At 36.1% G+C, this 144,179-nt stretch overlaps 7 protein-coding genes across 11 annotated transcripts in view; 2 read left to right on the plus strand and 5 right to left on the minus strand.

The window, feature by feature from the left end:
• Window positions 1-2,299, minus strand: part of LOC106131973 (meiosis-specific coiled-coil domain-containing protein MEIOC) — a 14,737-nt gene extending 12,438 nt beyond the window's left edge. For 2 of the 5 annotated variants that reach the window (XM_060951843.1, XM_060951842.1), the window contains exons 1-2: window positions 2,146-2,299; window positions 490-575 (exon numbers count right to left, since the gene is read on the minus strand). In XM_060951843.1, the coding sequence (XP_060807826.1) occupies window positions 490-575; window positions 2,146-2,211 (152 nt within the window). In that variant the 5' untranslated portion in view covers window positions 2,212-2,299. The other 3 variants (XM_060951846.1, XM_060951844.1, XM_060951845.1) reach the window with 3 other exon arrangements.
• A 9,339-nt stretch (window positions 2,300-11,638) lies between these two features.
• LOC106131938 (photoreceptor-specific nuclear receptor) lies at window positions 11,639-45,471 on the plus strand. The gene is made up of 11 exons (XM_060951839.1): window positions 11,639-11,769; window positions 19,489-19,614; window positions 20,193-20,307; window positions 27,278-27,381; window positions 36,569-36,683; window positions 40,173-40,321; window positions 40,782-40,872; window positions 42,341-42,449; window positions 43,786-43,900; window positions 44,615-44,734; window positions 45,233-45,471. The coding sequence occupies exons 1-11, from the start codon at window positions 11,709-11,711 to the stop codon at window positions 45,469-45,471; spliced, it is 1,344 nt and encodes a 447-aa protein (XP_060807822.1). The 5' UTR covers window positions 11,639-11,708.
• A 4,242-nt stretch (window positions 45,472-49,713) lies between these two features.
• Window positions 49,714-54,155, minus strand: LOC106132008 (serine protease inhibitor 77Ba). The gene has a single exon (XM_013331306.2). The coding sequence runs from the start codon at window positions 53,846-53,848 to the stop codon at window positions 52,595-52,597; it is 1,254 nt and encodes a 417-aa protein (XP_013186760.2). The 5' UTR covers window positions 53,849-54,155; the 3' UTR covers window positions 49,714-52,594.
• Window positions 54,156-54,645: 490 nt separating this feature from the next.
• On the minus strand, window positions 54,646-77,449 carry LOC106131937 (uncharacterized). The gene is made up of 21 exons (XM_060951847.1): window positions 77,137-77,449; window positions 76,630-76,788; window positions 75,952-76,153; window positions 75,071-75,291; window positions 74,578-74,667; window positions 73,783-73,836; window positions 72,664-72,808; window positions 67,324-67,519; window positions 65,616-65,733; window positions 64,630-64,786; window positions 63,545-63,704; window positions 63,011-63,165; window positions 62,679-62,842; window positions 60,979-61,059; window positions 60,211-60,420; window positions 59,041-59,229; window positions 58,016-58,180; window positions 57,390-57,591; window positions 56,191-56,386; window positions 55,087-55,157; window positions 54,646-54,862 (listed from the first exon to the last, which is right to left on the minus strand). The coding sequence occupies exons 1-21, from the start codon at window positions 77,240-77,242 to the stop codon at window positions 54,646-54,648; spliced, it is 3,258 nt and encodes a 1,085-aa protein (XP_060807830.1). The 5' UTR covers window positions 77,243-77,449.
• Window positions 77,450-80,225: 2,776 nt separating this feature from the next.
• On the minus strand, window positions 80,226-81,625 carry LOC106131955 (serine protease inhibitor 77Ba). The gene has a single exon (XM_013331236.2). It carries the CDS (start codon window positions 81,581-81,583, stop codon window positions 80,399-80,401), a length of 1,185 nt encoding a protein of 394 aa, XP_013186690.2. The 5' UTR covers window positions 81,584-81,625; the 3' UTR covers window positions 80,226-80,398.
• Window positions 81,626-92,161: 10,536 nt separating this feature from the next.
• Window positions 92,162-93,355, minus strand: LOC106131971 (serine protease inhibitor 77Ba-like). The gene has a single exon (XM_013331252.2). It carries the CDS (start codon window positions 93,353-93,355, stop codon window positions 92,162-92,164), a length of 1,194 nt encoding a protein of 397 aa, XP_013186706.2.
• Window positions 93,356-122,351: 28,996 nt separating this feature from the next.
• LOC106132024 (juvenile hormone epoxide hydrolase) lies at window positions 122,352-131,422 on the plus strand. The gene is made up of 7 exons (XM_013331326.2): window positions 122,352-122,503; window positions 123,255-123,440; window positions 127,130-127,384; window positions 127,967-128,113; window positions 128,704-129,049; window positions 129,892-130,126; window positions 131,184-131,422. The coding sequence occupies exons 1-7, from the start codon at window positions 122,426-122,428 to the stop codon at window positions 131,404-131,406; spliced, it is 1,470 nt and encodes a 489-aa protein (XP_013186780.1). The 5' UTR covers window positions 122,352-122,425; the 3' UTR covers window positions 131,407-131,422.
• The last annotated feature ends 12,757 nt before the right edge of the window (window positions 131,423-144,179 follow it).

The raw sequence follows: 144,179 nt of genomic DNA on the forward strand, positions 1-144,179 counted from the left end.
TTACTTAAGCACAGAGCACTTAAAATCTTATTTTACTCTCTTATTTTGCTCTGTGGATAAGCTCCCTAATCTAACCAGATCTGAAGTTGTGACGTATTGTTTACTAAGACTTATTTATTAAAATCTACATAATATGTAAAGCATTCCTTACTACAGAGTTAAAATATTGTCATCTTAATATATTTTTAGCTATGCATATTGTACAGTACATTTTTAGGTAATTTTATCTTTTTCATCCCGGTAAAACTAGTTCCGAAGGGATTTGCAGAAAACCTGTGTTTTTTTGTAAGTGACGCTAAATATGTCACATTTTGTAAGTGGAGCTTAATTTGTTGCATTTTATAGATGATTTATATTTCCGTTTCTTTCTTGTAAATGGCGCTATATTCAGGCGGACGGAACTGCAGGTAAAAGCTGCTTCAAACTAATGTGGATTGTTTTAAATTAATTATACATACATATGATTCATTTAAATGTAATTCAACTCACCTGCACCCTTCAGCTGGTCCAGTTTCATCCAGGATTTTTGTGATGAGGTCACGGACCATCGAGTTTTCTTCCATAATGCGTTCCGACTGTTAATAACATAAAGAATTGAGTCAAATATTATTGAAACTTGAATAGGCTTTCATATCTACAAAAAAAAAACTAACAAAGTCTATAAAGTAAACATATTTTTTGAGACATAATTTCCTAAATATTTGGTCATTCTTATTCTCATTGCAAGGAGGCTATTTTTAAAGGCATCAGATGGATATAATCATGTCTATACACCCTTCACCGTCACCCTTGCGGGGTAGACAGAGCCAACAGCCTTAAAAAGACTGATAGGCCACCATCAGCTGTTTGGCTTAATGATAGAATTGACATTCAAATAGTAACAGATTGCTAGCCTGACGCCTAAAAGAAGAATCCCAAGTTTATAAGCCTTAATCGCCTTTTACGACTTCCATGGGAAAGAGATGGAGTGGTGCTATTCTTTCTTCTAATTATGCTGGGAACCACACGGCACGGTTATAACAACAATTAATATAAGATTCCAATTGGAATAAGCCTAAAATAATATAAATATAACAGCGGCTCAAAACGGGGATTGTATGCTACTTCCTTTTTTAATTTTTTTTTTTTTTTTTTTTATACCGGACAAATTACACTGATTGAGTTAGCCTCGAAGTAAGTTCGAGACTTGTGTTACGAGATTCTAACTCAACGATACTATATTTTATAATAAATACTTATATACTTATATAGATAAACATCCAAGACCCAGGCCAATCAGAAAAAGTTCTTTTCTCATCATGCCCTGGCTGGGATTCGAACCCGGGACCTCCGATGACACAGACAAGCGTACTACCGCTGCGCCACAGAGGCCAATTATAATCACATTTATTATTATTCAATGAATTCATTTTGTAAACAACATGGAAGTGATAATGTTTGAATAAAAGAAGAATTGTATGCTGAATGTCTCAAGAGAATTGGATATTGTTACATTAGTTATTTGTATTATAACAAAAATATAAATGTTTTGTTAGAGACCAGTTAAATATATTACAAAATCTTAATGTTTATTTCTACTCAATGCATAAATATATACAATTTGTGATTTTGCTAAATTAAGGGTAAGTATTATTGTATTCAAATGTTAAAAGTAACAGGACATAGTGCAGTGCTAGTGAAGGACATTCAAATAAACAAATAACTAGAGAAAGTAGGAAAAATACCAAGCATATTGTATGTATCACTCAATAGTTATTACCTAATAAGAAAAAGTCACAAATACAATCACATCATTCGTTCTAATATTGAGTAATAAAGGAATGATATGTGTGTTACCTTGTTATTTTGGCCTCTAACTTACAAACTACATAATTCTAAAAATATTGTGTGCATTCTTCAGATGTCATCGTTCACCTCAATGTAAAAACTTGGCGATTGAAATCATAACGTAGTCACTTCACACTATCATAAAAACACGATTTTCACAATAAATACCATCATTGAACTTCGTACACGACAAAAACAAGCACTTTTTGTGATTATTTATGAAGATTTTTCCCGGATTTTGGGTCAGATTGACAGTTCAAGACATTTACAACACCCACTGTAAAATGGCAAAAGTTTTCACAACACTACACTACTTACCTGATCCGATTCATTTTCGACGGTTTTATACGCATTACCTATGTGACATAAATCACTGAAGGCCATTTAAATTAAAAATTATTCCTTGCCACGATACATACGAGCTTTTGGTGCTAAGCCATTTTTTTCATTGACCTACATGTGTATAAAATTATACGTGCTACTCGCAACGGTGTTGCTGCTTTGCGCCTGCTAGAATATCTGTTCAAAAAATAGGAATAACATACTCTAAACATATAATCGTTTATTATACTCACTTTGAAACTTACAAGAGTTCAATAAAAAATTTAAGCATTTATTTTATAATACAGGATAGGTTCTTACTTTTCCAAAATGACTAATTGTGAATTTCCCGCGCACGAGTTTTATTTTTAAAAAGATTGTTTTTTTTTTATTCAGCCGTTCTCATTTTGCGAAAGCATTATTATTTTCTTTTAATATAGATTATTACAAGAATTATAATTGATACTAATAATTGACAAAGTAGTTGTGTATCTATTTCTTTTCATAAATTTTATGGAATTTATTACTAAACATTTCATTATTGTTATCAACGATCACGGAATATTGCTTTACTACATACGCAGTAGAAATATTTAATAAACTGGCAATTTTACCAATTTTCAAAAGCAAGTCTGCAAAAGCGAGGGCTTCGAGAGTGAAAAGAAATGAAAAAAAGCCTGAAAAAATAATTTTATCATTACATATTATAAAGAAAAGTCTTAAAAATAAAATAAATATATAATAAAATATAAACTGCACCGAGTAAAATTCCAAGAAAAACCCGTGCATACGCCATCTGTGTATAAATGTTAAAACTATCGATAAGTTATGAAGCACTACAACCGCATGCGCTGGACGCGGTAGGCCTGGGCTGAGCAGTTCACATATATAATTTCATAGATGGCGCGCATGCACACAAAATGACAAATCGCTAAGTTTACTTTTTTAATCTACATAGGTATTACTAAAATCAAATAATAAAGCTCGAGTACATAAAGCACATACCATTTAAGTATTTTGTGTCGAACGAGAATCGACACTAAGGGAAACATTCGATTACCTACGTAATAGGCAATCGCATAAAGTGTATCTCGACTTTAAAAGTCATAGATAACCGACGTAGGTACCCATATTAGGTACCTATTATATAAGTATGGCTAAACCAATACCTTGAGTTTTGCAGGAACCTTGCAAGGAAACCTAATCCATATTGGATTATGGTTACATCAGGCTCCTTGTATGTTCAGGTTTTCTCATTATGTTTTCCCTCACTGTAAAAGTATCACACTTCAAAGATAAACTGAAAAGTCACTTACTACAATCTCAATCCAATACATAACAGCAAACCTTTACATACCCTTTGCATTTTTCTGTAGTTTCCTTCTGCCTACCTTTTGTCTACTTTGCTTCAACAATAAGAACATAGTTACACTCACGCTCATACTCAAAATATATTAACTCCCTAGCACTGCTGTCTTCTTGTTATTTTGTATTGATATTTTTAATATGTATCCTTCATATTGAATGGCAAAGCCTCCGTACTAGGTTCCACTGAAAATCAGCGCATTGTGTAACCTCATCATACACATGCATATGCTGAGTGGAAACCCTTTTGGTCGCATCATGTATTTTTTTATTTTTTTATTTCTATGTTTATGAATGAAAATGTTATGCTACATCTTGCGCCAAATAAAGATTTTTCTTTCTTTCTAAAAGTTACTAATCACACAAATGTAAGTACGTAATTATTACGTAACTCAAAAATGTACCATATTTTGGTTTCGTTACTATGATTAGTGCGATAGGTAGGTTACTAAACAAAGCAACAGCATTACCTACCTATTCATAGTTCCTTTTAGGTAATTATACTTATATGTAGGCCTAAACCAATGCTACAGAGTAAACTCGAATGCAATTGCACCTCAAACAATCGTTGCAAAGGGAAACTGTTTGGTTGGACGCTCCTGGTTCGTCCTACTCTATACCAACGCCAACCAAAGTAAGTAGGTACGAGCATATTATACTACCACAAAGTGATTATACTACTAGCTACTCCATACGATTGGGTTGTCAGGCCACCATACTAAAATTAGAGTAAGTTTATAATCTGACTTTAAAATGGCGGGAAAGATGTTGGAGTTTGGCCTTAGATACATTTGGACTAAAATGGCCGGATACCTTGCACTACTGAGAATTTCATGACATTCAAGACGTCCGTGGGTCCGTCCGCGTAATATTTAACTTGTGTTGACCATGGGAATCTTCTCTTAGTGCACCCCTAGAAATCTGCAAGCTTCAAGTTTCTAGAACCAGTGTTTTGGGCTTTTCTCTGTCAGTCAGTCAAGTCACACTGTAACGGAAGAGTTTTTATTATAAGTAGATAGTGTAAACCTTCTTTTAGGCAATAGGCTAAAAAAATCGGTACAAATTAAAAACAAAGTTACCAGAACTGCAAAGTGCATCATGCAGTTCAGTTACATCGCACTGGCTAGAGCAAATGCAATTGCGTCCGAAATAATCGAGGCATAAAATGTCTATAGAACAGAAACACTTCTATTACATACATAATAATAATATTTTTCACTGTAAACTTCGTGTCTAAGTGTGTACAATACCCGGGATATAATTTTACACTTCTGGGTACTATAATTACTTTCCTTGATGTATACCTACAGTGCACGGCACGTAAGTTGAACCAAAATTCTGTTATAAGGACGCAGCGCAGGTTTTTTAAAATTGCTATTAAATTACGCTTTTAGAAACTGTCAAATGATATGCCAGTTGCTATAAGTATTACGACCTATACCTTCCTTCATCCTGAATTCAATTTTATTATGTTACTAGATTTAAACCGCCGCCGCAGGATTAGAATATCTTAAAATTAGATATTCCTGGTAAGTCAATAGATCTCAGGGTTGTTTCTAGGTGAGGTAATTTTCTGTTTTTCTATAATTTGTGCTCAAAGGGATTGTTCACAGTTCGCTTCAAATTCAGAGTAGGTAGGTACCTATATACTCGTAGTTGAATATTTATCAGCATGTAAGTAGTTCTTTGATGATCAACTCAATGTTCCGTGTGGTTCTTGGCGCTTCAAGACAATAGACAGATTAATTAAATATGAGTGCCGTATGGTTCACGGCACCAATAAAAAAGAAAATAGGACCACTCCTTCTCTTTCCCATGGATGTCGTAAAAGGCGACTAAGGGATAGGCTTATTAACTTGGAATTCTTCTTATAGGCGATAGGCTAGCAACCTGTCACTATTTGAATCTCAATTCTATCATCAAGCCATAAAGCTGAACGTGACCAACAGTATTTCGAGGCTGTTGGCCTGTCTACCCCGCATGGGATATGGACGTGACCATATGTATGTATGTATGTCATATTAAGTAAATATAAACAGGCACGTGTAAGGTATACCAAACATATTAGTTACATAGGTACCTACTTACTACTTACTTATTGATTGTGCCTATCAAGTACCAACATAGCATGAAAAGGCACCATTAATTAACAGGTCTTATCATCAACAGAATGCCTCAACCCGTCCTTATAATAATCAAATCAAGAGCCGTCATCAACAGTGATTTATTTTAGCCCTCCATGGACCATAGACAAATTGGATAATGTACGCCGCAGGTGGCGCCGCCGCGGGTGGCGGCCGGTGTCAGAAACACGTGACGTTTGGGCTGTCATGGTGGATTGCCGGGAAAGACTGATATTTTACGCGAATATTGAAACGGATGTTTTGGCTTGTTTGTTTGTGTTTTAGATAAGTAATTAGGTAAGGAAAAATCGTATGAACTTGATATCCACATTAATAATAAAGATAAAATATTTGTATTTTTGTAACGAATAAACTCAAAAACAAATGATCCAATTTTGATGAAATTTGGAACGCAAATCTTATTTTCTAGAAATTGCCATTTGAGCAAAGCCCCGCACAAATGCTAGTTATTCATAAAGAGGATGGGCTAGCAATCTGTCACTATTTGAATCTCAGTGGGCTTTCGGTCTCTGCGAGACTGTTGACTATGTCTGCCCCGTAAGGGAGAAAGACGATGGTTTGGTTCGTATTTTTTATACTGGAAGGCCTTTTGAACTTGATAAGATGATGAGATTGAAACCCATCACTTTTTTAATCTTAATTCTATCACTAAGGCATACTATACCTGAACGTGGCCTTTAAGTTTTTTTTATGACAGTCGGCTCTGTCTACCCCGTTAGGAATAGAGGCATGATGTTTTTATGTTTTTTTTTAACGTTTTGTCTTTCCATAACAGTATACACCCTCTGTTAGTACTTACTCAGTTAAAATACTTAGTTTGTTTGTAAACTCTTTATTGCACTTAAAAAGAAATACTTATAACAAATTAAAAAGCAGTCACTGGATTAAAAAGAATATGTACAATGGCGGTATACTGACTCACCCAATCCAAGATCCATGGTCAAAGGCATTATCTACCTGGGCTTCTCTCCAGAGAAGTGAAGATGCAACCGGGACTAAAGCCAGGAGGAAGGAGTACAATGGCTGTACAACGAGTAATAGTAATAAGTACTTAGTACGTGCTAAGTACATGCTTAGTACCAAATCATTAAGATCGATTCAGAGACTAACCCATAAAAATCTATCTAGGTTAGGTTAACGAAACGCTAAAGTAAGAAATCTTAACTTTGCCAGCACTGACACCGAGGATCAGGTACCTATAATTCTACTTAATAGGACCTACCGATCTCTTGCCCGTGAGTATCGTCGTAGGCGACTAAGGGCATATTCACCTAGGCAATCACCATGATTTGAGTTGGGTTAAGTTCCTCTTATGAGTTAGGTCCCATGGGTAAGTTAAGAGTAATCTTATAAATTTACAGGGCTGTAGTGTAGAGTTTTATTAGATTAGGTATTTGTGTTATCACTTATTCAGAAAAAAACTTAAAAACTCAATCATAAAATACCTTCTCTTAAGTATATCACCAAGGTATCGTTTTATCAAATTTTATAAAAGCCAATCAAAGGATTAGAATGATTGATTTTTCCCTTACCGTCTCCTTGTGAATATAACACCGGTTAAATTGAGATTACTTTTTATGCGATGGGTTAACAACCTGTCACTATCTGAATTGATTATTCATCCTTTTCCATCATTATGCCATCTAATAAGTTAAAATTAGGCTTCCAGTCTTGTTATTATAGGTTCTTTCTACCTCGTAAGGAACTAAGACGTACCTAATAGATACATACTTACTCACTCTCTTAAAATAAAAATGAGAATTTCCTCAAATCTTTCTCTTTCAATCGTAACAAAACCGTGGAATCGAAAAAAACCAGACATTTACTTTATGTTACAATCATCCTTATGCCAGTTCAGCGAATTGAAAAACAAAAGGAAAATTCAAATAAAGAATTCAATCGAATCAAGAGTCCGTCGGCCGTGAGTGGGAGTGAGACGCGCTTACACGATTATTGCGAGGGAAGAAAGAGACGTGTACAGCGTTAATCCTATTGGCTTATACCGGGCGACGTTTGCCACGATTGGTCGCCGTGCTTTATTGAACTGTCACTGAAGACCGTGGTTAGGGGGTGAAGCGGTAATTCGGGGGCAAATAGGGGGGTAAAAAGGTCGGGTTGGAGGAGGGGGTGGGTGGAAAGCCGTTTCGCAGAGTGGAGTTTGGCAATTGACTTGTGGGTAGTGTTTAGGGTTCCTTAGGGATATAAATAAGTAGTTTTCAAAAGATTTTTTAGTAATTCTTTACACAAATAATTAGTAAAACCTGTACTGACCTATAATCATTTTATTTCCTTATAAACGGAAGACCAAATGAGAGAGAAAGAAAAAGATGTATCAAAAGGAGAAAATAAAATAATTTCTACTAGGTCATACTAAAATTCCTTCACACTTTTTACGTTAGTAGCTACCTTCTTACTAACAAAATTCATTGAACTGCTAAAGTAAGTATATAGCAAAATTCCCAGCATTAAATTAAAATACCTCTCAACTATAACCACTTTCAGAATCTAAATTTCTTCTTTACATGCTTAAGTATCTACCTAAGTATCTACTATTTCTTGAGGCAAAGTTTGGCGAAGGTATTGTTATGCAAAAGTCTCCTCACCTTTGACCATTCGGCCAAACCAGGTAATTTCTGGAAATTTCCACGGATGCAAAGCGTGGGCAACAACTATACAAAAATAAAGAAAAAATCTCATTTTAAAAATTGAGACATGATAAATTGAAAAATAAAATAGAAACCTAGAGATACTTATTCACAGTAGGTATCTATTTTTTTACTAATTAAAGTGTCTCACTACCTAAAGACGTTTAGGTACCTACATAGGTACTTACTAACCTACGTCACAGCCTACCGAATGAATGAAAACTCGAATATCACTTTGATTCTGGATCCTGATTGGCTGTTGTGTGCGCGGGAAAACGTGACTTTTCCTCTCTGACGGTTGGCACCGCGGAATTTCGTGTCTCTGCCCCGCCCTTCGCGGCCGCGAATTCTTATTGGATGAGATATCAAATATCAAGTCTTTATAATTTTTCGTCGCTTTATCTTTGACAGGGGAAAATAAAAAATTAATACTTACATCATTTGTTATTTTCCCTTGTCAAAGAACTATTTTTATTAGTTTATTTTATTTTATGTTGAGGCGTTTAGCTACCCACAGACATTGTCTATTCAAAATTCCATACCGGCCCTTCACTTACGGTTTTAAATTTTGAAATGACAATCTTTTACCTCTTACTATACGTAGGTATATGTAAGCCACTTTCCTATTATGTTAAAGATAAACTTCTGATTAAAACCGCTTGATCCTATAATATTTATTTACCTAAGTAAGTAAAAATAGATAATTTTTAAGAGAAAATAAATGTTATATAGAGGCGCATCACATATATTGAGTTCAGAGTTGACGTAGGTATTATTGGTTGGATTAGTTAGTAGGTATGTAAGTATACCAACATACTCAACAATAAAATAGGTAATTACTGCTCACTGTTTACTAAAATTGTCCTGAAAAATTAATTCGCTTACCTACCCTGTAAGGACCTATGCATACCTATTTTTTATTAATATAATTAAATTGGTACATTAAAAAAAAAGTATCTTAAAAATAAAAGAAACCAATATTCCCGCGATGTAAAACCGCAGACAACTTAACGGCTTGTAAAATATCCAGAGCTGTAATTGAAATCCGAATCCAATTTGAAAATCTACGTCATTATTCTAAATGGCGACTGGATGCCACAAATTAAAGCTTAAAACGACCGTTTAACAGCTGACCCAAAATCGAACCCCCTTCGGGCCCGCGTCATACCAACAGACCTAAGTTAAAAAGTAGAGACGGAGTGCGACGAAATTTATTGTTAGAAATTTTTAGAGGTCACAGCAGGTTACGTCAAGTACAAAGGTATTATGGATAACTGTAAAAAAGCTAAACCAGCTCTTTTAGCGAAATATTAAAAAATATCGGCGCAAAAAAAAATATAGAAAGTATTTATGTGGTTAGATAAATGAAGAACATTAGTGTGTCTATGCTCATCTGCACCTCTGTTGGCTTCAAATGATTAAAAAGACAGCCACTTACACTTTCTGACGTTATTTATATGGTTGGCCAAATCTTAAATTTAATAAATGCAATCATTCACAACTGAACAGTTTTGAATGATTGTACTTATAAACTCTACTTTTTTTAACATATGGAAAAATATAACATATATAAAAAAATGTGACGACGTATTCAGTATTCGAAACATTATTTGACAAAAAATTATTCACTACACAGCTTCGTGGATTAAGTATACCTCAACATCTAAAACTTGTGAGAAGGGACAAATACAGGGGTGTATTATTTATTTGACATTATCGTACATTTCATAACCACGACTCTATTTTAGAATAGAATATACGAGATCTTTAAGTATATTACCTGTTATTGTAATTCTTAGTATCTAGTGTGGCGTCTTTATTTTTTTTGCCTCGACATGAGGGCATCAGACGCGAAAAGCAACGGGGCGGGGTTTGCCACGCCTCCGCCTCCACGCGGGACAGGCAGCGTCAAAAGTGCTCGATCCGCCGCGCCAGACGCGCGCGCCGCGTTCTATCAAACGTTACGGCGGTTTTGAAAAAAGAACGCGTCGGGTTAGATTGAAAATATTTTTTTTCGATTGTGCCTGTACTGTGAATAAAAAATTCGAATGCGTACGTGTTCGAAATTGGAAAATCAAATAAATTCTTTGTAGGTAATCGGTGGTTTGGAAGAATTTGTATTTATATTTTAAGAAAAAAACTGTAAATAATACCTATATAATATAATGTTTTTTTATGGGATTGTATCATAATAAGTACAATACAATATAGGATCACCGGTAGGTAAATTAGGTGCCTAAATTACTTAATTTTAATTTTTTTGAGTTAGTTTTAAGGAAAATTTTATTCATTTTTATTGAAAAGTGCCTACGTTTTTCTATGAAAAACCTTAAAAAGTTACAGTAAAAGTACTTCTTTTAAAAATAATTAAAAGTGATGTTAATAAATTGAAATACTGCTTACAAAATACTTATGCAATATTTCTTTTAGGCCACGTTACAAATTATACATTTTTCATCAAATATGAGTAATGAAAAGTCATTCAATGACAAAAAGGACATTTTATTCAAACATATAATATTTGTTTAACAAATGATTTATACTGAAAATTAAACAATGTTAACAATTACAAAATATCACTTGATTAAATATCAAAGAGTAGGGATTTACAAAAGGCATTTATTTATAGTATTTTTATTCATTTTTATTGAAAATGTTACCGACTTACTTACGTCTGTTCTATGGCTTATCACTGAAACTATTTATTTTAGAATTATTCGTATTTAACAGTAAAATTAAGAATTTAAAACTATGATAGAAAAGATAAAAAAAATTCAAGCGGGGGACGCTCCGAGTGAAGTCAATGTCTGCTTGCTACGGGCTACGTGAATGTCTCGGCGTAGCAAACCGCTACGCACCGTCGTAGCGGGTTCGTAGCATTCGTAGCAAGAGTTCGTAGGCGCTAGAAATACATGAAAATATTCTCTTTCTGTGTACATTATGCATGCCTTACATAATTTTTTTTTAGAAGCAAAATCTACAATGTTATTTTTTTAACCGATAATTTTATGAAAAAAGAAACAGGTAGACATTTGAAATAACTTTTTTTTAAAATTATTTATTTATTGTTTATTCACATGCCTATATTGTGCACAATTTTAAGATAATAATGTGCAAAAGGAGTTGTTTTTTTGTAAACCTGATAGGTATATTTGTTGATTTACTACAAAAAACTATTGAACTTATAACAATTTTCCTAATACTGAATTGATATTTACAATACAATTTCCAAACAATGCTTAACACCTTTTTCATTCAGGCGAATTAATGTGCACCAAGCTTAAACAGAGTTTAACATAACGAACACTATATTGTTGCAAATTACAGTGATGGACATTTAAATTTTATTATAATTCATTCAATTATAAACTAAAAGTGAATCAGTGATATACCAAAGACAATAAACATGGAAGTAGCACAAAATCCGCTTCAACTAACGCAGGATCACCAAGACGCAAGAATTAGAGGTAAGAATATGATAAAAAATGACATACATATTTTATACATACATACATATAGTCACGTCTATATTCCTTACGGGGTAGACAGAGCCAATAGTCCCGAAAAGACTGAATGGCCACGTTCAGCTGCTCGACTTAATGATGGAATTGAGATTCAAATAGTGACAGGTTGCTAGCCCATCGCCTAAAAAAAGGATCGCAATTTTATAAGCCTATCCCTTAGTCGCCTTTTACGACATCCATGGGAAAGAGATGGAGTGGTGGTGGGTGGAAAAAAAGAATACTTTTTTGTATTGGTGCCGGGAATCACACGGCACCTATTTTATATTTTACATTTATACATATAATCACGTCTGTATCGCTTGCGGGACGTTACGTTTACACAGAATAACTAGTTAGCAAACTGCCATTATTAATTTATATAAACATAATAAAAAAGAAAAGGGTATGTTAAGATGGTTCGGTCATGTGGAGAGGATGAATGAAAGCAGGTTGACTAAGCAGATATACAAGGAGAGTGTGGCGGAAAGGTCGGAGTGGGAATGCCTAGACGAACGTATCTTGATCAAATTAAGGACGTCCTGGTAAAGGGTCAGGTCAAAAGTACCCGAAACCGCCGAGCTTGTATGAAAAGAGTTATGAATGTGGATGAAGCGAAGGAAGTATGCAGAGATCGTGGCAAGTGGAAAGAGGTAGTCTCTGCCTATCCCTCCGGGAAAGAGGCGTGATTTTATGTATGTATGTATAATAAAATATAATATGCCGTTTGTTTACCGGCACCAATAAAAAAAGGAATAGAACCACTTCATATCTTTCACAAGGATATCGTAAAAGGCCACTAAGGGATAGGCTTATAAATTAGGTATTCCTCATTGAGGCGTTGTGCTAGCAACCTGTCATACCTTATTGCCATCATTAAGCCGTACAGCTGAATGTGGCCTGCCAGTCTTTCAAGACTGTTTGCTCTGTCTACTCTGTAAGAGATGAAGAAGTGATAAAAGGCATGTATGATAAGAAAAATTTCACTTGAATGTTATTAAAATTTGAACTACAAGAATAAACCCCTTATACGAGTAAATATGTGTTTGATTATTATTATACAGATCTGAACATTCAGCTGTATGACTTCATGACGGAATTGAGATTCAAATAGTGACAGATTGCTAACTCTTCGCTCACAATAGAAATTCCAACTTTATAAGTCTATCCCTTAGTCGCCTTTTAAAACATCCACAGGAAAGATACGTAGTGGTTCTATTCTAAAGTGCGGAAACCATACGACAATTTTTTTAATTATATTTTTGTTCTTATTAACGTTGTTTTTTGCTTAAAGCATTGAGAGACCGGTAAAATTGAAAATATATTGAAACCAAATGAAATATTCCTTTGGGTAAAAATGATTTAAATTCATGGTACAACTTTAAAAAAATATAAACCATATCAGTCGTGGTCGTGGGCCTAAATACATTTGTCAAAAATAGAATTGGAATTGAGAACGCAAAGCAAATATTGTCAACATAACAAAATCAATTTTCGCCTTTCGCGCCGTCCGCCATACTTCATTCACTTTTTTTAACGTCACTGGCACATTGGTATTCAGCCAACGCCAGCCAGTCTATTTGACTGATTTTCAGCCTCTCCATGATTTGCCACTTTACCCGGTCAGAGCGTGCATAGAATATAAAGCAGCCAATGGTAGGCAGGGATTTGAAATTTCATTTTCGTTCTAGAATAATGGGCTCGCACTTTGAATATTGGGGTTTTATTGGATGTAGCAATTTTTCAGGGAAATATTGAGTGGTTTGATAAGATGTACTTTTCCCGCTACTTATATCTTTAGGTGCGGTACTTATATCTTTAGGTATCTATGGTTGCAAATCCATTTCTCCTGTCTGACCTCTGCAACCTTTGCAAGGAACCTAATCCATATTGGATAATGGTTTCACATCCTTATTGTGCAGGTTTCATCGAGACATTTTATATCAAAAATTTGTTATTGAGACATACATGACCGAAGTAGAATTTGAAACTGAGCCGCCATTAGTACGCATTCTAATCGGGTACCAACATATGTTAATTAAAAACCGTTATTACATCAATGAAAATAATCTATTTATAAAGGTGCTCTTTATTTATTACATCATCAAAACAAAACCGACCACACTCGAAAGAATCGGAAATAAAAATTCCGCGGAGACAGTGGCAGAAATAAAATAGGGGGACATAAAGGTTTTATAAGGCACATAAAAAGTTCCGCTCCAGGAAATTGGAAGTCAGGAGAGAGGCGCTACAGCAAAGCCTGGTATCAAGATAAATCAATGTTTGTTTTGGAGCGCGCACACAAAATCTGTGGAGAGGAATGTTCGACTATTTTTGTTTTGTCAGATTTTTTGCATACTTCGAAATGTAATGTTCTCATGAATAGGTTATTTATTTGGGAATTAGCTTTTTTCTGCAAACTTTATAACCCTGACTTGTTGATTTCTATGTGAATATTTTAAGAACATAACCGAATATCCAAATGACATGTTCTGTGATGATATAGAGGGAGTGAGATATGACTGGTTTACAAATAGGAAAAATAATTTCTGTCTACGGCGGCATCATCTTTTAATATACACAAACATGTGTAATAATAAAGTAGTTATACTTATTTCACAAATCATGCCGAAAAACAACTGCTTTTGTTTTTATTTGACATATCTACAGTTGCATGACATTAGGAATGTATACTGTAACTTTTACTACATACATACATACATACATACATACATATGGTCACGTCTATATCCCTTGCGGGGTAGACAGAGCCAACAGTCTTAAAAAGGCTGAATGGCCACGTTCAGCTATTTGGCTTAATGATAGAATTGAGATTCAAATAGTGACAGGTTGCTAACCCAACGCCTAAAAAAGAATCCCAAGTTTGTAAGCCTATCCCTTAGTCGCCTTTTACGACATCCATGGAAAAGAGCTGGGGTGGTCCTATTCTTTTTTGTGTTGGTGCCGGGAACCACACGGCACAACTTAACTAACAACAACTTAACAACAACAACAACTTAACTTTTACTGTATTTTTAAAATGTAACTTTCGGCGTTACCTTATTTCTGGTCATCACCGAACGAATTCTATTATCTATACTAATATTATAAAGTTTGTTTGTTCGTTTGAACGCACTTATCTCAGGAACTACTGGTTCGATTTGAAACTCTTTTTGTGTTGAATAGACCAATTATCGAGGATGGCTTTTTATATAACATCACGCTGCAACTATAAGAAGCGAAGAAATAATGGAAAATGTGAAAAAAACGGGGGGGGATTTATTCATCCTTGATGGCTTCAATGATGTCCAAAATAACTATTCCACGCGGGCAAAGTCGCGGGCACAGCTAGTATATATATATATAAAAACAACGAACACCGCTCCACCCCACCTCGAGTTGCGACTGGAAACTTTGTCGCTTGCCGTTTTATTTGGTTTTCTTTTGACGCGGCGAGCCCTTGAGCCGGCCTGATTAATTTCTCCCTCCGCCCCGTCCTCCCAAATCCGCGCTTAAACGTCTGCACTTGGGTTCTTGGCTTGGGTTCTTATATACCTTAGAGGTTGAACAGTCCATTTTAAACATGTGGTAGAATAATATAGCGATAGTCTCTTCTATTGACTTTGAAGATTTATGCAAACATACTAATCTATACTAATATTATAAATGTTATTGTGTTTGTCACGTTAAAACCACTAGAACGATGCAATGCAAACAGATAGTGTGGAGTACGGAGAAGGAGTTATGGCACTTTTTACACTAATGGATCTGCGGGCGAAAGCTAGTATGTAGGTATACTTATAAATGCGCCTACGCACTCGGAAATCTGTAAGTACCGATTAAGCTTAACTTCAGGAACGTGGCCACAAAATGTAAAAAATTTCTTAAAAAAAAAAGAGATTATTTTTAAAGAGAGCGAAGATCGTGACCGTGGAAGAATCACGGGATCCTCTCGTAAAGACGCAATGTTTATATCTTTTGTTTCAAACTTATTTTTTTTATTGTATTGTTTTAGTAAGGTATTGTTTTAGTCTAACTTCTAACTTTTCTTGTTTATTTTTATTTAATCGTACACACACTGTGGATTGCAACCTGGATCACTTATACCTATTTGTATTTTTAATATTTATAATCTGTTCTTGTGTGTTTATACTAAATAATAATAAATCACTGTAACACCAGGACCTCGGGACGTCTTCGTTTTAATCTAGCAACGTTTGTAGGTCTTCTTGGAAGGAGAAAATCTTCCCCTTCCAATCTTCTCATTCAATATTTTATTTTTGTACAATCTTTAAATATCTAAAATTAACCTAATTTAGTCTTGACCTTCCTCACTTTGTTCAGTTTTACGCAACCTTTGACATTTTTCTGAGTATAATTATGTAAGGCAACCAAAAATATCTAAATTTAGACTTGAAAAACATGAGAATATAATAAAAATCTTTATATAGAATATAATAAACGTCTTTTTTAACAGTCTCAAAAACAATGTAATGCCACGTTCAGGTGTATGTCACAATGGTGGAATTGATATTCAAATAGTGACAGGTTGAGCAAGCCCCAAACTAAATACTTAGTTAGAAATTTTACGACATAGGTGGTAACAGATTCAAATATCATTTTTAATTTGTTCCTATCGTCAAACCGCATCAGTGCCGTTTAATCCCGGTCATAACACAGGAACATGTGCCCGGTGGACCCTCGGGGCAATCCATATTGATTTTACATTGGGCACTGACTCTGTTAGTCCACGGCCGTAATTTCGTTATGATTTTGAGGGTATATTACTAGGTATTATTGCAGAATTCTTTCTTTAAACTAAATGTTTTTTTGGATGTGTTGTTCTTTGATCTTTTACGCAACGCTAGCTCATCTTTCTTGTACACACGGCTTAGAAGAAATCTGGGTCATCTCTCATCCACTAATCAAAGCCAGGGGGCACAGCTATCTCGTGAGCCCATCGTACTGTCGCCTGTAAGGAAACATGACTCCCTGTTCATACAAACTATAAGGACGTCAAGTTTATTTGAGTCTTTTCTATATAATTAGGTGAAAGAAAACAGCTGAACGTTAGACTGCTGACTCTATCTACCCCGCAAGGGATGTAGACATGACTATAAGCATGTACGTAAGAATCTACAAAATTCACTTAAAATGAGAACTTACTAACATTCGGCGGACGCGTACCTACCTACATACATTTATTTTAAGACAACAAATCATTGTCTTAAAAAAATATACTAATAATTTTTGAAATAGTTAAATATTTTGACATCACCAATTCAGAATCCAGACAAAAGGGAGCCAGTGAGCGTGGTAACGAGACAAAATACACAATTTAATTTGCGCTGAATGGATTGGCTCGCGAATGTAGTTACAGCAACGCAATGCCCTCATTGAATTATATTGTACAGATATCGTGATTGTATAGAGCGGACGCACGGGTAAATTAATTTTTTTTAAATCATTAAAATTAATGACAAATACGAGACAGGATTGAAATTTTTGTTTGTATTTTGTAACGAAAAGAATAGGGCACGTCCTCTATCCTAGAATATCATAAACCGATCAGCTTGTAAGAAAAGATTACTGATTGTTGATGAAGCGAAAGAAATATGCAAGAGTCCAGGTAAGTGAAAAGATGTAGTCTCTGCATTACTCTCCGGCAAAGAGGCATCATTTTATGTACTACACGTACATACATGTACCAAAAAGCAGTCTAAAAAAATACTCTTTCTAAGTAAAAAGACTAAACTAAAAGTCTAAAAGGAATTATTTTCTGTAAGGTAGCCTTTTCTATCGGTTGTCCTTTTTTCGCAATGGAGTTAAAGGCAAATTGAACTAGAAAACAAATCAATCAACATTAAATAGATAATCCTCTCCACAGGAATCAACCCTTATATTTTTAATTGCAACAAAAAGTATATCAACGAAACTAAAAAAAAAACATACCCCATCACGTCACGTCTTTAACGCTTACGGGGCATACAGAGCTAACAGTCTCGTAAACACTGAAACGCCACGTTCAACTGGATGGCATAAAGATGGAAAAAAAAATCAATTAAAAAAAAATCCTCTCTATGAGAATCCTAACTCTACACGGTACGTGCACAGACTGCGTCTGACACTTAATATAGGTAAATAAGTACAATAGCATCCATTGTGATTCACATCGACAATTATTGCTAACTAGAAGGGCTGCTGTTGATGGAAGTGCCCTTTTTGGGAATCTGATTGTACTTAATGATACTGTTAGACAAGTCCAAAGGTAATTCAATTTGTTCGAAGCTGAGTTAGATCTGGACAAGTATTTGAAATCAGAGTTGATGAAATAATTATATACGGGTAACTTGTAGAACTTAGATTCATTATTTTCAATTAAGAGGTTGACTAGCTCACATAAAAATAACTTTTGTAAAAAGAGTACCGCCTCCGATCAATACTTCCTGTTTTGAAATCAGTTAAATTTATAAAATCTTCACCTAAATGTAACAAATACTCTCCTGAAAACCACATCAAATCGATTTAGTGAAACGAGATATAATCGCGGACAAACATACATACATATTAGATACAGGTGAAAAGTGAGAACCACTTTTATTTTGAAGGCGATTAAAAATATAATTAACATTTCTGTGTGAGTGATAAAAATATTATAGTATAAAGAAAGAAAGAAAGAAAGTAAGAAAAATCTTAATTAGTATGAGTATGAAATTTAACTAAATGTAAAATATCTTAATATATTTTTTAAATAAAACTTGAAACTTATTAAAATAGTTAAAACTCAAATTATTTTATACATAAAATAAATAATATCTATTCATAGTATGTTACATATTATGTAGTAGCGATATGATACAAAAGTTATCAAATTAAGCTGCAAAGGTTTTTTAATAATTCGAAAATTAATAACAATAATATCAACCAGAAATAACATAACATTCCTATAATAAAGCTTGACATAATAAATATCAAAGGCATTCGATACTGTGAAACCACACCAATTTGCCCTGACTGTGCCCTCCCAATCTCTCCATACCAATCACTTAATTGATTTGACACATTAGTATCAAACAAATTTTATTTCTATAACATTAAACCTTATATAAACAGCGGAAGGTACAATTTAACTTGCACTGCAATTTAGGTACCCCTCAAGGGTCGATATTCGGCCCCTCGCTTGTTGTAAAATAGAAATGCTATTAAAATGAAAGGGTGTGATTTGCAATGGTTATTTTATTAGCTTTATTGAGATTAAATGTTTATGGGTTTAATATCTTAATTCACTCTTAGCTCAGTTCGATTTGATTATGTAAGTCATAACATTATAATTTCATTAGATACTAAAAAAATATTAACAATCTCTATTCTTACTTATCATATTCGGTTATATAATGAAACAAAATTATCTTACCTTTTTATCCCAAAACAATAAATATTTAGTTTAGTCTCCAAATATAAAAAAGAACATACAACATACATATAGTCACGTTTATATCCCTTGTGGAGTAGACAGAGCTAACAGTCTTGAAAAAAAACATAGGCCACATTCAGCTTCATGTTATTTTTCAAATAAACATAGAAATATTTGTATAATATTTTACCTACCATATGAAATGTAGTGTAACTAGAGTAGGGTACACGACTAATCTGTATTTTTTTTAATATATTTTGTTTTATCGACAGACGATAACACATCACCTCTGCGGTGGTCACCACCATCATCAGCGGCACTAGTAGCAGCCGCGTTGGCACCACCGGCGTTGAGACCCTGGTTGCCTGATCCGCCCACCAAGAAGACCAACCATTTGGGTAAGACAGGTTGGCATGGACCTTCTTCTTTAACGTCATCATTATCCGTTCTTCATTTATCACTTGATGCTACTACAAATGATATCGCAGGCAACAATTATGTAGGTAAAACAGGCATAGACCTTCATTCATGTACATACATACATATAGTCACGTCTATATCCCTTGCGGGTTAGACAGAGCTAACAGTCTCGATAAAGACTGACAGGACACGTCCAGTTTTTTGGCTTGTTGATAGAATTGCGATTAAAATTGTGACAGGTTGCTAGTCCATCGCCTTAAAGATTAATCCCTGTACGTATAAGATGTATAACGCTATCCCTTAGTCGCCTTTTACGACATCCATGGAAAAGAGAAGGAGTGGACCTATTATTTTTTATGATTAGTGCCGGGAACCTCAAGGCAGTTTTTTCACGTCTTCATTTATTATCAGCATACTAAATACTATTACAAATTATTTCGAGGGTATCGTATGTGTTGTTCTGCAAGTCTCAGGTATTTATTTTATAGTCTAAAATTTTCTTTACAAACCTTTTCCGAAATTTCAAGGAGTTTAACAGATTTCAAAATCTTCTCAGGTCTTGTGTGCGTGGTTTGCGGCGACACCAGCTCAGGGAAGCATTATGGCATCCTAGCTTGTAACGGCTGCAGTGGATTCTTCAAGAGATCGGTCCGGAGAAAACTTATTTACAGGTCAGTTTTGAAGATCATTTATTGAATCGAAATTCAAATACAAATTTAAAAATTTTATTCTTTATTATGGTATACTTCATATCACTTTATAATTGTCATATCTTTCGGTTTCACAACATATAGTCATATAAATTACTTAAGTTTACCGCCGCTTCCAAAGCGTCAGCGCAGAAGTAGCGGTAACAAACTGCACTGCAACCAATTGATACAGTTAGGTTTTCTAATGTGTTTTCCTTTAAATCACTAGAAATCTGGCAGTAAAATAATCGATAGATATTACAAAAAACATTACCTAATTAATTGTATCAATATTGAAAAATAAAAATGTCGTCTTTATTATTTCAGTGATGATATGATATTTTCTTCATAATTATTTATTGGCTCGGGCAGCTTTTTGTTGCATGTTTAGCTGCTTCATAGACTTTCACTAACCTTCATAGATTTTCACCTAAAGATTATAAGTATAACACTGTAAGATTATTCGGCTTTTTTATATCCAAATTAAAACACTTTCGATAAGTGGAATTTGGTGTACTAAATAAAAAAGAAAGCGAAGAAATTGTAACATGACTTTAATTTTGACAATGTTATGAATTCAGTAAGAATACTGAAGATATCATTATACCTTTCCCACAAAAATGGTTTTACAGCTACGAAATTAAGATTGCAATGAATAAGATCGACCAAACACAACGGTGTTTAAACAGTTTGAGCCATATTATTAGGTAGGAATAATAAGTGAAACCTCAATTTCATCATTATTTGTTCAGTACAATTGTTAAAATGGAATTATGTCAACCTTTCGGAACATTGCTCAATGCAAACTTTTGTTTTCTTAGTATTTTATGCGTAATTTCCGAGTGAGTAAAATTTGTAGTTAAACTATCAGTTTGTGGGCGTCGATGGTCGAGGATTTAAGGAGTAAGTACATATATGTTTGGATACGACTAAACAAGGTTTTTTTTAATAAACAAGAATCTTCATAACAGGTGAATTTATATACCCATCAAATTACATAACCTTTTTTACGGGACCAACCACGAAATTGCGTAAATAAATCAACTATTTCATACGTTTCTATCGCTGTCTAGTAATTAGCTTTATTTCACATCACTACATTATCTTATTACGCTCTTTCATAGACTTAGATCTTAAATTATTCAAAAGAGAAAGTCAGAATACCTTAAAAATTGAAAACACCAAACAAGCAGGTCACAAGTGTGCCACAGTTTCTGTGACAATTACAACCAAACAAACATACACCACCTAAGTTAACAGAGTGTAATATTTGGCAGACTGTTACAATTCGGATGTATCTAGATCAATTGATTCATCATACAAAGATTTCAATAACAATAGGGAAATGTAGGTTACTATTAATTAAGGCTAGTTTCTCAGGTTTCTGGTTGTTTTTTTTTGGATTATAATAATAGTTACACTTTTTTCACACACGATTATAATAAACCACGATTCCTACACACATCCTTAATTCACTCTTTTCATACAAGCTCGTGAGTTTCGGGTATTCTTGACCTAACCTTCTACCAAGACATGCCTGGTCAAGGCACTTTCCTTCTTCCTTCCAATGTACACACTATCATTGAATACTTAGCTAATAACTAATTTAAATCCCTTAACAAAATAGACATAAAAGGCGCGTGCCAACAAAAAAAAAAAGCAAGCAAAATATTAATTTGAAATCAAGAACGTCCCACAAAAGGTCGCGTATTCCTGTAATCCCGTAATCCGGAGTGCAGCGATCTCATCTGGCAACAATACATGCACTTGAGAGTACTTAATCCATGCCGGGCATATTTCTCCATTCTTGCTGCATCTGTGACCTGTTTAGGGTGGAGATATGGTAGAAAACCGCTATCAAATAGCGATTGGATATTTTTAAATTATAAAACTATTCAGTAAATATAAAATATAGCTTATATTTTAAAGTTGACACAATATTATTTCTATTTGTAGCGAAAAGTGGGAAAAATATATTATGATGAATATTTAAAACAGAGGCTAAGAAGAGTAAATAAACGATTATTAACTTTAATTGCTACGATTTCCAAGTCAAGCCTAACTAAGTTACTTCTTTTAACCTAAAACCAATTTGTTCCAATATATCTATTTCTAACATATCAGTCTAAAGATAAATACCTAGGAATTGTGATTTATTTTAACTTTTGTTATTTATAGAAAAAAAATCTCATTTTCAAACTCGCTAATCGCTTCCGCCTCTACACCGTTTCCTCTCCCCGTAGTCTCCCCAATTTTTGGGTATTTAAATAGGATGTGAATTTAATTTTCGTTTTTATGACGGAACGCTCTCACTCTTTATCATTTAATGGCATGTTTTATTTGGATGATGTATTCCTGTATATTTTATGCGGTAAATTTGTATAGGATAAATCTATACTAATATTATAAAGCTGAAGAATTCGTTTTTTTAAACGCGCTAATCTCAGGAACTGCTGGTTCGAATTGAAAAAGTCTTTTTGTGTTGAATAGACCATTTATCGAGAAATTAGGCTATATAACATCACGCTGCAACTATAAGGAGCAAAGAAATAATGTAAAATGTAAAAAAAAGAACGGAGAAAATTATTCATCCTTGAGGGCTTCAATGATGCCCATAATAACTATTCCACGCGGACGAAGTCGCGGGCAAAGCTAGTAAATAATAATACGAATCTTGATCGAATCAGGCACGTTTTAATTAAAGGTCATGTCTAGAGCTTGTATGAAAAGTTTTATGAAGCAGAGGACAAATATATTGAGATCCAAGGAAGTGGTAAGATGTAGTATCTGCCTGCCTCTCTGGGGAAGTATCATAATATGTGGTAAGTTAAAAAAAATTATTATCTAAACCGTCTGGTTTTTACCAGAGTAGAGAAGGACCGATCTATCTTCGTGTGGATATCTTAGGAAGCACCAAATGAGTTACACTGCACCGAAAATTCATAACCTGTCCCGTAGCATTTCGCTTTTTATTATGACGTGAAACGGGACGGCGATAGTTTTTCGCGCGATAAAAATGGCGTCTCGCGTGGCATGCTACGGAGGCAGGATTGTGGTTAGATATTCCTGTTGAAATTTATGAAAGGAATCGCTTCATTATCTATTATTTGTTATCCTATTAAGTCCACACATTAAATTGTATCAACCTCTTTTTCACATGTTACTGGCCAGTTGTAAAAAGTTACATGTTTTGTTTTTTATTAAGGAATATGAGTGAAAAAATTTGAAAATCAAAAATTACTACGCAATAGTGAACCAAAGAGATTATTTTAGGTCGCTTTTTTTTTCAATATATATAATTTTAAGTGTGTGCGTGCTATTTATTTGTTGTGAAGCTCTCATATCGTAGTTCGCGAATTGAACAATTCAATTAATTACCTACTACAGTTTACGTTCTTTTAATTATATTCTATTAGTTTCCCTTTTTCATGAAATTAATTATTTTTACTTTACTCAAGTACATAAACAATTCTCTCATCTTTTTTCGTACGGATAATATTAAAAACAGTTTAACATTTGGCCCCACTCGGCTTTCAATTATTTGCGACTGGCAACACCAGATCCCCCATGATAGATAGTCAAGTGTGACATGTGTACATTTATTCACTAATTTATTTCTGAACAGATTTGGAGATCAACTCATGATCCCTTTTTTAATAGAATTAATATGAGGAGCTACCGTTTTTTTTATGGACAAGTTAGATCACTCATTTAATTTTGAAGCTTTGTCGAATATAATTAAGAGTCTGGACAAGAAAATAGGTACCTTTCATTCCGTTAGAAACTATTGTTCCCGTGGGAATAACATGTAGAATACATAAGAAGATGGCGCTAAATTCGTCGCTTTTTGTAGTTGGCGTTTATTTTGTCGCTTGTAGTAGGTAGATGTCGCTAAATTTACGCGAGTGAAGCTGCGGGTAAAAGCTAGTTAAAAATAATCAATGATTTGACCACAGATGTAGAATACCCGTTGAATTTGACCTTAGGTTACATACATATTAATAGAATAGAATATATTTATTTTCAAAATTGGATACAAGGTATCACTTATTGACGTCATATCACTTAAATCTAATTATTACTAATACCGTTTCCAAAGCGCATGTGTAGAAGAAGCGGCGGAACAAACTACACTGCAGCATTTTCACCCGACGTCAATTTACAAAATATACCTAAGGATTTTACAGATTTCAAACCAATCTTAGGTAGGTGTACCTATATGATTTGAGCACTATCCAAATTTTGACAAAGGTCTGACCTTATTGACCCCTTAAACAAGTTAACCCAACCCAGGTTGGATCATGGTATAGCTAACTTTTTCTTTCATGTACACAGATTATACTAAGTTGTAAGGAAGCAATCAAAATGGGACCCAAAAAGGAGGGGTACTGCAATGTTGCTGACAAAAATGCTTTTCTCAGAAACTACTCGTAATACAGATTAAACATATTTCATTACTGGTAATCCTCTAATAGGATTAGGTACATTGACATTTGTTGCAGTTCTCTATAGAAATGTGGGTATAGGGTGTTCTATAACTGGATAGGGTTATCGATCTTTGTATTATATAATAAATCAAAATTGTCTTACCTTTTTATTCCAAAAACAATAAATATTTAGTTTAGTCTCCAAATGTAAAAAAAAAACACACGACATACATATCATCACGTCTATATCCCTTGCGGGGTAGACAGAGCCAACAGTCTTGAAAAGACTGATAGGTCACGTTCAGCCGTTTGGCTTAATGATAGAATTGAGATTCAAATAGTGAGAGTTTGCTAGCCCATCGCCTAAAAAAAGAATCCCAATTTCGTAAGCCAATCCCTTAGTCGCCTTTTACGACATACATGGGGAGTGTGATAAGTGCGACTAATTAAATGTCAATTCTATCATTAATCCATACACCTAAGTTAACAGTCTCAGAAATAATCAGACGTATTTAAATTAACATAAATTGATAACAGCTTATAAAATGTAATCTACCACGCGACGTAATTCTCAATAGACAGACATTCTTGTTCGTTACAACATCATTCAGAAAGGTTAAGTGCCGTGTAACGCGGTAGTTCAATGATGGGGTCGCGTTTTGACAAGCTGTTGCTATACTTACATACATACATATGGTCACGTCTATATCCCTCGCAGGGTAGACAGAGCCAACAGTCTTGAAGAGACTGAAGACCACGTTCAGATTTTTGGCTAAATGATACTCGTATAATTGAGATTCAAATAGTGACAGGTTGCTAGCCCATCGCCTTTGAGATGAATCCCAAGTTTATAAGCCTAACCCTTAGTCGCCATTTACGACATCCATGGGAAAGGAGTGGAGTGGTCCTATTCTTTTATTAATTGGTGCCGGGAACGACACGGCACTGAATGCGATTTAAGTATTTAGGTAATGTCGATTCTATCATTAATCCATACAGCTAAGTCTCAGAACTTATGAAACTGTTAACGCTTTACGCTGACCACGCTAGGTAATAAAATTAACATAAATTGATAACAGCTTACAATCCAAATGTAATCTACCACCCGACGTCATTCTTAATAGACAGACATTCTTGTTCGTTACAACATCATTCAGAGAGGTTAAGTGCCGTGTAACGCGGTAGCTCAATGATGGGGTCGGGTTTTGACAAGCTGTTGCTATACTTATTTGTGTTTTGTACATACCCTATTATGTTTTATTATTATTTTTTATCTGAACCGATGGTTGGTGATATGTGTGGCTTTTTGTATTCAAAAAATTGTTTAAATCTTCAATTTTATATTTCGGAATATTAGAGGAAACAGGATAATGACTTTTAACCCCTTATAATAAAGTTGATTGTGTATTTAAAGACAATAAAATATATTAAATCATAAAAATATAAATATATATCGGGCAGACATTCGTAGTCTCGTAGACCATTCGTAGAGTCACGTAGAGGTCGTAGACATCTGTCTCATAGAGACTCTACGGAATCTAATAATAATATGTGTTTTTTTGCAAAAATTAGGTACATTTGGTATGTAATTAGGAAAAATAAAACTTATAAGTACTTTATGAAATTGCCGTGTGGTTCCCGGCACTAATAGAAAAAAGAATAGGACCACTCCAACTCATCTCACTCCAATCATGGACGAATACAAACCGTAGACAATGTGTATTCGTTCATGATTTAGATTTAAGAGATCTATATTTGTACATTGACGTCCGATGAAAATGCTGCAGTGTAGTTTGTTCCGCCGCTTCTTCTACACATGCGCTTTGGAAGCGGTAGTAGTTATAATTAGATTTAAGTGATGTGACGTCAATAAGTGATACCTTGTATCCAATTTTGAAAATAAATCTATTCTATTCTATTCTATTCATACGACTACTCATCGTCTTGAAAAGACTGAAAGGCCATGTTCAGCTGTATGGCTTTATGATGGAATTGTGATTAAAATAGTGACAGGTTGCTAGCCCATCGCCTATAAGAGGAATCTTAATTTTATAAGCCTTTCCCTTAGTGACATATTACGACATGCGTGGGAAAGATATTTTCTAAAATAAAGAAACAAAGCGAAAACACAAAAAAAAAATATAAATCATTTCATCATCATTTATTAGCTTACACAATCTTCTTATATATAAAATTCTCGTGTCACAATGTTCGTTCCCATAATCCTCCGAAACGGCTTGACCGATTCTCGTGAAACTTTGTGAGCATATTGAGTAGGTCTGTGAATCGGCCAAAATCTATTTTTCACATCCATTAGCGATAAGGGTTGTCCACCAACATTATATTGCAAAACAACGTTTGCCGGGACAGCTAGTTAAAGTATATATATATTAAATTCTTATTTAATTTTAATACGATATTGTACGTCCATTAGGACAGCTCACAGTGATGATCACAAATATGTAACAGCCTTTTAACCTGTGTTGCACAATAAATATATTTGATTTGATTTGATTTGTCAACAGATGTCAGGCAGGCACGGGGCGGTGCGTGGTGGACAAAGCCCACAGGAATCAGTGCCAAGCTTGCAGGCTGAAGAAGTGTCTCGCTATGGGCATGAACAAGGACGGTGAGCGAGTCAATTTAAAACAGATAGCTTTTTGTATTTATGTATGTATTTTATTATATTTTGTTTATGTATGTCTATTATTAGTCGTGTGAGTGGAGTACACGCCTGTCACCCTTTCCATAATGTCTCCTATCTCGGGTCTGCTAAAAGAGATTTCTTTTGAAATAAGCAGAACCTTTGTAATTTTGTTTCTTGTATTTATCAGTCTCGATGTTTTCTGTGTACATAAATTAGTAAATAAATAAATAGCTGTGATTGCAACTATAGCTATAGCCTAGCTTAACTTTTATCCGTATTGTAATAATCCTAATATTATAAATGCGAAAGTAAGCTTGTTAGTTTCTAATCTTTTCTTGAAATTTCCCGTATTATATAATTAAGAGTCTGGAGAATAACATACCATTGTACTTAAAGTATTTATCGCGATCAAAGGTTTAAATATAAATAAACATACTTACATAGGTACAGCACAAATTACACAGATTGAGTTAGCCGTGTGGTTCCCGGCACCAATACAAAAAAGAATAGGACCACTCCATCACTTTCCCTTGGATGTCGTAAAAGGCGACTAAGGGATAGGCTTATAAACATGGGATTCTTTTTTAGGCGATGGGCTAGCAACCTGTCACTATTTGAATCTCAATTCTATCATTAAGCCAAATAGCTGAACGTGGCCATTCAGTCTATTCGAGACTGTTGGCTCTGTCTACCCCGCAAGGGATATAGACATGACCATATGTATGTATGTAACCACTGAACCGAACTTCATGAAATCTTGTATATTTAAGTGGATTACGGAGAAAAATACGGGGTACATTATTCGCTTGCAAATATTTTTTTTTTAAACACACAAGCAAAGCCTAGTTAATCGTTCAAAACATTCAAATAAAAATCCTCAGTTCCCACGTCACCCCAACAAACGGACACATCATAAACATATCACAACACGTCAATCCGTATATAAAAACTAAACTGCGTCTGTCTGTCCATCGCACGCACGGACCGATTAGGCGGAAAGTTATCATGTTGACTCGCCGATTGTAGGGTTTTTGTACTTTATGTTTGTTTGTTTGTAAACTCTTTATTACGCATAACAAAATAAATATAATAAATTGAAAAAATAGTTATTGGATTTAACCCAAATATGATTTCTTCCAGTCAACCAAAATATAAAGAAAAATCCATAATTAAGAAGGCAGCGCACATAATAAGCATTGAGGATGCGTTATAATAAACAATAAATTTCTACATAATTAAAAAGTAGCCTATATAATTATTCTGGGTCGTCAGCTACCTACATTTGGTTTCCTTCCACCCAAAGGTTGACTGGAAGAGATTGCTTTAGCGATAAGTCCGCCTTTGTACCATCTATTTGTGTTGTTTTGTATGTTTTACTCTTATGGTGCAATAAAGAGTTTTATCTATCAATGTTCATACCATAATTTACTTAATTTGGTATGTAGGTACTACCGAAGTAGTTTTTGCGTAAAAGAGTAACAAACATCCATACTGATAAACTTTCTCATTTATAATATTAGTAGGATATACTTACAGCTTTTATGAGAGTTGATGGTTAAATGGTTAAGATAGCCGACTAAAAGAAAAAATGCTCTGTTAATAACGTCGATAGTCAAGCTTTTAAGATACCCGTGACATTGTGCCTTCTTTGGTCACCAAGTTAACTAGCTGGCTACCTTCAAGCGGCTAGTTGCTGGATCTTGTGTCTTAAAACCAAACCCACGTTCTCTAAAAAATTGTGAAACTAGTACAATAAATATTGTCGTTATCCTATGAATTGAATTGTCTCTCGACACCATTACCTGTGACGATTTACTAAAAGTCACACATCCCTAATGTTTAAGGCAAACTCAAATTAAAAAAAAATATTCATTATTATAGGATACTATCATATCGCTTAATAATTGTCAAATCTTTTGGTTTCACACATTTACTTTTGTGCCTGATGCCTTAAACACTATACCAAAGTTTAGCACACGCCACTAAGTATTACTTCTACAGCATCACAGTCTATTCTATCAACAAACACACTAACCGATGCGAATATAAAATAATGGGAAGGGTTGTGAAACGTTTTGAGGGCACGTGTCAACACGTGACCACTACCGCGTATACAAATGATGGCTTAAGGCAGTTAGTCGCGCATACGATTGTTAGTTTAGTCAAATTGGGTATGCAACGGCGATCTTCGTATTTCAATTTGGTTAATGGAGTATTGAGTTGTATATCTAATGCTTTATTATGTCTAGTTGAATGTATAGAATTTAAAAATACGTCTGAAAAATTAAAATGTATGAATTGTAAAACTGCATGGTATCAATCTGCAGGAGTGTACCCATAAGTATGGTAATGTTGAATAAGAGTAAGTTGTTGATAGCAAGGCATAGAAAATTCCTCTTTCTTAGAACATATCCTTCACAACTTTCAGGTGATTCCGTTGTTAGCGCTTTTGTCTTTTGATCGTTTATGATGTGCACAAGAAAATTAAATTATTTGTTAATGCTTCATAGCTTTGGCTCAAAATTTTAACTAGATCAGTTAAGTATTCTTTCTTATTGACCTTGAGATTGTCTAGTAATATATACTTCAAGGTATCCATGCGATAAGGGTCAGCCTAACTTTCACAGATTTACAGTCACAAAAGTTACTTTTCTGTACCGCTAATTTAAATTGAAGATTAACAAACATATAACTGTTATGTATTTTTTTTAATGTGCAATAAACAGTTTAGAAACAAACAAACAAAACAAACGTTACATTTTAATATTGGGAATAAAGAAATTTCATTGAATCATTCATCATTTTTAAATCTGTCTTACTTGTCAACAGAATATAATAACAGTCCACTTAACACACCGCAAACCATAATGCCCTTAAGCCGAATCTACTAAGTCGCATTTCGGACCACACCCCCGCCGTAATGAGTGCGAAATTCTCGCGAATACAGATAATTAAGCAAAAACTACAAAGCCACAGCCCTGGGCGTCCGCAGTTCACATTCAAATGAGCACCCCCTCGTTAGCAAGTGGGTTGTTTAACCGCATGCCATTAATTTTTAAATTTATTTTAATGATCTCAATATTTTTTGAATTCTGTACGTTTTGTTATATTGTGTTGGTCATCAATGTGTTGCCCTGCGGCTAACGGTCCCGTGGGAGTTTTTGGATGAAGATTTGTGTCAAGCGTCATAGAATTTCAGCTAAATAGGAGAGGATTAAGATAGGACATGTCCCACGTAACTAACTAGATAATTATATAAGGAATCTTGTGAAAGTATTATACTTACACTAACGAATGTTGTCGAAATTGTATAATTAGCTCAACATTCTCAATGACATAATTATTAAAAAAATATTTTTGTCTCAACTAAAAATAGCATTAAATAGATTAGCCCATTCAGATAACACGTAATTGAATTGAAACAGCAAAAATAGACAGAAGAAGAAACTTAAACAAACAAATACCGAATTTTATTAAAACAATTCAAACTTCGCATCGCATCCTCAAGAATCCGTGCAATCAAACTTTGAACGAATCACAATTGCGATTACCATAACGTACACAACAATGAAACGTTGATCCAATTTAACACGAAAAGAAAGTGTCAAAAAGATGTTCTAAAGCAAATAATGAGGCGGGCCCAGTAGGGTGCCTTGGGGAACGCCCGGTTGCCACCGCCTTTATTACTTTAAGCTTTGTATTATTTTGCTCTCGGCGTCTATCCTGTGAAAAGGAAAGCTTAATTTGGTTACACTTTGAGATGCTGCTACGACAATTTAATTATTCTCGGATGGTACGGTGGCGCTTCACCTTGTCAAAAGCCTCAGTGAGTACAGCTAACTGAATTTATCAGAGGTTCTGGGCTCTTCTGGCAATTAATATGGATACAGTGTCATATGAAATAGGAATGTTATCCTTTGAGTTTGTTGATTAGTAATTGACAACTCAATTTGTAGTTGTAAGTTAGGAACAGGTTATATTTAATAAAATTATTGAAATAATTTTAAAATGTTTGTAATAAATATATTTATTTTACACTTAAAATTCACTCTTAGTTGAATACCTACACTACACTAATTAATGTTAAGTAGTGATAACAAATAATTTTCGAACTAATAAACTGATCGCATTTGCAAAAGTTAATTGATAAATTTTAGAGGAAGCTTTGAGAAGAAAAGAAATTAAGAAAAGATAAAAAAATTAATACTACATATTTAAAATTTGATATGAGTTTTTTTTTATGTTCATAAGTATTTTAAAACAGAAGCAGAAGAGAGTAGAAGGCAGAGAATTAAAGATTCATTTATAAAATTAAATGCTAATAGGGTGATTTAGCGTTTAATCCCAGAAGGTACCTCCTTCGTATCGCTTTAAGCCGGACTGGGGTGTACAGTCGGAGAGAAAATGTCATTAGTTGTTGTCATTAATAATCAAAATTGTACACATATGAATATTATCACGTCTTTATCCTTTACGGGGTAGATAAAGCCAACATTCTCGAAAAGATTGAAAAGCTTCGCTCAGCTTTACGGCCTATTCCTATTGGTAACGAACATAAGTTTTGAGTTTATAGGTTACCTACTAGCTGTACCCGCGACTTCGTCCGCTTGGAATAAGTAGTTATTTTGGGCATCATTGAAGCCCTCAAGGATGAATAATTTCACCCGATCTTTTTCACATTCTCCATTATTTCTTCCCTCCTAAAGTTGCAGCGTGATGTTATTAGCCTTCCTCGATAAATGGTCTATACAACATAAAATAATTTTTAAATTCGAACCAGTAGTTCCCGAGATTAGCGCGTTCAAACAAACAAACAAACTCTTCAGCTTTATAATATTAGTATAGATAGCCGAGAATTAATCCTACTCTGAAAAGATGCACACTTTTCACTTATGGGATAGACAGAGCCAGTAATCTTAAGTCTTAAAGGTCTCGTTTCGATGGATATCATTTTATTTTATGTCACTGAAATTAAGACAGCCGAAAGTAAAATCCCATAATATAAGTATAATTGATTTAGGTATAATTTAAATTAACAATATACATATATAAAAATATTTTTTATACAATATTTTTGTAACATTGTCTTACGGTTTTAATTAATAAGTTATTCCAACAGTAACCAATTCTTGTTACCTGCAATTATATACAAAATCAATTAGTCATTGTACATCACGCACTGAGTGTACCATAAATCCAACATCGTACCCTAACACTTAACTGTTTATACCGGAGTTAAATCCACGGACACTGATTAATGCGAATTTAATCCTACCATAAACCCCTAGATCCAACCCTGAATTAATAGCCCGACCAGTTTCAAAAGGTCACAAATCCTTTACTTCTCCAAACGAATTTAAACTCTAAATTTAACTTACTATGACTCAAATTCAAATGCGCTTAAAACACAGGATCGTATCAAGTTAAATCTGGATTTCTAACTTTTAAGTCGGACAAGTGTGGGCTCAAATACAAAAGGCTTAGAGTTCCGTTTGCAATCCGAAATTGTATTAAATCCAAGCGAAATTGTACTTTATTGGAAGTGAATACAATTCAGAATCGATTCTTTGATAGGTTATAGAATCAATAACCATTAACCGAATCAGGCTGACAGAAGTCGCTGTGGAGTGGGACGGTTGTATTGTTTGTTGTGTTTTTGTACGTGTGTGAAGGAGATGGGTGTATTTTTGTGAGCTGCGTTGGTAATGCTGTAGATGTCACACAGATGGGACCAGCACCTGAGTACTTGATTTTATTTTTCAATTATAGAGAACGTCTGTGATGGGGTGACAGACGAAAGTTGTTGCACATTTATTTTTTTTAAATTGAATTAAGTATTTTTTTTATTGATTGATACTAAACTAGGTTTTTAGTTTAAATTGAAACTAAAATTGGGAAGTAAAACTTGTAATTAAATTAGTTATATTTTTAGGTTTGATTTCAAGTTTTTGATTCGTAAACAAAATATTTCCCTAGTCATGTTTTTATTGCCATGTTTTTATCGCCAAAGCTTCATCTGCTAATAACTATTAATTAATTTAAATTTTACTAAAATGGTGCTTAACTACCTAACTTTGCCATACTTAACGTATAATATATATATATATATACTTAAATTTTAATATATATACGTATAATATATATATATATTAAAATTAAATGGCATTTAAAAATAATCGATTATTGTCAGGGCCATGCAAACTACAATACATAAATAAATAATATACCGGAAAAATTATACAGAGTTAGCCTCGAAATAAGTTCGGAACTTGTGTGACTAGAGTTAGTATCCCTAACTCATCGATACTATGTTTTATTATAAATAAGTACTTATTTAGGTGAACATCCAAAACCCAGACCAATCAGAAAAAGTTCGTTCTCATCATGCCCTGGCCGGAATTCGAACCCAGGATCTACTCTGTCACAGTCAAGCGCACTACCGCTGCATCACAAATGCAGTCTATATGTTTGTCCGTCTCGCCTTCAGCCATAAACGTGTGAAAAACAAATATTTTTCGTAGCGAAGTAATGCAGCAAGATTGCAAAATACTACTATACTACTAGGTAATATATCGCGCTGTTCTTAGTTATAAAACTACATTATCGCCGTCTCTTTCGCTCCACCGGAAGTGAGACCTCAAAGATGGCTGCGGCAGGAAGTGGGAGGGGCGATTTGATTTATAGTTACAGGGTGGGTGGGGGGAACTATTTCAGTGTGGGACAGTAAGTATGTACGGGATGTTTGGTTTTATTACTCGATTGCAGAAAATAGCATTGTTATGTTTTAAGTATTTTAGAATTCCGTTGTTAATTCGGAAATTTGTTCAACTGCCTTTAAAAAAAGGAGGTTCACAATAATTGTTGACCCAGCCATGGTTTTTACCTCTTTGGGGAAGACCCGGGTGCGTCTTTTTTGACCATGAGACTCAATTGGGGAAGTCACTCAAAACACCCATCGGATCTCTACAAATTTACCCATAATGGTAAAAGCTACACTAGATGAATGTGCTTGTCCCTTGGTCGCCTTTTAAGACATCCATTGGAACAAGATGGAGTGGTCGTATTCTTTTATTTATTGGTGCCAGGAAGGTTTTAAAGACTGTTAGCTCTACCCCACAAGGGTTATAGACGTGACTATATGTATGTATGTAGTAAATATATAGATATACCTTTGACCAAATCTTACCATCAGGCAGACTGAGACCAAACGCATAAACGTGTTGAATAAAAAATATATATTTACCACCCCTTCCAAATTAAATCTCAGCATCGTCTATAAAGTTGGAACCAATTGTATGTATATCTGGTTATACGTACCGTATAAAGTTAAGCAGTAAAAGGTGCTCGTTCAACTCAGAAGGCAATAAAATCAAATAGAAGCCTACCCCACCCTCGGGGGAGGGTTGGTTTGCTGGCTTGGAGAGGGAATCGGTAACTGACAATTTTATCGTGTTTGACAGCCATATTTACTTACATAATTATTATAGATGTGTGTATTTAATGTCTCCATAATTCCACCATCAATGTCCTTCTATTGTTACTTCTGAGAGAGATATATATTTGTCTCTTAAAAGGAGCCCGGGGTTCGCCTATGACCACAAGTGACCTTTTACACGAAGTGATGCTGACTTTCACAATCTTTGAAGTGAAACATAAGCGATAATATTAATAAAACAAGGTCAATTCAAAGTTATACATACAAACATATAATCACGACTTTTTCCCGGAGGGGTAGGCAGAGAATACATAATTCCACAAAGTTATAATATGCAACTAAATCTACCTATATGGCTAACTGTCCTCTTTTAGGCTTTACGTGACAGTTGGATCGGTCTACCCCGTAAGAGATAACGACGTGAATATATGTATGTATAACTACGTTAAGAAGTCCAAAGAAAAATCAAGTAGGTACTTAATGGTTATTACAGAAAAACTTCCAAAATGTAGGTCAGCTTTAATTTAAAACTTTATTAGTAGGTATACGTAGTTTGTTTGTTTGTAAACTCTTTATATAAAAAAATACAATGTACAATATACATAAGTAGTATTAGAAAACAATACTCTAAACTTTCATTGTTAATATTTGTTTACTAGGGCTAGTTACCGCATCCTTCTTTTTGGCAATCCCATGCGGCAGGCTTTGTCGACAGGGGTCGAATGCAGACTATCGGATATTCTGCGCGAACGTGATGTGGAACCGAGATTCTAGGGTTAGAGTGAAGATATAACGACAGACAACAAGATTTTCTTGACAGTGTGGTTTCAGGCAGAGAATAAAAAGTATTCTTATGTTTTGGATCATTCATAAAATTAATCATCAAAATCTGATTAAAAAAAAAACAAAATCAATATTTTATTCCGAAAATAGGCCTTCATAGGTCATTTTACATTTCAGTTTCTGTACTTTTTTTATTGATTTAACCGTGAAACAAGTCACACAGCCTTTCACATTTGTAATATTTGGATTGTAAGAGCATCGGTTAGTATTCAAACTAATGTACATAACAAATAGCTGAAAATCTTTAAATAATATAGCGTATCAGCGTCTATAAAGATATGATTGATGGAGACAACAATTTATATAAGACTCAGGTTTTCCGTCGGGAAACGTCCACTTCTGGATAAAGAATCGCCTAGTCTAGGGAATCTAAGGAATTACTAATACCTATATTCTGGTTTGATGTATATATTCATATATAAATACCTAAATAAAAAAATTCTTACACTCGAACATAATAACGTCTTCTTCCGCCAATGCCAATATTCACAAGACCCATTTATCCCTGCTTATTATATTAACAATATGTATAATAAATCTACCTTAGTCGACTTGCATAATTTACGTGGGAAGAGCACATTGCCATTTTAATATTTTTCTTCGCTACTAGACTACCACTGTCCCAAAAACGTCGATGTAACTTAACGTTAAAATTCTCGTGTCACAATATTCGTTCCTTTATTTTGTGAGCATATTGAGTAGGTATGAGAAACGGCTAAAATCTATTTTTCATACCCCTTAGTGATAAGAGTTGTCCATCCTTAACATTCTTTTAACTAGAAATTACTTAAAACAATTTTATATGAAACAACGTTTGCCGGGACAGCTAGTAATATGATAATATTTATCGAAGCTCTCTTACTCCCTCTGACCAAAGATATTTGTCCTCAGCCGTTCAGAACGAGCGTCAACCTCGCAACACCGCGACCATCCGACCCGAAGCCCTGCGAGACATGGACCAGGAGCGAGCCCTGAGGGAAGCCGCGGTCGCGGTCGGGGTTTTTGGGTAAATATAATTATTATTAGTAGTATTATTAGTGTGGTTCCCGGCACCAATACAAAAAAGAATAGGACCACTCCATCTCTTCCCATGGATGTCGTAAAAGGCGACTAAGGGATAGGCTTACAAACTTGGGATTCTTTTTTAGGCGATGGGCTAGCAACCTGTCACTATTTGAATCTCAATTCTATCATTAAGCCAAATAGCTGAACGTGGCCATTCAGTCCTTTCAAGACTGTTGGCTCTGTCTACCCCGCAAGGGATATAGACGTGAACATATGTATGTATGTATGATTATTGTTCGTAATAACAACCATATGGGCTGCGTTCTTAAATGTTTATCGGTTCAAGTTATTTAGGATCTGATACAAATATCTTCAACAATGTTGTAAATTGATGCGTTATACTCAATGAAAGGCCACTTATAAGTCTTGACTAGTTTCAAACCAAATTCCCGTACATAGTAACAAAACAATGCTATGTTAGTACCTAAAGTTAAGCGATGCGTTAGCAAAATTATATCGTAAATTATTTAGTCTAGCTTAAAGACAGCCATATGAAACTCATAACGGTATTGACTAGTTATCACTATAAAAGGGATACTAACGTTGAAACTGAGCTATACAACGCAGGTTAGATAGATAGATAGATAGACTATTTATTGCACCATAAGAAAAAGAAATAAAAACACAGGTAATGAGGTACAAAGGCGGACTTATCGCTAAAGCAATCTCTTCCAGTCAACCTTAGGTTGGTTATGTTAATACTATACTAACAAAAGTCTTCCCATATAACCGCACATTTTGGTAAGCGATGTGTGAACAATACATACATCGTGAACTACCTGTATAGTCAACCGATCCTTCAACCCTAAGATGACAAGCAACTATAACGGTCTTGACTAGTTAGTTCCAAGCCTAATCACAGTAAAGGGGTTTCATTCATCGCCCGGGCGCGCGGTCAGCCGTGGCGACCCAACCTTTGATCATGAGTACTTTGAACGTGAAACTTGATCGGCAAGCCTCGGTGGCTTGACGTCAGTACTATTTATATCCAGTCTCGTCTGGACACGGCCATCTCGTAGGCAACTTCACGCATACATTCATTTATTTAGTCCTACAAAAGGTATAAGGTGACGTACTCGTAATATAGGTTTATCAATCAACGAACAGCTGAAACCATGGAATAGGTGTGGTTCCCGTCACCAATTTAAAAAGAAGAGGATCACTACAACTCGTTCCTATGGATGTTGTAAAAGTCGACTAAGGGAAAGATAAGGTAATAAAGTTGGGATTCTTCTTTTAGGCGATGGGCTGGCAACCTGTCACTATTTGAATCTCAATTCTATCATTAAGCCAAACAGCTTAACGTGGCCTATCAGTCTTCGAGACTATTGGCTCTGTCTTCCCCTCAAGGGATATAGACGTGATTATATGTATGTATGTGCATCTGGCGTTAGTTCCCGTTGCGTCCTCACTTCTTTGGAGAGAAGCTCGGCGTTTGCCTCAAACTACGATTATGGAATGAGTTGGTAAGTCTTTCACACGAAGGTTCTCCCGTCTTATCTCCGCAACCTTTGCAGGCAAACCTGATCTGAACTTCTTAGATCATGCTTTTACATTTAGCTGCCTATATTTCACATATTCATTTTATTTTAGTAACAATATATTGTTATTTATGGAATAATAAATATCCAAGCTGCATATAATGTGCAGGCGTTCTATCGATGTTTTCTCTCGTCTCAAGATCATGGGTTATACGAGTAATATCGATTAAATTACTTGTACATGAAAGTCGCGGTATAACTTCAATTCCTCTGCAAAATTGTGTACTTAAATCTATATTCATTCTAGTATTTTTATCGATTTCCGTCGCATTAAGTTTGTCTGACCAATAAATTCATTCATTCAAAAATCATTAAGGTCTGGCTTGAGTCTATTCGTTTATATTAAACCTTACATTGCCGTGTGATTCCCGGCACCAATAAAAAAGAATAGGACCACTCCATCTCTCTCCCATGGATGTCGTAAAAGGCGACTGAGGGGGTAGGCTTATAAACTTGGGATTCTTATTTTAGGCGATGGGCTAGCAACCTGTCACTATTTGAATCTCAATTCTATCTTAAAGCCAAATAGCTGAACGTGGCCTATCAGTCTTTTCAAGACTGTTGGCTCTGTCTACCCCGCAAGGGATATAGACGTGATTATATGTATGTATGTATGTAAACCTTACATCATTTCTAGACAGACCTCGAACTCCTAAAACACAATCGGGACAAAACACCAAGCTTGAATCACTTTGACTTGAAAAGCAAGATTTATTCATTCAGATTCAGTGCCGCAGAGCTATATGGCATCTCTCTTTGACTCCTCTGTTGGAAACTCTTTGTTCGTGGCTTTGAGAGCGTTAGCTTGGCGGGGCAGAACAACGATAATTACTTTGCTTTCTTTTGGGCACTTCGATTTAGTCGGATTATTCTGTTATTGGCAGAAAGGTATATTGTGACTAGATCACGTCCGCTAAGAAAGGATTTTTGGAAATTTCTCTGGGGATGTTGGGATTTTTCGTTTTGCGCGAGCGGAGGCGCGGGCAGTCTCTAGTAGGTGTTATAAACATAGTTTCCAATATAATTGAACCAATCACCTAAAACCTAGGGTGTCAAGACAATAAAAGAACAATCTCGAAAAACAGGTTCATAATTCATAACTATAACATAAATAATGTATGATACAAATTTGAGGGTACAGGAATAAGCACTATCATAGATTGGCGATTTGCTTAAATGTATGCATCCCCCTTTCGAGACTTGGATGGCAGGGCGAGAAACTATGAATTGAAAGATGATGTTGAATAAAACATTACCTTTTGAGGTAAATTGTCTTTCAGTTGAGTACCCGATTTATTTGCGATACAATTTTGATGCTATCATAATTTGCTTAGCATTACTGTTGGGACTGAATACGATGAGAGTTAAAGTTTCAAGTACAGTCTTATTAGTATAGTATCTGAATTAGGTTCCCCAAAAATCCAAATAATTATTCAGATTTAAAACAACCTAGTAAAACCGTTTATACCTAGATTTAGCTGGATATACTAAGTCTAACTTCAAGGTACAATCGTAACGGATATATAGGTCTACCTACGATCTAGCTACAAAGACTTTAGCACAACCCTAACATACTTACATATCTGTTATTATCTGTGACCGCGACTTCGTCCGCGTGGAATAGTTATTTTGGGCGTCATTGAAGCCGTCAAGGATGAATAATGTTCCCCGTTTTTTTATTACATTTTCCATTATTTCTTCGCTCCTAAAAGTTGCAGCGTGATGTTATATAGCCTTAAGCCTACCTCGTTAAATGGTCTATTCAACACAAAAAGAATTTTTCAATTCGAACCAGTTGTTCCTGAGATTAGCGCGTTCAAACAAATAAACAAACATACTCTTCAGCTTTATAATATTAGTATAGGTTTTCAATTTTTTTTTCCTTTCAGTCCACCGGTGTCTCTAGCAATGGCGTTATCCCCAGCAAGGTACCCGTTACTGTCACCACACTACACTGCGCTACCGCAACCACCGCAGCCGCAACCAGACTCCTCACACGACAACCACGAGGAAACCAATCATCACACCGATAGCGATGGTGAGACGTAACCTATTATAACCTATATCTTAAATTTAAAAATCAAAGTCGTTGGTGAGACCTAACCTATAATCTTACATTTAAAAATCGAAGTGGTTGGTGAGACGTAGGTACCTAACCTATAACCTAATCTTACATTTAAAAATCGAAGTCGTTGGTGAGACGTAACCTATAATCTTACATTTAAAAATCGAAGTCGTTGGTGAGACGTTACCTATAATCTTACATTTAAAAATCGAAGTCGTTCTGCCAAAAGGTCAGGTCAAGAGTACCAGAAATCGATAAGTATGCATGAAGAGTTGTGAATGTGGATTAATCGAAAAACTGATGCACGGGTCATGGCATAGATACTTTCAAGGCGTGATTTGTGTAGAATGTTTATATGAAAATTATGCAGACATGTGAAATACTTTACTTGACACGAGATACTAATATACATATATCTAATTGTAACTTGCAGATGACAGCATTGATGTTACCAATGAAGAAGACTCCACCTCTTATTCTCCGCCGTCAGTCAACAACTACCCTCAATCTTGTGTTCCTTATAGGTTAGTACCATTACATACAGACAGTCACATCTATATCCCTTGCGGGGTAGAAAGAGTCAGCAGTCTTGAAACGATTGTAAGGTCACGTTCAGTTGTTTGGCTTAATGACAGAATTGAGATTCAAATATTGACAGGTTCCTAGAGGAATCCCAAGTTTATAATAAACTTATCCCTCAGTTGCCTTTTATGACATCCACGGGAAAAATATAGAGTGGTTCTTTACTAAAGCGCCGGAAAAAAACATACTCGTATATAGGTATTTCTACTCTTAGAGTTAAACTGTAAATTCTTTATTCCGATCCAATGTTTTAGCTGAAAGGACTCATATTTGGCTTCTTCTATAACTATTTTTGTCACATAATTGTAACCATTAAACTATTAATTAGCTATTGGTCTAACTGGCAAAAATAAACAAGCACATCTGTATGCGTTTGGCGTTTGATATTATTTGTGTCAGGCGTTCAGTCACTGTTATCTTCAACTCTTATTTTCTTTCGACGATTAGTCAAAAATAAACCGCGTATCTTTAAGTCTGTATCTGAAAGTGCAGCGTAGGACTGCCCCCTTGAGATGGACTGATCTGGTGAAGTCCGCGGGGAATCGTTGGATGCAAGGCGCCTCTAACAGAGCGAGGTAGAAGTCATTGGGAAGGTCTTTGTTCAGCTTTGGATATCCTATAGCTGAAATAATGATAGGGATCTTTTCAATTGCAGACTTGTGTCTAGCTACTTAGGAAAGGTGTAGTATTGTAGAATAACTAACCACTTCTCAGTAAGAAAGAAAGAAAGATAGAAAAATCTTTATTTGTATAAGTATATGGCTATCATGGTATTATTTGTATATATGCTATGGTACATATATCAATAAATATGGCTTTATTAAATAAAATTATACAGTATTACTTATATGGCTTTATTAAATAAAATTATACAGTATTACTTGAGCATGTGACACAAATGAAATGTTCCTTTTATGATAAAAATGTGTCAAAGTTGCTGTGGAGGTTGCATATCACCACATTCGCCCCAGGTTTTAAGAAAGATCGTAATCTTGAAGATGAGACGGTGAACGTCGTTCATCGAACATCGTAGTTTCGGTTTCTGTATTGTAGCAGAATCTGTAAATTTTATGATAAAAAGGTGTCAAAGCTAATGTTGAGGTTGCATATAACCACAAGTATAAATAATGATTGAAAACTTCCAGTGCCGTGTGGTTCCCGGCACCAATACAAAAAAGAATTGGACCACTCCATTTCTTTCCCATGGATGTCGTAAAAGGCGACTAAGGGATAGGCTTACAAACTTGGTATTCTTTTTTGGGCGATGGGCTAGCGACCTGTCACTATTTGAATCTCAATTCTATCATTAAGCCAAATAGCTGAACGTGGCCATTCAGTCTTTTCAAGACTGTTGGCTCTGTCTACCCCGCCAGGGATATAGACGTGACCATATGTATGTAAAACTTCCAGACCTCTTGGTGTGGAGAGCGCCGCTGAGACAGCCGCCCGGCTTCTCTTCATGGCTGTGAAGTGGGCCAAGAACTTGCCATCATTTGCCAGCCTCGCTTTCAGAGATCAGGTAAAACATAATAATAATATAATATATTAATTTGACGATTTTTTTACAATAGCTCATATATGATTGGATCCATTTAAGTAAAAATTCAGGTGCAGTGTTAATGTGTCTATATTAGCATATAGACACATTAACACTGCACCTGAATTTGTCCGCGAAATATGAACAAGTTTAATTAAGCACAATGGTAATTAATAGCTCGGGGATAAAACATACCTACCTAAATTTACAAGAAAGGTTCATTCCTTTTCGAGACTTACTTAGACCATGACCAAAAAGCGTATCCTGGGCACCTCTTCAGAGAGATTAGGATGTAACCGAGATAAACGCTAAGACGAGGAAGAACACATTTAGGATATATTTATTAGAATAGAATAGAATAGAATAGAATAGAATAGAATAGAATAGAATAGAATAGAATAGATTTATTTTCAAAATTGGATACAAGGTATCACTTATTGACGTCACATCACTTAAATCTAATTATAACTACTACCGCTTCCAAAGCGCATGTGTAGAAGAAGCGGCGGAACAAACTACACTGCATATTTGTTTGTTTGTCAACTCTTTATTGCACATAAAAAGAAATATTACAAATAGCAGTGCCCGCGACTTCGTCTGCGTGGAATAGTTATTTCGGGCATCATTGAAGCCCTCAAGGATGAATAATTTTCCCCGTTATTTTTCACATGTTTTCTTCTTCCATTATTTCTTCGCTCCTAAAAGTTTCAGTGTAATATTATATAGCTTCCTCGATGAATGGTCTATTCAACACAAAAATAATTTTTCCAATTCGAACCAGTAGTTCCTGAGATTAGTGCGTTCAAACAAACAAACTCTTCAGCTTTGTAATATTAGTATAGATGACCAAACAGTCATTGGATTTAAAAGAATATGTAAGTACAATGGCGGAATTATCCCAATTGGTATTTCTTTCTTTCCAAAAGACATTTAGGATTTATTTAGATACCAAACTTTACCTATACCATCTTGTCCAGCGGCAGTTCGATAGTCGACCTTCCACAATACGTACTTAGGTTTATTATAAATAAATAATAATAAATATATACGGGACAAATTACACAGATTGAGTTAGCCTCGAAGTAAGTTCGAGACTTGTGTTACGAGATACTAACTCAACGATACCATATTTTATGATAAATACTCATATAGATAAACATCTAAGACCCAGGCCAATCAGAAAAAGTTCTTTTCTCATCACGCCCTGACCGGGATTCGAACCCGGGACCGCTGGTGTCACAGACAAGCGTACTATCGCTGCGCCACCGAGGCCGTCAATTATATGTCTAATATTATGTCATGTTACCTTGTATTCCAGGTGATCCTTCTAGAAGAGGCGTGGTCGGAACTGTTCCTACTGAATGCTATCCAGTGGTGCCTGCCCCTGGACACCGCCTGCGCTGCTTTGTTCGGCAGCGATCAAATGGATCAAGGTATTGTTATTTCTTTTACCTATTGTGCCGTGTGGTTCTCGGAACTAAAAAAAAAGGGTTACTCCATCTCTTTTCAGGGATGTTGTAATAGGCGACTAAGGGATAGGCTTTGTAATACTTAATCTATCACTATTTGAATTTCAATACTATCATTAAGCCAAACAGCTGGACGTGGCCTATCAGTTAATTCAAGGCTGTTGGTTCTTTCTACCCCGCAAGGGATATAGACGTGATTATGTTTGATTTCTATTTGTAAACTGACTACCGAGTGGAAATGCTGCAGTGTAATTTGTTCCGCCACTTCTTCTACACATGCGCTTTGGAAGCGGTAGTAATACAATTAGACTTAAGTTGTTATGTTGACCTCAATAAGTGGTACCTTGTATCTAATTCTGAAAAGAAATCTATTCTATTATATTACACTAGCTGGGCCCGCGACTTCGTCCGCGTGGAATAGTTATTTAGGGCATCATTAAAACCCTCAAGGATGAATAATTTTCCCCTTTTTTTTCACATTTTCCATTATTCCTTTGCTCCTTATAGTTGCAGCGTGATGTTAATAGCCTAAAGCCTTCCTCGATTAAATGGTCTATTCATCGCGAAAATAATTTTTCGATAACCTAACCAGTAGTTCCTGAGATTAGCGCGTTCAAACAAAGAAACTGTTCAGCTTTATAATATTAGTAAGTATAGATGTATGTATGTATGTAACAGAGAATGGCGTGACGTCACCATCGCTGCGGCGCCTGCGCGAGGTGCTGGCGCGGTACCGCGCCGTGCTGGTAGACCCCGCAGAGTTCGCCTGTATGAAGGCCATCGTCCTCTTCAAGTCTGGTGAGATATCTTTAGCAGCATCTCCTTCCTCCTGGCTTTAGTCCCGGTCGTATCCTGACTCCTCTGGAGAGGAGCGCGGGGTATGCCTTTGACCATGGATCCTGGATTAAGTGAGTTAGGATTTTACACGAAGCGACTCCCATCCGACCTCCGCAACCTTTGCAGGTAAATTGTATTCGATTGATCATGGTTACACATCCAATTGCCTGAATGTGCAGGTTTCCTCACAAGTGTGAGGTTTCCTCATGAGCTGTGCCTTTCTGCGCATCACGCATTTTAACCAGGCACCGACCACCGATGTTCCATCTTTAGCAGCATGATGGTGGTCGCATCGGTAAGGTGCCCGGTTAAAATGCGTGACAAATCTCAATTCGATAGAATTGAGATTTGTTAGTGATAACTAAGCCAGGCAGCTGAACGTGGCAGTCTCCCTTTTGATGTCAGCTAGCCCTGTCTACAGATATATTTGTGATTTATATGTTATCTAAACACTTCCAGAAACCCGAGGCCTCAAAGACCCGCTGCAGATAGAGAATCTCCAGGACCAGGCGCAGGTGATGCTACTATCGCATGCGCGCGCCGCGCACGCCGCTGCGCCGGCGCGCTTCGGCCGCCTGCTGCTGCTGTTGCCGCTGCTGAGGCTGGTGTCGCCGCAGCAGCTGGAGAAGGAGTTCTTTGCCAAGACTATAGGCCAGACGCCCATGGAGAAGGTCTTGGCTGACATGTATAAGAATTAGGACTAAAAATATACTTAAATTCAAATTCAAACTTACATTCAATAACGTTTCTTGAATGGGTAGATTTGCTATTGATGCCGTTGTTGAGGTTGGTGTCCCCGCAGCAGTTGGAGAAGGAGTTCTTTGCTAAGACTATAGATCAAACGCCCATGGAGAAGGTCTTGGCTGACATGTATACCTAAGAATTAGGACTAAAAACCTAGTTAATTACATTCAGTAACGTTTCTTGCATCGGTAGATTTGCTACTGTTGAGGTTGGTGTCCCCGCAGCAGCTGGAGGAGTTCTTTGCCAAGACTATAGGCCAGACGCCCATGGAGAAGGTCTTGGCTGACTTGTTTAAGAATTAGGACTAAAAACCTAGTTAAGTACTTACATTTCTTGTAACGTTTCTTGAATGGGTAGATTTGCTATTGTTGCCGTTTTTGAGGTTGGTGTCCCCGCAGCAGTTAGAGAAGGAGTTCTTTGCCAAGACTATAGGCCAGACGCCCATGGAGAAGGTCTTGGCTGACATGTATAAGAATTAGGACTAAAACCTACTTACATTCAGTAACGTTTCTTGCATCGGTAGATTTGCTATTGTCGAGGTCGGTGTCACCGCAGCTACTCGAGGAGTTCTTTGCATAGACTATAGAGTAGACGCTCATGGAGAAGGTCTTGGCGGACATGTATAAGAATTAGGATTAAAAAAAAACAACATTCAGTAACATTTCTTGAATAAAACTTACGTTCTGTAACGTTATTTGCTTCGGTAGATTTATTATTGTCGCTGTTGTCGAAATAAGTGTCGTCACGGCTTTCGAAAAAGGAGTTTTCAAGATTACTCTAGGGCAGACACCAATGGAAAAAGTCATGTGAAAGAATAAGGAGACAAAAAAATAAGTCCTTTTAGTTGCTATTATTTAGTTATTTGTGAAGACTATAAGACAGTCGCCAATGGAGAAGGTATTGGCTGATATGTATAAGAATTAAGGAAAAAATAAAAATATCTTCAGTAGTTATATTAATTTAGTAGACATTTCTTGTCACCAGAACAATTGTAATAGTTCTTTGCGAAGACTAAGTATAGGGCAGACGCCTAAAGAGAAACAGTTAGCTCATATACCTACATAAGAACTAAATCGTTATTACTAGATGATATTTTGATACGTGACTCCTTTATTGCTACAGGATAAGTCCGCCATTGCAAGTATTTTTTTTTCTTTTGTAATTATTTCTTGTAACTGTGTAAATCTCTGTGCAATAAAAAAAAACAAACAGTGCTGGCTGATATTTGATATTTTCTTATAATGCTTCGAAAGACTCTGTAGTTATAAAAAACACATACTTATGTATATATTTATATGAGAATGAGACAAGCACCATTGAAAAAAATTCACGTGGCTGTAATATAGGAACAGATTTGTCAGCTCTATATATGTATAACTCTATATATGGATAGGTAATTGTAGCTTATATACCTAATGGTTTGTTTAAGATATCTGAATTTTAAAGTCATATGAAACTTTAAGTGTATGTATATATTTGCTACTTAAATGTAAATAGTTTGGCCTAATGTAGATTAAGTAGGCACTTTAGTATTACTGGTAATTTACAAATGCTGCTCTTTAAATCTTTGTGCCATCATAGAGAAAACAATAGATATTTTATATCAATTATTTTGTGTAGTACATAGATCAGTTGGATTTTTTAAATTTCTCTTTCTGTTACATTACAAATTTTAAAACCCTTTGACCTTACCTTTTTACCTTTTGACTCCAACCCTATTTCAGGAAAAAATAGATACGAAAAAAAAGAAAACTAAAATATTCCGAAACTTAACTTTAAACGTAGCTTAGAAAGTTTAAGGTAATGATGTCAGTCTAGTCTAAAAATAGTTAAGGATTTTTGTGCCTATCCTACTCGTACTTATGTCTAAACACCCTGTTTCCTGTACCTCAATAATGTAGGTAGATAGATGAAAACATGCTTTTTTGGAACTGGTTTTTATTAATCAATGACGTAGGTAGGTACTAATTGATAAAACGCAGATTATATGTGTTTTGTCCTAAGAACCCATAGAAATGAAATGAGTCATTACTTAGCAAGATTCCTTTGTAAAAAAATAATGTTACAATACCTATGTGTCGTACATATATTTTAGATCAAAAATAAGTTACTTATATGGAAAAGGATTTTTTTTTAACAATATCATATTTTAGTAAGAAAAAGTCGAGTTCTGTATAATAAAAAGAAAGGCCAAAAATTAGAAAAGGTCAATAGTATCTACACTAGTAGTAAAATATATATTCTAAATGTTTACCTAAATTGCTTTAGCAGTAAAGTTAATAATTTGTAAAAACTGTATATACTTAGATGTGTTGCTTGTAGAAAATTGTATATTAAAATTAATGTTAGGTAAATCATGTGAAATACTGCCAAGGTGTAACCAAAAATGCTAATATAATAATAAATGTGATGTACCTCGTATACATATATATGCTTTTGGGTTTTATTCTCCATTAAAAACAGTCAATCAAAATCTTCCTTGTTGGGATTCTCTTCCACACAGTGTGGCTTTTTTGTATTTCAAGACTATGTCTACTCCGCGATAGACATTAGGTATATGTATGGTAAAAAAGTTGACTGTGATAAACATGACATCACAAAGCAAGCAAGGCCGCGTGAAACACTTAACTGATTGCATTTGCATGAATCATTAAAATAATTCAACGGAAAACATACTTTATCATCTTCTCACTAAAGCTGACTATTGAAAATATCCTGCATGGATTTACCGCTAAACCAGTTTATCCAAACAAGTTTCAACTTTAATCCTTTACACGGAAGAATCATAATAAAGTGACTACCGTTCTTGGAATTTCCCTAGTATTATAAATGTCATTTCGTTGTAAATTTGGTTTTTCCTGTTTATTTATAACTCTATGGTTGAATGGTCAGGTCGTCTGCAAGCCACTTTAGTTTTGTAATTAAAATCTGGACTCAACATTCGAAACAAGAAGTACCATCTCAAAAACGAAATAAGAATTCAATAACCATGATTAATATACTGACCGTAGGTACCCAATAGAATATCTTTATTGTTTTACGAACAAGGTTTTTTCTAGGAGTTATTTATTCCTTTGATTTTGCATCTTTTTAAGACAGTTTAGATAAGTAGGTACAATGAAACTTGAAATATATACCTATATATACCCTACGGATTAAATGTGATATTTTTTTCATTTTCACCCCTTTACTTCGCCGACTTGGATAAGCACAATAAAATAAACTTTTAAACACATTGGATAAGTATTGCCTCAAAAGTCATAACATATAGTTAACCATAGGTACAATCTGAGGTATAACGTACCTAAAAGAACATGTCACACAACACAAGTCTACACACTAAATTAAGGAGAGGCATTGACTAAAACCGGTTTCAAACATCACACTTTTTTTCTGTCCACTAATATTATCAGCAAACACGGGCATCACACAAGCAAAAAGAGTTTAGATTTAAATGTAAATATTTTATCACTAGACCGTGACGTGTCTAGATTTGATCATTTGGTTTCAAAATATCATATTACATATTTTCAACATATTGTAAAATGCCTGGGTAAAGTTATACCAATGACATCTTGTCGTTGACCTCGGGTATTTTTATTTTATAATTACAATTCAGATGCATATTGTTGAGAATGCTATATGACCTCTGTGACCCTGTTTAAAGAGCATACCATGCTTGGCTCATTAGTCAACTCAATCTATCGAAATTCATACCGCGAAATGAGGTGCCCAAATAATTTAAAAAAAAATATAACAAAAAATTTATAGATATTAAATTGGTTTATATGCAGAAGGCGGCATTATCACATAATGCAATCTCTTTTGTTTTAATTAATTCAATTTAATTATGAAAATGATAATGGAAGATGCGTAATGTGTTCTCCTCAAGAATACCTACTGCAACAGTCTCAAAGAAAACTATTTTTCCTACTTTCATACCTCAAAGTCTCAAAGAAAACTAAGGTATTTGACCAGTGCCTGCTACCAGTGATGACCTACAGTGCCGAGACGTGGATGAAGTCATTGGAGGAGGCCATGTTCAGCGGTGGACGTCCTAATGCTGTAATGATGATGATGAAATATTTGGTCGACTCATCTTATTGGCCCGAATTAACTAAAGAACCATCACAATTCACCAAATAAATAAAACACCTATAAAACTGATAATTAAATCGAAATCAAAGAACGTGAAATCATAAACATTTTTTATATTAGTCATTCTTATCACATCAAAAAATTGCACATTTCGTTCATATTTACATGTTAAAGAGAGCATAAACAGATCACAATGTTATTTCTGTGAATCATTTTACACTTTTGTTTTCATGTTTTGTGAAAACCCCTTGCTTCGTAATTCTCTTTTTATCACTACATTAGTTTTGAATTTTTATCCTTAACAGGGTAGGAAGAATAGATAAAAAAAAACCTTAAGATACATATAATTCTATTAAAAAAATATATGTGTAAACATAATTAGGCTTAGCATTAAAAGCTTTTTGAAACAGCAAGTTGTTCGCGCTATAAAAACGACGTAGCGCGTTTTACGCCGCGAAGGCTGGACTGCAAAATTGATTGAACAAAATATATTTTTATTGTCCTTTTTCCAAGGCCTAATTCTAATTAATTATGTGGCCCTATTGGTCCAAGATCCCAGAGCTGTAAGACACAACTTATTTTCTAAAGAATGGATCTTTCGATACTCAGTAGTCTTTCATGTACTTTTAATACCTGCATGTTTGTGAGACTTGCCCGGTGACACCTGCGCAGGTACCAGGCGAGAAAGGTAACTAAAAATCACTGTTACTTAACTTAAATTTTTATGACTGATTTTTATATATATTTTATAGACTATTACTCTGAAGTCATATCAGAGAAGTCAGACGCTTTCCATGCGCCAAAACTTTTGTCAGACGCTTTAAAGCTCTATCAAAAAAAAATTAACTTAATTTATTTTTAAATGTCTGACTTTTATATATGTTATTCAGATAACTATTACAAAGTTGTATTAAATCAGTCAGACAGTTTGTAATGACCAAACACCCCTTAAACACAAGAATTACTCAGCCTCCAGTATGAGCGCGATAGCACAATGCGCATGCGCGTCAGAGTAAAATATCTAATATTTGAAAAGTACTTACTGTTTTTGTTTATAAATAGGGGAAAATGAATTTTTTTGTAGCAATAGCCTTTCAAAAAGAATGATTTTTATTTTATTTAAAAAAATATATCTATTATAATAATTTCAATAAAAAAATAATTAATTATGATTAATCAATTGAATATTTATTTTATTGTCTCTTTATCATCTTCATCATCAAAATAATCATTTGAATTTTCATCATTTATTAAATCTCTATACTGTCCACTCAAGTCATCGTCCTCATCATCAGTTAGATTGTCGTTGCTGGCAGAATTTTCCGTAAAAATAAAATCATAAACAATTAAAAAATAGTATAGTAATAGTAAACCTATAACATATAAATATAAGTGAAAGGCGACTAAGGGATAGGCTTACAAACTTGGGATTCTTTTTTAGGCGATGGGCGAGCAACCTATCACTATTTGAATCTCAATTCTATCATTAAGCCAAATAGCTGAACGTGGCCATTTAGTCTTTTCAAGACTGTTGGCTCTGTCTACCCCGCAAGGGATATAGACATGACCATATGTATGTAGTCTTCTTTAATTTCGACACCACCGCAACGGCTTCGATGGTCCAGTGGTTAGCGCGTGAGACTGTGAAGTTGGCGGTCCGAGTTCGAGTCCCAACAATAACAAGATATATATTAATTTTTATTAAAAATGTTTTTTTTTTGTGTTGTTTGAGTATTTATTAAAAAAACTGAAAATCAAAATACTACATATAATCATACGGTAAAAATATTTTGTCTGTACATTTAATATTTTGACTGAAACAAATAGAGAATTTTTTTTTAATTTTTTTGTCTGTCTGTCTGTATCAGACTGTATGATTAAGATTCAACTCGAACTTTACGCGGACGACGTCGCGGGCAACAGCTAGTATGCAATATATTATATTATTTTAAAAATGATTAATTATTATTTTAATTATAAATTTCATCGTATTTGAATAGATATGCAAAAATATGAAATTGAAAACAGTAAGTACTTTTCAAATATTAGATATTTTACTCTGACGCGCATGCGCATTGTGCTATCGCGCTCATACTGGAGGCTGAGTAATTCTTGTGTTTAAGGGGTGTTTGGTCATTACAAACTGTCTGACTGATTTAATACAACTTTGTAATAGTTATCTGAATAACATATATAAAAGTCAGACATTTAAAAATAAATTAAGTTAATTTTTTTTTGATAGAGCTTTAAAGCGTCTGACAAAAGTTTTGGCGCATGGAAAGCGTCTGACTTCTCTGATATGACTTCAGAGTAATAGTCTATAAAATATATATAAAAATCAGTCATAAAAATTTAAGTTAAGTAACTGTGATTTTTAGTTACCTTTCTCGCCTGGTACCTGCGCAGGTGTCACCGGGCAAGTCTCACAAACATGCAGGTATTAAAAGTACATGAAAGACTACTGAGTATCGAAAGATCCATTCTTTAGAAAATAAGTTGTGTCTTACGGCTCTGGGATCTTGCTCTATATGATGACTAGCTCTAAAATGAGACATAAGTGCTATTATAACTTATTTAATGACAGAGATTCATAATATCCCTATACAAGGTCTAGGAATAGTTAATGTCCATAGATTTATTTCATGGGGCAGGTAATGAGATAAGTTGTATTTATTACTGTATATATTTTTCTGTGTGAAAATTATTAAAGAATGATGCACCAAAACATAATCTTAAACAAAAGTAGTCTTAGTACTTACCTAAGTAATATAAATTTCTGCCAATTCAAGACCTGAATACTTATATTTATTAAAGAATTATATTCAGAAAACAATTATCAGTTACAAAGACTTTATAAAAATCACCAAATATAAATATCTTGTGAATGTAACGAGTATTACATATCAGAGACAATTTTTGCCAAGTGATCACAGCTTAATGATTTTTGAGTATATTCAATGTTTAATATTGAGATTCTAATTAAAACAAAGATGGTTGTTGATAAACTCCACCAAAAACAATAGAATTTGTGGCCTTTTCTATAATCACATACGTAAAAGGCCTGTTGGCTTCAAACCGTATAACCCCAATGCGGTTACTAAATTCAGCAACCGTAACTCCAGAGGCAGTTGTACCCTCTTCCGTAACCTCAATTTCAGCTTTATGTACAATTTTGGAAACGTAAACTGGCCAATCAGCCATACGGGGGAGCCTTGCCCTGCTTTCATCAAACAGATCTTGAATGTAAAAATATTTTTTCAAAATATCAGTCAGATCTAAGTTAGTTTCTATCTTAAATCTAGGAATTAGACAATCCACTTCGTCATCCCCAAATTCTTCCTTGGAAATCCTTAGTTCTTCAAAAACTTTGTCCAGTGTCACTTTTTGGAAATTATAAAACATTGTTTCTAAAGAAACATCGGGGTGTGGCAGCATTATAAGCATTGACAGCCGGTTGTATGTACCATACGGAATTTCTATGACTCTTGCTTGCAATTCTTGAACATTCGCAAATGGATAATTTTGGCGATTATACATCATGTTCACTTCTCCTGTTTTTACACCTGCACTGCTGTAGAATGGCATTTTGAACGTTGATGTAGTGTTAAAAGGAAATGTCCACTCTCCCTTGAAGTATACAGCACTGGTGAGGATCATTTGAGTATTCTGGAAGTAACTGCTGTCTACTATCTTTGATATCCTTCCGTGGGTGACATTAGCTATGGCATTGTTTATAGAATTTGCAGAAGTGACTGAATCATTAAAGTTTAATGGCACAACATCGGTATCATAGTAGCTTTTTGCTAATTGACTGAAGTCTGCTCTAGGGAGTGAGTCAATATTAACAAAAATAGCGTTAATTTTCGCAAGTTGGACTGCTTTGGTTTTAACCTGAAGCCACTTTGCCATTTCATTGAAATCGTGCCGTACAGCTTCCCTGCTCCTTGTTTTTATTCTTATTGCGTGATTTATCTGCCTTGCTGTACCTTCTGAAGCTCCTTCCGCTATTACAGCCAGGACTGTCCATACAGTTATAGGTGATATTACCAAGTTCTGTTTCATTTCTTGCAGTTTAGCCGTGTGATATAATAATTCAACGGAAAAATTGCCTATTCTTTCGGTCAATCCAATATGAAGGCTGGGTGGAGGCGTCGGAACTTGCAAAGGCAGATTACCTTGCCCATAGCACATGGATAGTGTAAAAAACAACAAATTTACCACGGTTGCACGCATTTTTACAATTTTAATGCACTGTACACAAATGAGGCACTGTATTTCACGAATTTAGAACTTTGGGTTGGATATTTTTTGTGTTTTCAACACTTTTAGGACATTTTCATTGTGTTGGAGCGAATACAGGAAGAACTGCGAACGACTATCGCTCGTCAGTGGACGAGGAAAATGACCGGTTTTATCAATTTGCGCCTGAGGTTTACGCAGTTGATTTACCTCAACTGACCAGTCAAGTTTTGTTCAAAATTAGTTTATTGTGCGATAGGTTTGTCGCCTACATTCGCTGTTGTTTTTGTCCTTCCTTTTGTTTGCTTTTGCTTCTTTGACAGTTCTATATTGTTGACGTTGATTGAAATCGACAGCAGCCTGGCAAGAAAATCAATCGCGTTGTGCCAATCAATTCCTACTTCGCTGCTATTCTAGAACTTTTATGCACAAAATTTAACTACCTAATTAGTCTACCAAATTCCAATTCAAACATACAGTACTACACTTCCCGGCGTAGGTAGAGAAAGTACATTTTTCCATTTGTTTTGCCACGACAATCGCTGCATAATTCTTTCACTTCATCTACATACATACCTATTTATGTAAGTTGATCTTAGACCAAGACGTCCCCGAATTGATCAAGGTACGTTCACTAATAGAACGTTCCAATTCACTCTCCTTGTAAATTTGCCAAGTCAATTTTTATTTATTTATTTTGTTTTCATTCATAACAAAATAAATAACCAAAATAAAGAACGAGCCAAGTCCATGTCAAAATTGAAGTTAAAAAATTAAACCAAAATTACCATTTACAGATTTTTATTTAACCCTAACTCTTCAGCGTTTCGTTGTATAAAATCTTTATCTGCCTCGACTAACATCCTGCAGATAGCCTTGAACAATCTCACTTTAAACCTAGTGATTTTCATAGTCTCATCATAGTCCAAATCCCTAGTATTCCTATCTATATAGTATTGTATAGTCGCCCAGAGCATTTCTTTGGTTTTGACTATGGAGTCCGCTTGGCTGGAAAAGTAAAAGGTAGTTATAATTATTCATTCATTTTGCTTTCGACAAAATTAATTTATCAAGCAACTAGCTTTTGCACTTTTGGAACTTAAAGAAATATGTAGCCAATGTTTTTCTAAATTGTCAGGTAAATCGGTTCAATAGTTTTTATCGTAACCTACAAAGATACAAAAAATTTAAACTTTTGCCTGTAATAGTGTGGATTAAGATAATAATCTTACCTTGTTGGAATGTGGACTTTCAATCTATGGCGGGGTAGGCTTAGAATTGTTGTATTTTCATCACCTTCAACCTGAGAATTTAATAAATTAAAATATGAGACATGTTGCTAAGAGGTGTACTATTACCGCTGTATTATTGGTGTAAAATAAATAAATAACTGACTCTTTGGAGAGTAGCCCGATGTTTACCTGTGAACTTGATCCTGGATTTTGTGAGTCAGGTTTTTACACAAAACGGGACTCCTGAGTTGCGGAAGTCAGACGGGAGTCGTCTTGACCTCCGCAAACTTTGCAGGGGAACCTAACCCGTATCGGATCATAGTTACAGATCCCATTGCCCGAATAAGTAGGTTTCCTCACGATGTTTTCCCTCGTCGTTATTTCATCGGTTAGCACTAGAGATCGGATATTCGAATGAATATTTACCTAAAGTTGGGGTGTTGGGTTAGTATGGAACGTACTTCTGTACCTCAAAAATTCCGGGATTCGGCATTGATACACTTAATGTTCTAATTATGTATTCGAACTGTATTCGTACTGACTAAAAAATCACGCGTTATAATTCTGGAATCCCGGTAGGTAGGTAATTTTTTAATAAATATGATCATCCATCACTTATGTTTATAAAGGTGTTTATCATACCTAATATACGATAAGTTTCAATTTCTTGTTAAATAAAATTTCCGGGATTCAAAATAATTCGAATCACGAAAGCAAGAAGCCGCCTCCATACTTTCTTAGCAAAAATATTAGTTTAGGTAAATATGCATCCGATTAACCGATCTCTAGTTAGCACTCAAACTAATGCACATAACTCAGGAAACTGTAAATTGTATAAACATAAAAATCCTTACCGACTTATCTCGACGGCCTCTGTGGCGCAGCGGTAGTACGCTTGTCTGTGACACCGGAGGTCCCGGGTTCGAATCCCAGCCAGGACATGATGAGAAAAGAACTTTTTCTGATTGGATGTTTATCTATTTAAGTATTTATTATAAAATATAGTATCGTTGAGTTAGTATCTCGTAACACAAGTCTCGAACTTACTTCGAGGCTAACTCAATCTGTGTAATTTGTCCCGTATATATTTATTTATTAATTTACCGATTCTTTCACCAGATCTCCCCTACAGAATAAGAGGGCCGTATGCGGTGGTACAATCGAAGTCTTGTAGACAACCAACGCTCGCCTTTCAGTAGAATGGTGCCCTCCGAAATATGCTAGTAATGTTGTTTTATTGACTCGCTTAGTTAGTTGATAGTTGACGCTTTCTGTGCCTATGTGGGCCCGGTCGCCTGTGCTGTGAATCAAGCATATATTAATTCATACATATGGTCACGTCTATGTCCCTTGCGGGGTAGACAGAGCCATAGTCTTGAAAAGACTGAATGGCCACGTTCAGCTATTTGGCTTAATGATAGAATTGAGATTCAAATAGTGACAGGTTGCTAGCCCATCGCCTTAAAAAGAATCCCAAGTTTGTAAGCCTATCCCTTAGTCGCCTTTTACGACATCCATGGAAAAGAGATGGAGTGGCCCTATTCTTTTTTGTATTGGTGCCGGGAACCACACGACACATTTATTAATTCAATTTATCTATTTATTTCAAAATGAAATAAATCATCATTTTCATGAAAGCAAGTTGACTTAGCAGATATACAAGGAGATTGTGGAGGGAAAGGTCGGAGTGGGAATGCCTAGACGAACGTATCTTGATCAAATTAAGGAAGTATGCAGAGACCGTGGCAAGTAGAAAGATGTAGTCTCTGCCTGCCTACTGAAAAGGCGTGATTTTATGTATGTATGTAGGTATTTATTTTATTTTATACGGCAATATGTAATAGACAGAGCCGACAGTCTCGAAAAGACTGAAAGTAATTGAGATTCAAATAGTGACGGGTTGCGAACCCAACGCCTAAAAGAAGAATCCCCAGTTTATTATTCTTGGCTGGCTCTGTCCACCTCGCAGAGATAAAGATGCGAATGCATGTACATACTTATGTACTTTTGTGTATTGGTGCCGGGAACCACACGGCAAAAAAGAATAGGACCACTCCATCTCTTTCCCATGGATGACGTAAAAGGCGACTAAGGGATAGGCTTCCAAACTTGGGATTCTTTTTTAGGCGACGGGTTAGCAATCTGTCACTATTTGCATTACAATTCTATCATTAAGCCAAATAGCTGAACGTGGCCATTCAGTCTTTTCAAAACTGTTGGCTCTGTCTACTCCGCAAGGTATATAGACGTGACCCTATGAATGTATGCATGTACGTAATTCGTAATAAGAGAAAAAAAAATACCTGGTAAAAATTTCCATAGCCGTCTTCAACTTGCCCTTAGTCTTAACATGTTTCCTTGTGACCAATAGCGAGTTGGAACCCATAAGCAAGATGGCGGCTGTCAGTTCGTCTATGTCCGAGAAACGGTTCAACTCGTCCGCGTCCGGCGCGGGACCCAGGAAGCCGGACTTCACCAGCTGTTCAAGATACAAGTTTGATAACGCTGAAAAATAAAAATCAAATTTTTATGGAATACTTAGTTGCGAAGTGGAGGAAATGATATAATATGTCGAGATGTTAAACCGGTCTGAGTCAACAGTTTTAAAAAGATTGACAGGCCACGTTTAGCTGTTTGGCTTAATGATGGAATTGACAATCAAATAGTGACAGGTTGCTTTTTTCGGCTAAAAAGATAATCCCCAGTGCATATGCTTATCCCTTAGTCACCTTTTACGACATCCGAAAGAGATGGAGTATGGATTCAGTATGTACCTATGTATGATGTTAAATGAGAACATACATACATATGGTCCCGCTATATCCCTTGCGGGGTAGACAGAGCCAACAGTCTTAAAAAGGCTGAAGCCGGGAACCACACGGCACTACATAAAATGAGAACCAGGCAAAAATACAAAGTTCATACATACATTTGACATATCCGAGTCTATCTTTCCTCAGGCCGTATTTATTACACCATTCGTCGATTTTATGCCAACCGTTCTCTTGTAATGCGCGTTCGAACTCGTTCTGAAGCCAGTATAACGCGCAGTGGTCAGAAGTCGCGTTGAATTTGCTTTTGATTTCGCGGATTTCTGGGCGAAAAAATAATAATTTATAAACATATTAATATGGTAATTCTGTCTTTTTGCGTGAGCCAAGCTATTGAAAACCTGTAAAATATGATAGATGAAGATATAAATTGACAATTATAGTGTCAGAATGCAACACCGTGTAAGGAAGAGACAATAGAGAGAAACACGAGACTGTGCGAGAGAGAGAGACACAGAGAGTGCGAGAGAGAGCGGCACTCACCCTGCCTCCGGTCGGCGGCTGTCGCGAACACCTCGTGGCCGTCCGCCGCGTGCGTGGCCACGAGAGCGGCGGCGGACACGGCGCCCGCCACCGCCGCGGATATACACGAGACTGTGCGAGAGAGAGAGACACAGAGAGTGCGAGAGAGAGCGGCACTCACCCTGCCTCCGGTCGGCGGCTGTCGCGAACACCTCGTGGCCGTCCGCCGCGTGCGTGGCCACGAGAGCGGCGGCGGACACGGCGCCCGCCACCGCCGCGGATATACACGAGACTGTGCGAGAGAGAGAGACACAGAGAGTGCGAGAGAGAGCGGCACTCACCCTGCCTCCGGTCGGCGGCTGTCGCGAACACCTCGTGGCCGTCCGCCGCGTGCGTGGCCACGAGAGCGGCGGCGGACACGGCGCCCGCCACCGCCGCGGATATACACGAGACTGTGCGAGAGAGAGAGACACAGAGAGTGCGAGAGAGAGCGGCACTCACCCTGCCTCCGGTCGGCGGCTGTCGCGAACACCTCGTGGCCGTCCGCCGCGTGCGTGGCCACGAGAGCGGCGGCGGACACGGCGCCCGCCACCGCCGCGGATATACACGAGACTGTGCGAGAGAGAGAGACACAGAGAGTGCGAGAGAGAGCGGCACTCACCCTGCCTCCGGTCGGCGGCTGTCGCGAACACCTCGTGGCCGTCCGCCGCGTGCGTGGCCACGAGAGCGGCGGCGGACACGGCGCCCGCCACCGCCGCGGCCACACACGCCAGCGCTACACGGGGGTGTAGAGTCACACACGACAACAGGGAGCCCAGTTTCGTCAGCCTCTCGCTCGGGGTTAACGCACCTGTGGACAGAAGCAAGCAAATTAGCATAATCAAAACTTGTATTCATTAGTATTAGTAAATTAAACCCACAAAGTTAATCATTGAGGCAAATAATATGGGAATAATTTAATGCATGAATTAAGATTAATCAACAGCTTATACAGGGTGACTTTTAATTCAACTGCAGAAATTTAACTGTTAAGTGTACTCATCTAAAGGATATTTAAAAACGTTAAAAGAAAAATATCGGTTCATATTTCAGAAAGTACGAAAAGAAATAAAAGTATCAAAATCCACGATCCTAAATACGTCATATCACCCCGGCCGGCGAAAAAGCGACGCGTAAGATTCAGAGGTCAACGACACAATTCATTCAGCTGAGCGATCTCGACAACTCTGTACTTTACTTGATCTTGATACTAGAAAAATAATTTATTTTTCAGACATTTATTTACATGTTTAGTTTTAATTAATTTTTGTAGTATTGGTCTTTAATAAAGCGTGTGACGTAGTTTTTGAGGGTTTTTTAAATGTGAAAATGATGACGTTTAATTTAAATAAAAATAGGCTCAAACGGCGCAGAAGCATGGGTATAGTCTATGTTTAAAAGGATACAGTTGTTTTAAATGTCACCCTGTATACTTTGGTAAATTGTGAGAAGTGTACGTAATGCCAAATTTCGTTGAAATTTATTTTGGTGAATTTGAGTAAATTTAATAACTGTAACCTTCATATTTCCAATAATACGCAAACGGAGTTGCGGGCAACAGCTAGTAAATAAAATATAATTAATATTGTATAATAATAAAAAAAACCCAGAACAAACTAGTGTGCCTATAAAACATAGTATCCTTAAGTTTTATATCTCTTAATACAAGTCTCGAACTTACTTCGAGGCCAACTCAATCTGTGTAATTAGTTCCGTATGTATATATATATATATATATATATATATATATTTAAAGAAGAAAAGAAAAATTTATTTATTAAAATGGACTCACCCAAATCAATAAGATCGTTGACGGCAAACTGTATAGCCTTCTTGGTCGGCGGCTCGGGTAACTCCGATAGAAAATCCTCGACCTTATCTTCAGGGGCGTAAGTCTTACAATCCAGTACGGTTTGCACCAACGGTATGCGTAGGATTTCCGGCGTCGTGTGAGGAGCGAATTCCGATTCTTTTGATTTAGTGTATAATCTGTAGCAGTGTCCTGATAAAAAAACATATAATATAAATCTTTTTTTTAAATATTTAAAAGAATGTGCCGTGTGGTTCCCGGCACCAAAACAAAAAAGAATAGGACCACTCCATCTTTTTCCCATGGATGTCGTAAAAGGCGACTAAGGGATAGGCTTACAAACATGGGATTCTTTTTTAGGCGATGAGCTAGCAACCTGTCAATATTTGAATCTCAATTGTATCATTGAGGCAAATAGCTGAACGTGGCCGATTAGTCTTTGCAAGACTGTTGGCTGGCTGTCGGGATCAACAAAACCGGGAAAGGTCGGAGTGGGAAGACCTAGACGAACGTACCTTGATCAAATTAAGGACCTCCTGGTAAAGGGTCAGGTCAAAAGTATCCGAAACCGCCGAACTTGCATGAATAGAGTTATGAATGTGGATGAAGTAAGTATGCAGAGATCGTGGCAAGTGAAAAGAGGTAGTCTCTGCCTACCCCTCCGGGAAAGAGGCGTGATATTATGTATGTATGTATGTTACTTCACATCTTTCCCATAGATGTTGTAAATGGCGACTGAGGGAGTCTCACCGGGGCGCACGCGGCCGGCGCGGCCCGCGCGCTGCTGGGCGCCGGCCGCCGACACCCACGCGGTCTCCAGGCTGGCCGCGCCTGCAATCACAGGGGCGTATGTAGCGGGGGCGTATGTAGCGGGGGCGTATGTAGCGGGGGCGTATGTAGCGGGGGCGTATGTAGCGGGGGCGTATGTAGCGGGGGCGTATGTAGCGGAGGCGTATGTAGCGGGGCGTATGTAGCGGGGGCGTATGTAGCGGAGGCGTATGTAGCGGGGGCGTATGTAGCGGGGGCGTATGTAGCGGGGGCGTATGTAGCGGGGGCGTATGTAGCGGGGGCGTATGTAGCGGAGGCGTATGTAGCGGGGCGTATGTAGCGGGGGCGTATGTAGCGGAGGCGTATGTAGCGGGGGCGTATGTAGCGGGGGCGTATGTAGCGGAGGCGTATGTAGCGGGGGCGTATGTAGCGGAGGCGTATGTAGCGGGGGCGTATGTAGCGGGGCGTATGTAGCGGGGGCGTATGTAGCGGCGGCGTATGTAGCGGGGGCGTATGTAGCGGAGGCGTATGTAGCGGAGGCGTATGTAGCGGGGGCGATAAGTTCGGGCTCGACCGCCACCAAAGGGAAGATCTTTGACGGCCTCTGTGGCGCAGCGGTAGTGCGCTTGTCTGTGACACCGGAGGTCCCGGGTTCGAATCCCGGCCAGGGCATGATGAGAAAAGAACTTTTTCTGATTGGCCTGGGTCTTGGATGTTTATCTATATAAGTATTTATTATAAAATATAGTATCGTTGAGTTAGTATCTCGTAACACAAGTCTCGAACTTACTTCGAGGCTAACTCAATCTGTGGTATTTGTCCAATATATATAAAAAAAATAATCTTCCGCCAGGCAGGTGTGACGCCTGGAGAACCGCGCGACAGACGGTGTTGTGTCGGAGGTTGTATTTATATAGGTATGCTCCAATCCGTGAAATCTTTGCTTGCGCGATTTAGACTTTTCGCTTTTTTTGACTGGTAGCGTCGCGCGATTTTATTTTTGGAGCTTGTGGCGTATATTTATGTGTCGCCACAGGTATAATAACAATGTTTCAAATTACGAACAAAAAGCAAGTAAAAAAAAATAACAGAGAAATAGATGAATGAATGGTCCACTTAAACTGACAAGAGTTGTTGTTATATTTTAGAAAAAGATTATTAATTCAGTTTCGCAACAACTAAAACATTGGTAAAATAATCGCATCAATATACAAAAAAAACTACCCGAAATATAACGAAGTACATAACACATTATTTGGACGAGTCCAAAAACTCCTCTAACAAAACGCTATTTAAATATGACGTCACACCGGAGTTTCTTGTCCGCGTCATTAACTTTAATTTTATGGCAATTAATTATTGCCATTAATATTCACTGATGACATTGTTATTTTTCTAAATAGTTCTGAATTTAAAAAATGGACTGTCTCACCGCACTTTGAAAAAATATAAAACATTTATAACGTCAAAAACTCAATATTCACGTGATTTATTTAATTAAATGTATATATAATGTTATTAACTAATTATGTTGTATTAGAAGCTTCTCGTCACAACTATTATTTTCTACACAAGATTTCTTTATCACTAACTAACTAACACTTTACTACTAGCGGCGCACCAAACATATGACCGGTAAAAAAAACAGAAAAATAATTTATAAACACGTAATTATTAATTACCTGTAGCTTCTTTAATTTTGTTCTCCTTGTGAGCGCCGCTGTCTATAACGTACACAACATCCGGTATAGTTATAGATGTTTCCGCTATGTTCGTAGCTAATACTATTTTACGAACGCCCGGTGGAGGTTTCGAGAACATTTTCGTCTGTTCCGTGGTAGACAATCTGTGAATGAGTGGGTATAGATTAAAATAAATAATACATACATAAAATCATGCCTCTTTCCCGGTGGGGTAGGCAGAGACTACTTCTTTCCACTTGCCTTTAGATGAGTACACTTAACAGATAAATTTATGCAGTTGAATTAAAATTCACCCTGTATATAATTCTTACCTAGAATGTACAGGCAACACCATATGAAGACTGGACTGGCCGTAAGAATGGTCCAGTATTTGTTTCGTCATTTTTATTTCGGCCCAGCCCGGCAGGAACACCAGAATGGCGCCTTCAGACTCCATTTTGTCTACTGCTTTAATTACTTGCGCTACCTGGGAAAGTAAAATATCATATAGGTATAACATACCTACATGTAATTCCTTGCGGGGTAGACAGAGGAAAGAGTCTCGAAAAGACTGAAAAATCACGTTTAGCTGTATTGCTTAATGAGGGAATTGAGATTGAAATAGTGACAGGTTGCTAGTCCATTGCCTACAATAAGAATCCCAAGCTTTCCCTTAGTCGCCTTTTACATCCATGGAAAAGAGATGGAGTGGTCGTGCCGGGAATCACACGGCTGAAGACCAAGAATAACTTATATGCTACTTTTTAACCCGGAGTTCCCGCGGGAAATATTCCACGCGGACGAAGTCGCGGGCGGCCCCTAGTTTATACCTACATACATATATCTTAAAAGTTATGATACTTTACCTCTTCGCAATTCACGTTCGGCCTCCCGTCTTCTTTTCTAGAATTTTCCAAACTATTCTTCAAGGATAAGTTGAATTTCTTTCGAATGTCCTCCAAATACGATATTTCCACTGGAAACGTGCGACCAGGAACATCTATCACAGGACAGGAGCCGAAATATCTGTAATAAGAATTTAAATAGACTGAGCGACGGTGGTCGAAATCCGTAAAATGCACAGTTAAAAAGCGAAATGCGCATAAAGGCACAGGTTCAAATCCCACCACAGCCACGCACCAATGACTAGTTTCGAAGTTACGTACACTAGTTTGAATACCAACCGATGCTCTCACGGTGAGGGAAAACATAGTTAGAAAACGTATACATTCAGGCAACTGAATGTGTAACCATGATCGATATAACGCGGGTTAGGTTCCCCTGCAAAGGTTGCGGAGGTCAGACGGGAGTCGCTTCGTGTCAAACTTGACTCACAAATCCAGGATCCAAGGTCAAAGGCATACCCTTAGGCTCCTCTCCAGAATGGTGAGGATGCAACCGGGACTAAAGCCAACAGAAAGAGAATTTCAAATAGACTGTTGTATCGCTGCGAATTTAGACCTCGCGAACTCATTTACTTGGCCTCCAGGCTTTTCCAAGATTGATGGCTCTGTCACGGTTGCCATGGATGTTGTTGATTTAGAAAGAATGTCAAATTAATTCTTATTGTCAAAGATTTTCAATTTTTTTCTCCTTTCTTTTCCTTCTATCTACTGTAGGAATAAATAACTTAATAACTGTACTTCTTACAATACATATTTGTAGAAAGAAGCTAAATATTAAAAATATAAAACAATAATGAAAGCAGGTTGACTAAGCAGTTATACAAGGAGAGTGAGAACGTATCTTGATCAAATTAAGGACGTCCTGGTAAAGGGTCAGGTCAAAAGTACCCGAAACCGCCGAGCTTGCATGAAGAGAGTTATGAATGTGGATGAAGCGAAGGAAGTATGCAGAGATCGTGGCAAGTGGAAGTAGTGGTAGTCTCTGCCGACCCCTCCGGGAAAGAGGCGTGATTTTATGTATGTATAAAACAGTAAATGTAAATTACCTGGTAAATACTTGCGTGTCCAAAGTCGCGCTCATGACAACCACCTTCAGTCTATGGTTAATGTTCAATGCTCGCTTCAACAATAGCAGTGTGATATCAGTGTTGACGTCGCGTTCGTGCGCCTCGTCTATTATGACGTGGGTGCAGCCTTCTAGACCTGGAAATACATACATACATATAGTCACGTCTATATCCCTTGCGGGGTAGACAGAGCCAACAGTCTCGATCGAACGGTAGATCGAACGGCCGCGTTCAGCTATTTGGCTTAATGATGGAATTGAGATTCAAATAGTGACAGGTTGCTGGCCCATCGCCTAGAAAAGAATCCCAAGTTTGTAGCCGGGAACCACACGGCACATAATAAAAACTCTTTTATTTCCTTCCGCGTGCCGTGTGGTTCCCAGCACCAATACAAAAAAGATTGAGACCACACCATTTCTTTCACATGGATGTCGTAAAAGGCGACAAAGGGTTATGTTTATCTGGGATTCTTCTTTTAGGCGATGGGTTGGCAACCTGTCACTATTTGAATCTCAATTCTATCATCAAGCCAAAAAGCTGAACGTGGCCTATCAGTATTTTCAAGACCGTTGTCTCTGTCTACCCCGCAAGGGTTATAGACGTCACTATATATATATATATATATATATATATATATATATATATATATATATATACATACTAGCTGTGCCCGCGACTCCGTCTGCGTGGAATAGTTATTTTGGGCATCATTGAAGCTCTCAAGGATAAATAATTTTCCCCGTTTTTTTTTACATTTTTCATTATATCTTCGCTACTAATAGTTGCAGCGTGATGTTATATAGCCTAAAGCCTTCCTCGATAAATGGTCTATTCAACACAAAAATAATTTTTCAATTCGCACCAGTAGTTCATGAGATTAGCCCGTTCAAACAAACAAACAAACTCTTCAGCTTTATAATATTATAGTATATAGTATAGGTGTGAATTAACAAATAAAGACTTACCAGGATTAGCTTGTAACCTCTTAAGGAGAACACCAGACGTGCAGTAAAGTACTGAACCGGCCGGGGGGCGGGGGGGCTTCGCGTATAACCGCACTTGGAAACCGATGGAGTCGCCTACCTGTAAGAAATAAAAATATACCTAATAATTTCATTTATTTCTTGACCAACTTTAGATCATTTATTGTTAGTAACACGGAAAACTTAAAACCTAATGTTAGTAAAATACAAAACAGGACATTAAATAAATAAATATACCTATACGGGACAAATTACACAGATTGAGTTAGCCTCGAAGTAAGTTCGAGACTTGTGTTACGAGATACTAACTCAACGATAGGTACTATATTTTTTAATAAATACTTATATAGATAAACATCCAAGACCCAGGCCAATCAGAAAAAGTTCTTTTCTCATCATGCCCTGGCCGGGATTCGAACCCGGGACCCCCGGTGTCACAGACAAGCGTATTACCGCTGCGCCACAGAGGCCGTCACACGACATTACACTACACTTGTACATTTTTCAGCATGTGAATCATCGAGCAACGATTCACATACTGAAAATCGACACGCGTCGCGAACAAATTCAGAATACTGTTGGAGCTGGCCCGAAGTCTGTTAGTCAGGGATGTGCACCGTAGTAACCGTAAGCCATAAGCGATACCGTACACCGTAAGCCATATAAAGTATCCTATAATAATGAATAAAAATTTTGACCCTGACGGCATCATTATATTGGACACGTAGGGCACTAAATTGCTTCTTTAAAAATTTTAAATGATTAATTATTAATTATAAATGATCTAAAGTTGGTCAAGAAATAAATGAAATAATTATTATTATTAAAAAGTTTATAAACCCGTAGAGCAGTGGCAGTATGAATGAGAATGAGTAAGGAGATCCTACTACCATGGTAATGTGCAGTAGAGGGTAACTTTAACATTTCTTAACCTACCTGTATCGAAAAGCAGGTACCCATCACCGCTAATCTTCCGACACTTGAATTTAGAAAACTTATCATATATATTTTTTTGCCCACAAAACACATAAGCTTTTAACAAAAAATACAAAAAAAAAAAACATTTCTTAACCATATCATTTTCACTTTTTATCCTAATTTTATTGGACACTCTCTCAGCCAGAACTAAGAAGACAATATATAAGTTTGGAGGGAAAGAAACCCTTTTTTCTCTGTTCAAAATAAAAAAATCAAAAATTTTATTCATTATTATCGGACACTTAGCGTCAGTGCAAAACAAGCGGTAACAAACTGCACTGCAGCATTTTCCTCAACAATGTCAACCTCACAACTATCCAAACTTAGAATAGAAGATCTGCCGTGGGACAATAATGCTACCCACATTTTACTATTAACTTCTAAAAATCCATTAGACAACATCTCAACCAATCATATAAAAGCTTCCCGTTTAGGCTCTGAGACAACCCTGGCAAACTCAAGGAATAAATATACGGGACAAATAACACTGATTGAGTTAGCCTCGAAGTAAGTTCGAAACTTGTGTAACGAGATACTAACTCAACGATACTATATTTTATAACAAATACTTAAACCTTCAAGACCCAGACCAATCAGAAAAAGTTCTTTTCTCATCATGCCCTGACCGGGATTCGAACCCGGGACCTCCGGAGTCACAGACGTAGGTACTACCGCTGCGCCACAGAGGCCAAACTGCCCTCACTATTCTCACCTCTTCTCCCAATTCATTGGACACTCTCTCAGCCAACCCTATAGCTGCTACTCTCCTCGGCTCTGACACTATCATGGCGGTTCCTGCTCCACAGTGACGCAGTATAGCCGCCGGCACCCTGGTGGACTTCCCGCACCCAGCTTCCCCCACTATCACCGCTACCCGGGAGTTCTCCAGGGTGGAAGTTATATGGCCTCTGTAAAGGATGGAATAAATTTTGAAGAAGGCAATCGTATCTTCTTCATCTTTTACAGTCTTTTTGATAGGCCTCTTTAATCTATAGATGGATAGGGAATCTATATGTCAAAAAGAGATTCGCTTACATTTTTTTCAAAAAACCTTAATATTTTAACAATGCCCTCACAATACATTTTCGATAACATTATGCATGTTGGTAAAACTTAAACGCTTTCAAAAAAGTAGGTGAATGTATTAGTAGATCATTGCGGAACAATTATAAGTTGTCGATCCCAGCGCATCGGCTGGCTAAGGTAGGGAAATCGTTTCTGATTAATTGTATAAGATTTTATAATAAATTACCAAAAAGTGTTCTTGAAATGAATGATAGAAAATTCAAAAAGTACATTACAAAGCTCATCTTTAATGTACTTTTTGAAAATAAATCTATTATATTCTATTCTTAAAAACTATTTATAGGGTACGCCCAAAAGGAACGTTTATAATCAGATAAATTTTCGTCGCCTTTTTGTCGTCCGTTTTGTACCATTCTGAAAACTAGATGGGGCGTACGATCACGATTCAGGAATGGGTAATCAGGTGTTTACGCAAAAGTCTGACCATCGCAACCTTTGTACGGCAACTTAGACTCTTATTGGAACACGGTTGATGTTCCTCGCCACCGTAAGAGCATCGATTGGCATTTAATAACTAATGCAAGGAACTCAAACCCTTCACCTCTCATACCCTGTCTTCAACTTTGCTTAGACCGACCTCAATAAATCTTCCTAAGATCATTAACAATCGAGAACCTGTGTACGTAAATTAGCAGAGTCATTGACAAATTCAAATACATATTTTATTCATTATTATGGGATACTTCGTATCACTAAATATACGTCATACTATGAAGTCCAATAAATTATTTAAAACTAAGTTTACTGCCGCTTCCAAAGCGTCAGTGCAGAAGAAGTGCGTCAGTAACAAACTGCACTGCAGCATTTTTTCAACAACGTCAACGTCACAATACAACAGTGTAGTAGGATTCGAACCCGTCAATGTCTATACCAACCTCAATTCAATCTTTCTAACCTACTTTCGCGCGCGAAAGTTTGGCGCGCGTAAAAACCGAGAGTGAACGTAACGCGTCGTTCTACGTCATTCTGACGTCAGCCGCGTCGTTCTGACGACTGCCCGCGTCACCGTGACGTTTCGTGTCTAAGTGACGTTCTAATGCAAAGTGAGAGTGATTTCGCTTTCAACAACTCTCGATTTCATTCGCTTACGTTGTTGTGACGTGCTGTTTACATTCGATCGTGACGAAGTTATGCAAGTTAAGTTACATTGTATTTGTTTATTGTAAGATGGCTTAACACCATAGTATGGTCTATAAGTACCTACTTTAATTCTGAAACAATGTCACTGATGTTTGTTTCAAGATTTAAATTATTCATGAAAATATAAATATGGGCTGTTATTTTTTTTAATGGAGGAGATACCCTTATTGATGCAAAGTATATTATTAATCTAAACTTATATTATAAAGCTGAAGAGTTTGCTTGTTTGAACGCACTGCAACTATAAGGAGCAAAGAAATTATGGAAAATGTGAAAAAAAAACGGGGGAAATTACTCATCCTTGCGGGCTTCAATGATGCCCAAAATAACTATTCCACGCGGACGAAGTTGCGAGCACAGCTAATGTTTTATATAATGAGATACGAATAAGTACCTATTCTAACTGGTATTAATTTGATTGTAAAACTTTTTTTTATGATGGAATAGCCACCTATTAAGTACTACCACGAAAGTCAATTCCACGGAGTGGCCTTCCAGTTTTGTAGCTCGTGTCTGTCTACCCCGTAAGATACATAGACGTTGTTATTAGGTGGTTCTTCTTAATTTTTCAGAAAATATATGTGGAAAATTTTGACTAACCCTTGCGGGATAAAATTGTGATTCATATAGTGACTAGTTTGCTAGCCCGTCGCCTAAAAGCGGAATCCCAAGTTTATAAGCCTATCCCTTAGTCGCTTTTTACGACACCCATGGAAAAGAGATAAAGTGGTGCTATTCTTTTTTCTATTGCTCCCGGGAACCCCATGGCACTTTTGTTAAAAGTTTTAATTTGTCAATTATGCAAAAAATTAAAACTCGATGCACCAACGAAATTGAAACCAAGTGAAACTGTTGCTATCGTGAGCGAGAGTGGAAACGCAGTGTAAAATTTGGCCAGAGAGAATTTCACCGCTCGTAACGAGGTCAGAATCTTACGGCGCACGCGCATCGGGGTCGCGAGAGTCGAGAACTGATTGGTGGATACACTTTCGATAAATGAATCTGTTGGTACGTCATCTCGTGACGTAGATTCAATGTGCACTAGCTGTTGCATACGCCTTCGTATGTTAGAAGTCTTGGACATCCTAAATCAGAATATAGACAATCTGTCGGTAAATAGAAGTGGAAAGATGAGACTGCCTACCCCTACGGGAAAGTGGACTGATTTTATGTTATTAGACTCTGAATTGTCTGTCAACGTGAATTATAGGAAATTTGCATCAATTTCCGTCCAAATTTTAATTTTTTTATTGTTTTTTTACCGGAACTTTTTCCGGTGATAACAATAAAAAAAATTAACTTTATTCCGAGGCCCATTTTCTTGGCCAAAGAGGACTCGTACATTAAAACTTAATCGAACCATAAAGTTGCATCAGGTGAATGAAAACTTTTCCAACAAGGCAATCTTAACAAAATGGCAAACATTCTACATACATAGGTGACATATTTTTTTACGGGTTTTTACTTTAATAGGAATTTCCAAAAGTCTTGCCTTATTTAGATAGTTACCAATTCATTTACAAAGACCATAACTTATTTGCGGATTATCGGGGAGAACATAAAAAAAAATGTGAAGTCCAATGATTTGTCTATGCACAGACAGATTGATCACTTTTTAAAGGCTAAGGCATACGGTTATACTAACTGTTGCTCTAACTTACTAACTAACTTCCTTCGTCCTTCTTTGATTTCTATGAATAAGTACTTATTTTTACATTATTTTTTAATAATGTTATTCTAATGTCTAAATCATATTATTGCAGTGCGATACATATTCTTGAAAAACTTTTGCGTCTTTATCCCCTGCGGGGTAAACAGAGCCAACAGTCTTGAAAAGACTCATAGGCTTACTGATAGAATTGAGATTCAAATAAGTAGGTAGGTTGCTAGCCCATCGCCTAAAAGAATCCTAAGTTTATAAGCCTATCCCTTAGTCGCCTTTTACGACATGGAAAGGTGCTATTCTTTTTTTTTGGTGCTGAGAACCCTTTATTGGTGCCGGGAACTATTCACTATAATAAATAGTAATTGAGATTCAAATAGGTAGGTAGGTTGCTAGCCCATCGCCTAAAAGAATCCCAAGTTTATAAGCCTATCCCTTAGTCGCCTTTTACGACATGGAAAGGTGCTATTCTTTTTGTTTGGTGCTGAGAACCCTTTATAGGTGCCGGGAACTATTCACTATAATAAATAGTATGATATACAAATGCGATCATTGTACGAACTAAAGAGTAACGTTGCGCGTTTAATATGAACTTGTTATATAGGTACCTACCTACATATATCTAATCTCATCCCGAATCCGCAAGGGAAGGTCGGGAACCCGGCCAAGGTCACGGGGACCGCGCAGAGGTCACGTTTTGAGGTCACGCCCTACTACGAGAAGCTCACGGTCACAAATTGTGGGTTAAACTCAAATTGGGAACGCGGGTTGGACAATCTAGAGCAAACGATACAAGGTTTTCGAATTTGGAACGACAGAAAGAGTCGAGGTCAGCTGTTGCTTCTTTCTAGTCTGTGGTACGCCATTTTGGAACGAGGGCCCGCGTTTTTGGGTTTTGAGTTTTTGCGATCAAGGACTTTGGGCGTTCTCGATTTGAATTGCGTATGTGTGGAACATTAGATAATGTTGTTTAAGCTGAACGTGAAATGTGTGCGTATTTAAAAAAATTAAATTAATACTAAAAATAAAATTGAGAGCAATATTTATAGGGAATCTCATCTAAAAACATCACAAACATTTATGACAATAACATTTATTTATATTAGAATATACTAGCTGTGCCGCGTGGAATAGTTATTTTGGGAATCATTGAAACCCTCAAAGATGAATAATTTTCCCCGATTTATTCACATTTTCCATTATTTCCTTGCTCCTTATAGTTGCAGCGTGATGTTATATAGCCTAAGCCTTCCTCGATAAATGGTCTATTAACGCAATAACAATTTTTCAATTTGAACCAGTAGTTCCTGAGATTAGCGCGTTCAAACAAACAAACTCTTCAGCTTTATAATATGAGTATAGATATAAAATTTTATTAACAAAATCGAATTGAATAAAAGTGGAATCTTATTAAAAATTTACGCATTTAGGGAATAAGTACGTATTTTTCTTGTAACTCAAATTCTAATAACAGTGACTTATGTTATAAAAGTCGTTCAATAAATAATGTATGGTCTGTTCGTCTTTAGACTAATTTTAATTAAGGAATCATACATAAATATAATAACGCCCATTTTCTGGACATACGAGTATTCGGTAAACGTTCTCCAAATATTAATAGGTACACTTACCTTCGTCAAAGGAAAAATTTTGTTAGTGAATTCAATCATTTCAGTATTCAGCTTGTAAATGTTATTATAATCGACCAAAAAATTGCTTAAGGAGTACTTATTTTTAATGGGAGCACCTCTTTTATAATAAACCTATTGTTATTTAATTATTTATTATGTAAGGTAATAAACAAGTAAATATTCAGCAAAAAAAAATAAGCGTCTACCTGATACGGTTTTTAATATAGCATACATACATATAATCACGTCTATATCTCTTGCGGGGTAGACAGAGCCAGCAGGCTTGAAAAGGCTGTATGGCCACGTTCAGCTATGCTTAATGATAGAATTGAGATTCAAATAGTGACTAGGTACTAGCCCATCGCCTAACTAAGAATCCCAAGTTTGTAAGCCTATCCCTTAGTCGCCTTTTACGACATCCATGGGAAAGAGATGGAGTGGTCCTATCCTTTTTTTGTATTGGTGCCGGGAACCAAACGGCACTAAAGATTTCATTAAAAAAAAATTAAAAAAAAACAAGAAATATCTTCACCTGTACTCGTCAATAGGCAATGGCGTCAATTCCTCATCGTACTGCTGGAACCTCTGCTTCAAGATACGGTCTCGTCTCAGCAGCGCGGTCTCTGATGGCGGGTTTATATGGCGGCCGTATACTGGATGCGTGTGGATCTTGAAGTCTGTACGGTACATAACAATAAAGGTACCTATAGCTGCTTCTCAGCGGATGTCGTTAAAGGCGAGTAAGGGAATAGGCGCACGTAAATCTAGTTCATGCTACCATGCAGGTCTGGTAGAGAAGAAAAAAAAAGGTGTGCGCCAGCTGCCACTTCTTGCGGAGATTGTAAAAGTCAATCATACTCATCGTCATATTCCAATATTAAATGTATCATAATTTAATGTTAATAATCGCTACATAGTATGAAACAAAGGTCGCTATTTTAGTCTGTTTGTCTGTATGCTTAAATCTTTAAAATTACGCAACGGATTTTGATGCCGTTTTTTGTAACAGGTAGAGTGATTCAAGAGGAAGGTTTTTATGTATAATAACATCTATTAAATAATGGAGAAATACTGTTATTTTCAGGGTTTCTAATGTGGTGTCGTAAAGTGGTGCATCCTATTTTGATAAATAAACATATCATATAAATAAACATGGGGCGGGTCGCTAGTCTATAATAATTGTATATCATTCTATTTGAAATTTATCTTGTAAGCATTTTGGATGTAATATATGTTAGCTTGTAAGATGTATTGAATAAATAAATAAATAAATACTGAATTTCTCTTTATTTGAAGTTCTATTCTTATTTTTTTTTCCTTGATGTACATAAATATATAAATAAATAAATAATGGGAAATGCTAATCAAGCCGATTTTTAAATGGACGAAATCTATCTATATCTAACACACATTTTTACATAGCTACAAAAAAGTATATTTTTTTTTTTTTTGACAAATTCCAATATTTGTATTTGTTTAAAAAAATTACACCATATCATGGCACGCGCGACACTGTTTTTTTTTTTCGCGCGAAAAACTATCGCTGTTTCGCTTTTTATTATGACGTGAAACGGGACAGGGATATTTTTTCGGGCGTGCATTGTCACCTGTCACAGGGGTAGAGATAATGGGACATTATTTATATTTATACCTGATGATACAGCAGCGACATCTTCAGACTCATTTTCTTGTTGTAAGAAGTCATCTGCAACCAAAATATTATATTTTATTTTATATTCTGTGTAGTATATAAATATATTTATTTAGTTTGACCCCACATAAACTTCTCTGTCAGACCCAATGGTTGAATGGTAGATAGATAATGCTTCCAGCATTAAGTCCGCCAATTTTGCTATACATTTGTATTTTGTGCAATGAAGTTTAAACAAATAAATAAATATAGTAAGCTGGTTTAGTTCTTTTGCAATAAAATATGACACAAGTATTTCCCAATTCAATTTCAATTCATTTATTGCATATCATTTTGTACATTTCAGTTCTAACTACTGCAATAGTCACTGTTTTAATAATGGGTATAACATGAACCCCGTAGGGTATAGCAAAATTAAGATTGCAACAGCAAGGCAATTTGCGTGGTTGGGTTTATCACATTTTATAAGTATTATTATAGTTTTACTCGTGAATCTAGCGTCATCTATAAAAAGCGACGAGTTTTGTCACTAATAATCCGCTACGTACAAAAGAATGCAGTGTTTTTCGTAAACACCACGGGAACAGAGCTTATGACTTAGCAACATTTTACAGTTATGGCAAACGGGTATTTTAGTTTGTAACGAAAAAAATTAAATTTAGGAGATATAGGTACATATCTAGATGAAATTCGCCAAGGTGATACTTACCTATATCAAGTGATTTTTTTTTAAATTTGGGTAAGACATCTGAGGAAAAAGATGGTTTAGAAAAAAAAAACAAACGTGTATTTTACCTTCATCAATAGTGGAATCCTTTGTCAATACACCTGGTGCGTACGCGACAAAATGAGAAGCTTTCTCTGCGGCCGTTTCATAGATATTTTCTGCAACAAACACGAATTTTATAGATTTCTAGTATTAAAAAGAATGGGACTACTCCATCTCGTTCCCATGGATGCCATAAAAGGCGATTAAGGGATATGCTCAGAAACTTGTGATTCTTCTTTAAGGCTTACCAACCTGTCACTATTTGAATGTCAATTTCATCATTAAACTGTAAAGCTTAACGTGGTGTTCCAGTCTTTTCCAGACTGTTGGCTCTGTCCATCCTGTAATAGACAGACGTGATTACATGTATGAATGCATTCATTCTATTCTCCAAAAACTACTTTTCTGAGATAAATGTCAGTATCTCTAAAAGCACAATATTTGCCTATCCCCTCGGGAAAAAGACTTGATTTTATGTATGTAGGTATGTATCTCTCACAGAAATCAAAACAAACCTACTTATCCCAATCTCATAATCGTTCCATATCCGTTCCATCCTTTCCACAGTGTTATCGCTGATTGTGACTTGTAAAGGCTCGTTCAAATCGCTTCTTATTTTGTCCAGAACATTCCTGTCGTATATTGGGGCACCTCTAGCATCGATTCTCTTGTTCTGGTAAAGCCATAGAAGGGCTTGCGTAGCTGCCTTTTCAGCCGCTTGGCGTTTGGACTTCGAAGTGCTGAAAACAAAAAAAAAAAGAAATTATAGTTTTCTTCTTAGTATCTACATAAGGTTACATGATATTAATTTTTAAAAAAGGGAACAATGCATATTATAGGTACTAATTGGCAGATTAAAAAGTACTGTGTTATTCGAGGGCTGAATTGTACCACAGCCATGTGAGGAAGAATGCCCTTATATACATACATATGGTCACGTCTATATCCCTTGCGGGGTCGACCTTAGTCGCCTTTTACGACATCCATGGGAAAAATGATTGCACTTTCAGGCAATGTGAGTAAGGTTCTCTTAGAAAGGTTGTGGAGGTTGGACAATAATTGATTCATCTTAAACCTTGCCTTACTTAAAGATGAACCCAGCAGTCTTCTCCGGGGAGGTAAGAACCCAATTAGGACTAACGACAGGAAGATGTTTACTTACCTCTTCTTCTAACAGCAATAGGATTTGAACCTGTTGAACTAACATAGCATGTGCGATTAACTATCGCTGTTTCACTTTTTATTATGACGTTAAACAGGACAAGTATAGTTTATCTTGAGACAAAAACTTCGTCGCGCGTGCTATAATAGCCCAGCTGGTGTCTCTTACATAACATTAATCTTTAAATCAGTTTCTTTTTTAATGCTCTTTGAAATTTAAGAAAAAAAAAACATATCACCTTTCAAACTTCATCTTTTCAGGCCAAATGAAAGCGTATGTCGCAATCCACTCGTTATTCTGTATAGGTTTCTTTCTTACACCTTTTGGCGCTGTTGAAATCTGTTTGAAATGTATGTCAAATATTTTCTGCGGAGTTTTCGATGTCAACTCATTCAAAGTAACTCTTGGTTGGGGAAACAGCTCTGTGATTTTCTTTAACTCTGTAATAGAAAAGAAATAAATTAATTAAAAAAATTACAAACTTATAATCACACCTGTCTCCCATTGAGGTAGGCAGAGAATATTGATTTCCACACAGACTAATCCCGCCTCCTCCACACCCATTACTATTTTCATTCATGCCTACTTGACAATTATGGGTAATCTTAACATCTCCTTTTTTTTTAAGACAAATGAAATACATTTTTGGTTTACTGTTACCATCAAGTTGTACAAGAACCACTTCTGTAAATGATGTAGGTAATTAAAGGTCACACAAGCACCAGTAACTAAAGTGACATTCAAAATTATCTAGAATAAAAAATCCTTTGCTCTATCTTTCAGGGAGTCATTTGTTACAAATTTACAACTAAAATTGAAACCTTAATTAGGTAAGGGCATTTTTAGAGCTTGTGTGCAAAAAAAAAAAATATAGTGTGCCCTGAGTTTTAAAAAAAATTAGACTTAAACTTCTTACCTTTTTCTTGAAAACTGTTTGTTAATTGTGATACATCTCCATCCAGTATACTTTTCGAGTGACATTCTCTATTTAATGTTTGGAAGTAAAGAGTATTTATATAACTGTATTCATACTTTTTTAATAAATTAAAGCTATAGTGTCTCTGAAATGTGCAACCTGTAATGTACAAAACAATCTTAAATTAACTTTTTTTATGCAGTTTGTATGAATTTGTGTCTCTAAACCAAATGACCCAAGGAGAGATCATTAATTGAGATCATGACAAAACTTCCATCCCTGTTTGACATAAGATAGTCATTATAATTAAGTTAGATATTTAATATATATCTGATTTTATTCCAGCTCAGATTATGGTTTCATATCCAGTTTCATGAATGCGCAGCTTTCTTCACAAAGTTTTTACTCACTGTGCCTTGTATATGCTGAGCAAAGTTTTAAAATAAACCTTGTTGTAATGTATTATAATAGGTTTAGGTGGTAAATAAATAAATATAGACTTCTTACCGGCCAAGTGGTTGTTCCATGAGAAAACCTGCGTTGTGTTTAGGTTTTTGAGCAAATATTTCCTCCACAACTGCGTTTTACCAAGCAAACACCGGTTAGGTAACATTTTCAAAAGATAATTTGGCTAACTTGTATGTAACTTAGCTGGTTTTTGTCGATATTTCCTCTCTTCTTACCGTATACCACTCACTTAAAAATATTTCACTGATAGGTACATTTATTAACACTTAATTTACAAAGAAAATAATCTTTATTTTTAAAACTTTTCCTTTCCCGTCCCATATTTTCAATCTAATTCCTATAGCAAATTTAGTTTATAGGTTATATTTTCTATCACTGTCACCCTGCTGTCACCGGATGGTAAAGTGTCAATGTCAAGATGATTGTTTTTGTCATAACTGACGGGGACAGACTTGTACTTTTCTGATTAATTATAAACAATTGTATGTAATATTTATAAACAAATAAAATATAAAATACTGTTCAGGGACAGACTATATTTTTTCGGAGCAAACATATTTTGCATACATACTACGTTTATTACTTATCTTCCATTTCGAACTTACTTCGAGGCTAACTGAATTTGATTAGAAAGATGATTCATTGATTAATCTCAACTTCATCAATAAGCCACACAGCATAACGTGGCCTTGCGTGGCTCTGTTTTATATTCTATTTTTTAAACAATTTTAAGTACCTACCTACCTAAATATGCATGCTTTTAATCACAATAGCAACAATTTTATCACGAAAAACGCGACGGACAAATACAGCAATGACGGAATTGAGATTCAAATAGTGACAGGATGCTAGCCCATTGCCTACAAAAGGAATTCTAAGTTTGTAAGCCTATTCCTTAGACACAATTTACATCTATCAGAAAGATATGTAAGTAGTGGTTCTTTTCTAAAGTGCAGGAAACCACACGGCACTATATATAGGTAGCAGGATGTACCTATTGTACATTGTAAATACAATTTAATTATCACACTTCGATCAAGTATTAAATGTTTATTATTAAGTTATGTACAATATGATTTTATCTCAAGTTCAAAGAATCATAAAAACTTGCACTTTGACCTGTACTTGATTTAAAGTAGTACCTACACAGATAATTATGTACTGACGTATGTGTACACATATTATTTTACCTTATTTATTTTAGAAACAAATATTTTCGACCTACACTACGTCGGTGGTCGAACGTATAAGGTAAAAAACCGTGATAAAAGTTTTTAAATCCTACCACGACCAAGTTGGTCTGTCCCACAAGTTCCATGGTGGAACAACTGAAAGGATTTCGCTAGTGTCACTATTCCCATGAGAATTCTGGGACAAAATCGTCTCACTTGTCCTATCATGGGACAACGTCATAGGATATTACCCAAGCAGTGGACGTTCTTCGGCTGAAACGGTGATAACGATGCCTATGTAATGAATCTATTCTGAATGGGAACTATATTTTCTATCACCAAAATTTATATTTGTCATCAAGTTGTATCACCTAATAAATAGATCTATCGCCACGAAATATTTTCGTTCTCAGATAAACAAAAATTGTTCCCAGGTATGAATTATCAAATTAATGTTAATATATGTGTAAAATAAGAGATCGATAACCAATAAAATTATATTGAATTACATGAATATAAACTTCGTTCTTATAATAATAGTTTTGTTACTTAAATAATAGCTCTGTGCTCAGAATGGTAGATCTGTCACCAAATAAATCGATTATCGATCCCTGACTGCGACTCCTTTTTATTTGATATTTTGTCAGCAATACAGTAGTAACATTTTATTCCGTTCAGATATTAAATTAATAGTATTCTTTACCAATTTAATACATCAATTTATAATTTTAATGGAAAAATGATCAAAGGGGCGGAGACAAATTGGCGCGCTTTAAAAATTGACCAATCCGGCCTCAACGATGGGTAGTAGTTAACTATTGATTATTTTAACTTTAATTAAGTGTTTTATCTACTATTCTGCTAGCCATAAGCCAGCTATTTTAAACCAGCGCTGATTGTTCAGTGGTTATTATTTTTAAGAATAAATATTGATTATTTTAACTTTAATTAAGTGTTTTATCTACTATTCTGCTAGCCATAAGCCAGCTATTTTAAACCAGCGCTGATTGTTCAGTGGTAATTATTTTCAACAATAAATATTGATTATTTTAACTTTAATTGTTTTATTTACTACTCTGCTAAAAAATTTATTTAAATATGATTTATACTACCAGTGGAAATTTAGAACCTTGGGAGTCTAGTTAAGTAGCAGAATCTTTTGGTTGAAACGATGATGACAACCCTAATTTTTTATTTGAACTTAATGCAATTTTCTAGTAACATAATATGATTTATTGGTGATCTCTTTAAATTAGTTTGCTTAAATACTTATTAGGACACACCTATTATAATACATACAAAAACATTTATTTGGTACTAGACCTTATATCTCAGGATTTTAGGTGATTTATTGTGGAACTGATTTTGCATTGTTTGGTGACTACATTTTGGTGACAGATCTACTATGTATGTTGAGGACAAACTCTATTATTTAAGAAACACAAAACTAATTAAATTGGTGATAGCTTAAATGATACCCATTCTGAATTACCTATGTAGGTATCTTCTGAATTACCTACCTATGGTAGGTATGTGAATTTTTCATTACATTACCTACATTAGATTGATTTCTTTTGCTCTACCGTTGAGGGAATATATCGTGAGGAGCGCATTTTAAACAACACACATACCTGTACATACATATAGTCACGTCTATAGCTCTTGCGGGGTAGCAGCGTCAATAGTCTTCAAAAGATAAGCCATGTTTTATTATAAGGTTAGTGGAGCAAAAATATCTGTCTCCCAGTTATACATTACAACATCTTAATTTGTTCCGTGGTCGATAGGGCAAAGACTTGAAAGAATTCACAAGACCGGAAGGCTTCATTCAACTTAATTATTTGCAGTTTCTACTTATCATAAAAACTTAAGGTTTATTTCTTACTTTGGCATTATGATTAAAGGTGGTAAGGAAAGGAATTAAGGTGGTAATAATAATGTAGTCGTTAGTTATTTTAATAATAATTTAATTAGGCAGTTAAATACGTCTTAAAGTTAATTATTATGACTGGAACACTAATTTGATAACTCAGTCTTCGAAACAATAGCCGCTTCGGCCAAAAATTCTTTAAACGCAAAAAATGGCATAACACGGAAATATTACAGCACCCTTCTTAAAATTCTCGAATTTAATATACTGTAGGCTTTGAATAAATACCACTGAATAACACTGTGGTAGTAGATTTCTCTATAACAAAGTAAACAAATGGTCTGTTAGCATAGAAACTCGGTGAAGATATCCTGTCAGCGAAGTAGGCTGAAGTAGAAGCAGATGCTACAGTGCCTGTCTCTGTCACTTCTATATCAGCTTTATGGACAATAGCCGAGACAAATATCTCTTCTTTTGTCACCCTTTCGAACTTAGCCAAATTCGGCTCAAATATGTCATAGACGCCCATATCGTTCAACGGTTTGTTCATCACCACATTGGTTGTAATATGGAATCTAGGGATTTTCACATCTATGTCTTCTAAACCATAATCGTCTACGTCTTTCTGAAGAGTATTGAAAACATCTTTGAGACCAAAATTGGCGAAATTCCTGTACACTTCAGACACTTTCTTGTTAGGATACGGTAAAATGAATATCATTGAGTATTTACCATCATTTCCATATGGAAGTTCAAGAACAAAAGATTGTAACTCTCTTACGTTTGAATATGGGAACTGTCCTTTTTGATACATCATGTTAACGGATCCAATAACAGTTTTTTCCTCGTTATAAAATGGCTCGACAGAAGTATCCGTTTTGTTGAATGGAGAAGACCAGAGTCCTTTGAAAGATATCACATTAGTCAGGATCATTCTTGATTCTCTAAAGTCGTCTGACCTCAATACGTTCGTGACCCTTCCGCCTGACGTTTCTATGTAAGAGTTGGCGGCGTTAGCAGAATTGGGATCTTTAAAATTCAAAACTTTCACCGCAGCGCCGAAGTCATTTTGCACTGTTGATCTGAAATCCGGGAACACGTTGAAATTCTCGTCTAGAAACACGAAATTTTTGCTGGAAAGTTGTACTCCATTTGTATTAGGGTTCAGAACAACATCTGTTAGTTTCTTGTAACCGTTGATAAGGTTAGCTTTGTTTTTGGGTAGGATGAACGCTGTGGCGAGTTGATTGTAGCTGTTTTCAGTTGCTCCCAGGGCCACTCCAGTCATCAGGGTCCAAATTCCGAATGGAGAAATCACGACATGACCTCCAGTCTGTTGTCCAGTATGATATAGCAGTTCTATGCTGAAATTCCTCGGTCTCTCACTAAAATCTATGGCACAATTCACAGATGCAATAAATAATAACAACACGGCGATCTCCATTGCGCACGCGACCGTGACTGGTAATGAACTAAATAATTATTATGCGGTGAAGGAACTGTTTATAACGACATTCACAACAATAACGTCATCATTGTAATTGCAGCTGTGTTGTCTGATTATTAGGGTTGGTTTTCCTGGTTTCGTTTTTTGTGTTATGGTACATTTGCGTATTGGTCAGCAGACGAGCCGAACTGGTTTGGAGTCGTGACGAGCCCGTACGTGGGATTAGCAAGTGGTTGTCAAAGTTTGCGAAGTATTGGCCAAGCTTGATAATCCCGTAGGATTCATACTATGTATACAGATAAACAATACATAGATACCTACATACATAGGTATAATCACGTCTATATCTCTTGCGGAGTAGACAGAGCCAACAGTCTTGAAAAGACTGCTAGGCCACTTTCAGCTGTTTGGTTTAATGATAGAATTGAGATAATAGTGACAGGTTGCTAGCCCATCGTCTAAAAGAAGAACACCAAGTTTATAAGCATATTCCTCAGTCGCCTTTTACGACATCCATGGGAATGAGATGGAGTGGTCCTATTCTTCTTTTTATTGGTGCCGGGAACCACACGGCAAATACAATACAAATATAAATTTATAAAATCCATAAGCAGTAAGTAAATAATCAAACTTACTTAAATTTAGTCAAGATTGAGGTTAGTACTTAATTATCCCGTAGGATTTGAATCCATGACTTTGAATGTAGATAAACAATACACTTATTAAAATCACGAAGTGGCCCATAAAAACATCCTATTAGCAGTAAATACATTATCCAATTTGCTATGCATAATACATATGCGAACTAACTTAGTAATTAAGAGCATGAATTTTATGACCTTCATAAAATAAACCTTGAACAATCAATTATCTAGTTTGTTCATGTTCAATAACACTAGCTTTTGTACGAATCTACGCTCACATGAGAAGTTCCAAAAATTTAAAAGAGATCATGATATAACTCAATTAGTGTAATTTGTCCCGTAGAAAAAAAGAAATAAAAAAACTGATTTGTAATTTTCATGTCGCATTATACTATTTATAAATAATACAGTGTCAGTCGCTCCGTCCGAGATAATATGTATGTGAAGATAGTTGTGAAGTTGACGTTGTTGAAGAAAATGCTGCAGTTCAGTTTGTTACCGCTTCTTCTGCACCGACACTTTGGATGCGGCAGTAAACTTAGTATTAAGTAATTTAATATTTGACGTCAACCAATGTTGTGAAACCAAAAGATATGACAATTATTAAGTGACATGAAGTGTCCCATAATTACTTAATACACGTAAATAAAAATTTTGAATTTTGAATAAAATAAGGGTACGTTACATATGCGTCTAATATCTGTATTATTTATAAATAGGGAATGAAATGTCTTTAATTGTACTTTTGACAGACAATAAAAGTCATTCATTTAATTTCGGCTGTGTATGTGCAGTGCAAGCTTCTACATTAAATTATATTAGGTAAATAAATAAATATATACGGGACAAATTACACAGATTGAGTTAGCATCGAAGTAAGTTCGAGACTTGTGTTACGAGATACTAACTCAACGATACTTTATTTTATGATATATTCTTATATAGATAAACATCTAAGACCCAGGCCAATAAAGTAATGTTCTTTTCTCATCATGCCCTAGCCGGGATAATGTATGCCAGCTGCTTCTGTTTCCGTGCAGATTGTAAAAGTCAATCAAGGGCAAGGCTAATAAACTTGGGATTCTTGTAGGCGATGGGCTAGAAGTCACTATTTAAATCTCAATTCCATCGTTAAGCTAAACATGACCATACAGTCTTTTCCAGAATGTTGTTTCCTCTCTTCCCCGTAGATAATAAAGAGTAAAGTTGATAAATGAGCGATTATGTATATGTATGCACTAATATTTTTATTTAAAATCACTTTCGTCTTAATACAATCATAATTTTCATTTCATCATTGTCATTCAGTCACTTAGTAGACTACGGAAAAGTATCATAAATTACTCATATTGCGATTAAAAAACGGATTAATACTTGTGCATTAGTAATAGATTTATTTGAATCATACTAATTATGCAATTTAGTTATAATTCTATGACAAATAGGTTTATAAAAATTAGAAGTACATACAAGTCACGTCTATATCCTTTACGAGTAGGATACAGCACATAGTCATCAAATTGGAGGGTCACAATAAGCTAGATTACTATTTATTGTGGAGTATTTGGATATGAAAAAAAACAGTGATATTAGCAAAAATTTAAGACTTTTACAATATGTGCGTGAAGAAAAACATTTTATTTTTTTCGTTTCATACTTTTTTATCAGACCAGCTAAGAAGTAAGTAGTCCAAGATTCAAATAATACCTACTTACATACACTTCTTTCGCTTCATCCACATTCATAACTCTCTTCGTAGAAGCTCATCGGATTATGGTACTCTTCAATATTCAAAACTTTGAAAAAAAATCTTCAAAATGCCAATCCAACTCTCCCTGATCGTTTAAGACTTGCATTTATTTTTACAATAGTGATGTAAGACTGACCACATTAAAAGTTTAATGCAAGGAGCGGCCAATCTTCCAAATTCCTTACCAAACAATACAGTCATTGTGTACCCACAGAGCAAGGCAGGAGTCTCGAAGTTATTTCAGTGCTCTGTGCAACACAATGGCTTTTCCTGTTAGATGTTTGATGTCTTTTTTTAAGATGTTGCATCATTTTTAGATAAAATGGTGACAAATTTAATAATAAACATGATATTTATTATTTACTAGAGAACGCTTTCGGTTTCGCTCGTGTTTTCAATTTACCAATTTCCGTGGGAATTTCGGAATTATTATGTCTAAGTGCTTCCCTAAACCACATATAAGGAATCTATGCCTCATTCCAATTTTCTAGAACCATCGAAACGTCGGTTATTCAGTCAGTCACTCAATAACGGAAGAGTTTTTATTATATACCTATAGATATAAGACATAATTAACTTTTTACTGATTTCAATTTTTTTACTTCATCAAGAAGGAGGTTCTCTATGAGACCGTATTTTTTATGTTTGCACTAGCTATTGCCCGCGACTTCGTTCGCCTAGAATACAAAAAAGAACTGACCCATTGTATTGCCCCCTTTGAAGGGCGGGGCGAGAAATGTTTGCATACCAGTTTTTAAGTGGAACCAAGCATAATAAATCAGATAAAACCGAATTAAGTAAGTTAAATCGGTATAAGAAGAAGAATGTGTGCTAAAGATATGGAAGGACTATTTTGAGAGTTTATTTGAAAAAAAGGAAGAAAATAAGAAAGAGTTCTGCTATAGCGAAGAAAAAGAGAATGAGATGGAAGGCGAAATTGAAATGTTTGAAATTGTGGAAGCACTTAAAAGTATGAAAGCGGGTAAGGCTGCCGGGTATGATAGAGTGTCGGTCGAGATGCTTAAAGCAGGAAAAGGCGTCGTAGCTAGACAGTTGTACTGCCTTTTCAATTTGTGTTGGAGAAGCGGCCGAGTACCAAAAGATTGGTGTAAGGCTGTTATTGTGCCACTTTACAAAGGAAAAGGGTCACAACTGGACTGCAAAAATTATCGTGGTATAAGCCTGCTTAGCGTCGTCGGCAAATTGTATGCTAAGGTATTGATTAATAGAGTCAGGAATGAAACTGATGACAAAATATGGGATGCTCAAGCGGGATTTCGAAAGGGAATGGGATGTACTGATCAGGTCTTTTCTTTGCGGTGCATAGCCGAAAAGTTTTTGGCCAAGAGTCAAAAAGTCTATTGCACATTCGTGGATTTGGAAAAGGCCTATGACAGAGTTGAGAGGAATGAATTGTGGTCAGCACTTTCTATGCATGGGGTGAGCAGTCTCTTGATACGAGCACTGAAATCCTTATATGAGGATTCGAGTGCTTGTGTCAGGATAAACGGAGCGCACACTGAGTGGTTTAAGATTGAGAAAGGTGTTAGGCAGGGATGTGTTGCGTCACCGTGGCTGTTCAACCTATTTATGGATAGTTGTTTGACAGATTTGAAAGAGTCTGAAAGTGGATTAAGGATGAATGAATTACTCGTCAAATGTCTGCTCTATGCCGACGATCAGGTTATACTGGCGTCATCAGCGGAGGAGTTACAGGAGATGGTAAACTGTATGCATGAAGCTTTAAAAGAGAAAGGAATGAAAGTGAACGTAAGTAAAACTAAAACACTGGTTTTTGAAATGGAGAAAGAAATGACAGCATGTAATATTTTGATTGGAGGAGAAAAAGTTGAGCAAGTGAAAGAGTTTGTATATCTAGGATCAAAGTTTACATCAGATGGCAAGTGTGATAGTGATATTGAAAGGAGAGTGAACGCGGGGAACATGGTGAATGGAGCTTTGCATGCCTTTATGAGCAGTCAGAAACTATCCAAAAAGGCTCGACTGGCTGTGCACAGGGGCGTGTTGGTCCCGACATTAATGTATGGGAGTGAAAGTTGGGTATGGCAAAAGAAGCACGAAAGCAGAATAAATGCAGTGGAAATGAGAGCGTTAAGGAGTATGTTGGGTGTGAAATTGAGTGACCGGATAAGGAACAGCGTGATAAGGGAATGTTGTGATGTGAAAGAAGATGTAGTTACAGGAATAGAAAAGGGTATGTTGAGATGGTTCGGTCATGTGGAGAGGATGAATGAAAACAGGTTGACTAAGCAGATATACAAGGAGAGTGTGGAGGGAAAGGTCGGGGTGGGAAGACCTAGACGAACATATCTTGATCAAATTAAGGACGTCCTGGTGAAGGGTCAGGTCAAAAGTGCCCGAAACCGCCGAGCTTGCATGAAGAGAGTTATGAATGTGGATGAAGCAAAGGAAGTATGCAGGGATCGTGGCAAGTGGAAAGAGGTAGTCTCTGCCTACCCCTCCGGGAAAGAGGCGTGAGTTTATGTATGTATGTATGTAAATCGGTATAGTTTTCGCGTTATGCAAGTAGTTCCTGCCGTGTGGTTCCCGGCACCAATAAAAAAAAATAATAGGACCACTCCATCTCGTTCCCATGGATGTCGTTAAAGGTGACTAAGGGATAGGCTTATAAACTTGGGATTCTTCTTTTAGGCGATGGGCTAGCAACCCGACACTATTTGAATCTCAATTCTATCATTAAGCCAAACAGCTGAACGTGGCCTATCAGTCTTTTTCAAGACTGTTGGCTCTGTCTACCCCGTAAGGGATAAAGACGTGATCATATGTATGTATTATGCAAGTACAAACGCACAGATACACAGACAGAAATACTATTATAAAAATCAAATTTTTATGTACTTCCCCCATATCAATTTTTCGGCATTATCATTCAATTACTATATACACTATACATAAATCGCTCGGTTTCAACTGTATTACATGTATAGATATGGATGTATATACAGATGTTACGACATAACTCCGGTATTTAGAAGCAGATTAGAAAAATTCTTTTCGTTCTCATAAATTACATTTTTAATGTTTGTTTCTGTGAAAGTTTGAGTACAACTGTCCAAATTATTCGTGGATTTTCCAGACACCGCAAGTAGGTATACCTAGAATTGGGATAGGGTAAAATAGCTAGGGTATGTACACATTACTAAATATTAATTGAGAAAATAAAATAAACGACTGCGTCAGAGAGACGAATGCAAATAAATGTATTTTTGTCAAAGTCGGACTTGAATTTGACAAAAATACATTTATTGGAAGAGAAGAAGCTGGCGCTACTTCTTAGAAACAGCTTGTAAGTCTATTAAAGGAAACGCTAATAAACTTGGGATACTTTGAGGCGATGGGTTATAGCAAACTGTCACTATTTTAAAATTCCATCGGTTGAATGTGTCTGTCTACCCCGTAAGAGATAAATACGTGATTGTATTAATATTTTCAATAATTAAGTATAGTTCGTTTTAAATAAAATATTAAAAATAATTGAATGTATAAGATCTATGAAGGACTTCCTTGCAAAGTAATATGTGTGTTATAATAAGGATTTAATGGCTGAAAAATGTATAAGCTAATCATATCATACCAATCTCTTAAATCTTAACAAATTTGTAACTCAAAAATCATCTTACTCATTTAAAATTGACTATAACGTGGTTTTCTATCACACCAGTAAAATTTTAAAAATGAGATTTTTTTAATTTTTCTTAAATTATGAATTAGATAAAAAAATCTATTTTTTTTTTGCCACACACATACATACACAAAATCACGCCTTTGCCCCGGAGGGGTAGGCAGAGACTACATCTTTCCACTTGCCACATCACACACGTTTCATCCACATTCATAACATATTCATGCAAGCTCGGCGGTTTCGGGTACTCTTGACCTGACCCTTTATGTAGTAATCAGATGAAAAGAAGGCCGCAAACCTGAGTTCATGCCGTAAAATGATTATATTAGAATATAAGTACAAATTTGAAATTTAATATGAAAGTTTTCTTGTCTTGGGTTCAAAGGGTCTATACCGGTAGCAATTTTTCGGGCTGGACCTCCACAAATTGAATACATATGCTCCAATTTTTGTATGTATACATACATAATCACTTTGTTATTTCTTACAGGATCGGCAGAGAACAGTCCCAAAAAGTCTGCTACATTAAAAACTGAATAAAATATATACACTGCAGTGCAGTGTGTATGTTCTGTGCACTTACGAAATTATTTTAGTTTAAATAAGGCTAGAACATTTTGCTGTATAATTTTAAGTAGGAAAACAAAAAGCACATACAATCAGTGTCGTGTGGTTCCCGGCGCCAACAGAAAAAGAATAGGACCACTCCGTCTCTTTCCCATGGATGTCGTAAAAGGCGACAAAGGGTTATGTTTATCTGGGATTCTTTTAGGCGATGGGCTGGCAACCTGTCACTATTTGAATCTCAATTCTTTCATTGAGCCAAATTACTGAACGTGGCCTATCAGTCTTTTAAAGACTGTTGGTCTCGTATACCCCGCAAGGGATATGGACGTGATTTTATGTGTTAACATCCAGTCACGTCTCTTTCTTGAAGCGGTAGGCAGACATTATACGTAATAAATCTTCCTCTTAAATCAGTACCTATCTATTAAAATAAATTTCATCACAATATGTCGTGTAGTTATAAAGATTTTAGGATACATACATAAAGACATAGGGACAGACGCAAGAAGAGATTTTGCTTTATACTGTGTACTGACGATACTTATGTATACTTGATATAAAGGTTTCCATTTAAAAATAATACTTAATTACTTTATGATTCAGTCACGACCTTAATCTTTTTGTTATTTCGTTTTAAATATGCCACATAATAATTGGCATAACCTATAAATAACAGTAGTAACATATAAGTGCCGTGTAGTTCCCGGCACCATTACAAAAAAGAATAGGACCACTCCATCTCTTTCCCATGGATGTCGTAAAAGGCGACTAAGGGATAGGCTTACAAACTTGGGATTCTCTTTTAGGCGATGGTCTAGCAACCTGTCACTATTTGAATCTCAATTCTATCTTAAAGCCAAACAGCTGAACGTGGCCTATCAGTCTTTACAAGACTGTTGGCTCTGTCTACCCCGCAAGGGATATAGAAGTGATTATATGTATGTATGTACATCAATCAATATGGTGAAACCTTGCATTCCAAGAGATGGCAGATCAATCAACTTTGCCCTTGCGTGATTATTAGTTAGTTGATTGACTTGCGTGTTACTTGGCGGAAGTGATGATGCAAAGATCATTGCAGAGGTAATGTATGTATGCATTTTTTCTTAATATAGTAGCTTATACTTGTAAAAGAGGGCGCTGTCTGCCTTCAAATGATAAATCAATAGTTTACGATTTCTTGTGGTTAAAAATGATAAAATTTATAAGTTTTAAAACATTAGCTATTTGATAAATTATAAAACAATACTATATAGTAAACGTTTGCTACATTTCTCGTTTTGGAAAAGTTTTTGACATTAATATAAGTAATATAAATATATTCATATAGTAACGTCTACATCCCTTGCGGGGTAGACAGAGCCAACAGTCTTGAAAAGACTGATAGGCCACGTTCAGCTATTTGGTTTAATGATAGAATTGAGATTCAAATAGTGACAGGTTGCTAGCCCATCGCCTTAAAAAGAATCCCAAGTTTGTAAGCCTATCCCTTAGTCGCCTTTTACAACATCCATAGGAAAGAGATGGAGTGTTCCTATTACTTTTTGTACTGGTCCCGGGAACCACACGGCATTACATATTAACATTAATCACTAATTGGATCAAGTGGTATTTCTGTTCCGTCATGGTAAAGATCGTTGCCCTTATTTGTTTTGCATCAAACTAATATCAAGTGAGTTCATTGATATTTATTGCATTCAACATTTAACACGTATTTTTAGATGCAGGTATTCCTGCTCACATAACTGTCGACATTTTCTGCTTATCGTGTTTTTGATAGGTAGTAATTACATACTTATGATTTTTTTTTTACTCTGAATTATTTTATTAATTTATCGTTGAAACCTTTTGGTCAGAACTTAAGCGGAACGTCGTTTATATCATAGCTAGGTTTTATTTCTCATCACAGCGTTATTGGGTTGGTCTCATTAGGTACTGCGTTGGCCGTGTAGTTCCTGGCACTAATAAAAATAAAGAATAGAACCACTCCATCTCTCTTCGATGGATGTCGAAAAAGGTGACTAAGAGATAGGCTTATAAACTTGGGATTCTTCTTTTAGGCGATGGTACCTGTAAGGACGTCCTGGTAAAGGGTCAGGTCAAAAGTACCCGAAACCGCCGAGCTTGTATGAAGAGAGTTATGAATGTGGACGAAGCGAAAGAAGTATGCAGAGATCGTGGCAAGTGGAAAGAGGTAGTCTCTGCCTACCCCTCCGGGAAAGAGGCGTGATTTTATGTATGTATGTATGTATGTATGTAACCTGTCACTATTTGAATCTCAATTCTATCATCAGGCCAAAAAGGTGAACGTGGCCTATCAGTCTGTTCAAGACTGGTGGCTTTGTCTACCCCGCAAGCGATAAAGACGTGACTATATGTATGTATGTATGCACTGCCTTATGGAGTTGCATATTTGTTAATCAATGCTCACTGTCATAATTTTTGACGGAAAGGAAATTATCCTAAGGTCAGTAACTACCAAGATGGTCTGACTGACCAAATGAAAAGGATAATTCACACTAGTTTTCCAAAACATGTCTTCTTACATGCAATAAGTTGAATCATTTGGAATTCATTCAATGTTTTGTGTAAGTAAGTTATAGGTTATTATTTAAAAAGAGAAAGACATTTAGATATAATTTAAGGAAATGTACAAAGAAAGAAACAATACATAAAAGGAAACATACATATGTATAACTTATTAAACCCCGCTACCAAATGCTTTAAGACTAATCTTCACAAACAATGTAGGTACGAAAAGAATGGAGGGAAGTTGAGAGTAATTTAACTAGAATTGTTTAGACCTTGCGGTCTTTTGCAGGAAACTCTCAACTAATATACTTTTTGACCGTGGCTCCGCTTGTGTGTGAATTCTGGAAACCTTTTTTTGGCGAATGTTTATTTTACAAGGAGAGTGAATGGAAACGTTTGAAGGGAAAGATCTAGCTAGCTCGGCCTTACCTTGATCAGATCGGAGACGTTTGGCGAAGTGCACCCTAAATGGTTAAAACATAATCAGTTCTACATTCATCCATGTTTTTTAATGTAGACAATGTGCATTCGTCCACGATTTAGATTTAAGAGATCTATATTTGTAAATTGACGTCCTATGAAAATGCTGCAGTGTAGTTTGTTCCGCCGCTTCTTCTACACATGCGCTTTGGAAGCGGTAGTAGTTATAATTAGATTTAAGTTATGTGACGTCAATAAGTGATACCTTGTATCCAATTTTGAAAATAAATCTATTCTATTCTATTCTATTCTAATGGAGCTAATATGAAGAGAGAGATGAATGTGGATGATTCCCCTTCGAATCAAAAATCTAAAACCGGTCAGTGATATTGGCTGTGCGTTTATAGATAAGTTAGTCACGATTTCTTCTTTTTTATTAAGTTAAGAAGTGGTTATATCTTTAATGTTATTTTTTTTTACATTATCTATGGAGGATCATTATCATTATTAAAGGATCTCGTAATGAATTAATTAAGATTCCTCATTTATTAAATTATCGGAGAATTTTACAAAAAACATGATGGTAAAGAAAATTATCTATATGATGTAACTTAGTGCTTAGTATTTTATTTTTAAGTTTTTTAAATATAATCAAGATCATTGTGATGTAAATCAAATACACGTGGTGTCATTATTGCATTTACTATTTATATAAAATATACCATATTGTATAAATTCGGCTGGTACTAGGTGATTATGAACATTTAAATACCTATCTTAAATCTGAAAATTATCCTCAGAAATTTAAAGATAAACTGTAATTACAAGCTTATAAATTTTCTCAAGAAAGGCGTCACATAAAGTTGTTTGATTGCAGTTGTGTCTTTTATTTATCTATGCTTTTATGTAATTCACTCACTTATTCATTTAGAGACTAGTCAATTTACAACTCACCGTCTATTCAGAAGGCACAGAACAATTAATCACATCACAAAATTTTAAACTAGAGATGGATCTTCATAAACACCAGCAAACAGTATAACACCACTTTTTCTTTCAACAATAAGAAACACAAACTCTTTATTGGCTTCAAACCTTTGACCTAACACTCTATTCTCTAAACCAACAACAGTTGAAGACGCCGCCACCGTACCACTTTCATTCACATCAATTTCAACATTTTGTATAGTCTTTGAAACGAATAAAGGCACATCTGAAATGCCTGGTAGCTGAGCCTTGTTTACATCAAAGATCGAAAGTATTCCAGAGTATTGCATTGGCGGTATTAAATCCGTTTGTGATGAAATTTTGAATCTAGGAATATAACAATCGATGCTTGCACTTCCTGAGTTTTTTAACGCATCCATCCAACTTGTAGGCTGTGATGCCAAGTTACTCAATAGAGTTTTTATTGGTATCCCATCTGAAGGTAGTAGAATCATCATAGAAAACTGTTCGTTTTCTCCGTATGTCAGTTCTAAAACTTGAGCTCCAATTTCTTCTACATCCGCAAGTTGATGATGGGCTTTGTGGTACATCATATTCACTGATCCTATTGACTTCCCTTGACTGCTGTAGAAAGTTTCCTTCCTTGTCTGCGAAGGATTGAATGGTGTAGTCCAATTCGCTTTGAAATAAACAGCATCAACTAAAACCATCTTTAGATTTTCCAAAAACTCCGGTTTCACTGCATTGAAAATTCTGCCTTCAGTAGCAACACATACGTAATAATTTATATCATTAGCAAGCTTTGTTGTGTTGCTTGCATCCACTGCATAAATGTCTGTGTCATATCCCAGTGCTGCTGCGCAAAATTCAGGATGAATGATGAGACTGCAGTCAGAAAACATAGCAGATTGTCCATTCAAAACAACATCCCTGTCTTTTCTCTTCAAAATGCTCCTCGCGCCGAAGTGTAACGCTTGTGTCGCTCTCAAATCTCCTGGCAATTTCAATCCTTTCATTAATTCATGAAACGTTTCTCCTGAAGATCCTTCTGCTAGCAAAGAGAAGACACTCCACACTGACAATGGTGATATAGCCACATTCTTTCTTCCTAACTGTGATTGTTCGCCGTATGTATTGTCTAGAAGTGTCAAAGCGAACTCATTTAAAGGTACGAAGTTGAGCGTTTCTTCACTAGTCGGTGCTGCTGATACAACTCCAAATATAAGAACGATGACCTTCCACATGTTATACGACTTGATTCAACTGACTATAACGCAACACTGCTATGGCAAAAAGCGATTCTATCAATTTGAATGGGAGGTTTCTCACGTGAACAATAAATATCACTTAAACAGGTTAAGTAATGTTTACACCGAGTGATTTTAGACGACTGTACGGTTCAGATACGGTGTCCAGTTTTTATCTTAATCGTCCCTTAAGGTATATAATCGAATCGATTGAATTCACGGATTTTTTGCTGTATTTTTTTTTCTTTAGTTTTCTGTTAAATGCCGATTATGAAGTTTGCCTTGTGTGTGATAGTAAAAAATAGTGGTAAAAATGTGGCCTTATAAGCAGGATTTGCTAATAACAGAAATGTCTGTTAATTTTTAAGTGTTTAAACATCTACTGTTTTTATGTAAGTTCTCTCATGTGCCACTAGGTTGAAGCCGCGGTTTTACCCATGTTTTCCTCAAAACTCCTTGCTTCAAAAAGGTACATCTTCTTACAATCGGTTAAAATTACAAATATATTTGTAATTTAAATAATATATTTGTATATATATTTACATATTAATAACTTAACATCATGAGTTTTAAACACGCCAAGTAGAGATTCATAAGACCTACATAATTAAAATTTTACTGTAAAATATAACTTTATTAGCATCTGCGTATCGGATTTAAGGTGATATCATCACGTATAATTTATATGCTGTAAATAACAACATATAAATTATATGTTATGTCATAAAAATACAATTAAATGTGGTACGATTAATGACAGATGTAAAATATACGATAATGGCTAAGTATGTAATTAAGGAAAATTATTATTATTTTAATTAATTTCATATATACATACGTATAACGACGTCTGTATCCCTTGTGGGATAGAGAGAGTCAACAATCTCGAAAAGATTGATAGGCCACATTCAGCTGGTTGGCTTAGTGATAGAATTGAGATTCAAATAGTGACTGGTTGCTAGCCCATCGCCTAAAAGTAGAATCCTAAGTTTATAGGCATCCCTTAGTTCACTTTCATGACATCCATGGGAAAAAGATGGAGTGGTCCTATTTTAATAATTGATTTATTATAATTAACACACAAAGCTGATTAAAATCTCATATAGAACGACGAGTTAAAAGCTTTGGTATAAACCTGTAATCCACAATTAGGACAAAATAAGTTGATATTTCTAGTTTATTCGTCCAAATAGTACAAAGGTTACAATAAACATGCGAGCAAAGACAAGAGCGGATGCTAGTGAACAATAATCTACACTTTTAAATTAAAGTCGAAAGAACACATTTTCAAAAATATTTCTCCACGAACAACATGACGTGTGGGTTCCCGCCAAAACGCACTAGAAGAGATTCCTTTTTCAAATATTATTTTTTATTTTTAATAAAAAGTTTTGTGTGTTACCAGCATTTTGGAATAGAACAACTCCATAATCGTTTCCATGGATGTCGTAAAAGGCTACTAAGGAATTCTTCTAGTGAAAGCACCCATGCTGGCGTAGTGTGCATGTCAGCTACTTCTATTTCCAAACAGATTAAAAACTTAAATTTAAAAACTTGGGATTCTTCTTATAGGAGATGGGCTAGCAACTTGCCACTATTTGAATCTCAATTCCATCATAAAGCTAATGCTTGCCTTTGAGTCGTTTCAAGACTGTTGGCTCTGCCTACCCCGCAAGGGACGTAGACGTGACTATAATTATGTACATACTTATGTTATTTCTCTTTGCATACAATTAAAATTAAAAATAAACTACTTAAATATGGACGGTCATTACTACTGCGTCCAAGTATTACGTAATGAAATTTAAAAAAATAATGTGAACTTGAAAAATTCGCATTGACAACAAGACGTGAACGATAAAAAAAATCTCACAAACACAATTGTACGAGAAACAATGGCGTTCGAAAATACAACAACCAATTAAATTTACATGTAGGTCATTCTGTTTATTATGTTTTTATTTTGAAGTGCGCAGGGATAATGGCGAGTGGAATGATGTAGTCTCTGCCTATCCCTCCGAGAAAGATCAGTGATTGCATGCATGCATGTATATAGAATAATATAGTAATAGCAGATTATAAAAGTCAGTCAAGGGAAATGCATAAACACAGGATTCTTTTTAAGGCGATGGGCTGGCCTGTAAATGTTTGAATCTGAATTCCATCTGAAAATGACCTTAGTCCTTTCGAGGTTGTTGGCTCTGTGACATTATTTTGTGAACCCTTTTATAATATATTAGACCTCTTACAATATATAAGAATAGAATAGAAAAGATTTATTTTCAAAATTGGATACAAGGTATCATTTATTGACGTCACAACACGTAAATCTAATTATAACTACTACCGCTTCCAAAGCGCATATCTAGAAGAAGCGGCGGAACAAACTACACTGCAGCATTTTCATCGTACGTCAATTTACAAATATAGATCTCTTAAATCTAAATCGTGGACGAATGCCTACTATATCTACATTAAAAACATGAATGAATGTAGAACTAATTATGTCAATATGAATATTTCGTTAGTAAGATAAGCATATCCCTTAGTAAACTTTTACGATATCCATAGTAAGAGATGGAGTGCCCTATTCTTTTTCTATTGGTACCGGGAACCACACGACATTTGAAGAATATTTTTTTTACCTATACACTTCAATGTCAATTCTTTGTCATCAACTTGGCAACTTTATGAGCAGCCTTGATAGACCTTAATAGGTAAATGACAATACAAACAAACTAACAAACAGTGTTCTAACGATTAGCATCTTGTTGAGAGTCAGTATAGATAACATGTGCGAAGGTTGACAGGTAATATTTTATAGTCGTATTTATAAAGTAAACATGCGTATCTATAAATCTACAAGCCAATGTGATACCAACATTAAAAAGACTGAGCGGGCGTATCTACAGAGCTTTTGAAAAGGGGGCTGGGCCGTTTGGTGTTTTGGGATGGGCAAACGAATTATTCTAGGGTGGGCACTATATTGAACTGATAGTAGAAATAGAAATGAAAATTATTGGACGGGACTGGCAGCCCAAAATAGTTTGATAAACATATAGACAGTATAAATTTCTCCAGCTACGCCCATAAACTTATCGAGCTATCAAAGTTTCTAAAAAAATAAAAAATACAACCTTCGACTCAATATCGAGCGTGCTTCTGTTTTACATACCATCATGCCCGTTTCCCATTGGCGTAGGCAGAGACTATGGATTTCTACCTGTTTTACAGATTATAATACCAGATTGAAGATATTCTAAGCTACACGCTGTTTACTTACTTATCAAGCTCTGTCATACTGTTTATGATAAAAACGTGACAAAAACTTAGGTTGTTAGCCTATCGCCTAAAATAAATAGCTTAAAGTTTACGAGTTTGGGTCATACTTAAATAATTAAAATTCAGTTACCGTAAATGTGCATTTTTTTTCTCATACGAGACCTAATATTCAATATAAGCGCCATCTATCGCTAGCTCTTGGAACTTTATCGTAACAACTTGGTAAGATTAACTTTGTAATTTTTTTAACTGTGTTTAACATGTCATGCAGATGGCATTGACATATATATTTTTTTTAAATTCGACTGTCTGTGAAAATTTTCAGTATATTTCTCTAGCAAAGTTTTTAACCCACAATAGAATGAGTGCCGTGTGGTTCCCGGCACCAATAGAAAAAGAATAGGACTACTCCATCTCTTTCCCATGGATGTCGTAAAAGGCGACTTAGGGATGGGCTTATAAACTTGGGATTCTTCTTTTAGGCGATGGGCTAGCAACCTGTCACTATTTGAATCTCAATTCTATCTTAAAGCCAAATATGTGAACGTCTATCAGTCTTTTCAAGACTGCTGGTTCTGTCTACCCCGCAAGGGATATAGACGTGATTATATGTATGTATGTATAGAATGGGTGGTACTTATCAAAGTTTATAACATTGTAAATCTAAATCTGCCTGGTTTACCATGCGGTAGACAAAAGAAACAAAATAAATTACAAATTTATTGACAGGTTTTAATTAATGTAAACATATTATACAGCTCCCGTGCTGGTATGGTATCAAAAAGAAATCATACTGTGTAGGTACCTACAACTTCTCCACCCGTGCAGAGTTGACACGCAAACAAAATAAAGCCTAACTCTTTATTTCTTTCTGCTTGCTTCTTGCGTTAGTAATGGTACGTTTTCACTTCTTTAAAGAGAACGGTCCGGGATTCTTAATTCCACCATTAAAATAACCAGCCCTAATTTTAAGTTTAGCCTTTCAAGATTATTGAAATTAGTCCGTAAGAGATGAAGACGTGTTATATGTATGTATTGAAAATACATAGGTCAGGATGTTATGATTTAATTAATGATCACACACTGCAGCTAACCAGAAATTATAGCATGCTGTAATAGCTATAAAGCATTATACACACGGACAGACAATTTATTCAGACCATTTATCAGTATTTTTATATACTGTAATAATCTTGCCGTGTGGTTTTCGGCACCAATAGAAAAAAGAATAGGACCACTCCATCTCTTTCCCATGGATGTCGTAAAAGGCGACTAAGGGATAAGCTATAGGTATACTTGGGATTCCTCTTTTAGGCGATTGGCTAGCAACCTGACACTATTTGAATCTCAATTCTATCATTAAAACAAACAGCTGTACGTGGCTTTTCAGTCTATTGATGACTGTTGACTCTGTCTACCCCGCAAGGGATATAGACGTGATTATATGTTATGTAATGTAATAATCTTCTACCCGTCGAGAGCGTCCGTGGTGGAATCGTTATGGTGAACGGTTAAAATGTGTGATGCGCAGAAAGGCACAGGTTCAAGCGACTTTGGTTTGCAGTTATAGTGAAGTGAAGAGTCTGGAGAAGGTCATAGCACTGTTCATCCCGGTTAAAACTTATTTTAAAAAGTTTAGTAGAATAAGAGAGGACGTAAAAAAAAAAACCTGTGACTGTTTTTTTTATCACAACTAATTATTTAAATTTTCTATCATTCCACAGACATCTGAATAATATTTTTTTAATTTAATACTAAGGCAAATGGCATGATTAAATGTGTTTAATGATGAACTAATGTATAAGTTTGTCACTTGAAAAAAAGGGGAAATAAGTCGGGATAAATAAACTTGTGATACTTGAAATAAAGAAATCTGTATTATCGCACTGTATTTAAGACTATTTGTACTTATTTATTATTAAATAAGTATAAACACATGCACTCGTGAACTATTGTGTTGTATTACAATTTTGAATTATTTTCATTAGGTTCCATTATGAAACAAAACATATTCAATTTCTCAAACTGGCCAGTGACATGTAAGGAGGTTTTGTATTAAATTTTACAAACATTCTGAACAAAATGTTTTTTTTTTCCAATTTTGACTGCCAGTGTGTATAACGTTGTAACCAACTATCCCGTACATCCGTAGTTAATTAACGCGTTATTGTGCAATAACTATGTATTGATAACGTGCAACGTTATCACTGGCAAAATGCTCCAATTTCGGGGTATAGTGCATTAAATTTAAGATATGATTAGATTATATATGTATAAGCCACACAGCTGAACGTGGCCTTTCAGGTTATAGTAGAATAGAATAGATTTATTTTCAAAATTGAATACAAGGCATCACTTATTGACGTCACATCACTTAAATCTAATTATAACTACTACCGCTTCCAAAGCGCATGTGTAGAAAAAACGGTGGAACAAACTACACAGTCGTCATTATAAGTATGTACTCGTATACATTTCAAGTGTTTCTGAGTATTGGAAGATAAAAAAAACACACATACATACCTACCTACGCTAAAAGTTTTTGTTTTCTGAGATATTTATTGTGTAATATTTTTTTTTCTAATTGTCCATCTTTATAATCTTAGCTAGACAGACAAAAATATTGATCATCTTAAAAAAAAACCTAAAACAAATTGGCCGCATTTCCCGCGCTATAAACCAAAACAAAATGGCTGACAACAAAATTAATTGTGCCCATAGAGAAAGCATTGAGCGTCTTTTATTTTATCAAGAGTGCGCATTAGGTTCTTGTTAATATGTACATACATATACTCCCGTCTATATCCCTTGCGGAGTAGACAGAGCCATCAGTCTTAAAAGACTGAAAGGCCACGTTCAGCTGTATGCCTTTTGATGGAATTGAGATTGTAAATATACCTAATAACCTTGTTATAACTACTTGCATCCATTCAGATTTGTTACTGAAGAAGAACATTTTGTGAGCTAGTTGCATTTAATTTTTGGTAAACGATATTTTTTTCTGTTTCGCGAATTCGCAAGCGTGAATCCAATTTTGTTATTTATCATTTCACAATGCGCAATGAAAAAAGTATACATATCTACGAACTAGTGAAAAAACGTTGAATGATTCGCACTCTATGTATAATAGGCGCTCGATGCTTTTGCCGTAATAACTCAGAGCCCATTAAATTGTAACACAAAACCAACGGTGACGATATTAAATGATGCATATTTATCAATAGAGATATTCTTCTGGTTTTTACACGACACTATAAAATATGTTTTTTGTGTTTCTGCTTAAGACCATCTATCTTCTGCTGAATATTCTAAAAAGTAAAAAGTAATTTCATATCTATTTTGTTATTTAATTTCCTATGCTAATATTAATAATAATTCCTGGTCCATTTTGTATCCAAAAGAACTAGCAGGCTAGAGAAAATTCACTTACATTGCGAATAAAACCGATCGTTAAACAAATTAATTAGTAAAAACATACATATTAAAGTCTTACATTGGTCCAAGAATCTCAAAATATCATTGAAGACATCATTTTGGAAGTCGGTTGAAAACATCAAATCCTAAATTCTGCGCGAAATATTGCTGCAAGTGAAAATTGACTTTATACACGTCTACACCTTCATACTTTTACTATAAGGGCATCCATATTCGGCATACTTTTATGAGAATTTAAAATGGTTTTTGGTTAAATACATTGTTGAATTTAAATAGTTAAGTGTAAATTAATGTTGTAACCCGAGTTGATGATTTGATTGTCATTGTAGTTGGTAATGTCATATAATTTTTGAGTTTATTGAGCAGGAACAATAAATTTCCAATATTGTCGCAATAGAGAGGCTCAATACCTGCCTTCAATAGAAAACCTGTAGCGTAGTAGGCCTCATTAGTGGATAAGCTATTTTGTCTTACCTCTTTGGATGTGGAGGCAAAACTGATATTATGTTGGAACAATTTCGATACCCTTCTGATCGACATGGTTGCGCCTCTAGACATACTCGATGGTTAATTTACAAGGCGAACAAAGTCGAAGGCAAGAGTTAGTTTTCATATAAATATAGAAAACTAACAAAATGTTTCTGCAATTAATATCAAACACGAAAAAAATAGATGATATTGAATTAAATTCATATTTGCTGCTGCGCAATGCTACAGTGCAGTTTGTTATCGCTTCTTCTGCACTGACGCTTTGGAAGCGGCAGTAAACTTAGTTTTTAAGTAATTTATTTGACGTCAACCAATGTTGTTAAACCATACGTTTTGACAATTATTAAGCGATATATAGTATCCTATAGTAATGAATAAAAATTTTGAATTTTTCTTGAATTTTTTGAATTTGAATTTACGTAGTTAAACGACGTCACGATAGTTTATCATATAAATATAGAAAACTAACAAAATATTTCTGAATTTAATATCGAACACGAAAAAATAGATGATATTGAATTGAATTTATATTTATGTGGTTAAACGACGACGTCGCGATATTTACTGATTTTAAGTCGCTCGTGTTCAGCCGCCCTAAACGTTCACTACATTAGTTGTAGTAATACATCAGAGTTTATCGCGAACTCCTTCCGCGCCGCTAGCTTTATGCCTTGGTAATCTGTTACGCTATGGAGCTTAGCCTTTATATTTTAAATAGGTGTTGCCATTTTCGAGGTGAAAATATTTTCTACATTCTAGTACTAATATTATGAAGAAAAAAGATCCAGGATCTATAGTCAATGGCGTACTTGGGCTCTTCCCAGAGTGGTAAGGATGTTACCGGGACTACGAGTATTTAGATTACATATACGTGATATTTTAAGCAGATTAATTCAGTAGATAACCCTTGAAGAGGTAACAAACAAACTTACTTTCGTTACATACATACATTACATATGATCACGTCTATATCCCTTGCGGGGTAGACAGAGCCAACAGTCTTGAAAAGACTGAATGGCCACGTTCAGCTATTTGGCTTACTGATAGAACCGAGATTCAAATAGTGACAGGTTGCTAGCCCATCGCCTAAAAGAGGAATCCTAAGTTAATAAGCCTATCCCTTAGTCGCCTTTTACGACATCCATGGGAAAGAGATGGAGTGGTCCTATTCTTTTTTGTAATAGTGCCGGGAACCACACGGCACTTTAATATTATAAATAGGTTGGGTAATTTAGTAGATAACCCGTGAGGAGACAACAAACAAACAAATAAATATATGTACCTATGTGTAATAAACTTATGTATTTAATGTTATAACTACGAAAGTAAGTTGGAATGTAATGATAGAAAATTCACATACTTACATAAGTATGTCACGTCTATATCAATTGCGGGGAAGACAGAGCCAACAGTCTTGAAAAGACAATGGCCACGTTCAGCTATTTGGCTTAATGATAGAATTGAGACTCAAATAGTGACAGGTTGCTAGCCCATCGCCTAAAAAAGAATCCTAAGTTTCTAAGCCTAGCCCTTAGTCGCCTTTTACGACGTCCATGGGAAAGAGATGGAGTGGTCCTATTCCTTTTTTGTATTGGTGCCGGGAACCACACGGAAATTTCAGTTGAAATTTAAACGGAGTGCGATATCTTGTATGGCTTCCTCTCTCATTGATACCCATTGTGAGAAAAATCATAATTTATATGAACTTTTTCAACTGAGAAGCCATTTAAAAGTGCACGTTTCGCGCTTGGATAAATCTTTTAAAACTGCGGACAAAATGGCGCTGTCGTCGACATGTAGAAGTTAGTGAATGTTTCATTATTTTCACTGTTATTTTTTTTTTGGCACAATTTTATTAATACCTACGGGGGCGACAGCTGATTGTCAATTATTAAAAAAAAATTAAACTACTTTGTTAAAGAATTAGACTTTGTTATAGAGACTTGTCATTATAATAACCAAATTTGGATTTCCAATTCGATTATAAAGCCATAAAACACAATGTGGCCTTCCATCTGTCTTTTTGATACTGTCGTCTCTGTCTACCCCGTAAGGGATAAAGACGTTATTATTTAATGTATGTATGATAGAAATCTGTACTGTATAACTTACCCTTTGTCTTGTAATTTGCCAAAACTATTGTAACACTGAATTACTAACAATTGAAACTTTCTGGTCTTTAGGCTCTAACCACCCCTACTAGGCCGTCCAGCATAACAAGACCTCCTTCACCGCCCTTTACCTTACAAACTTTCCCCAAATCCGGGGGATAGAATGGATGATAGGGGTCAGGTTAGAGTGGAGTAGTTTCAAAGTAGTGCGGTCTCTGTGATGCGGTGGGACAGTTTGAAGGGAATGTAAAAAAAAAAGATTTTTGCGTAATTACAGGAACATCCTGGGTTTAGTAGGTTTTGTATGGCGGTAGGTATTGTTATAAACTCCCATTTATTACTGTGAAAGTGAGTTTTGATTTTTTAGCTTTAAGTAGTATATATTTTATATATAATATGAATGTATAAATCTTAAATTGACAATCAATAAAAAAATTGTTTCAATACTTAATTAAGCCCGAAGCTCCGGTACCGTTAACAGGAATATTTATTTCCATTCCCGCGGGAATTTCGAGGTAACTTAGTGTACTTCATTAAAAAAATTTAGACCCATCTTCATAACTCAGGTTGTATGCTGAAAACAGCTTGTAAGTTATACGTTAAGTGTTCTGAAAATATATCTTACGGTCGGCTTGGTTATCAAACAAACACTTTGGAATATATGGTCAAATCTTATTTTTGCTGTCGAAAATCCTATAAATATTAATAACAGTTAGCAATCCTTGCTAATATATACCTTGAACAACCCAGGTCAGTGTCGTATGGTTCCTGGCACCAATAAAAAAAAGAATAAGACCACTCCATCTCATTCCCATGGATGTCTTGAAAGGCGACTAAGAAATAGGCTTATAAACTTGGGATTCTTCTTTTAGGCGATAAGCTAGCAACATGTCACTATTTAAATCTTAATTCTGTCATTAAGCCAAACAACTGAACGTGTCCTATCAGTCTTTTCAAGACTGTTGGCTCTGTCTATCCCACAAGGGATATAGAAGTGATTATATGTATGTATTTAATCATTCTATTGTTCCATTGAATTTTTCACAAACACCATAAACTTGCAGCATCTAATACTTTTCTTTTATATATTAGCTTATCGTGGCGTGTTGCAAGTTGTGTCACGTTCTTGTGAAATACAAACACGCTTTAAATACATCCTTATGTTCGTGTTAACGCAGTTTGCTGAAAATCTTTTCTCGTATCATATTATCATCTGTTTATGAATATCTTTTACCCGCGTCTTTGGTTTGCTTGGAGTTTTGCGTTTTTTTTTTTCATGAAATTGATGATTTAATTGCAACCTGCTTGCTGTTCAGGCCTCTGCATGCATATGAATATAATTTGATTTGTATTGTATATATTTTATGTAAGTCCATTATTTGGTATTTACATATGTATTTTATAATATTATTTATGTACTAGCGGACCCGACAGACTTCGTTCCGTCAAAAATATTTGTAATGTAGCTGTATTTTGTTCTTGCCTATTTTATAATCGGGCAAAAAATTTAAATTTGAAATTTAAATATGATTGAATTTGAATTTTGTACAGCGATAATAAAGTGCATTTAAATATTATGACGTTTTGAACACACCTACGTTGTTAGACAACAGTGAACTTTGAACAAAAGCAATAAAGCTCATATTGACCCTACGTTATAGTTAGAAAACTTTTGGGGCTGTTTTTATGGTTTTTCCGGCAATAATTATAGTTTTTCTCCCCGTAAAAACCATCCTCGAACTTCAACGAACATTTAAAAAAAAGAATTGGCCAAATTGGTCCAGGCTTTGTTGAGTTATGCGCTTACCAACACATTCTGCGATTCATTTTTATATTATAGATTTGTTTATGTATATATCGGGTCTCCTGGAGGAGATTTCTTACGAAATAAATAGAGCCTGATCAGAGCATCGGTTAGCGCTCAGACTGATGTACATCACTCGGAAATGATTAATTAGTACATGTATTTTATTCAAACACCCGATTAACCTACCAACGCCGAGATCTAAATACTAATAGTATGAGCAATTCTTAATATTAAGTGCCGTGTGGTTCCCGGCACCAATACAAAAAAGAATAGGACCACTCCATCTCTTTCCCATGGATGTCGTGAAAGGCGACTAAGGGATAGGCTTACAAACTTGGGATTCTTAGTTAGGCGATGGGCTAGTACCTAGTCACTATTTGAATCTCAATTCTATCATAAAGCCAAATAGCTGAACGTGGCCATTCAGTCTTTTCAAGACTGTTGGCTCTGTCTGCCCCGCAAGGGATGTGGACGTGACCATATGTATGTATGTATGTATCCTTAATGTTCATCTAATAATCTCTGGTACTAAATTGTAATCACATCAGACGACGTAAAACGTATACATGTATATTTATGTTTGTATGCGGTAACGACGTATCTCGTATGCGATACATATGAAAACGTAGAGTATGTTTGCGCAGAGTAAACATCTTCAAGACGACTACAGAATTTCAAGAATTTCGCTCCTTTCTATACTAATCTTTACCTAAAACTCACTTTTAACTAATTAGTTTTTAACAAAGCTTACGTTTTATTAAAATCAACAATATCTTTTATCATACTTACACACTTTAATCATAAATATAAAAAGGCAAACAAATTTTCGGTATGCTGGAAAAATGATAAATTTCACTTTGAAAATTTACGAAAGTTTACATTTTATTAGTCTTTCCTTTAAATGACACGCAAAGTGAACAGCTGGTACACAATTGGCTTGGCTAAGATCTCTTTTTCACGAACTATCTGATTTCTTAACCATAAATGCGAGATCTGACTAACATTACTCTATACGCCAGTAGTTTCACTGCATTCAAGGCAGAGGGCGCTTATCTGCGGACAGCCAACAAATGCGTGGCGCATTTTACCTGACGGTTTATTCAGAATTTACCTTCAAATTCATGTAAACACGAAGCTTAAATTGAGGTTGTTGGGGTTTAGAGAACGTAATTGCGTTTTTGAAATACGAGAGAATATCCTTCCCTGATATGTCGTTTTTGAGGTTTGAACGAGTTCATCTTTAAATTTAAGGCAAATTTAGATGGACAGGTCCTATTCTTTTGATCGTTCTTGTAGGCGATGGGATAGCAATCTGTAAGCCTTTTAGTCTCTTCAATACTGTTGGCACTGTCTACCCCGCAAGGGATATAGACGTGATAACATTTATGTATGTATATAATAGTTGACTTACATTATCTATCAATGTAAAGCTGAAATCACAATTATTTTTCTGATATTTATTTTTCTTTTTGAACGAGGAACTGATAGCAATGACTATAGAGTGCAATAAACTCGTTTTATTATAAAACTAAGCATACCAGAAAGCTTAAATAGTTTTCAATATAAGCGGCGACATCTTATATGAAGTATTTTAAAGCGTGTTTGTATTTCACAGGTACGTGACAGGGCTCGCGGCGCGCGATATCTTTGCTTTGGAAGTATTGGCTGCTGCATTCTTGAAGGAAATTCACACAAAATATTAGTTATTTCATTCCATTTCTTCTTCTTCCTCCTGGCTTTAGTCCCGGTTGCATCTTCACCGTGCCGTGTGGTTCCCGGCACCAATACAAAAAAGAATAGGACCACTCCATCTTTTTCCCATAGATGTCGTAAAAGGCGACTAGGCTTATAAAATTGCGATCCTTTTTTTAGGCGATAGGCTAGCAACCTATCACTATTTGGATCTCAATTCCATCATTATGCCGAGCAGCTGAACGTGGCCATTCTGTCATTTCGGGACTATTGGCTCTGTCTACCCCGTAAGGGATATAGACGTGACCATATGTATGTATGTATTCTATCATTAAGCCGAGCAGCTGAACGTGGCAATTCTGTCACTTCGGGACTATTGGCTCTGTCTACCCCGTAAGGGATATAGACGTGACTACATGAAAGTATGTATGCATCTTCACCGTATGCCCTTGACCGTGGATCCTGGCTTGAGTCAGGTTTTTACACGAAGCGATTTACATCTGACCTCCGCAACCTTTGCAGGTAAACCTAACCCTTATTGTATCGATCGTTATACGTCATCCAGTTGCCTGAATGTGCAGGTTTCCTCACGATGTTTTCTCTAATCTTTATAGCATCGGTTAGTATTCAAACCTATGTACATCACTTCGAAATAGACATTGGTACATGGCCGGAGTAGGATTCGAACCGGTGCCTTTCTGGGCATTATTGACAATATTTATTCTTCTTCTTTTTAGCTTTAATCTGGGTAACATCTTCATCACTTTAGGAGGACCCTGGGTGCGCTTCGAACGACGATAGCAGGTTAACGTGAGGTTTTTACACAAAGCGACTTCAGTCAGACCTCCGCAACCTTTGCAGGAGAACCTTATCCATCATCAGACATCATAATTTGATTATGATTGTTCCCAAAGATGGATAGAAGGTGACGGCCTCTGTGGCCCAGCGGTAGTACGCTTGTCTGTGACACCGGAGGTCCCGGGTTCGAATCCTGGCCATGATGAGGAAAGAACTTTTTCTAATTGGCCTGGGTCTTGGATGTTTATCTATATAAGTATTTATTATAAAATATAGTATCGTTGAGTTAGTATCTCGTAACACAAGTCTAGAACTTACTTCGAGGCTGACTCAATCAGTGTAATTTGTCCCGTATAGGTTTATTTATTTAGATAGATAGATTGACTCATTATTGCACCATAAGAAAAAGAAAAACAGAAAAAAAAGCTTTATGTTTCATATGAGCAAACTTCAAAAACAGTTTTCTTTATTATTCTGAGATATTATTAAAGATTTTCACCTCTAAAAGAAACGATCCTCTCGATGCGTTACAAAACATATAAGCTCGTAAAAGAATTTACACCTCGTTTGCAAATAAATTGCTTTTTGGTGCTTAGCCGTAAGGGTTTCTGTGTGATAAGAAACTAATAACCATATATACATACATATGTAGGTACTACGCCTTTATCCGTTACTAGCTGTGCCCACGACTTCGTCCGCGTGGAATAATTATTATGGGCATCATTGAAGCCTTCATGGATGAATAATTTTCCCCGTTTTTTTTCACATAAATACTGATCCTCAACTTCTTGGCTTTAGTACAGGTAAAGTCCTCTCCAAAGAACCCTGGATTCACCTGTCATCACGATCCAAGTCGGTAACATAGACTCCAACCTGACTTACGCCATCTTGCGGGGGAACCTTACGCATATTGGATCATGGTTGCGCATTCAATTGCCTTAAAGTGCCGGTATAACCACGATATTTTCCCTCACGATAAGTAGTTTAATGTATTTAACATAATAATCAAGTTTGTGGGTCGATGCTGGCGAGCTAATAATCATGTTAGGAAAATTTCTCTACTGAAAATTCTGTATTTGAAAATTTAAATTTTTGCATTTTGTTTTTAAATTTTAATTTTAAGCAATTTTATAATTTGCTAAGTCAACTTCAGCAGCTTACCACGCGCACTTACATACATACATATGGTCACATCTATACCCCTTGTGGGGTAGACAGAGCCAACAGTCTTGGAAAGACTGATAGGCCACGCTCAGAATTGAGATTCAAATAGTGACAGGTTGCTTGCCCATCGCCTAAAAAAAGAATCACGAGTTTGTAAGTCTATCCCTTAGTCGCCTTTTACGACATCCATGGGAAAGAGATGGAGTGGTCCTATTCTTTTTGTACTGGTGCTGAGAACCACACGCGCTCTTCCTTTTTTTATTGCGCGAAAAACTATCGCTTTTTAATATGAAGTGAAAAAGGACAACGATAGTTGTTCCCGCAATAAAAATGCGCGAATAACTATCGCTGTCCGTAGCTTTGAGCGTGCCAAACTATTTAATACTAGGGCAGCTATGTACATATAGTTGCTTAAAATGTAAGCGAATCTACATAGGTATATTAATCAATACAAATTTATATTTTTGTTTCTTTGTTGTGCCTATAGAAAAAAGAATAGGACCACTCCATCTCTTTCCCATGGATGTCATAAAAGGCGACTAAAGGATAGGCTTCCAAAATTAAGATTCTTCTTTTAGGAGATGGACTAGCAACCTGTCAATATTTGAATATCATTTCTACCATTAAGCTCAAAAACTGAATGTGGCCTATTGGTCTATTTGAGACTGCCTACTCTGTCTGCCCCGCGAGGGATATAGACGTGATTATATGTACGTATGTGAACTATTTGCTAAGTCAGCCCCCGTAGGATGGCACGCGCGACACCGACTTCATCTAGTGAAAAACTTTACACATGCAGGTGGCGCTAAATTCGTCGCATTTTGTAGTTGGCGCTAAATTAGCGCGAGCGAATAAAACTGCGGGTAACACCAAGTCGCACATATATTTTTAAGCGGTGTACCGCGGCAATTTAATTAAAATACATGCCTAACTTTATGTTCGGAGTAAATGAATAAAGTTGCGGAGCTTTACCGCGGCGAGCGACGAGCTTTAACTTTTACCCAACTTTATTTAGTACTAGCTTTCGCCCGCAGGTTCGCCCGCGTCAATTTATCGTCGTCTACAGAAACCAGCGACGAATTTAGCGCCATCTACAAAAAAAAAAGTGACGAAATTTTCACCTTCTGTAAAAAGCAACGAATGTAACACCACCTACCAAAAAAGCGACAAATTTAGCGCCACCTTCAAAAGAATACAGGTTTTTCGCATATTTCATGGGAATCAACGTTTTTACTGGGATGAAACGTACTCTTTATCTTTCTCGGGACTCTTAATAATATATGCGTGATTTTTCAAGAAGATTGATTTAGAAGATGACTCGTGAAGAGGTAACAAACAAACAAATAAACCCATTTTTGTATTTATAATATGATTTGGGATTATCTGACTCAAAATGTGTGATCAATCCAGGGTTTGAGCATAGGAAATCTGGAGAAGGGCATAGGGGAATAGGGATGTGCGAAAAAACTGTGTGTTCTTTTATGAGTAGCGCTAAACTCGTCGCTTTTTGTAAATGGCGCTTAATTCATGCCGGCGAAGCTGCGAGTTAGTATTAGATAAGTCTCCTTCCTCCTGGATTTAGTCCCGGTTGCATCTTCACCACTCTGGAGAGGAGCCCGGGGTATGTCTTAGTTTATCGATCCTGGATCAAGTCGGGTTTACTCACTGTAAGAGCATCGTCTGTATTCAAACTAATGTACGTAACTTCGGAAATAGTCATTGGTACATGGCTAAGTTGGGATTCGAACCTGTACTTTTCTGCGCATCACGCACGATTACTGGGCACCTAACCGATTACTAGATAAGTATACATACATACATATAATCACGTCTATATCTCTTGCGGGGTAGACAGAGCCAACAGTCTTGAAAAGACTGATAGGTCACGTTCAGCTGTTTGGCTTTATGATGGAATTGAGATTCAAATAGTGACAGGTTGCTAGCCCATCGCCTAAAAGAAGAATCTCAATTTTATAAGCCTATTCCTCAGTCGCCTTTTGCGACATCCATGGGAACGAGATGGAGTGATCCTATTCTTTTTTTTATTGGTGCCGGGAACCACACGGCACTAGATAAGTTTTGATCATCAATAAATCATTAAGTCACGTGACAGTCCCACACATGATACAATAAACCAGTGGCATTTGACATACAGGAGTAAGGTCATTCCCTGGAGAAATCATGCGAGTCCGTTCAGAACTGTATGTGCGACCACTGACATTTCTAGTACAGTCGGCAGCGCAATAACCTACCCAAATTCACGGCAAATACTGCCTGTATTAGCGAGTCATTTCTAAGCTTGATATGCTTTTGATTGTGTGACGTTTAGGTAAAACCTGTATGACTGTCTTATTGTCATAGCCGTAGGGCTTAAAATGCCAAAGTTACATTTTGTGCATAGTGATACAACTTTGGTTATTTTCCAGCTTCTAACAATTGCTTGAGTTGTATTTAAATACAATTTCATTTAAATTTTATTTTTTCATTAAACAAATAAAAGTTTTAAATTATATTTGTTTCAGAAATTTATTAAGAAGATTGTTGTCTATCAATAGATGACATATAGATGATGGTAAATGACTAGACTATGCGCGGTATTCAGAGATCAAAAGTAAAAGTGCAGTTATTACTTCTCTTTATAATGAAACATGAAGCGAAAGAAGTGTGCTGGGATCGTGACAAGTGGAAAGAAGTAGTCTCTGTCTACCCCTCTAGAAAAAGAGGCGTGACTTTATGCATGTAATACATTCCAAATCGTGAACCACCATGGAACCAATCTTACTTACCTTCAGATTTTAAATTCGATATATTTATATATATTTTAATACGATAGTAAAATCCTGTGTTAGTCTTAAGGATTTGTTATTGTGATATTTGTTGCGTTTTTAGCATTGTCGAATAAACATTTTATCTATCTATATAATCTACTAGCTGTCCCGGCAAACGTAGTTTTACGATATTAAAATATTTCAAGTAATTTTTAGTTAAAAAAAATGTTAAGGTTGGACAACCCTTATCACTTAGGGGTATGAAAAATACTCGTAGATGTTGGCCGATTCTCAGACCTACTCAATATGCTCACAAAATTTCATCAGAATCGGTCAAGCCGTTTCGAAAGAGTATGGGAACGAATATTGTGACACGTGAATTTTATATGTAAGATCTAAAAAAAATATAATAAAAATTCCTACCAATGAGACAAGGAAGTTGTATGAAACGGAAAATCAGGTATTCCTAACGTGACACGTGACGCGACGTGTGACGTGACCGTCACGATTTTGTGAACCTTATCACGTCGTGATTCCTATCACGTGTTATCGAATCACGGCGGAAATATATTTACATTTTTAGCAGTGCGCTTTGCAGATTCAATTTTTCATCTGTTAGAGTTCTAGTGTAAATTAGGTAAGGTAATGTATATGGACACAATAAATGCTCCTGCCACACAGTCTTGTTACCCTACTGCCATGGAGCGTAATGTGTTTATCGTAAATGTCGTAAAAGGCGACTTAGGGAATAGGCGCGATCATTCTGATTCTCCGTAACCTTTATCATGATTGGATTATGGTTTGCTCAGACATCTGAATGTGCAGGTTTCCTCACGATTTTTCCCCTCAATAGAAACGTTGGAGTAGGAAGTTCTAGCCGAACGCACCATGATCAAATGGATATCGTTTTGCTGGAAGTCAGGTTAAGAGTCCTACACGAAAAAGACAAGATTGCATGAATGTGGATTAAGTGATAGTAGTATACTCGTATATCGTGATCGTGGCAATTGGAAAGATGTAGTCCCTGTCTACTCATCCAAGAAAGAGGCGTGTTTTATTTATGGTATGTTGAAAAAACGTTAGTTCACACGTATACCACATCCAAGGATATTCGGCTAATTCTCTTTCGTACATCTATGGTTTTAATTAACAATACATGTTCGTGTATCGTCTTTACAAACAGCTGCATACGTCCTATTTATTTACGGGGAGATACTACCTTTGTTCAGCTCAGTTCAGTTAGTTTAAGTGCCGTGTGGTTCCCGGCACCAATAGAAAAAAGAAAAGGACCAATCTATTTCTCATGGATGTCATAGAAAGCGAGTTAGGAATAGGCTTATATAAATGGGATCTTCTTTTAGGCGATAGGCTAGCAACCTGTCACTATTTAAATCTTAATTCCATTATTCTATTACTTAAGCCAAGCAGCTGAACGTGGCCTTTCGGTCTTTTCGGGACTGTTGGCTCTGTCTACCCACATAGGGATAGAAACGAGATTATATTATGTATGTATGTGTATGTACAAAATAAAATATAAGAAAGAAAAAACAGAATGAAAGTTAATTTAGAACTTTGACAATACGCCCGCATTTCAGTTCATCTCATGCAACTTACACACAGACTACAATTTGCAGTGTTGTAAAATTCTGTAGATATATAAATAGAAATCTACATACATACATACATAAAATCACGCCTGTTTCCCGGAGGGGTAGGCAGTAGGCACTTCCTTCGCTTCATCCACATTCATAACTCTCTTCATGCAACCTCGGCGGTTTCGGGTACTTTATAAACTACTACTAAATAGTAATCTGTAGATAAATATCTGGAACATTTCACAAAAACACATACATACATACATGTAACGTCTACATCCTTTGCGGGGTAGACAGAGTTAATTGTCTAGAAGACAAACCACGTTCAGCGGTATGGCTTAATGACGGAATTGAAATTCAAATAGAATATTTTTTTTTTCAAAATGAGCTATAAAGCCTAAGTTAATACCATTCTTACGACTGATTTTTGTAGGCAACCTTCTTGGTATACGCCATAGCAACGGTTGCCATGGATTTTGTTTAGTTAGGAAGAATGTCAAAATAATTTTATATTTGTAAAATATTCTTAATTTTATGTTGAATAATATAGTAATTTTAAACTTATTTTTTCTCCCCTCTTTTCTCCTTCTATCTTAGTGTGTGTAGTAGTAGTAGTAGTGTAGTGTTTGTATTGTATCTAGTAATGGATACAATACGCTGTCTCACACACACAAGTCGGTATTATAAATGTCAAGTTGACATTGACAGTTCCGTGCGAGCGGCAATCGCAGACAGACGTGTACTGGTACTTGGTGTGGTAGTGAGCCGGTGACTGTACGTAGTATAAATATCACGTATTTTACAGTAGGTAACTATACTTCCTACAATTTTAACTCGCAAGTGTTTCGAGTCTCATTATTCAAACTAAATTACTAACTTTCCACAACTCTTGTTTCAAGAGGCTTCTTATAAAATCTGTGAATATTCCTCAAAAACTGGTCAAGTGTAAGTTGGACACGCACACGAAAGGTTCTACATACATACATATGTAAATATACATACATATGGTCACGTCTATATCCTTTGTGGGGTAGACAGAGCCAACAGTCTTGAAAAGACTGAATGGTCACGTTCAGCTATTTGACTTAATGATAGAATTGAGATTGAAAAAGTGACAGGTTGCTAGCCCATCGCCTAAAAAAGAATCCCAAGTTACAAACTTGGGATTCTTTTTTAGGCGATAGGATACCCCTTAGTCACCTTTTACGACATCCACGGGAAAGAGATGGAGTGGTCGTACCCTTTTTTGAATCGGTGCCGGGAACCACACGGCACATATTCACACTTATAAAAATGTGAATATTTCAAGGCTCTATCAGTTGCCATTATTAATAACGAGCAAAACTTATGCATAAACATCCCGGTTGTTGTATGGGTCCCGTTAAATATTTATTTAATTTAAATTTAATGATATATTGGTGATGTTATTTTACATATATGTGTTTATATCCCTTACGGGATAGACAGAGGAAACAGTATTGAACAGACTGATAGGCCACGTTCAGTTATTTTTGTTTAATAAAGATAGAATTGAAATTCAAATAGTGACAGGTTGCTAGTCTGTCGCCTAAAAGAAGAAACCCAAGTTTAAGGGCTTTTAGTCGCCTTTTACGACATCCATGGGAAAGAGATGGAGTGATACGATTCTTTATTCTATTGAAGTTACTATATAACAATATATTCAATGAATTTTTCAAGTGTGTACCTTAAGTGTTATCATCATCAATTTCGCTCAAGAATAAGAAAAAAAAAACCATCCATTTGGTATTATGCCCCTATTTATTCTAGTTTTTAGTACGTATATTATGTTGAAGCGGCAAAAGAAATACGTCATATGTTTAAAATTTTAACCGTCCTGATATCACGTTCATGAGATACAGCCTGATGGCAGACAGACAAACGACAGCAAAGACTCAGTAATGTGGTCCAGTTTTTACCCTTTATATATGGAACCCTAAAAACCAGTGAAAGCTCTGATTAATTCTTCAGGATTGTCGGTTCGTTAAAATTAATGATATTCAGTAAGTTCACTCGTCTCAGCTCAAACTTTGTAATTTATTGGCAAACAAAGCCACCAGGAATAATTAGTCAAGTGAGATGATAATGCAACGTCTCGTTCTACGCCTTTCGGCTTAGTTAACTTAATAAGGCTTTTCAAACTTTTTGACCTTTTCGCTATAAGTTTATGAATTTGTATGACTGACTATAACTTTGTAAGAACTTTATTCATCAGTTTTTTTTTTAATTTATGGCCTTTGTTGGTCGACAAGTTATCAATGTTGACATACGTATCACGCATCTTTCCCGAAAAAGTAGGCAGAGACTACATTTTTCCACTTGCCACGATCCCTGCATAATTGTTTCGCTTCATCCACATTCATGCCGTGTGGTTCCCGGCACCAAAACAAAAAGAATAGGACCACTGCATCTCTTTCCCATGGATGTCGTAAAAAGCGACTAAGGGATAGGCTTATAAAATTGCGATCTTTTTTTAGGCGATGGGCTAGCAACCTGTCAAAACCAAACAGCTGAACGTGGCCTATCAGTCTTTTCAAGACTGTTGGCTCTGTCTACTTAGGGATATAGACATGATTATATGTATGTATGTAAAAATGTGTGCATAAATACAATTGGCCTATAAATATTCAAAACTAGCTTTCGCTCGCGTCTCCTTTCATCTCCCATTTCTGTATTATGATTCCCAAATTTTATGAACATTAGTGATTTAGTTTAAGCGTGAAGGCGTAACAAACTTTCGCATTTTAACTATTAGTAGGGTTTATTTACAGATATTTCAAGATATAAACAGACTCTCATGCCGATGAGAAATAAACATTTCTTCGAAATTGTTCTCGTTTCTAACTCAGCAGTATAACTAGATAGCAAATGAGCATTTAATGTATTAACTTGGCCAGTATTTCATGCAAGTTGCTCGATTCGCGCCGACGTAAATCTAAACAGTATTATTGTTAACTGTACAGCAGTAATTGTTAGGGTGAATAACTATTGTTGGCGTGAATTATGAACAACTATCTATCTACATCTGTTTTGGATCTATGGAGTTCTAATAGGCGGTAAAAGACGTTCTATATTTTTATATATAAGGTAACGACTTCTATAAGCAAGAAATATGAAAGGAACTCTTAATTATTATTACGTTTCTTTATTAATATCTAATCTTCCAATCAAAATCAAATTATAAGTGACATAGACTTCAAGCAACAAAAAAAAAATACAAAAAATATAATAACTCTTTATTCAAATTCAAATTCAATATTCAAAATTGTTTATTTCTCCAAGCAAAGTATACAAAAAGGATGTGATTAGACCTTTTAAGCGTGCAAGCCTGTACCAGAAGACCCCGCTCTGTCTTAATAGCACCTCACCGTTACAGCATCGGTTGGTATTTAAACTAACGTACTCAACTTTGAAACTAGTCATTGGTACATGGCCGAGGTGGGGTTGGAACCTGTGCTTTTTATACGCTTCACTCATTTTAAGCGCATCTAACCGATTTGACCACAGACGTTCACATATAAATTCTCTTATGTACTGGTAATCATATATACATATAGTCACTGTGTCTACCCTGCAATGGATATCCATTGCAGAGTAGACAGAGCCAACAGTCTTGAAAAGACTGATAGGCCACGTTCAGCTGTTTGGCTTAATGATAGAATTGAGATTCAAATAGTGATAGGTTGCTAGCCCATCGCCTAAAAAAATAATCCCTAGTTTATAAGCCTATCCCTAAGTCGCCCCTACGACTAGTAATCAACCTTCACAATACCCTTTCGACAGTTTCAACAAGCGAAGCCTGTCACTCTCGTATCAGTATAATGACGTGAACCCTTTCAGCTATTGATGGGGATTGATTGCGTGCAGATTGCTAATGAGGTAACGATGAAAGGATATTTTGAAGCACTGTTTTTTTATGTTTCAGCGTTAAGAATTGTATAATTCTAGAGGCAGTTAACAACAGATTAATGAATTATTTATTGATTGATTAAAAGCTTTATTGCCGTTTGGCATTCTCTTAAGTTGGTGGTGCGATAAAGTGCACATGCATACTGAAAAATACATGCATTACAAAAAAAAGCATAAATATACATACATAAAATATCAAATTAGGATGACCCATTATTGCTGTGCCGAAGAAAGAACCCACTCACAGCATGTTTGAACGCAGAGCGACTAGGAGCTCTCCTAATCATTCCAGGAAGAGCATTCCAGAGCCTTACAGCCGGAACCTGGAAAGATTTTCTTAATCTCAATTATCTTAATCCCATTACCAAATAATGTTATAAATACGGAAGTATGGTTATTTGTTTGTTTGTTACCCCTTCACGAGTTATCAACTGAATAAATTTTCTTGAAATATCACGTATATTTAGAGTCTGGGGAAGGACATAGGGTACTTTTTATCTCGGTAAAAACTATAGTTCTTTTTCAAATAGCTGAACGCGGTATATCTTTACAAGACTGTTGGCTCTGCCTACCGCGCAAGGGACATAGACGTGATTATATATATGTATGTTGTAATAACTAGAAAGTACGTAATGTTTAATAATAAGTACTAATTAAACATAGTGCTTATTAACTCTATACTCGTATTATATTTTTACGAATTTTATGAAAGGAAAATGAGAATATTTGACCTGAATAGTCATCGGTTTTTTTAACCAATTTTTTGAAACCACGAGATGCATCGCTATCTGCCGTCAAACGCAGCGACGTGAGCTCTGAAAATGTCGGGAATTCAGCCGCGGGTCGTGGATATACTCGTATGTAACTGGGATTTCTGTTTGGGAGAATGTTAGTTTTTAACCGACGACTTCCAAAAGTGTTTCATAATTTCAAACATATAAAGATATTTTTTAGATAAAATTGTGCCGTGTGGTTAACGGCACCAATACAAAAAAGAATAGGGCCACTCCAGCTCTTTCCCATGGATGAATCGTAAAAGGCGACTAAGGGATAGGTTTACAAACTTGGGATTTTTTTAGGCGATGGTCTAGCGACTTGTCACTATCTTAAAGCCAAAAAGCTGAACGTGATCTATCAGTCTTTTCAAGACTGTTGGCTCTGTCTACCCCGCAAGGGATATAGACGTGATCATATTTATGTATGTATGTCAAATAGACATGAAGACTAATTTATGTTTATTATTATTTAGTTTCGTAACAACTATAACCAACATAATACAGGTGTACGTGGCCTTTAGGTCCTTTCAAGACTGTCGGCTCCGTCTATCCCGCAAGGGATATAGACGTGACTGTATGTGTGTAACGACTTAAATGTTAGTGAAATAATTGCATTAATAAACATACATACATACATAAAATCACGCCTCTTTCCCAGAGGGGTAGGCAGATACTACCTCTTTCCACTTGCCACGATCTCTGCATATTTCCTTCGCTTCATCCACATTCATAACTCTCTTCATGCAATCTCGGCGGTTTCGGGTACTTTTGACCTGACCCTTTACCAGGACGTTCTTAATTTAATAAACATAGTATACATAATTGTCATCACGCCTATTCCGTGTCCCCTCCAAGTCTTGATATGAAACGTCAGAAGCGGTTACTGACCAATTCGTCAGGTTCATTTGACCTATTTCGTATTAATTGTCATGTTGGGTAGCATAGTGATATAATTGTGTGTGGCATCCAACTGGATACAATAACGCTTTAGGGTCGCTGGAAGTGATATAAATAATAAATATATACGGGACAAACTACACCGATTGAGTTAGCCTCGAAGTAAGTTCGAGACTTGTGTTACGAGTTACTAACTCAACGATACTATATTTTATAATAAATATTTATATAGATAAACGTCCAAGACCCAGGCCAATCAGAAAAAGTTCGTTTCTCATCATGCCCTGGCCGGGATTCGAACCCGGGACCTCCGGTGTCACAGACAAGCGCACTACCGCTGCGCCACAGAGGCCGCCATATATATTGAATATGTAAAGGCATTGACCACCGTAAGTATGTGCCGTGTGGTTCCCGACACCAATAGAAAAGAGAATAGGACCAATCCATATCTTTCCCATGGATTCTGCACGTAGCCTATGAGTAGCCTTTTACGACATCCATATGAAAGAGATGGAGTGATCCTATTCTTTTTTGTACTGGTGCCGGGAACCACACGCCACCAATAATATATATTACCTACGGTGAATTTTAAATAAAATATTGACATCGTAAAGTATAACGGACATATCCACAATCTCGTGTTCCTTGTGCCGAAAGCCTGCATGTGACGTCACAAATTGTCCTCTATTCAGTTGCGAAATTACAGGCGCCGACGCGTGCCCAACTAATTTCAACGAAATTTCGACGGAATTTCGCGGTGAAATTACTCGAATTATTCATGAATTCGACTGCGGTGTTCGTACAGCTAAATCTTTATTATATCGGAATGGGATTTACATCGCCAAATATTATTTTTGGACGTCAACTCTGATGGTATTTTGATTTGCGATTATTGAACAGATACGTACATATATACCTGTTATCAGGTCTATTATCCCTTGCGGGGTAGTCAGAGACATCAGTATTGATAAGACTGAAAAACCACGTTCAGCTGTATGGCTTAATAATCTGTCATTTAGATTCAAATAGTGACGGGTTGCTAGCCAATCGCCTAAAAGAAAAATCCCAAGTTTATAAGCATATCCCTTAGTTGATTTTTACGACATCCGTGGAATATAAATGGAGTGGTCCTATTCTTTTTTATATTGGTGCCGGAAACCACACGGCTCTTTCTTATTTATGGTTGTCTCTAAATAAAACATTTGTGTATTTTTCGCTCAAATTGACACCTGATTATAATAGTTGAGAATGCTATTATCATTAAGTCGCCCTTGTACCTATTTTAGGCGATGGGCCAGCAACCTGTCACTAATTGAATCTCAATTCTATCGTTAAGCCAAATAGCTGAACGTGGACATTCCGTCTTTTCAAGACTGTTGTCTCTGTCTACCCCGCAAGGGATATAAACGTGGTCCGTTTATATCCCTTGCGGGGCAGACATGTATGTATGTATTGTACCTAAAAGGCTCAATAAAGTTCTAAATAAAATAAAATAGTAAGTCCGGGATCCATCTCTGAACCCTGACTCCTGTTTGAACTCCATATCTCTCTGTATCCATAGACGAATTAGAGCCAGATTGGATCTTGGTACCCCTTAATACATGACAAATCATGTGCAAAATGTTAACAGTATAACAAAGAAAATTTTTCACTCAAAAATAAGATGTCACCAATCCAAATATTCGCTAAGATGCCGCATAAAATTATTAGCGTAACTAAGCCGAGATGGAATGGAACCGCTCCCATTACATTGAACAAGACAAGCAGATATCTATTCTGCATAATGCCGACGAGGATAAGGTATGTGCCACACTGCTGAGATAAAGACAATTAGCTATTAGCTTTTACTCCAAACGCTAAGTATGTCCGTCACTGTATACTTTGTCATTATTACGCTTAAAACTAATTTGTTAAAGAAAATAAATAAATAAATATATACGGGACAAATTACACTGATTGAGTTAGCCTCGAAGTAAGTTCGAAACTTGTGTTACGAGATACTAACTCAACCATACTATATTTTATAACAAATACTTATATAGATAAACATCCAAGACCCAGACCAATCAGAAAAAGTTATTTTTTCTCATCATGCCCTGACCGGGATTCGAACCCAAGACCTCCGGTGTCACAGACAAGCGTTCTACCGCTGCGCCACAGAGGCCGTCAAGGAAAAAAAGATAGTGGCTTTACTTCGTTTGCGTCTCGTAAAAAATAATCAATGGAAAGCTTGTAATTTTGAGATGGACTCGCAACAATTGTTACTATCTTTGAATCTCGGAATCCCTTCAATTAAACGTGTGGTTTTGTGACCCTGGCTCTGTTTGTCCCGTTTTTATTTTAAAATTTTGAAGGTTTGAAGATAATTGAAAGCAATGAAAATACGCGCACAAAAAAGTATATAATTTTATCTTTGATAAGACGAAGATGAAAATAGCTTAGCCGACGTCGCTTAGCTTTGCCACTGGTGTCCAAGCATCTCCCCGCAAAGATTCTTCTGCCTTAATCCCGATAATGGAGTAAGATTTGTGTGCGATCAATGAATTCTTACAGATTCCATCAATGTTCCATTTGTCTTTATTAAGACGACGATTGTAAATCGTAAGATTATCATCTCATTTCTTTCATTGTAGTGTGTATCTGCTTGCAATTCACGCGCGGCGATGTTTTTGCCGCGCGATAAACGCTGTTTCGCTTTTTATGGTGAAGTGAAACAGGGACAGACATACATTTATTCTTTAAAAAAAATCTTAAGCACAAAAATTTTGTAACAACGCTTTCAGAGAAAGTGTGTTTGTACACACATATTCGTGAGTGCTTTCTCCAAGCGAATGACCTAGAAATATCAGGGATGACTTTCTAGACGTTTGTGCTTTGTTTTCATGACTTAGATAGTGTTTGTAGTCATTTCACAAGTCTGTTTTTCCAGAGCGACTTCTTAACCCTTCAGTAAAAAAGAACTGTTTTTAACTTTTTTTAATCTGCGGTACAAATTGTACCCATTTTCAAAATTATATTCTTAAAAATATAATATAACTAGGATCATTCATTTCAATAGGAGCACATTCGTCTAGTGCAAGTTTCCATACTGGTTTTGTACCGAATAAAAGAAGCCAGCTGCTTCTCTACACGTGCTACTGTAAAAGTCAATCAAGGGAAATGCTAATAAACTTAGGATTCCTCTTTAAGGCGATAGGCTAACAACCTGTCACTATTTGAATCTCAATTCCATCATTAAGCCATACAGCCGAACGTGAAGTTTCAGTGTTTTCGAAACTGTTGGATCTGCCTATTCCGTAAGGAATAAAGGTTGGCTAGAAGACATTGCGATAAGTCTGCCTTCGCTCTACATAGTCATAATGTATGTTTCTACTACTTATGTTTTTTTTATGGGCAATAAATATAATTTGTATTGTATTGTATTGTATTATATATATCAATTATATCATTAAGCCAAATAGCTGAACGTGGCCATTCCGTCTTTTCAAGACCGTTGGCTCTGTCTACCCCGCAAGGGATAAAGACGTGACCATATGTATGTATGTATTGTATTGTATAAAGACTCTGTGGTTGTCAAAATAACTTGTAACACTGACCAATGACAATCAAACACACCTACAGCAAATTATAAATACAGATAACATGTTTTTTAACTTATCTTTGAATAAGTGATAAGAAAATTTTAGGGATCCGCGGACTATATAGAATGAAATATGAAAAAAAATTGTACATACATACTGACAGGCCACGTTCAGCTGTTTGGGTTAATGATAGAATTGAGATTCAAATAGTGACAGGTTGCTAGCCCATCGCCAAAAAGAAGAATCCCAAGTTTATAAGCCTTATATGGGACAAATTACAGAAATTGAGTTAGCCTCGAAGTAAGTTCAAAACTTGTGTTACGAGATACTAACTCAACGATACTTTATTTTAGAATTTCTATATACTTATATAGATAAACATCATAGACCCAGGCCAATCAGAGGAAGTTCGTCTCTCATCATGCCCTGGCTGGGATTCGAACCCGGGACCCCCGGTGACACAGACTAGTGCACTATCGCTGCGCCACAGGGGCCATCAAATGAATACCTACAGGTCAAACTGAGAACCATCTTTTTTGAAAAGCGGTTTAAAATTAAAAAAAATCTATCATACTAATGAATTCATTACATACGGGACCATTCTATTTTTTTTAAACTGTCAATGAAAAGTAATTTATAAATCTTTGTAAATTTTATTGATAACAGGAAACATAACAGATAATAATTGTTGTCATTCACTTGTGCATTCGGTGCGGTGAATAAGCACAACAGTATATATATTGAAATGAGTAATAAAAATAAAGTTAAAAAAGAAAACATTAGACAAGATGTGAAAATTCAACAAAGGAAAAGGGGTTATAGTGTGAGTACGACATTTTTATACACATACTTACAAACATACATATTATTACATCTCTATCTCTTTCAGGGTTTTAGTTTAGTAACAATAATAGAGATTACAATTAAATCAAATTAAAACTAAAACTTCAGGGTAGACAGAGCCAGCAGTCTTGAAAAGACCGAATGGTCATGTTCAGTTCAGATGTATGTTTATTATTTTTTATTTTAAATTTTTTTACTTTATAATTGTAAAACTGGCTAGGCTACACTCACGTATAACGAATATTAAATACTGCTTTTCCCGTTCCCGTGACAATTTTGGGAAATCACGTATTACTGCACCCCCAGGCCTAATAAGAAATGTACACGCCAAATTTTAAATCTGTCATGACCTAACCTGTTCTTATTTTCGGCACATGAATTGGTATTAAAAAAAAGCAATGATTTACATTTGAATGTTATTGCTATTTCATACACAGACACTGTTTATACATACATATTGTCACGCCTTTTTCCCTTGCGGGGTAGACAGAGCCATCAGCCTTGAAAACACTGAAAGGCCACGTTCGGCCTGCATAGCCTCATGTCGGAATTGAGATTTAATTAGTGACAGGTTGCTAGCCCATCGCCTACACGAGGAATCCCAAGTTAATAAGCCTATCCCTTAGTCGCCTTTTACGACATTCATGGGACAGACATGGAGTGGTCCTATTATTTTTTCTGTTAATACCGGAAACCACACGGCATTTAATAAGGTCAATTATTTCTTACAGGCTGCATTAATAATTTTACCAATAATTTTCGGGGTATTAGCGGCGGTATGTTATTCTGAATATTTAGAACTATCATCGGTTCCCGATATGCCCCGAATGGATTTGGATGCTTGGTGGGGTCCAAACGACACAAGGGACAAACAAGATACGTCTATAAGGCCTTATAGGGTTGTGTTCTCTGATGGGGTAAGTTTATACATACATATGGTCACGTCTATATCCCTTGTGGGGCAGACAGAGCTAACAGTCTTGAAAAGACTGATCGGCCGCGTTCAGCTATTTGGCTTAATGATAGAATTGAGATTCAAATAGTGACAGGTTGCTAGCCCATCGTCTTAAAGAAGAATTCAAGTTTTTAGTAGCCTTTTACGACATCCATGGGAACGAGATGGAGTGGTCCCATTCTTTTTTCGTGATGCCGGGAACCACACGGCACTAGATTTTCTAAACACATATGGGTGAAACCGGGAGGAGGAAGAATGTCATGAGTACCTATTCTCTATTGGGATAAAGGTGGTATATGAGCAATTGAGTTGTCTAATAAAATACATACATACATACATACATATGGTCACGTCTATATCCCTTGCGGGGTAGACAGAGCCAACAGTCCTGAAAAGACTGAATAGCCACGTTCAGCTATTTGGCTGAATGATAGAATTGAGATTCAAATAGTGTTTGGTTGCTAGCCCATCGTCTAATAAAGAATCCCAAGTTTGTAAGCCTCACCTTAGTCGCTTTTTACGACATCCATGGGAAAGAGCTGGAGTGGTCATATTCTTTTCTTGTATATCATATTATTCTCTTGCTGTTGTATTGGTACCGGGAACCACACGGCACAAATTATAATGAAATAACAGTTATTTATAATTAATACGCACCGTACCTAGCTGCTAAGTAGGGTACCATTAAAAATAATGATTAAAATACCTATCTAAAACCTTAAAATTCTATAATATAACACCGTATTAACCCTATTTTATTTCTAATGGTACCTGAGAACTAAAGATAAGAAAAGCCTCGTAAAATATATCCTCGATAATACCTGCTTTAACTGGGATAAACCTAATAGCATTATATATGCAGTGGCGGCCGTAGTCAGATTGTTGCTTCGGGCCGCCAATTTTTTTGGTGCCCTTTAATATTTGTTACATCAACTACACTCACGCTATATCCCAAAAGTGATCTAGTAGACATAACATTAGAATTATATTTAACCTTTTGTCAACAGCATTAAGATTCAACTTCTTTCCCGGTGGGAAAGGCAGTGACTACATATTTCTTTTTAAGAGTACTCTTGATTATGTGCTGATTTTCATCTTAACATTCTAAATTTGAACAAAGTATATTCAATTAGGGCCATCCCCTTCTAATGTTCCCACTTACACTCCCCTTGTATATTTGATTATTAAAACAGTTTACATTATCTCAGCATCATATACATATGTGCTTTTAGAATCTAATTGTCATTCCTGCTCATTTTGTTATCCAACGTAGTTCTTTTATGTATAAAGAACATATGACGTCAGGAAATGTACTATATAACAAGTTAAAAAGTAAAAATATAAATTAATTATTCTGTATCTTTTCTTTGTATATTTAAGTTCTTTTTATAATGTTTAACTCTTGTCGGTGGTGTTAAGTAGATTTTTTCCATTCATTTCTATTATTTGTACTTTTTTTAATTGACTTTTATAAATATAAACACGATTTTGACGACCATCTTTAAAAAATTCAAGTTATGCTTACCTGCCGAAATTCTCAAAATCATCAGCTAGACAAACTTCAGCCCTCCAAAAGACAAAACATTTAATTGTGATAAACTTTAGGGAAACATTTTATTTACATCGAAAATGTTTTTTGCTTTCTTCAAAGCAAACGATTAGTAATTTAATTAGTACGATTCATCAGAACTTAAGGCGCCCTCACCTTAATCACCTCGCTTGCTGGTAACACTCTAAGGCCGTCACTTTATATTCTAGGTACCTCCTTACTAAATACAAGATCAAAGTTACACTGTGTTTGTGTGGTAAGGTATTCTGTTAGTTTACATAACATAGCCTGCTTTGTTAGTAAGATCAAAACAGATTTTGAAGGTTCGGAATATGTACATTGTTAGATAAGGTATTATTACTTGGTACAAGAGCAAATTACGTCTTTATCCTTCAGAGTAGACAGAGCCAACAGTCCTCAAAAGACTGAAAGGCCATGTTCAGCTGCGTGGCTAAATGATGGAATTGAGAGTCAAATAGTTGCCTATCGCCTTAAAAATTAATCGTCAGTTTATAAGGCTGGGAAGCCATTGTCATGCCATTTCATTGACTTTTACAGTCTGTATGGTAAGGGAAGCAGCTGACACATGAACATGAAAGCATTCATCGAAATATCTTGCCGTTATTCTATTTTTGTAGTCTTATCGTACTAAGTGCCGTGTGGTTCCCGGCACCAATACAAAAAAAGAATAGGACCACTCCATCCCTTTCCCATGGATGTCGTAAAAGGCGACTAAGGGATATGCTTACAAACATGGGATTCTTTTTAAGGCGATGGGCTAGCAACCTGTCACTATTTTAATCTCAATTCTATCATTGAGCCAAATAGCTGAATGTGGCCATTCAGTGTTTTCAAGACTGGTGGCTCTGTTTACCCCGCAAGGGATATAGACGTGACCATATGTATGTATGTATGTTATCGTACTACAAACGACAAATATTCACCAAATCATGATTTGCCAGGCGGCGGGCGTAAATTTCCGGTGTCCGGGGCAAAAATATTTTTCAGTGGACTCGCACAAACTACAAAATAAAGAGTGATTTATCGCTCTGTACGTAATCGGAGAGAAAAATACGGTTTTGAAAATCCTAACTTACTCCTGTTTTCAATGGATTTAAACAAAGAACAATTTGACAGGGATAATGGTAATTGAGAAGAGTAGGTAGCAGGAGAGGTGACGTTTGGAAATCCTTCTATTTTCTCTCAATCGGAGGGGTGGGCAGATATTACTAAGAATTAGATTTAAAAGTAAAATATATTTTCTATTGCCAAACTTTAAGGATTGTCTTTCGCTTTTTAGTTTTAAGTCCGTTTTTTCTTATCTTTGGCCCGTCTGTCTCTCTCTCCAGAGACAACCCCAATTTATTAGGACCCAGAAAAGGTTAGCTGAGCACAGCGGACCGCCGTGTGATTATACCTTCGCCCTGCATACCATGACCTTCTTAAGAATTAAGTATAACTTAGCCAAATCGGTTCCGTGTGGTTCCCAGCACCAATTCAAAAAAGAATAGGACCACTCCATCTCTTTCCCATGGATGTTGTAAAAGGCGACTAAGGGATAGGCTTACCAACTTGGGATACTTCTTTAGGCGATGGGCGAGCAACCTGTCACTATTTGAATCTCAATTCTATCATTAGGCCAAGAATGTGGCCATTCAGTCTTTTCAAGACTGTTGGCTCTGTCTACCCTATGTATGTATGTATGTTAATCAGGAAAATTCGACATGAAAGTATTTACATTACAGACATTTCTTTATCTACGTTGTAGATAAAGAAATGTCAGTACTACATCTAATTCAAGATCATGGTCGTAAAGGCGCACCCCGGGCTCCTTTCAAGAAAGGTGAGGATGTAACCGGGATTAACGACAGGAAGAAGAAGAAAGAAAAAAAGTATAAAGGTGAAGTGGCAAGTAGAAAGAAGTATTCTTGCCCCCCGGCGAAAAAAGCCGATTTATGTAATATGAATGTGCATGAAGCGAAGGAAGTATGCAGAGATCGTGGCAAGTGGAATTAGGTAGTCTCTGCCTACCCTCCGGGAAAGAGGCGTGATTTTATGCATGTATGTATGTAATAAAAAGGTTCTAAAACATTCCTTTCCAGTTACTACAAGACCTTCAACAAAGACACGAGAGGTACAGAGCAGAAACCAAAGGAAAGAAAAGCCTTACAGGTGTGGCCTGGACCTACGGCGTACATTCCGACAGTTTGTCAAAATTGTTCGACCACTGGCTTTTCAAATACAAATATGCTGAAAGAGTGAAGTTCCTGAACCAATATGACCATTTCTTGACGAATATACAGGGGTTGGATGTTCATTTTCTACATGTGAAGCCGAAAGTTCAGAAAGATATTAAGGTAAGGCTCAAAAAGTGAGGGAGTTTTGAAGGTTATCATTTAGCATACGATGATCCCCCTCTATGTCATCCATCCATCTGGTGGAAGAATGCTCAGAATGAGAAGACTTATGTGCCTTTGACCATGTATCCTGGATTGAATGAGTCAGGATTTTACACGAAGCGACTCTTTTACCTTACCTTCGCTACCTTTACAGGTAAACCTGACCGGTGTTGCATCAATCATGGTTACACATCCAGTTGCCTGAATGTGCAGGTTTCCTCACGATATTTTACTTCACCGTAATTTCATGAATTTGTTTTCCTCATGATAGCATAAGTACTCCTGCTTAATAATTAGCTGTTTTCTACAAAACCTGATGTATCAAGAAAAATATGAAGGCACTTATAAAAATTTAAGATTTTTCAAAAGCTTTTTAGTTTTCCTCACGTGTCACTTTTTTATTCAGTATTGGATTAGGCATTTGTCTTCCTTCTCACCTGATGGTAACTGACGACGAAGATGAAGATAAGTGATGATGAAGATTCTCCAAAAAGTGACATCATTAGAAAGCAGAATATTTTACTGGTCTTTTTGTTTTAGGTGGTACCATTGCTCCTTCTTCATGGTTGGCCGGGGTCAGTAAGGGAGTTCTACGAAGCCCTACCGTTACTGACTAATCCAAGGTCAGGATATGACTTCGTGTTTGAAGTGATCGCTCCCAGTTTACCTGGATTTGCGTTTTCGCAGGTAAATTTGGTCAAATTATAAAATGAAAGCTGAATCGTAATGGATCTAATAGTTAATTAGAAAATGATCCTTAAGTTAGATGATGCATAAAGGACATTTTACATACATACATACATAAAATCACGCCTCTTTCCCGGAGGGGTAGGCAGAGACTACCTCTTTCCACTTGCCACGATCTCTCCATACTTCCTAAACATTTGACATTTTACCTTAATTTTTTTTTACTTACTCTTTTTTATTTCATCATCTCTGTATCAAAGATGGTACGTAATTTATCATGTCTTCTTTTGGTATGTAAAGACAAAGAATTTCCAATTGCAACAATCCATACAGATCTTATTAATAAATAATTACAACGATCCACTTCAACATTATAAAAAGGTATTATATAAGGGATATGCTTTCAAACTTGGGATTCTTTTAGGCGATGGGCTAGCAACCTGTCACTAGTTGAATCTCAATTCTATCGTTAAGCCAAATAGCTGAACGTGGCCATTCAGTCTTTTCAAGACTGTTGGCTCTGTCTACCCCGCAAGGGATATAGACGTGACCATATGTATGTATGTATGTAAAAAGGTATTATCTTTCAGGCATCAGTCAGACCTGGTTTGGGAGTGCCCCAAATAGCAGTTATAATGAGAAATTTGATGAAACGCCTGGGATTCCCTCAATACGTCGTTCAAGGCGGAGACATTGGCCATGCTATTGGATCAAATATGGCCACTCTGTTCCCAAATGAGGTCTTAGGCTTCCATAGTAACATGCTGATAAATATACAAAAGAAAACTGTTCTGACATGGGCTTTGGGCGCTATTTGGCCAACATTCGTGGAACCTAATTACACTGATCGCTTGTATCCTTTGAAGAACCATACGGAGTTCTTCTTAGAACAAACTGGGTATAGCCATCTGCAGTCTACGAAGCCTGATACTATAGGTAATAGCTATGATTCGACTAGACCGCCACCAAAGGGAAGATCTTCCGCCAGGCTAGGTGTTATGCCTGGGGAACCGCGGCTCCGACGATGTTGTGTCGGAGGTTGTATATATGCTCCAATCCGTGAAATCTTGCTTGTGCGATTTAGGTTTTTCGCTGTTTTTGACTGATAGCGTCGCACACCTTTAACCCTTCATTTACCCCACAGGCGATTTATTTAGTTTTTTTAGTCCTCGGCTTTTCAACGATCAGTATTATGTAAGTGGGTTATTTACACGAAGTTTCTTCGTGTTATTTTCATAAGTAGGAATTCCAATCAAGCTTGATTCATTTATTAGGGTTTTAGTAGGTTTAAGTCACACAAAACCGTCAGTATAGCTTTTCGTAGCTAGACGGGAAGGCGTCTTTCCGCGCGCAAAAAGGGGCAGGGTTGATGAACGCACGATAGTAGTGAACACATAACTGGATCTGACAAGTACATGAAGTGGCGAGAAGAAAGATGTCAGATGCCGAAATAATGCTGCAGAAAGTGCAAAGATCATTATATTCTATTAAGATTCATTTTAAGAAAATAAGAAACTTCTATAATCATAAAGCTCGTGCGTCGAGTGCATGCCTATGTCATATCGTAAAAGTCGACTAAGGAATAAGCCTATAAACTTGGGATTCTTCTTTTAGGCGATGGGCTAGCGACTTGTCACTATTTGAATCTCAATTCTACGAGTATCGTTAAGCTAAACAGCTAAACGTGGCCAATTGGTCTTTTCGAGACTCTCTGTCTACCCCGCAAGAGATATAGACGTGATAATATGTATTTATGTATAATCATGATATAATTCCAGGTATTGCCCTACAAGATTCTCCAGTAGGTCTAGCGACCTACATTCTAGACAGGTTCATGATCTTCACAGACCGTAACAACAAATATGATGATGATGGTGGACTCACCAACTATTACAATATGACTGATCTTCTTGACAATATCATGCTGTATTGGGCGACCAACTGTATAACCACATCTATGAGGGTGTACAAGGAAAGTGTCGTCACTTTAGAACTTGAAGGGAAATTGGCTAAGTACGTAAACATTATTACATGTTAATAGATTAAGGAAAGCCTACAAAACAATAAACGTAATTTTATAAGCAATTCTTTGGACGATTTTGATAAACAGGTAGAAACGTGAACATCCTACTATTATTATGAATGCGACAGTTTGTGAGTATGTCAGTGTGGATGTTTGTTACTCTTTCACGCAAAAACTACTGAACCGATTACGATGAAATTTGGTTTGTAGGTAGCTGAAGAACCAGAATAACATATAGGCTACTTTTCATCTCGGACTTCTCGAGGGATTGATTCCACGCGGACGAAGTCGCGCGCAGCCTCTAGTATCTAATAAATAGGGAAAAAAGGAAATAGTAACACCCAAGACTGAAGTAATAAAAGAACTTGTGATATCGGCAGATAAATGATTAACAAAAAATAATCGAGACGTATGTAATTTCTTACATACATCTAGTTACGTCTATATCCTTTACAGGGTAGACAGAGCCAACAGTCTTGAAAAAATTGATAAGCAACGTTGAGCTGTCACTGAGATTCAAATTGTGGCAGGTTGCTAGTCCATCGCCTAAAAGAAGAACTCCAAGTTTATAAGCCTATCCCTTTGTCGCCTTTTACGTCAACGAGGTGTCGAAACGAGGTGGTGTGGACCTACATATTTTTTCTTATTAGTGACGGGAATCCACGGCAGAAATGTCATTTCTAAACACTTAAGTTTTAAAAGTCAGGAAGCTTTTTTGTGTTTATTTACTATTACACATACAAATATTATTCTAAAAAAAATAAAAATCCTTAATGAAACGAATTTGGAAGAATGAATTTTATACATAACTAGCGACCCGCCCCGGCTTCGCACGGGTGCAAAATTATAAATGTTATTATACATACAAACCTTCCTCTTGAATCACTCTACCTGTTACAAAAAACCGCATCAAAATCTGTTGCGTAATTTTAAAGATTTAAGAATACAGACAAACAGACTAAAATAGCGACTTTGTTTTATACTATGTAGTGATAGTGATAGTGATTATAATTTTATAATTTTGAATAACGATAATTATAATTTCAGAATACCAACACCGGTACCAACTTGGGGTCTGCGTTTGAAAAACGAACTGTTTTTCCAGCCAGAGTTCACCCTTAGATGGAAGTATCCCAACCTCCTTGGCACCACCACTCTGGATCACGGCGGCCATTTTGCCGCATTTGAACTGCCGGAAGAGTTTACTGATGATGTATTTAAGGCTGTCAACAGATTTTTGGAGTATAGACAGAGGAATTTTGTGGAATAAATGTTTTTGCTTTGTATATTTTTTTTTATGTACAAATCATCGCTTACCATACAATGCTTGTTTACCTGCTATTACATCATCCTACTTATATTATAAATGCGATAGTTTGTGAGTATGTCAGGATATCAGTATGGATGTTCGTTACTCTTTCACGCAAAAACTACTGAACCGATAACGACGAAACTACCTATTATTAACTACTTTATATCCCGGAGTTCCCGCGGGATTGATTCCACGCGGACGAAGTCGCGAGCGGCCTCTAGTATGAAACATTGCTGAAAACATACGTTCTTTCTCCTGGCGTTAGACCTGATAACATCCTCACCTTCCTGGAAAGAAACCCGGGATGTCTTTTTTTGATCACGATCATGGATGAGTCAGGTACAAGGAGCAAATCCCATCTGACCTCCGCAAACTCTGCAATATGGAGTTAGGATTGCGAAGAAGTAGGTATTTTAAGAAATCACCAAGATAACGAAGTTGCACTTAAGTAACTTAACTGCTTATTATTGAACTAAGTCGATTACGATACAAAACTCAAAATAAGCAAGGAAGCACAATTTAAGCCCCATAAACGAGTTACATTTCAATTCGTCAGATTTACTGGGATAATGAAAAACAAACCATAAATAAACAAGTTTAACTCGACGCGCGCTGTAATCGTTGAAAACAAGGAGCTGAGAACTGAAAGGAGGTTGAGTCTAAATTTTGTTTTTTTTTTTTAAGTTTATTTTTATTTTAATGTGTTTTAACTTTCCTGCAAGAATTCATTGAATTTCTTGATATTGAAGTCTTATTCTGGGTATGTATCAGTCTAATTGTAACCAATGCTCTTACTGTGACGGAATCCGTAAGGGAACCTGCATTATAAGGAAAAGCGCGCCAGTCATCTTCAGTAAGGTGATGTTAGAACGAAGACTATTGTCAGAAGGAAAAAGAATGAAAGATAACAACTTTAAAAAAATTTGTATTTTATATGCTGTAGTGCAATTTGTTACCACTTCTTCTACGCTTACGCTTTGGAAGCGGCAGTAAACTTAGTTTAGAGTAATTTATTTGACTTCAACCAATGTCGTGAAACTAAAATAAATTTTTGTTTATCTACGTTTGGTTATTTTTAAAAAGAAAAAGCAAACAAAAAATAAAAACAAGAAGTAAACGAAAACAAAACTAGTTTATACTTGAGTCTCTTCTTGAACCCTTATTATTCTAACGCACTTTACAACTAGTTGCAATATCCATTTGCATCTAAGCTTCTCATTTGAAATCGAGTCAGCGTGACTAAATCGAGTTACTAGCGTCTCCCGTCCGCCGCGTCCGCAACTTTGGCTCTGCAAGCCCTTTTTCCCTCTGCGTTCGTTTTTTGAAAACAGAACGCGGCGTGTTCGGTTTTATTCGAATTGAAGTCAAATATCGAATGGAAAAACATGTGTACAATGACCGTTGGTTTTTGTGAATACGTTTTTGAAATTATTATTTTTTAATTAGTAATCTTTATTTGCTTGGAGTGTTGACCAAAATAATTCCCCTTACATTTAGGTACCTTTTCATAACCTCACATTGCAGCAATCATCACCTTTAACTATGCCTCCATTATTGATTATCAATTTTAACTTGAATTATATATAAATCCATACTTTTTCATAAGTTACCTTTAATACCTTTTTTTTAAATAATAGAAAAATAATAAAAGAATTCTAAACAATTGATTGATTGAGATAGATTTGTTAATTATATAAAAGAGGATTAACTGATTGACTGATTTATAATATTAACACGATTCATACTGTAAAAGAATGTGGTCTAGAAATGCACTAAGAGAGAATTTCACGGATTTCTCTCATATTAATCTATTTCGTAGAACAATTCACAATAGATATTATTTATCTATTGAAATGTCAAATTGAACCCATCATAATTTAAATGGTCAGACGACACACTCAAGTCGGTAGATTAGGCCCAAAAATATTAATAGTTTTGTCTCGAACTCAACCCGTATTCCACAGAGCAGAGACGGACATACAGCTGATTCAGTATTCTGTGCCGTAATATAGCCATTTTAACAACTATTGTGATCTGATACTGAACTGAACTGTGTAATAAGATTACCTCCAAAAAAGAAATTCTTAAACGAAATTTAGAATTTTCGGTCTAGCAAAAGGTCGGACCGAGAGACTCAAAACCGAAGATGAAGCTAGCATGAAGAGAGTCATGAATGTGGATGAAGCGAAAGAAGTATATAGGGATCGTGGCAAGTGGAAAGATGTAGCGTCTGCCTACCCCTTCAGGGAAGATTCATGTATGTATGTATGTCTTTTTGTAACACAGTTTTATGCCAGCAGTGAAGTGAAGAAGTACCTGGTTCTATACCCGGTCAAAAAAATTAATAACCTTTTTTAATTAGCACGTAGCCTTATCCATCGGTCAGGTAAAACATTTTATAACAATTATTATGAAATATACTGCTTGTCTAAAATAAGACGGATAACTCGTAATTCTATATTTCAGTTTACCAATAAACTGATTTAGTGGTAAACGGGTTGGGTTGCAGGAAGGCTGTCATAGACATAGATTAAGATAGTACACGGTCTATCTTAATCTTTTGCAAAATTTTATGTTACAAAAACATTTAAAAAAATATATGTTTTATAGCTAAGAACAACTACAATGTACACTGTATGTACAAGTAGTTAGGTTTGAATTATAATTCATAGTATGCGTGATAATCTTGACGCAGTTAAAATATCGTAATGATAGTAGAGTCATCTCTTATTACAGCACACACGCAATTATATACATTATTATTTATCATTATTATTGGATATATTTTTAAATAAAGACAAAGTTATAGATGACGTGTGTTAGTTAGCCCGCGCGAATTTAGCGCTACCTAAAAAAGCATACATGTTTTTCACAAATCCCACGAGTATTTACCTGTTATACTTATGTATTGTATTAATCTGGATATGCTGTGTGGTTCCCGGCACCAATGTAAAAAAAGAATAGGACCACTCCATCTCGTTCCGTTCGGATGGCGTAAAAGGCGACTAAGGGATAGGCTTATAAACTTGGGATTCTTCTTTTAGACGATGGGCAACCTGTCACTATTTGAATCTCAATTCTATCATCGAGCCATAAAGCTGAACGTAGCCTGTCAGTCTTTTCAAAACTATTGGCTCTGTCTAGCCCGCAAGGGATATAGACGTGACTGTATGTATGTATGTATTAATCTGGATAACAGGTACCTTTGTCCTTCTCCAGACGTAAGATATAAAATGCAAAATTTCAAGATTAATTCCGTAGAGAACGCGTGAAGAGGTCAAAAAAAAAAAACAAACTTACTTTCGCATTTATAAAAATAGTTAGGATCTAGTAAGATCTAATCTATGTACACACGGTACAGCTCCGGTGCTATCAAACGCCATATTTATGTCAAAACACGAGTTAACATTTACCGGATTTATTCCGAGTCGTGATTCGATTCAGCGCAGACTCGATTATGTCCGTTTGAAATTTCAAATGGGTACTGAGATTTATTTCATTTATTATTATTTATACATACTTGTATTTTTATGTTTGTTTTCTTTGGTTTTTTTTTGTGTGTTCGTCATTTAAATATTTTTTTACTTTTTTTCAGTAAATCCATGAATAGTGAAAATATGTATTTCTGGTACTCAGCCGGGAAAGCCGCGTCATTTTTTAAATTTATTTCGTTAATATTCAGAAATGTGTCGCATGTATGGCAGATGTCCCGAGTAGTTTCAGCACGGCAATAAAACGAAACGAACGAAGTATTAGACCACTCTATACTATTCCCATGGATGTTGTAAAAGGCGACTTAGGGATAGGTTTATACTTGGGATTCCTCTTGTAGGCGACAGTCTAACAACCTGTCACTGTTTGAATCTTATTTCCATTATGAAGCCGTAAAGCTGAACATGGTCAATTATTATTTTCAAGACTGTTGGCTAATATAATATGGTATACTAGCTGTGCCCGCGACTTCGTCCGCATGGAATAGTTATCATTGCAGCTCTCAAATGTTGAATAATTTTCCCCGTTTCTTTTTTCACATTTTCAATTATTTCTTCGCTCCTAAAACTTGCTGCGTGATGTTATATAGCCTAAAGTCTTTCTCGACAAATGGTCTATTCAACACAAAAATAATTTTTCAATTCGAACCATTAGTTCCTGAGATTAGCGCGTTCAAACAAACAAACTCTTCAGCTTTATAATAGGTTAGTATAGATTTTTTTCTCTTGGTGTTCATTCTGTTTTCATTTTCATATTTCCCGAAGTGCGTATTATGACCATGATCCTGGGTTTAGTAAGTTTTAAAAAGTTGTTGCATATTATTTCTTCTTTTCAACATTACATGCGCCTCTGTAAGCAGACTGTAATTTGTGGAATAAAGACAAATATAAATAAATGTGGCGAATTTAAAAAATTACGAAAAAAATGCCAAAGAATTTATTAAAAATATCCGAAACGCAAGAGATTTCTCAGAATATTTTATTTCAGTATTAACCAACATCTAGTATACAGCGTCAAAGTATAATCCGGAAATCCCTGAGCGTAAGGAATTATAATTTTCGAAATAAATTCCTATTCATTTTTCAACGAGCGCCTTAAACGCTGTTGTAAAATATATATGTTACAGATATATATATATACGGGATATATACGAGACAAATTACACAGACTGAGTTAGCCTCGAAGTAAGTTAGAATTTTGTGTCACGAGATACTAACTCAACGATACTATATTTTATAATAAATACTTATATAGATAAACACCCAAGACCCAGGCCAATCAGAAAAAGATCTTTTTCGTCATGCCCCGGCCGGGATTCGAACCCGGGACCTCCGGTGTCACAGACAAGCGTACTACCGCTGCCACAGAGGCCGTCAAAGATGAACTCAAAGTTTTGATATAGTCTGAAAACTGAAGATGCCGCAGATCATAGTGAAAATATAAATGTAGGAAACCGGACCTTAGACCCTGAAGCATATGGTTGAATATCCAACTGGAAATGCACAAAGATGAGAGAAAGAGAGACAACAATGTTTATGTATGTATGTTTTAGGTCTATTAATATCAGTAAGTTTATGTAAGATTATATGTTACATATTAGGTATGTACACAAGCCAATGCCCTTCTTTACACTTTCCTGTCGTGGACCTGCTGGAAGAAATTTCTTTAGAAATAAGTAGTGCCCTTGAGAAATTCAGTAATTTCTCTTTATTTTAAGTTTTTTTTTCTTATTTTCCTTGTTGTACATAAATATATAGATAAAATAAATAATGTTTTGGCATACTAATTGTTTGAGAGAATTTGTTACACTGAGAAAACAAAATATATAACACAATTAAGATAAATAGATTTGAAACTCATTGTTAGTCGTGGGTCTAAACTTGAGATTCTTCTTTTAGGCGATGGACTAGCATACATACATACATAAATCACGTCTCTTTCCCGGAGGGGTAGACAGAGACTACCTTTTTCTACTTGCAACGATCTCTGAATACTTCTTTCGCTTCATCCACATTTAAAACTCTCTTCATGCAAGCTCGGCGGTTTCGGGTACTTTTGACCTGACCCTTTACCAGGGCGTCCTTAATTTGATCAAGATACGGTCGTCTAGGTCTTCCCACTCTGACCTTTCACTCCACACTCTCCTTGTATATCTGCTTAGTCAACCTGTTTTTATGGACTAGCAACCTGTATTTATTTCAATCTCAATTCCATCATCAAGCCTTATAGCTGAACGTGGCCTTTCAATCTTATCAGTGTTGGCTTTGTCTACCCCGTAAGCGATTAAGACATGATTGTTATGTATACATGTGTTTAATTTCTTTTTATTCTAATTAAAACTTGTAAGTGCCGTGTGGTTCCCGGCACCAAAAGAAAAAAGAATAGGACCACTCCATCTCTCTACCATGGATGTCGTAAAAGACGACTAAGGGGTAGACTTATAAACTTGGGATTCTTCTTTTAGGCGATGGCTAGCAACCTGTCACTATTTGAATCTCAATTCTATCTTAAAGCCAAATAGCTGAACGTGGCCTATCAGCCTTTACAAGACTGTTGGCTCTGTCTATCCCGCAAGGGATATAGATAGGATTATATGTATGTATGTAAGTAAAACTTTTAAGCGCAAAACTGCAGTAATTTCTATGAACACATTAATTTATTCGTAAAATTGCGGAGGGGACGGACTTAGTGAAATGTTTTGCGGAAATTAATTAATTTTTAATAAATTCTGCGACAGGTGACTTATTGAAAGTTATAATTTGTGTATTTTTATAAACTTTATGCGATTTTCATACATACATACATACATATGGTCACGTCTATATCCCTTATGGGGTAGACAGAGCCAACAGTCTGGAAAAGACTGAATGGCCACGTTCAGTTATTTGGCTTAATGATAGAATTGAGATTCAAATAGTGACAGGTTGCTAGCCCATCGCCTAAAAAATTATCCCAAGTTTGAAAGCAAACTCCTTAGTCGCCTTTTACGACATCCGTGGGAAAGAGATGGAGTGGTCCTATTCTTTTTTGTATTGGTGCCGGGAACCACACGGCGATGCGATTTTCACTAAACATAATCACTTATTTTTTCATCTGACCTTAATCGTTTGTCTAAACTTTAACTAAATGCCTTCATGTTGGAATTGAGATCCAAATATAGAGTCAAGTCGCTAGCCATTGTTTGAAAGAAGAATCAGGTTTGTTAAGCCGTTATTATATACACAAGTACAGGCTATTTATAAATACAAATCTGTTATCTTCTCATTGCTAACGAATTTATTACAATTAATTATATTTCAATCAGCCCATGTATATTTCAAAAGATATAAATTAGTTATGAAAATGATCTATAGTATAGTTTATTAATACTTACCATTTTTTTTTCTACTATTGTTACTTGTGATGCATGTAAATGTAAGTGCGCGAACATCCTAATGTTTTGTTCTTGCGTTTGTGTTTAGTAGGTTAGCAGCGAGCGGCTTTATACGCAACTACCGACTTATTTTTATTTTATTGAAAATATGTATTTGAATGCTCACACCAACAAATGTACATATTTGTTTTAAATGTTTTCTCTGTAAGTGAAATGTAAATTTCTTTGAGAAATAAAGTTCTTTAACCACACTATACTTTTAAACTACTAAATATTGTTCATTCTAATTTCAAAATAATGTTCTAACTCGAACTAAACAAGGTATGGATTAAAAAGCAATTCTCGTACTGTAGCCAGCCAGTATTTGAGAGGCAAATGAGGTGTACCACAGTTCGTTGTTTCGCATTCACGATCGAGTAGTGTGTCCAGCTGAGTATTTAATCAATAAGTTTTTATTTATATTTTTAGTAATTACTTGCCAGTCTTAATAATTTTTTTTAATGTTTTCAAGAGTATTTAAGCATTAACTTGCCAGTTCGATATAAATTTTATTTCTTATGGAAATATATTGACAATTTTATTATTTGAATGAAAGATGCGCATAGTTGAAAAGATTATTAACAGTTACTTTGCATACATTTATCAAGTTTGTATCACATACGGGGAAGACAGAGTGAGCTGTCTCTAAAATACTGATAAGCCACATTCAGCTTAAAGAAAAAATTTAAATTTAGTAGCATTTCCCTTGATTGCTTTTATAATATGCAAAGAAAGAAAAGCAGCTGGTACACGCTACGATTTAACCATGAACAGACTTTGATAATGACTGACCACGGTCAGTGCAACCCGGTCAAAACGTCAGGAAGAAACTTCAAGGTAATTTCCATTTGCATACATTATTAATCATGCAATGCGAAAGTTTAAAATAATTAATGAATTCGAGTAAAAAGAAAATAAATCAAATTACGTCTAGTCATTATAATATGCACTGAATCAAAGAACTTATTTTGACGTTAGAGTAAAAAAATAGCGTTCTATCTTTAAGTGACCTGAATAACAAAGTACAACACATTACACGAGAAAGTCCCGAACATTCAGATCGCTTGGTTCCCCTAGCGTTTGAATTGCAAAACAGATGTTTTTGCGGAGACGGTAATGACTACGCGATTCTCTTAATGAGCGCAGATTTATACTCTCTCACTCTATTGTACTGTACTGATAATTATGTCTACCACTAAAGATTTGAAACTAAGTATTTGTAGTAGGTCTAAACTTGGGATTCTTCTCTTAGGCGATGGAAAAGCAACCTGTTACTATTTCAATCTCAATTCTATCATTAAGCCAAGCAGCCGAACGTGGCCTATTAGTCTTTCCGAGACTGTTGGCTCTGTTTAACCCGCAAGAGATATAGATGTGATGAGATATCTCATTTTCTCTCCCTCATCTTTGTTAATAGGTATTTCCATAAAAGTGAAGGAGAAAGTGATCTTAACGTTAAAAATGAAGAAAATTGTGAATGGAACATTGGAATGTGAAGGCCTAGACAAACATACCTTGATTAAATTTAGGACGGCCTGGAGAAAGGTCAGGTCAAGAGTGCCCCAACGAGCTTGCATGAAGAGTTAAACTAAAATTGATTTATTCATTATACAATACGGTTTAGATTCCCCTGCAAAGGTTAGACGGACGTTAGACGGGAGTCGCTTCGTGTAAAAACCTGACTCACCCAATCCAGGATCTTCGACATACAATTGTCGTTGAGGATGCAATTGGGACTACAGCCAGGAGGAGGAAGAACGGTTGCGGAGGTCAGATGGGAGTCGCTTTGGGTAAAAACCTGATATACCCAGTATAGTCTCATGGTGACAGGACACCTACAGCTTTTCTCTACAGAGGTGAGGATACAGTCGAGACTAATACCACGATGATAACATATAAATAAGTGCACCATATTTACATACATACATACATAAAACCACGCCTCTTTCCCGGAAACCCTAGTCAGAGACTACCTCTTTCCACTTGCCACGATCTCTGCATACTTCCTTCGCTTCATTTACATTCATAATTCTCTTCATGCAAGCTCAGCGGTTTCGGGTACTTTTGACATATATAAATATTATCACATCTTTATTTTTCACGGGGTAGACAGAGCCAACAGCAACGCACAGATTGGAAGGTAACGTTCAGCTGTATTGATGGAATTGAGATTTAAATAGTGACAACTATAAGTGGACTAGTAAGTTGATAGCCTGTCGCCTTAAGAATCCTAAGTTTATTAGCCTATCCTTTAATCAACTTATACAATATGCACGGGTAAAGAAACAGCTGGCAAACACTATGGCACAGCATAGAAGCTTGCATTACAGGAGTATAAGCGATTCCCATAGTCGCCTTTTACGATATCCATTAGAAAGAGATGGAGTGGTACTTTTCTTAAGTGCTGGAAACTACACGACACGACGTTCTCTTTCACTCGAAACCGAATCCAGGAGTCCACAAGCTATGTCATCATCTAAGTAAGTTAATCAAGATGGATTCGCTTACGATACGTATCGTGTTATTCTGATCAATTTACATATCGGAGCATTCGCATTAATGTTAATCGCTATAGAATATGTATAACGGGATCAGACTGAATCTCATTAAGAACGGAGGATTAGATACCAAAGTAATCTGACAGATAAATACGGCGAAAAACAAAAGAAGTGTGATGAAGAAAGTCCTCATTGAAACTGCCAAACTTTTTGTTTACAGCTCTGTCGCAAGTTGTCTCATTTGGGGTAGACAAGAACAACATGGTGAGAAAGGTCGGAGTGGGAAGACCTAGACGAACGTATCTTGATCAAATTAAGTACGTCCTGGTAAAGGGTCAGATCAAGAGTATCCGAAACCGCCGAGCTTGCGTGAAGAGAGTTATGAATGTGGATGAAGCGAAGAAAGTATGCAGAGATCGTGGCAAGTGGAAAGAGGTAGTCTCTGCCTACCCCTCCGGGAAAGAGGCGTGATTTTATGTATGTATGTTAGAACAACATCATCTCTCACCTTCTTCCTGTCTATAGTCCTGGTTGCATCCTCACCGTTCTGGAGAGAAGCCCGGGGTTAGCCCTGAACCATGGATCCTGGATTGGGATCAATTTTTTACACGAAGCGAGTCCCACCTGACCTCCGAAACCTTTGCATGGGCCCTTACCAGTATTGGATCGATCATGGTAATGATTACACATCCAGTTGCCTGAATGTGCAGGTATTCTCACGATGTTTTCCCTCACCATAAGAGCATCGGTTGGTTTTCAAACTAATGTACATAACTACGAAAATAGTTATTAGTGGCCATTAGCAGAGCTGGGATTCGAACCGGTGTCTTTATGCGCAACAACGCCTTCTATGTATGAAGATGGTCTGTATGTCATGGCATTCTCTCTCAGAAGTATTAAAATCAAAAATGTTAATTCATTATTCTGGGACATTTCAAACATCACTTGATAATTGTCATATCTTTTGGTTTTACGACATTGGTTGACGTCTAATAAATTACTTAAAACTAAGTTTACTGCCGCTTTCAAAGCTCCAGCGTCTGCGTGCAGTTTGTTACCGCTTGTTCTGACAAGCGGCAACAAACTGCACTGCAGCATTTTCTTCAATAACTTCAACTTTATCTATCATAATTTTAATTTCTATGGGTTACAGTAAAAAAATATAGTGTTCCAATGAACACTGTTGTTCCTTTGGTCCAACACCACGACATTATCGCGAATGTTTCTAGCTGAGTAAATTACGGGCTGTCATTAGGCGAGGTGGAATTATATCGCATTATTCATAAGGTGTGGTTTGTGGTCTCTCAGGTGATACCACGAGAGCGAATAAGAACACCTACGGCATATTTGTTACATTTTGCCGTGTGGTTCCCGGCGACAATAGAATAAAGAATAGGGCCACTCCATCTCTTTTTTATATGGATGTCGTTAAAGGCGACTAAGGGATAGGCTTAAAAATTTGGGATTCTTCTTTTACAATTTGTGATTCTTTTTGGGATTCTTCTTTTACAGGCTAGCAACCTGTCACTATTTGAATCTAAATTTTATCATTAAGTTAAACAGCTGCACGTGGTTTAACAGTCTTTCAAGGATGTTGGCTCTGTCTACCTCGCAAGGGATAAACCCGAGTCTCTCTTTCTCATCTGCCAGGCCCGGTTGCCCCCGGGTACATGTTTACATATCTTTTGTAAAAAAAGAACCGTCTCTTAATATAAATATCCTCTTTTGTTGAAGTCAATTAAATTTCTAAAACCTTCTCCTAAGATTAATAAACGCTTTCCTGAAAACCGCAACAAAGTCGGTTCAGCGAAATGCGAGATAATAGCTGACAAAGATACAAACGGGTCCAAATGAGAACCACCTTTTAAACAGTTAAAAAAAAAAACAAGCACGACAGCGCTAGAAAAATTATGACTTTTTTGTTTATTTATTATACCTACTCGTATAAGGACAAAATATATCCGAATAGGTCGAACGTGCCTTAATTATAGGTGCGTGATGCTCACAGAGGCCCAAGTTCAAATCGTACCTCGGCCATGTGCCAAAAACTCTTTTTTATGTATGTAACGTGGTACATAAAAATTTCTACACGAATGTGTTACGGTAAGGGAATACATTGTAAAAAGAACCTGCACATTCTGGTAACTGTATTATGTAAATGATCTAATATTAAGCACTTGTATTTTCGTAATGTGAATACATTACAGCATCAGCTAAACATACATACATATAGTCATGTCTATTTCCCTTGCGGCGTAGATAGAGCCAACAGTCTTTAGGAGTCTGATGGTCCACGTTCAGCTGTTTGGTTAAATGATAGAATTGAGATTAAAATAGTGACAGATTGCATTCCTTACTAGCAAAGGAATATAGAATCAGCTTTATTCCCCTTAAATTCAGATAAAGACTACTTTACATTGGAGAAAAAGAAAGATACATTTTTAAAATCGTTTATTGGCAGTTTGAAACCAGCGACATCTGGATCTGAAACCTTTTATCTGGATTGAACGGCGCTCTTAAGGCGGATACACACTGGTGGTAAGTGCAGCATGTACTATTCTGAATTTTTAGAAGGTACTTTAAAGGTAGGTACAAAAATGTTGCAACATTTTTGTTTGCGTTAAACTTAAATTCCAATTGCTTCCATTTCTACTGTTTTTCTAGTAAAAATGTAGCTTTTATTTGTATTTTTTTTTATTTGTACAAATTTCTACAATATCAATTTTTTAGATTAACTGCGAAGGCGTAACAGGCAGATAGCCAAACAGACAGAAACAGAGTGGAGAAGCACCACAGAGTTCTTATCTTTCTGTGAATAATGCAAATGTCCGCTAACTTTTAAATAATAACAACTACTAAACCAGTTTATTTTTAGCAATAAACAAACTTACAAATTCATTTAAATTGGCTGGAATACAATTCTTAGAAAATTAAACATTTTCGTAAAAATAATTAAAAAAAAGGCCGCTATCATCTTTTTTCGAAACAAATAATGAACGAAAATATGAACTCGCAAATACCCAACAATTGCTCGAAAAATTTTCTTATCAGTGTGAACTTATCTTTACTTTCCGTTCCTTATCCGGACGACACTTCAATTTATCTAATTTGACTGTAGCGAAAAATTTCGTTCGAAAATCTTGAACGCTGCATATTTCTTTCGCTTCATCTTCATTCGTCATGCCAGTCCGTCAGTTTAGTATACTTGACCTGACCCTTCTTCAGGACGTCCCTAATTCAATCAAGGAATGTCTTCCTGGTAGACTGCTACAAAGGCACACCATATTTCTTGGTCTTGAGTTCTCCCTTATCCATCTTCTTCCAGCAAT

This window comes from Amyelois transitella, chromosome 26 (genome assembly GCF_032362555.1).
Source record: "Amyelois transitella isolate CPQ chromosome 26, ilAmyTran1.1, whole genome shotgun sequence".
Lineage (NCBI taxonomy): Eukaryota > Metazoa > Arthropoda > Insecta > Lepidoptera > Pyralidae > Amyelois > Amyelois transitella.

Excerpts from the sequence above, each read along its gene's own strand:
- LOC106131971 (XM_013331252.2), bottom strand. The coding sequence starts at position 93,355 with ATGTGGAAGGTCATCGTTCTTATATTTGGAGTTGTATCAGCAGCACCG.
- LOC106132008 (XM_013331306.2), bottom strand. The coding sequence starts at position 53,848 with ATGCGTGCAACCGTGGTAAATTTGTTGTTTTTTACACTATCCATGTGC.
- LOC106132024 (XM_013331326.2), top strand. The coding sequence starts at position 122,426 with ATGAGTAATAAAAATAAAGTTAAAAAAGAAAACATTAGACAAGATGTG. Across the intron at positions 122,504-123,254 it reads AAAGGAAAAGGGGTTATAGT|GCTGCATTAATAATTTTACC; the intron begins GTGAGTACGACA and ends TATTTCTTACAG. Across the intron at positions 128,114-128,703 it reads CTGGATTTGCGTTTTCGCAG|GCATCAGTCAGACCTGGTTT; the intron begins GTAAATTTGGTC and ends ATTATCTTTCAG.
- LOC106131937 (XM_060951847.1), bottom strand. The coding sequence starts at position 77,242 with ATGTTACCTAACCGGTGTTTGCTTGGTAAAACGCAGTTGTGGAGGAAA. Across the intron at positions 72,809-73,782 it reads TGTCGCTGCTGTATCATCAG|ACTTCAAGATCCACACGCAT; the intron begins GTATAAATATAA and ends TGTACCGTACAG. Across the intron at positions 67,520-72,663 it reads TTGCCTATTGACGAGTACAG|AGGCCATATAACTTCCACCC; the intron begins GTGAAGATATTT and ends CATCCTTTACAG.
- LOC106131955 (XM_013331236.2), bottom strand. The coding sequence starts at position 81,583 with ATGGAGATCGCCGTGTTGTTATTATTTATTGCATCTGTGAATTGTGCC.
- LOC106131938 (XM_060951839.1), top strand. The coding sequence starts at position 11,709 with ATGGAAGTAGCACAAAATCCGCTTCAACTAACGCAGGATCACCAAGAC. Across the intron at positions 27,382-36,568 it reads TATGGGCATGAACAAGGACG|CCGTTCAGAACGAGCGTCAA; the intron begins GTGAGCGAGTCA and ends ATTTGTCCTCAG. Across the intron at positions 40,873-42,340 it reads CAATCTTGTGTTCCTTATAG|ACCTCTTGGTGTGGAGAGCG; the intron begins GTTAGTACCATT and ends TAAAACTTCCAG.